The sequence below is a fragment of the Eretmochelys imbricata genome, chromosome 3, assembly GCF_965152235.1.
Source record: "Eretmochelys imbricata isolate rEreImb1 chromosome 3, rEreImb1.hap1, whole genome shotgun sequence".
Classification (NCBI taxonomy): Eukaryota; Metazoa; Chordata; order Testudines; family Cheloniidae; genus Eretmochelys; species Eretmochelys imbricata.
In genome coordinates this window covers 107,888,009-108,009,904 of record NC_135574.1, presented here as the reverse complement: position 1 = coordinate 108,009,904, position 121,896 = coordinate 107,888,009, and the positions used below count along the sequence as shown (strand labels likewise).

Genomic DNA, 121,896 nt, shown 5'->3' with positions numbered 1-121,896 from the left:
GCTGCTTGTTTCAGTGTCTGTGCCAGACTCCAATTAGGTTAATTGCACTCTACTTACCTAACTCCTCCCTGCATCAGCTGGATACAGCAACCTCACTGCTCCTAAACTGTTGCATAACATTCATGTAAACTTTTGAAATAGCTGCCATATTAAGCTAATCCCAGAAAAGGCCTTATTTCAGTGGAATATTCATAAATTGCAAAGTTCATCTGTTTGGATGAGAAGCACTAAATAGGAAATGATTTATTCATAGAGCAAAATGATTATTACAAACATCCATTTTTAAATATCTTTTTCTTTTGGCTGAACACAGTTGGGCCAAATTCTGCCTTCAGTTACATGGATGCAACACTACCTCTAATTAAGTCAACGGGAAGGGCACACAGAATTAGATTAGGTGTAGATGAAAAAAGGTAGGGTGCCAGCAGCTTATCTGTAGTAGCTGGCTTGTCAACAATAGCTAATTAAAAATAAGTCCCTGAAAGGGAAAGACCTTTTTTGTACCATAAAATGCCTTGATCCGTTTAAAAATATTAAAAGATTGGGTTTTGGACTTCAGCATTAGATTACTTTTGAATTTACAGGCAACAGAATATTAGAGGATTTCCTCCGGGGCGGGGGGAGGGGAATCCATACAAGCAGTTTAAGAAAAAAATGCTACCGAGACCCTCGCAAACAGCTTTGGAAACCTTTTAGTTCAACTCATTTTAAATTTCCATCCCTTTCGCAGACACCACCCTGAAATTGTCATCTGGTTGGAAAAGCTAGATGCCGCAACTGCTGCCCCTGTGGAACTGCCCGGGGCTGCTCCACTGATGATGCTCCTTGGAGACTTAACATATTACCTGTAACCTGCAGCCAGTCCTTCTCCTTCTTGAGCGACCTATAAATTCAGTGTATACTTCTACTCAATTATTTTCCTTCTAATCCATTGCACTGGCTCACTAAATTCTTCCAAGAGAAAACTTATTTTTAATTTAAAAAGCCCCGACTAACACTGTACTCATTTGAGAAACATTATTAAAACAAAGCGTAACATTTACTTAACGTATAAGTCAGACAAACAGCAAAACTTAGCTTCTTCCCTAGGGTACTCTGGGGCTTTATTCTTTAATATTTATAATTAGCTGTGTGAACCTAAGTCGAAAAGTGCTAGACCAAATTGTATACTTTTAAAATCATTTCTAGATTGCAACAGGTTTCTCTAGGTTGATAAGTCAACATATCATTTTTTCTTAAAATCCAGCTTTTCTAGTGACAATAAAATCCCTTCATATATATATAAAATGAAGGGATTCCATATATATGGAAGAATTTACCAATAGTTTTGTCTGATGGTGACAAGGGCTCGTTCAGCAAACTGAAGCATCTCTGACCTGCTTAAAGTACTATAATGAACCATGAGCTCATTGCCAAGAGCTACAAAAAGTTATTTGTCAGTAATGCTTCAGAATTGTTTGTTCTAAACTTGCAACAACGTCCCTTACACACACAAACATTGTTTAAGTTGGGATTCTTAGACGTGTAAGAATGAACTTGTTTTATGCGTTAATTTGTACTCAATTAAAATGCTTAAAAATATATTACAAATGATCACACTACCTTTTCAAACATGCTGTTGAACAGAGCTTGCAGTTTTAACTGGATGTGCTTTGCATACCAGATTTTACATACCATTAGGCTGCTTTTATGTACTTTAAATACCAGCTATATTTCCATCCCTGGAAAATAGTGTAGGCATGAACAGGTGTGCACATCTGATTTGGTATTTTGTAAAGAAAGACGTCTATCAGGTTTTACTGGTATTCAAAGATGTATTATACAAATAGACAAACTACATAGTGTACTCATTGAAGGCGATGATACTAATTTAAGAATCTTTTATTCATTTGTTTTTATACAGCATGGATGCAGTTTTAACAATCAATAGCTCCATAATTCCCCAGGACAAAAACTATAAAATGTTCAGAGTTCAAATTCCAAAATATTTTAATCAGTTCTGGAATCTCCAAAATCTCCACAAGAAAGTAAGCAGGGGAGGATACTAGCTCTGTCGCACTAACCATAGTGATGAACCTGAGCTGCAAAGTTTGGATCTAAACAGAGACTATGAAGGTGTCAAAGTCCAGGCATTTGGTTGAGGGGTCATTTGGCTGGTGAAAGAAATGGGGCAGCTGTGAAGCTTAAATCCACCGTGTTAGGATCTGGGCTTTGGGCTCATCTCTGGTTAACACTAGTACCACCTTCTTTTAACTATCCTTAATATAGAAAATTTAAATTGTCCATGCAAAATGAGTAACAGTTACCAGAATCAATACGTAGCCGTCAACACACACTCACACATATGTGAGGGGGAGGAAAAAGAACATCTAAATGTCTTTGCCCAACGCTTCAAGAAATGGACGTTCCAGTACAATAAATTATCAATTAAATCTCAGTATTCTTCTTTTCAAGCCTCCCACACCTTTAACTTGGTCTCAGATAATACCATAACAATTTAGTTGTATTTAAGTTGTATTTTTTAAAAAGGACTTTTCTGGATGTACATTAAGATCATTTCATGATCCATCCGGCCCCACACTCCTGCTATCTAAATTTCAGTAGAAAAGCCCTAATTTTTATTTCCAGTCCCAAAGCCATTTTTCATTTGAAATTTTATTAACAGTGATAAATTCAGACTCAATGAATGCTAGTAGAGCACATTACTTTGTTTTTCCAAAACAATAAAGAGAGATTCCATGTTTTTCCTTAAACACTCTAAATACTGTTGCATTAATTCTAACTCTTAAACAGTGTTCAGAGTGCATTCTCCAGTATCTTGATCACATCACTCCATCCATATGTTTCCAGTTCCACTGTGTGGAAAATGAAAACCGGTTGAGTTTGCTGATTAGTGCTACATCAGGGATCTAACACTGAGAAACAGATTTCATTGTCATGGTCAATGGAATTGAGAGCTTTCATGTAACTGTGTCCCCCTGATAGGCAGAAGGTAAAGTAATGGATTGTTAGTTCTTTAGGCAAAAGACATGAATCTGCTGGACAAAGGCGTCATTCTCTGCCTGTAGTCAGTAACTTGAGGGCCTTCTGTAGATTCTGCACAGCAGTGCTCACATCTTCATACTGCAAAGCACTGCCAGCATATTTGCAATATTTCTGAGCTCTGGCAAAGTCCTCTGGTGTCAAACGGACTTCCCCTGCAAAAAACAAGATAATTAAGAAGTAAAAATATAAGAAAATTCAGGGCTTTATCTCAGATCAAGCATAATGTTTTACTTAAAATGCTTTAAGTAGTCTGTTTATATGTTAACAAAGGGCATGAGAAGAAGTGCTGGTCCTACGCCGTTATTTTTAAGTTCATTTTCATGTATAATTCTCAGTTTCTTTGGTTCGTTCTAATATTATATGGGGACCTTCAAAATCTGGACATTTATGTGATCCAGTGCCTTTTATGAGTAAACCAATACCTTTGAGAAAGATCTGCCCTTTATCTGAGGTAGTTCAGAAGAGCTTTCAAATTATAGTAAGTTAACTGTATTCATGTTACAACCTGCGTGAAACAAGGACAGTGGCTTATGTGTTTATTGTGTAACTGCTTTACTCTCAGCATGGAATAATACACTCACAGCTGAAGCCATTCTCTCCGTGTCTGTATAACCTTCCAGATACAGAAACATCCCCTATTGAGATATTTGTGCAAATACTACATTTCTACTTTTACCTATTGAGGAACAGACTAAAGCATTTGTCCCAATATTATCAACATATCTGCAATATTTTCAGTTTTACATAATCAGAGAAAGCAAGATTGCTCTATTAATTCACCTATTTTTGTAATTTTGACAAACACCAGCCAAAAGCTTTTTTGTAACAAACCCGAACATTGATCTGTACAAACTTCTCAAACACACACACACGCTCCTACTTTTCAAACAGGTGTTGGAGATGTAAATCGTGATTCAGCAGACCAGCATGTGAATAGTCCCACTGATGTGCTTAAAGTTAAGCATGTGCTTAAATGCATTGCACTGAGGGCTTAACCAATTCAATGCAAGTTAAGGCTAACACTCATGTAGCCAATATAATTTAGGGCCCGATTCTGAAACCTGTGCTCATAATGAATAGTATATTTTACTCTGTAAATAATCCTACTTCTATCAATACTACTCAAGGTGAAAAACTGTGGTCCTTAGGGATCTTCTTTGTCATATTCATCAGAAAATTTTTGTTTAAAAACCATGTGTTATATTGGACATTAATATAAATTTATTTAATCCAGGGCTCCCATAACCACCTATTATATCAGGTCATAATATTTTAGTATTTAAAATGAATATTTATTTAGCATTCATTTCTTATACAATGGGGGTTTTAATAACAGAAAACCTGTTTAAACTCAGATATTGTAAACGTAATTCTTTGAATGTTTAAACATGAATATAAACATATGAGTTTTATCCTGTACAGTTCAGTTCAGCTGGATTTCCTTTTCTGAAACTCACCAACTGTGTAGTTGCTGATATTATGCAAATATTTACTTCATAATCTCATTTGTTTACTTATCAAGAATTGTTTCTAAGTACCCATTATATTTCCTCATCCATTTTTCCACTTTTAGGCAGCTGATTTGGGGCAAATAAAAAAAATGGGAAGATAGTAAATATTAAAAACTAAATATCTTTGTTCATTTTCTAATAAGAGCTAGGTATTATTAATTATTATTATTACTCCATTTTTCCAGGAAAATACATTTTATGGTTGCTGTGTTCTGTTTAAAGAAGTTAAATCTACAGTACACATTTTTTGTTTGTCAATTGATAGACATAGTTTAGTGGACAAAAGCTATATACAATTTTTAAAGCTTGTTTTAATATTTTTAATTTCAGTTTAACCTTCTTTGGATCTGATTCATATGTCCTGGATGAATAAGTACCAATGATTTTTCAGATGAATAAGTTAAATAATGTTTTAAGTATCTATATTACTGAAGATGGACAACATATATCAGCCAATCAAAGCAAATTATAAATGAGATTCTTTTGGGTTCAATTTTGTTATATGGCAAGAAGTTAGCATACACATAACAGCCAAATCCAGATGATAATTACTACTGTCATACAGTGCGGAAACATTTAGTATCATTGAGATTCATCAGTAAAACCAGGTCAGTGAAACAACCAGCCCTCCAAAACAAACAGCATATGACCAGGAAAGAAGCTCTTGAGATTTAATTTTATCCGAATTGAAATCACACTCCACACCCGCACCTACTTTCATCTTCAAAATATAAAGCCTGAGAAAGAATAGATGTTGAATATTCTGGCATCTGGCACCTGTCAAACCTGTAAGATTACTGTATGATGGCAGTGTACTTTAGTGAATCAGATGAGCCAGTTTACGCCTTTTTTAAAAATATACTCATACATACCTGGTATGTATACATTTGTCCATATTTATTAGCCTAAGTGACATTTAACTGAGTCAAACCAGTTAGGCTGAATTCCACCACCACACTGGGTTTGTGTGAAAAGTAAAAGAAGTAAAAGTATACGTTTGAAAAGTAAAAGAAGAACAAGTTCCCCTTAGACATTTTTTCCTTCATATTATGATGCCAAAAAAAACTAGAAAATCATTCTTTAAAAAATAGACACGGCATCATTCCAGTATTCAACTAATTTACTGGAACAAAGCCTAAATTAACCCACCTAATCTTATTTTTACAGCACCAGGTCTATTAATGTTTTGTTGGCATGAAGTCTTATATTTTATGACGCCTCCTTCAGATACCACCATATCAACACTTTAGGGAAAGGTTCTAGCAATTTTAATTTATAAACCAAAGTTTACCCAGTAAGGGCCTCATCCTATCAGGTTCCGAGCAGCCTCAGCTCCTGTTAAAGTCAGCATCTCACAATGGAGAGAGAGTATAGAAAAAAAGTCAACTGTAATTTTCCTGAAATACTTTAATAAAGTATTTACTTGGAAATGATGTGGAGAAAAACTACAATATTTGTAGTTATTTCAAAGCTGTCATTTAGATAGCCTGTCCATTTAGTAACTAATTAATTTCAACCTATATAATTTAAAGGCAAGAAAAATATTGACACACAGGAAAAGCTATGCTGTACCAATCCTGAAATAATATTAGTATAGTAGTTATATTCATTACTGAAATTTGATAGTCATTTGCAATCCAAAGCTAACTTCCACCAGCCATGATTCTTTCAGCTCAGCAATTAGGAACATGATGAAGGGCATTTTGAGGAGGGATAAGAAAATCATGTAGTGAGAAAGGAAAGCAGTTTTTGAAAGAAAAACAATTGATATTTTACACAATATCTGATTTATTATTTAATTTAAATTGCTACTCACAACTTGGACAAGTTTAGATAAATTGGTTTAAAACCACAGTTTTAATGAAACCAATGCACTGTGGTGTATAGGCAAGGCCTTAGATATAGTCCACAGAAAATCAAAGCTGTGACGGTGATTAAAATTATTAGTATGTGTTAGCAGTGCTTTAACCATTCTTTAAATATACGAACAATGCACTAATTGGAACCATAATTATTTAAAAATAGTGAAAGTTTCTTTTCCTATTAAAAAGAAACAGTTAAGATACTCAAAATGTAACTGAATTTTTTTTTTTACTGTATCACTTAAATTAATAGATTCAGATTCCAAGGCCAGAAAAGACCACTGTGATCATCTAGTCTGCTCTCCTATTTAACACAGACCATAGAACTTCCCCAAAATAATTCCTCCTAGAACATATCTTTTTTAAAAACGAGAAAAAATGGTTCCCTCCCCTTCGTAACTGTTGTTCTTTGAGATGTGTTGCTCATGTCCACTCCATTCTAGGTGTGCGTGCGCCCACGTGCATGGCTGTCAAGAGATTTTTGCCTTAGCGGCACCCGTAGAGCCAGCTGTGGTGCCCTCTAGAGTGCTGCGCTCATGCTGCAGTATATCAGGTACCACTGACCCACGCCCTCTCAGTTCCTTCTTGGAACAGAGGGGCAGGAGAGCGGGTAATGGAATGGACAGAAGCAACACACCTTGAAGAACAACAGTTATGAAACGTACGTAACCCTTTTCCCTTCGAGTGCTTGCTCATGTCGATTCCATTCTAGGTGACTTGCAAGCAGTATCAATGGAGGTAGGCTTGGAGTTCACTGTCGTGAGGCTTGTGGCACACTCTGCCAATGCCAGTGTTGTCTCGCGCCTGCTGAGTCATGCGTAGTGCGACACAAACGTATGAACGTATGGCCAGGTGGTGACCAGACAAATTTCTTGGATCAACACCTGTGCCAGGAAGGCTGCCAAAGACGCTTGCGCTCAAGTGGAATGAGCCGTCATGATTGCCGGCAGAGGCGCCTTCGCCAGCTTGTAGCAGTAGCGGATGCAGGCAGTGATCAAAAACGAGGTTTTCTGGCTGACACCGGGCAACCCTTCATCCTCCCTGCGACAGCAATGAATAATTGCGTTGATGTACGGAATGGCTATCAATGAGGCGGCCAGGGCCAGTCTGACATCCAGAGTATGCAGCCTGTGCTCCTCATCTGATGCATGAAGGTTTGGACAGAGGACGGGTGAGTAAATGTCTTGGCCGGCGTGGAACTGGGAAATGACCGTGGGCAGAAAAGCCGGGTGCAGACGCAGCTGGACTTTGTCCTGTAGAAGACAGTATAAGCTATGCTGTGAGCGCCCTGATTTTGAACACCGGCTGGGCTGAAGTTATAGCGACCAAGAAGGAGATCTTCCAGGAGAGAAGCAGAAAGGAGCTGGAAGCTAAGGGTTCAAAGGGGGGACCCATGAACTTTAAAAGCATAAGATTCAGGACTCACAGGGGGACCAGGTCCTGGATGTGCAGGTACAGATGCTCTAGACTCTTCAGAAACTGCACTGTCAGGGATGGGTGAAGATCGACCTGCCCTGAAGCGGAGGGCATAATGCCGAAAGGGCCGCCAGGTGTACCTTGACCGAAGACGACGACAAGCCCTGAAGCTTAAGATGCAACAAATAGTCCAGGACGTTCTGCAGTGGGGCTTCCTCCGGACGAATGTGCTTGTTTGAGGCTCAATATGTGAAGCGTTTCCACTTTGCTACATAGGTAGCCCTGGTGGAAGGCTTCTGCTACAGTCCAACAGGTCCTGCTGTGCAGCAAGAGCACTCCCGCTCACCCATACTTAGCCATGCAGCAGCCATGCCATCAGGTGCAGAGATGCCAGGTTTGGGTGCAGCAGATCCAGTCGGAGAGGTAACTGCAGTGGGTCGGTCACCAAAAGACCCAGCAGCATGCCGAATCAGTGCTGGTGAGGCCACACCGGGACTATCAGGATGACAGAGGCTTTGTCTTGCTTTACCTTTAGCAGGACCCTGTGGATAAGCGGCACCGGTGGAAAGGCGTACATCAGCGTTCCCGACCATGGAATCAGGAAGTCACCCGACAGGAATCCCTTGTCTCTGCCGTGCAGAGAACAGAATATGTGGCATTTCTGTTTCATCTGGATGCAAACAGGTCCACCTGGGGAGTTCCCCACCTTCAGAAGATCAGGCTGACCACCTCCGGATGGAGGGACCATTTGTGGCGAGACGAGATGGTCCTGCTGAGGTGATCTGCCAGGACATTCTTGGTTCAGGTAGGTGAGCGGCCACCAGATGGATGGCATGCCGCACGCAAAAGTTCCAGAGGCTTAGTGCCTCCCGACACAGGGCCGAAGACCTGGCACCGCCTTGCCTGTTCATGTAATACATTGCAGCCATATTGTCTGTGAGGATCTGCACCACCTTGCCTCTCAGGTGGAGCAAGAATGCCTGACAGGCCAGGCGCACCGCCTTGAGCTCCCTGACATTGATATGAAAGGCTACATCGTTCTGCATCCAGCAGCTGTGGGTGTTGAACTAGCCCAGGTGGGCCCCCCAGCCCAGGTCCGATGCGTCCAAGACCAAGGTGAGCGATGGTGCTGGGGACAAAAAGGGAACTCCCGGAAACACTGACTTGGGGTCTAACCACCAGTCCATGGATGAGAGGATGTGGTTCGGTACTGTGACCACTCGGTCCAGGGGATGCCTGCTGGGAACGTAAACCATTGCCAGCCACGTCTGCAAGGGTCATAAATGAAGCCGGGCATGACTGACCATGTATGTGCATGATGCCATGTGGCCCATCTGCCGCAGTCATGTGTGGGCCGTGGTGACTGAATGTCTCCTTATATGGGATCCTGAAAGCATTCTTTTGGAAGGACGGCCCTGGCTCGCGTGGAGTCAAGAACTGCTCCGATAAACTCTATGTGCTGGACTGGCATTAATGTGAACTTTTCTATGTTTATTAACAGGCCCAGGTCGCTGCAGGTGGAGTGCACCAGATTGAGGTTTCTTTGCACCTTCTCCGGAGACCTGCCCTTGATGAGCCAGTCATTGAGATACGGAAAGATCTGGACCCTCCAACGTCTGAGGTAAGCTGCTACTGGCACCACATATTTCATGAAACCCTGGGGGCCGAGTACAGGCCCAAGGGTAGCGCCACGAACTGGAAGTGGTCCCTGTCCATTATAAGATGCAGGAAACATCTGTGTCCCAGGAATATGGAGATATGGAAGTAAGCGTCCTTTAAATCGAGAGCGGTGTACCAGTCCCCCGGATCCAGAGAGGGAATAATGGAGGCCAGGGAGACCATGCAGAACTTCAATTTCTTGAGACTTGTTGAGGCCACCCAGGTCCAGGATGGGTCTAAGGCCCCCCTTGGCCTTTGGGATTAGTAAGTATTGGGAATAGAAACCTCTTCCTTCCATTTCTTGAGGAACCACAGCCCCTACTGCAGGAGCTTGTTGGCCTCCTGAACCAGGAGTTGCTCGTGAAAGGGGTCCCTGCAGAGGGATCGGGAAGCAGGGCGGCAGGAAGGAGGGGTATCCAAAAACTGCAGGGTATAGCTTTGAGCTACTGTGTCCAGAAGCCAGCAGTCCAATGTAACCCACGAACAGGTGGAGTGGTAGGGACAAAGGCAGTTGAGGAAAGGATGGGCAGGATCCGTCTAGATGACTGGGGTATCGCTCTCGAGCGATGCCACAAAACGATCACTTTTGGCCGCCCGAGCGTTCAGTGGGTTTAGCGGCTGGGCTGGTGAGCGGGAGGAAGGGCAGCGATGGCAAACCGAGCATCCTTTCTGGCAGATCCCTACCAGGCTTGCCAAGGCCTTGATGGCAGCAGAGGCTTGAATGGCTTTCTGGCAGACTGCGGGATATGCGTGCCCAACAAGCAAAGGGTAGCCTTCATGTTCTTCAACCCGTGTATCCTGGCGTCTGTCTGATCGGAGAAGAGTCCAACTCCATCAAAGGCGCGATCCTGAATCGAGGCCTGCATCTCCTGGAAGAGGCCCACTGTTTGGAGCCAGAAGCTGCATTGCATGACCACAGATGATGAGACCATCCTTGCCGCTGAGTCCCATGCCATTTGCAGGGAGCATCTGGCTGCCACGGCACCGTCTCTACCAAGGTGCCAAACTCTTGAACCTGACCCTGAGCAATGGAATCCTGGAACTTTTTAAGACTGTCCCGAAGATTAAAATTATATTGGCCCAGCAGGACCTGATAGTTCGCCACCTGGAATTGTAGGCTGGCTGTTGAATAAATTTTTCTGCCAAATAAACTGAGTTTTTTGGCTTCTTTATTTTTGGAGTAGAGGCGGTGGGAACCTGCTTGTCCTTTTCATTGGCTGCAGATACAACCAGCGAGCCTGAGGCTGGGTGAGTATAAAGGTACTTGAAATCTTTGGCGGGCAAAAAGTATTTTTTCTCTGCCCGTTTCGAGGGGCGGGATGCAGGATGGGGTCTGCCACAGTGACTTGGCAATCTTGAGGACCCCATCGTGTATCGGCAGGGCAACCCAGGCGGGCATGGAGGCTGAGAGGACATTGAAAAGGGTGTCCTCCTGCACCTCGAGCCCCGAGTACTCGATCACCTGCTGGAAAAGGGCTTGATGCTCCCTAAAGTCATCCAGGGGGCTAGCCCTGGAAGGTCCCACAACTGCCTTGTCCAGGGAAGATAAGGAAGACTTGGTTTCCGGTGGTGGCGCAGAGGGCTTGGCAGCCGCTGGAGAGGCAGGTTTAGGGGTGGATATGGGATCCTCTACCCTGACCTCAGAATGGACTTCCGGTACTGGACCCAGTGCTGGTGGAGCTGCCGCCCGTTGCTCCGACAAGGCCATCGAGGAGTAATGCGAAGGGGGCATCGTCCTCACCGGAACGCCCCTTGCCTCTCCAATACATTGGCCACTGGCCTTGCTGCCACTGCGGTGTCATGGACGATGAAGCAGGCTCCAGTGCCCAATCCTGTCGCTGAGACTGGGGCGATGGGCTGAACTGGGCCTCCATGCCAAAGGAACCACCTTCCAGCGACCAGGGAGGAGCTGTCGACGCCTAAGTCTGTTTACCGGTCATGGCTACCGGGGATCGCTGGCCAGACGTAATTGACTGATGACTCTACCGGGGAGAGCGGTCCCGGTGCAGGGGGGACACCAGCAATAAGATAGGGAGATTTCCCATGGTGCTGGCGATCGGGAATGACGTCTAGAGGTAGATCGGTGAGAGGGTGAAGGATACCGGTCATCGTATGGGGAGTGTAGACACTGTGCCGCAGAGTATTGCTGAGGAGCCCGGGAGGAAAGTCCATATGACCGATGACAAGATTGGGACCTGGCTCAGGATTCTTTAAGCCAGTATTCTTCATGGCAAGGCCCATGAGCCAGTGGCAGCTCCCATGGACCCTAAGTGCAGCTCCCTGTTGATCACGCTCTCCAGTGGGGCTGCGGCTAAGGCTGGCTCCCTGCATTCCCTCGCCCCACGCCATTTTGGGCAGCCCCGGCTCCACGTCGCTCCTGGAAGGGGCCAGTACGCCCCCAGGGAGTAATGGGGGGAGCAGAGGTCTCAGTGTGCTGTTCCTGCCTGCAAGCACTGCCCCCGCAATTTCCATTGGCTGGAAACGGGGAACTGTAGCTAGGAGTTGTGGGGGCAGTGCGCAGAGCCATGTGGCCCCCCAGGGGCCGCAGGGGTGTGTTGGCCCCTTCCAGGATCAACGTGGGGCTGGGGCCGTGCAAAGTAAGTGCCACTTTCTTCAATGGCAGATTCTGAATAGCTCTTCCACCACCCAACCTGCAGCCTCCTAGTGACAGCCCCCCACACCGCCTCCTGCACCCTAAGTCCCAGCCCTGAGTCCCCTCCCAGAGCCCGCACCCCTTACCCCCTCCTGCAACCCGTATTCCCTCCTGCAACCCGTATTCCCTCCTGCAGCCAGGACCCCATACTCCCTCCTGCACCCGAACACTCTGCCCCAGCCCTGAGCCCCCTCCCAGAGCCTGCACTCCATATCCCCTCCTGCAACCCATACCCCCTCCTGCACCCAAACACTCTGCCCCAGCCCTGAGCCCCCTCCGGCACCCAAACTCCCTCCCAGAGCCAGCCTCCCATGCCCCCTCCTGCAGTCCAAACAATATTATCAATAACGGTAATATTACCATATCAACGAACAAAGAACTTGGAGTGTTCAAATGTCTGTGTCAGGTTGATGTGGCTCTCACATTGAAGATTTTTTACCAACGTGGCCCCCACTTCAAAAATAGTGAAGAGCACTGCTCTACGCAGTGGAGATTGACATTTCTTGTCTGGTGACCAGTGGTGCTGCTCCGCCCCCAAAGGGGTCTTAACAGTGGGCTTGCCCTCTTGGGGACCCTTAGCCTGTTCCTGTGGCACCGAAGACATCATAGGAGCAGATGGAGACCTGTGCACACTCTGCACCTTGGTTTGGGATGACGACAGTTCAGGCAGGGTTGTGGGTCCCATTCCGCTCCTAGGAGTCGGTGGCAGACCTTTAAGGGGGCTAAGAGCCCCAGTCATGGAGGCACGTGTTTCTGGAGAAGGCTGGCGGGCAGGCCCGGGTCCTTTGCTGGATGACCTCTGGGCCTTCTTGCTCGGTGCTGGAGGGTTCTTTTTAGCCTTCTTCTTCAGTACCAGCGTCAGTTAATTGTGCCGGGAAGAGCCAGGTGCCAGGGACGCACTGTGCACAGAGGCCGAGGCGCTTGGTACGGCCTGTGTGGAAGGGTCAGAAGCCAGGTGGAGAGCGGACTCCATCAGGAGAGTCCTGAGGTGAATCTCTCTCTCCTTTTGGGTGCGGGGCTGAAAGTTCTTGCAGATCTGGCAACACTCCTTGATGTATGACGCCCCCAAGCACTTAAGGCAGCTGTTACGGGGGTCACTCACAGGCATAGGCCAGCTGCAGTCCAAGCAGGGCTTAAACCCAGGAGAACAAGGCACGCCTGGCCTGGGACAAAGTCCCCGCTGGGACCCTAACTATTAACTAACTAACACTTAACTACTTAACACTATCAACAATGTACAAGAGGCCCGAAGACACAGAGTCCAAGGGAAGAAAACCGTTAGCTCTTGTCAAGCAAGAGAGGCACTCCGACTGACCACCACGGGCAGTAAGAAGGAACTTAGAGGATGTGAGCTGGCAGCGCCTGATATACTGTGGTACGAATACAACAGTCTAGAGGGCACCACAGCCAGCCCTACAAGTTCCGCTAAGGCAAAAATCTTTGACAGCTGCACACGTGGGTGCACAAACACCTAGAATGGCATCAACGTGAACAAGTACTAGAACAAAAAAAAATTCCAGTCTTGATTTTAAAATTGCCAGTGATGGAGAATCCATCACAACCTTTGGTAAATTATTCCAATGGTTTATTACTCTCACTGTTAAAAATGTAGGTCATATTTCCAGTCTGAATTTGCCTAGCTTCAACTTCCAGCCACTGGATCATGTTATACCTTTATCTGCTAGATCAGAGAGAGCCCATTTGTTCCCCGTACGTTCATATAGACTGTTATCAAGTCACTTCTTTACCTCCTCCTTGTTAAGCTAAATTGACAGAGCTTGTTGTCTAATTCTTTAATCAAACTTGTGGCTTCTCTCTGAATCCTCTCCAATTTATCAGCATCCTTCTTGAACGGTGGACATCAGAATTAGACACAGTATTACAGCAGCGGTTACAACAGTGCCAAAGTAACCTCTCTACTCTTTCTTGAGATTCCTGTTTATGCACCCAAGGATTCCATTATCCCTTTTGCCACAGGGCACCACTGGGAGCTCATGATCAGCTGATTATCCACAACTCCCTAATCTTTTTTTTTCCCTCCCCAGAATCGCTGCTTCTCAGGACAGAGTGCCCCATCATGAAAGTATAGGCTACATTCTTTCTTCCTAGATATATTCATTTACATTAGCCATCTTAAATATGTAATTATTATTTCTGTTTTGTGGGTGGAAAACCAAAATGGTTATTAATTTCAAATATGATCACTTGTACAACAAGGTGGTAAAGGTGGCTTTACTACACTCTGCCATTGGCAAAGGAAGCTTATGGGAGCATACAAAGTTTATATAAAACATCATGTAACCTGTGAATAAATTTAATGAAATTTAGTGCTAACAAAAACAATGACTAAACTGAGCTGAACTAATATATGCAGGTGGTGTACAAAGTTGCTACACAGTTCTGGCTTGTTTGTACCATGAAACTGTCAACCAGATGGGCAACTCTTGACTGTAGGAGTCAGAACTTTCACAGACACTAAACCTAAGTCTACACTACCACTTATGTCAGTATAACTTATGACAGGTTTCAGAGTAACAGCCGTGTTAGTCTGTATTCTCAAAAAGAAAAGGAGTACTTGTGGCACCTTAGAGACTAACCAATTTATTTGAGCATGAGCTTTCGTGAGCTACAGCTCACTGCATCCGATGAAGTGAGCTGTAGCTCACGAAAGCTCATGCTCAAATAAATTGGTTAGTCTCTAAGGTGCCACAAGTACTCCTTTTCTTTTTAGTATAACTTATGTCATTCAGCAGTGTGAAAAAGCCACTCCCATGAACGACATAAGTTACACCGACCTAAGCATCAGTGTGGACAGTGCTATGTTGGCGGGTGAGCTTCTCCCAACAATACAGCTACTGCTGGTCTTGGGGGCTGGAGGAATTGACCCGACAGGAAAGCTCTTTCCCATCAGCTTAGAGCAGCTACATTTGAGAGCTTACAGCAGCTCAGCTCCATCGGTTCACCTGTGCTGCTGTAAGATCTCTAGTGTAGCCATAGCTAAGACAGTGACTCTCATTCCTGCGTTTTGGGAAAGTTACAGGGAGGAGCTAGACAGATGCTCTAGCTAGGCGGAGTGGAAGCAACCAAAGCAGGGACCTCTGGACATTCAGAGAATTTTCTGCAGTTTTGAACTGCAACTCTGCTCTGTGCTGATTGGCTGTTTGTGCCAATCCTCTCCCCGTGCCTTACAGTCCCTCAGTTTCACTCCACACCTAACCTCCCCTCACTTCCCTTCCCTTTAGCTTATCCCCACTTAAGTAAATAGACCCACCCCGTCTCTTCCCCCTCCCCAAACAGTGGCACAAACATGATATTTTCATTTTCTACCATCACAGTGTTCATTGGGAGGTCGCTCTGTCAGAGCGTAAATTACAATGGCAGGCTGAGGGAAGCAGGGAGGCAAAGCGAAAGCTAATGCTAAGTCTTGTTCCTTGAGGGCTGGGTTGCAGTTCCCTGTGGACTGTGTGCACCATCTTCTCTGCTAAGGCAATTATGTGGAGTGAGCTGGGGCAGGAGCCCCAGTCTACATGGCCATGGAGCTGGAATATCTGACAGCTGAGATTCTTGAGCTGGCATGCAACACTGGAGGAAACCAGGATCATCCCCCATTACCTGCAGCTCATCATCTGTCATGACAAGGAGCTCAACAAGCTGCTGAGGAAAGTCACAATTGTTCAAGGGATGTCCTGCTCTACATCCAGGCCGTGCTGCTGCCCAAGAAAACTGAGAGCCACAAGGCCAGGAGCAAATAAAAATGACCAAGAAAAATGATGAACATTTCTGTGTGTGTGCTTCTGTACCCCTTGCCCTACCCTGTATCTCTCTCTTTTGTTTAGACTGCAAGCTCTTCAGGGGAAGAAACGTCGACTACTCTGTTTGTTCAGTGCCTAGCATAATGGGGTCCCATTCTTGGTTGGCCTTTAAGCACTACTGTAATAAACTGGATTAATAAATATGACAATTACCACATGCCTCACTTTGGGCAAACTAAAAGCAATACTTATTTCTTCTTTCTTTGTTTCCTTCAGTAAGACAACCACTCCTCTTCTCCCACTGTAACCACCCACCCACCTCTATTTTCTTTTAAAATACGAAGGAGGTGCTGAGAGAGCCGTGCACGAGCGTGCTGAACACCCTGTGGCACAGCATGCGATCCAAAGCCTGCCCATGCAGCAAGGGACAGGTTCCTATCCGTAGAGAGGCAGTGCGTGTGCCACAGACGAATGCTTGGCTCTGCAACTATTCAGAGAGGAAAATTCAGAGGTTACCTCTCTGTCTGCCTGAGGTGGGGATATCATGGGCTGGCCAGCTCCTAGAAGTGCCCCTTTACCAGCAGAGATGTCTGTGATTAGAGCCACCGGGCACCTACCCCTCTCTGCAGGTTGCCATCTGGTTCCTGTCTGTGCATATGGCATCAATGCCTGCAACCAGTTGGCACATGGGAATTTAGAGATGGTGATTAGGAAGGGTGGACATGACTTCCACACACACGCCCGACATCCTCAATTGCATATCCGCAGGGGATGTGGCATCATACCCTGACTCTGCCAACTGGCATGACCTCTGTGCACCCATGCAGAGGGGAGCGCATGCAGATCATCTCCACTACTTGTGTAGCTCTCTGGATCAGGAGCAACTGGCGATCCACAGGGTTATCTCGCTCTGCTCAGCATTATTGGTGCTACTCCTTATCCCACTGGAGGATCAAGACCATACTGAGATAATTTGAAAAGGGGGCATGCGAATACCTAAATGAGGATGGATCAATTTAATCAGGACTTGCAATGCTCACTACTAACCCAGTGCTGAATGTTTCTGTAGTAGAGGTTCCCAATCATTCTGAACTGCATCACATGTAGGGGGAATCCACAGAGATTCAAATTCTTTTTTATATCCTAATTCAGCATTTGAACTCAGGCTCCCAGAGATAAGAGGGCAGCGGGCAGTTCACATGTGTAAAAATAAATAATGCCCTGTGATTTAGGCGAAAGGGCTTATGAAACCTTTGCGCACACAAACGTTTTAATCACAGTTTTTGTGATTAAACCATGTTTTTGTACTCAACAATAGGAGCAACTGTAACCAGAAACACTACATTATCAGAATGCATCCAATGAAGTGAGCTGTAGCTCATGAAAGCTTACGCTCAAATAAATGTGTTAGTCCCTAAGGTGCCACAAGTCCTCCTTTTCTTTTTGCGGATACAGACTAACACGGCTGCTACTCTGAAACTACATTATATGTTATTCAGAATTATTCAGAGGGATGCCTTTTATTCTCTAAAGAAAATGGGGAAGATGAATGTATTAATGAACTCCTACTCATCTGCAATCTTTTGAACACATCTCCTATCACAGAAATTTGCTTTTTACACATCAAGACGGCACTGTTATGTGGCATCCTCATGTGACAACATCCTCAAATACGAAATTCCAGTTAATGACTTTTAATTCATTATACTTAGGCTTGGCAGAATTTGATTTTTTAATGTAATTTTGATGGATGAAATCAATGCTTATTTTAAAGCTTTTTTTTATTTTTATCAATTTAAGTTTTCACCGATGTGGGAAATTAATGGGGGATCAAACAATTTTTAATGACAGTAGACCCTGATATCCAAAAAGTTAAAGCTTTAATATTGTTAAAACAAAAATGGTCAATATCACATCAAAATATACACAGTAAGTATCCTTACATCAAACACTAATAAGTTCTCAAACAGCATTTTTTTTACTTTGCTTATCTATAAATTTAGATTATTGTTGATGGTAATTTTTTTGCCAGTTTGTAGATTGATATTTCCTGACATGTACCAACAAAAAAATCCAATCCTTCCAATCCTAATTATACTCAAAGAGCAGACTGCTAAGGAGTCTTTTCATATCTCAAAGAAAAAAATGTATTTTAATTAATAATGTACCACACCACCTTTAATTAGGTCTCTTAGTTTATTGAAAAAAGAACAGGAGTACTTGTGGCACCTTACAGACTAATAAATTTATTTACGCATAAGCTTTCATGGGCTACAGCCCACTTCATCGGATGCATGCAGCGGAAAATACAGTAGGACAATTTTATATACTGTGACAAGGTCGGGCCAGATGGCTACAGAAGAGAAATTTTTTTTTTTTGAAGCAAAAGATGTTTTTATTTGCATAACACACTTACAAGGTAAAAACAGCAGCATATGCAATGCGTAACACAGCAACCAATCACAATTGTTTTCTCATTAGCTTCAGGGGAGGGAAGTGTTCAAGCTTGCCTGGGCCCAGAGCAGGGGGCTTCCTCGACTCTCGTGGTCTTCCACCCTTCCGAGTTACCTGGTGGCCCAGAGCGAGGGGGCTTCATCGACTCTCGTGGTCTTCCACCCCCTCGAGTTATCTGGCGCCACGCCCGAGTGTCACCAACAATTCCCTCCTCTGAAAGCACCCAACAAGAGGGGCAGGCTGTGGGGTGGACAATCTGGGGGGTGGGGGTGGGGCGCGGGGGTGGGGCGCACGTGCACCCACGTGTGAAAGGACCCCTCTGAGGTGGTGGTGTCCGCAGCAGCAATAGCTGGGGCTGGGGTCCCTTACTCTCTCCCTCAATCAAAGGGTCAGACAAAGGGACCCAGACAGGGACACTGAGCAGAGAACCTCGGACAGCGCCCACCACTCCTCAAAAGCATCAAGGGAATTGGTGGACGCAGCCCAGAGGAACTCCGCCCGGATATGTGAACAGATCGAGGATCGGAAAACAGCCCCACAGTCACAGGAAGCTCCATCGGCCAACCTCCTCTCTCTGGTTTTATAGATGGCTGTTTTAGCCAGGACCAGGAGGAGGTTAACTAGGAGATCCTGCGACTTTGTGAGGCCATGGATGGGGAGTGCATAATTAAAAAGGTGAGGGGAAAAATGCAACCAAAAACATAATAGGAGATTTGTGAGGAGCTGGAACAGGGGCTGCAGACTGGCGCACTCCAAATATGCGTGCGCCAGGGTTTCCCTCACACCACAAAAGGGACAAGTATCTGGGATGCGCCAGGTATGTGCCTGTGCTCACAGCTCTGTGAAGGAGCCGCCAACGGATGTCCCCGACAGGCCTCGGAACCAAAGTGGAATATAGGCTGGCCCACCGGGGCTGCTCACCCTCCAAAGGTGGCAGAAGGTCTCGCCACTTTGTGTTGGGGTGGGACACTAGGGTGAGGGCGTGAAGGGTGTGGAGCACGAACATGTATAGATGTTTCCTTGGCGCAGTTTGGAAGCGTACCAGCTGCAGTTCATGCAGCCGGCTCGCAGTGAAGGGGTGAGGGGGTCGATTGGGTCTGCGGGGCAGGGGTCCAATTAAAAGGTCCGGCGGGCCTGGGGTAGAGGACATGCCCTCAAGCAGGACCCGGTCGAGGTAAGCTTGAGCAGTGGGCGGCAAAGTGGCCTTCGCCTCCTGAAGTATGCGCCGGGGGGTGCAAGGTCTGGAGAGCCCCATGCGCTGGGCAAGCGTCAGGGGATCCAGCCAGTCTCCCCGGTCGTAGTCCAGGAGGTCTCCGACTCTCGTGACTTCTGCCAGGATCAAGCTCTGGCGCACCGAGCGGGACTCCGCCACCTGCACATGGAGCTGGGGGTTGTGTAGTAGGGGCTCCGCGAGGAAAACTACCCCCTCCGTGGCCGCCACGGACCTGGTTGTTAAAAAACAGTTTCCAAGTCTGGAGGAAGTCCTGGTAGAAGACCGGCAGCCCGGAAAGGTCTTGCGGAAGACCTCCCAGACGGAGATAAAAGAGCTGCCTGTCATATCGGAGCCCTTGGATGCGGCGCAGGATGGCGTGTGCCAGTGTGCTCCACGCCGAACTGCCTGCACCATAGAGGAGCCTCTGTAGGGCCTGGAGGCTGAAGACACGGACCTGAGTGTGTAGACACTTCAGGCCCTGTCCTCCTTCCTTCAGGGGTAGATGAAGAACCCCTACAGGGGCCCAGTGCGTTCCTGACCAAAAGAACCCCAGAATCGATGTCCGGAGGTTGGTCAGGAAAGCCGGGGCCGGGACCAGGGTGTTGAGCCGGTACCAGAGCATGGACAGGACTAGTTGATTAAGCACCAGCGCTCTCCCTCGGAGGGAGAGACATGGGAGAAGTCCCATCCATTTCTGGAGCCCCTCTATCACCCTGCCCTCTAAATTTTCCCAGTTTTCCGGTGGAGAGGGATGCGTGGCAGAAAGGTAAACGCCAAGGTAGAGCAGTGGACCCACGCTCCACCGGATGGTCTGAAGCGCGGGTGGGAGGGAGCTCGCCTGCCGCCAGTCTCCTATCGCCAAGCCAGAGCTCTTGACCCAGTTGACCCAGGCAGAGGAGGCTGCTGAACAGATGGACTGGCAAGCCTCCACCTGCGTCAAGTCGCCGGGGTCCTGGATCACGCGGAGCACGTCATCAGCGTACGCCGACAGGACCAGCCGCAGCTCCGGCTCCCGCAGGACCAACCCTGTCAACCTCCTGCGGAGGAGACAGAGGAAGGGCTCGATCGTCAGAGCGTAGAGCTGGCCCGAGAGGGGGCACCCCTGCCGTACTCCTCGCCCGAAGCTGACCGGTTCGGTCAGGGTCCAGTTGAGCTTAACCAGACACACTGCGGAAGTGTACAGCACCCGGAGAAAACCCACAAACTGGGGTCCGAACCCAAACGCCTGCAGAGTGCTCAGGAGGTACCCGTGGTCCACCCTATCCAACGCCTTCTCCTGATCTAGGGTCAGGAGGGCAAACGACAGACCGTCTCTACGCCTGAGTTCCAAAAGGTCCCGAACCAGAAATAGGTTATCAAAGATACTGCGGTCTGGGACGGTGTAGGTCTGGTCTGGGTGGATCACGTCCGCTAGCACAGACCCTAGCAGCAGCGAGATTGCTTTCGCTACGATTTTGTAGTCCGTGCTGAGGAGCGAGACGGGACGCCAATTTCGTAAATCGCGGAGGTCCCCCTTCTTCGGCAACAAGGCGAGCACAGCTCGCCTGCACGAAAGAGGGAGGACCCCACTCTGCAGAGACTCGGCCCAGATAGTGACTAGGTCTGGGCCGAGGACGTCCAAAAACAAGCGGTAGAACTCCACGGTCAGCCTGTCCACGCCTGGAGACTTATTAGTGGGCATACGACGGAGGGCTTCTGAGAACTCGGCCAGAGTGAGAGGCAACTCTAGCCCGTCTCGGTCACTCACGCTCCTCCCAAAGCACTCTGCAAGCGCTAGGGTCGGTTGGATCCGGGGAGAAAAGACTTGCGTAGAAGGCTCGGGCCCTCCTGCACATCTCTGCCGGTTCCGTGAGGGGGGTGCCGTGTTTCTTGGCCCCCCTCGTTTTCTCCAGGGCATAGAAAAAGTAGGAGCCGCGATCCATCACCCGAAGGAGGCGGATGAGGGATCGAACAAAGGCACCCCGGGCCCGATGGTCCTCAAGGGCCCGGAGCTCCTCCCGCTTCTCCTGGCACGATCCGCAGAAGAGTGGGTCTTCGGGCTGGTGGCCAGACATCTCTCCAGCTCTAAGACCTCCCGTTTCAAATGGTCTATCGCTGCATTTCTCCGTCGGCTGGTGCCCCGGGTGTGGTCGTGGCAGAAAAGCCGGGTGCGCACCTTCCCCAGGTCCCACCATCGCCGCGCTGAGGGAAAGGCACGCCGCTGCCCTCGCCAGGCCAGCCTGAATTCCCAGAAGGACGTCACGAAGCCCTCATCCTCCAACAGGCTGTTGTTAAAATGCCAATAGGCCGGCCCCAGCCTCTCCGCACAGAGGGAGGCTGTCACGGTGGCTAGATGATGGTCAGAAAATGGGGCCAGCCGAATGCTGGAGGAGTGGGCTCGTGAGAGATGGAAGCGTGATAAATAAATGCAATCCAACCGTGAGTGGCTTGACCGATGGGCTTCCACCCGGACAAAGGTGAACGTGGAAGTGTCATCCGGGTGGTGGTCACGCCAGATGTCCACTAGGGAGTGATGTTCAACTATCTCCCGGAGCGTGTCCGCGGCATCTGGGCACTGCTCGGTCCCCGAGGGTGGTATTAAAATCCCCTCCGAGGAGCAGGCACTCGTGAGAATCTAAGGTGCCGAGGAAGGCAGACGCCTGCTGATAGAATTGCAGCCGCTCTGAACCCGATGTCGGGGCATAGACGTTAACAAGGTTAACCACGAGCCCACGGACCCGGAGATGCAGCAGGCAACCCTGCATGGCCTCGGCAACCCCTAGCACCTCGGGCCGTAGTTTGGGGGAGAACAGGGTCGCCACTCCAGCCTGCTGAATCATGGAATGGCTAAAGTAGACCCTGTCCCCCCACTCCAGCCGCCAACTATCTTCGGTGGTCGGATCCGTATGGGTCTCCTGCAGGAAAATCACAGAGTACCCTCCCTCCCGAAGGAAGGAGAGCACGTGGGACCTGCAGAGAGCCATCCTACAACCCCGGGTGTTCAACGTTGCGATGGTGAGAGGTCGGGAGGGCCGGGGGGGATCCTCACTGGCAGGGACGCTCGCATCCCCCAGTGGGCCGTGCGACATTCCCTGACCCATCCCGTAGGTGAGTAATTGGTCATGGAAGACGTGGACCCGCCAGTAGGCCGCGGCATCCTGCTTCCCCGTCCCTTTACCTTCCCCCATGAGGGCCCTTATGGTCCGGAGGATTTGAAAAAAATCCTCCCATCGCTGGAGAGCAAGCTGTACCTTGTTGCGGGTGCCACGGACATCCTCTAAAAACTTCCGCAGCTCTCCTCGCAGCTCATGGGGGGGGGGGGGGGAGGCGGGGGTTACCGTTTCCCGGTTGTTCCCCGGCGGGGCCCTTGGTGCAGCCCCGTGGCTCACTAAAACGGGCAAGCAAGGTGCAGACCCCCGACGGGGTGCCTGATGGGCTGGAGCTTCTAGGCCCGCCTCAAGCCCTGGGGCGATAGGGGGCAGTGGAGGGAAAATAACAGCCCCTAATGGGTCGGGGCAGGAGAATGTAAATGCCGCTCCCTGTGGGTCATCGGTTGGAAAAGGGAAGGAGACAGCCCTGGGAGCGGCGATAACATCGCAGGAGGTAGACTGGATAGGGGTAGGGGCAGGGGCAGAGGCGAAGTTCTGGGTTTCGGGAGGCAAGCAGCTGGATGGTGGCACCTCCCGATCAGGTTCGAGGGTTAAGGGGGTAGGGAGGGAGCTCTCAGTGATACCGGGCACGCGCTCCGTGGTGGATTTAGTGGCTACAGCATCAGGAGGTGGATTATCTTCTGTTGGGCCCCTGCCCAGGAAGGAAATCGATTGCTCCGCACCAACGTGGGTGCCCCTGGCAGCTCGTGTCCCGGCCGCGTGGCGCTGGCTGTCACCTGAGCAGGCTAGGTGGTCGTCAGTGGGGTGCCATAAGTGGCTGGGTCGATGGAGGAGTCCAGGGGCTCCTCGGAGGTGGGAGCAGAAACAGCAGTTGGGGGAGGGAGCATGGGGAAAAGAGGGGTGGAGTGAGGTCGCCCAAATCAAGGTTTGCTGGCAAAAGATCGTCCTCCCCCTGAGGGGTCAGATCTAGGGCCTCGATCTCCTCGAACATGGAGGAGAGGACACTTTCCGTCGCCACGGGGTTCTCCCCGCTGGCACCCGCCACGACGGTTGCCTTGGGGTTCACGGGGGCTTCGGGTAGTGTCAGGACAGAAGGGGCTTCCTCGAGGGTCTCGGAGGGAAGGGTCTCCCGTGGAGGGGAGACACTACCTTCCGGTGCTACCACGTCTTTCCCGGCTGACACCGGTGGATGGGACGCACTCATGGGCAAAGCGGAAGATTCGGCATCGGTGCCCCCCTTCCTGGTCTTCTGGGGGGCCTCCACCTCGGGTAGATGGGACGGAGCTCGAGCCTTCCGCTTGCCTCGCTTCCCCTGGACTAGGGCCCAGCCCTCCATCGCATCATCTGGGGGGCTGGTTAGCAGGGGTCGTATCAGGGGGTAAAGGCGATGGCTCAGGGACTTGGGGGGGGACGGTGGGGTGGCATAAGGGAGGGAGGATTCTCCCTGGGGCAGGCTCTCTCCCATGCTTGGTGGTACCCCCGCCACACCCTCCTCCATAGGCCCCGCCAGATTGTCAGCAGCGAAGGCGGGTCTCTCCCGCTCGTCCAGGCGTTGTAGGGGAGGTGCCCCTTGGGCCTGAGCGGGAGAAGTGGTGGTCTGAAGAGGAGGGGGGGCGGGTTCGGGTATCGGGCGGCCAGGGGCGTCGGCAATGATGGGGCCGATGTCCTGCCGGGTCTCGAGGATCCCAGGTGCCCCTCCTTGCCGGGCTAAGGGGCAGTCCCTCCGGACATGCCCTGACGCCCGGCAGAGGTAGCACCGGGCTTCCCCCATGGAGAAATACACCCGGTAACGGGCCCCCTGGTGGGGGACTAGGAAGGACCCCTCGAGCGCCTCTCTGTCACGCGCCGCCGATGGCAGTAGAAGCTGCACTTGCTGGCGGAAGGAAAAGATGTGATGGACGATGGGGTCCTTGCAGCCCAACGGGAGAGGGCTGATGACAGAAACAGGTTTCCCCAGCGTGGAAAGGGCGGGTAACAGGGCAGCACTGGGAAGAAAAGGAGGGACAGAGGTCAGAACCAGGTGGACGCCCAGGTCCTCCAGCGGCTCTAGGGGAACAAACACCCCCCCAACCGCCAGGCCCCTCTCCACCGCCTCCTGGGTGGCAGCCTCCGATGCTAAGACGACGATGACCTTCCCATACATTTTAGAGGCCGCCACAATGGCTGAGGGCCCCACCACCCTCGCCAATGCCCGCATATAGGTCTCCACGTGGGGCGAGGCGGGCTACAGGAGGCATCAGACACCGTGCTTCCTTGTCATGGTGCGGAAGGGGCCCTGGCTGCTGTTGATGGTGGCGGAGGCGGTGGGCGGGAGAGATGATGAAGCAGCAGGCGGGGGGGGCTGCTGCCGCCCAGGCATACGTCCTGGGGGGTGAGGGAGGGACACCCGCAGAGCCGGTGGAGGGGGCAGCGGGGAGGGATGCCGTGGTTGGTGGCGGGGCCGCAGCAGTGGGGGTGGCGCCTGCCACGGAGGGCCTGGTGGTTTTAGCGGCACCCTTCCCCTTTTTCTTGCCCTGGCCTTTCCGGCTGGCTGTGGGGGGGGCTTCCCTAGAGTCTGGGGAGGCGATGGGCATGGCAGCGGCGGAGGTCACCCCAGTGCCCTCCATTGCCGATGCCCCAGCGGGGTGGGGTAGTTGCTTAACAGGAGTTGGGGTCAGGTAAAAAAGGACAGGCTGTGGGATGGGCAGTTGGGGGGGGGGGGGCACATGAACGACCATACGCTTGTCCAGAGAGTCCTGTTTGGTTGGTTGGTGCTTCTGGCCCACACGGTGGAATCAGGGCGAGCAGCTAAGTCCAGAGGCAGATGTTAAACAGCCAGCAATGATGATGGAGGGGGCAGTGATGAGGATAGTAGTGTGGGGGTTGGGAGGACACAGATGGATCGGGGGGCAGCTCCGTGCCACACCCCCATGTCCCTACAAACACAATCATGACACAGTCAAGGCCTCCCCCTGCACGAGAGCACAGTTCGAAAGTTACTCAGTCTTGGGCCTCCTCCACGGCGCTTTGTAGATTCTCCAGGAGGTGTTCCTCCAGTAGACGGCTGTTTCTCTGTCTGTTCCGGGCTTTCTTTTTCGCATTCCAGGGATGCCGGAGCAGATAAGAAATTCTCTCAGCCGGAGACGGGTCCGCAGACAAACAGCAAGTGGCTGGGTCTGGGGGCTGGGTCCTTCCACTCCCCCCTCCAGGGAAGCGGGCCGGCAGGTACCCCCTTTCTCGGGGGGGGGGGGGGGTTCAGCTGAACCTGGAGTAGAGGGTGGGCCCGGGTTCCCCCCAAATCCTCCCAACTCCTGATCAGACACAGGAGGAGTCGACCTGGACTGTGAATTCAGAAAAACGGCCAAGCTGAGGGCTGCCGTGAAGCTCCAACGCGAGCAAATCCGCCAATAAGCGCAAGACCCACCAAGGTAGAGCAGGAACTTTGTCACAATACACAGAGAACATGAAACAATGGGTGTTACCGTGCACACTATAACGAGAGTGATCAGTTAAGGTGAGCTATTACCAGCAGGAGAGAAAAAAAACCTTTTGCCATGATAATCAAGATGGGCCATTTTCAGCAGTTGACAAGAACATGTGAGCAACAGCAGGGGGGAAAATAAACATGGGGAAATAGTTTTATTTTGTGTAATGACACATCCACTGCCAGTCTTTATTCAAGCCTAATTTAATGGTGTTCAGTTGGCAAATTAATTCCAATTCAGCAGTCTCTTGTTGGAGTCTGTTTTTGAAGTTTTTTTTTTTTTGTAATATTGTGACTTTTAGGTCTGTAACTGAGTGACCAGAGAGATTGAAGTGTTTGCCGACTGGTTTTTGAATGTTATAATTCTTGAAGTCTGATTTGTGTCCATTTATTCTTTTAAGTAGAGACTGTCCAGTTTGGCCAATGTACATGGCAGAGGGGCATTGCTGGCACATGGTGGCAGATATCACATTGGTAGATGTGCAGGTGAACGAGCCTCTGATAACGTGGCTGATGTGATTAGGCCCTATGATGGTGTCCCCTGATTAGATATGTGGACACAGCTGGCAACAGGCTTTGTTGCAAGGATAGGTTCCTGGGTTAGTGGTTCTGTTGTGTGGTTGCTGGTGAGTATTTGCTTCAGGTTGGGGGGCTGTCTGGAAGCAAGGACTGGCCTGTTACAGTATCAAAATTATACCAGCCACACAGAAACACTAACTATAACTAAGTTTTACATAGCAACATAACCTGTCTTGGTACTACCTCACTTTTACAGATGGAAAAGTCTGGCAGAAAGGTTAATGGACTCATTCACGGAGTGTCAGTGCTAGGAGGATTCTGGCTTCTAGTCAGACCACACCTTTCTCAGAGTATGGTTTCTTGCTAAGGTTAGCTCATATGTATATACAGAGAGAACAATGAACTTATGAATAGAGAAATAGTATGGCAATGGGTGCTAATATAACACCACAGACAGATGGCAATATATATTTTGGATTCAAAGCAAACTTTGGCTAAGTGACTGATAATTAAAGACAGGCATAATCAGGAGGCATTATATTAAGTTAGCTCATTTCATACAGGGATTATTTACAACTGACATGTGCTGTCTCTGGTGTGAAATATGACAGGTATTCTGCAGCAGACACACTACAGAAATGTCTTTTTTGTGTGATTATTTTAGGAAGGAATTGAATAATAACTTAAATTGACCCTGTGAGGGCCATTTTAGGTAGGTGGAATGTTCCGTGATTACCCAACATGGAATTTAGCCACACCACCAGAATAATCATTTTTACTGAACTGGCTGGCTCTAAAACTTATTTGAAAAATAGGAGCACAGAGTCCCTATCACAATAATAGCTCATTAGTTCAATACCAATTCAGAGGAGGAGTATTACCTACCTAAATCGCCCAACTCTACCTTTTGCAGCACCTGGGCTTTTCAGAAACATTGTTCTAAGTACAGACCATGCTTTCATTAGCTAGGGGATTTAATGAGGTAATAGCCAAGAGTTATATATCAGGGTAATAACAACAGTTTAAAAACTGTTTGCATTTCATTAGCACTCAGAATGTGCTAAGTGATGGCATCAAGCACAGAAAGGCAGTCCTTACCTCCAAACAGCAATACTCTTTATTTATAAATTGTCAACATTACTGAAATTTTATTCGGTTTCTCCTTAAACTATTTTTTGTGCAAAATAAGTCATAAGCAAAAACATAAATGCCATTGTCTTACCTGCAGATTGAGCATTGTAAAGAGAAGGATCTACAGCTGGGATATTCTGTGGAGTGGGTTGAATGGTATTACTTGTTACACCTGCAAATCAGCGAAACAACAGTGGAATTATACTATGTTACTTTTAATTATAGACTTAAAAAGCAAGTTGTTAACAGGAGGTTTAATTGTGTTACTTACAGTGTAAACAATCCCGAACTGGCTTTTATCGGAAATAATTATAACTGAAGGAAACTTTAGGAGAACTTCAGAAACATTTATAAAGTACTTCTGAAAAACAATTTGTTGGCTACGAACGTTTAAATATTTCTAAATAGCACCTTTCATGAAGACGAAATCAAGACGCATTCAAGAACAGCTATTTCAGTACAATATTTCATAGAAGTAACAGGTACGGAAAAGTTGGTGTGAAAAAAGGTCCAGTGGGAACAGGTGGTCACCAGATTCAGAGTTTTAGGGAAAATTAGTACAAGGAACTAGGAGAAAGCAAACGGGTTGGGGAGGAGAGAATAGAAGTAGCATATGTGTATTCTCAAAGAGGGTTAAGAATTTCAGGTCAAAAAGAAGCGTTAAGGATTGAGACATGAGGAGATACAGAAAAGTTGTTCCACATGATGGTTGCATAATGAAAAGGAACATTTTTTATCTGGGATTGTGCTCCTTTGAAAATACAATTCTCACTCCGAAGTCTTGTGCTCTCAGTGAGAGAGACAGCACTTCTCTATCTCAAATCTTTCTCTGATCCCTGAGATAAGGGTAGTTCTGTGTGAGACCAACTCCCCCCCAACACATGCAGACAACCCCTTATCACCCTACAACCATGCCATTTTCCTGGGGCATCTTAAACTACCAGTTGTGTGTCTCGGATGGTGGATGAAGGAACCCCATATAGGATAAGGAGTCATGGATCTAAGGTTGAGAGTCATATGAACTACCAGTTTATCTAAAAAAGTTGTAGTTATGGAAAAACCCAGATACAGGAGAGTCTGTCTCAGTTAAGCCAGCTTGAAGGAGACCTCAGCCTTTTGGAATCACTGAGTTCAAATGGAGGTCTGAGGGTGGTAGACGAAACCTGTTAAGGAGTTCATCACCTGAAACAAGAGATCCTAACCGCTAAAATTAGGTATTGGAATGTGAGAACCATGTGGGTTCACTGGGAAACTGAGTCAAGTAATTAAGAGTCAGACTCAATTCAATAATGGTATTCCCAGAGGGAGAAAATGAGATGGACTGAATGTGGAATACTCAATTCAGTTGAAAGAAAAGGAGTACTTGTGGCACCTTAGAGACTAACCAATTTATTTGAGCATAAGCTTTCGTGAGCTACAGCTCACTATGCTCAAATAAATTGGTTAGTCTCTAAGGTGCCACAAGTACTCATTTTCTTTTTGCGAATATAGACTAACACAGCTGTTACTCTGAAATCAATTCAGTTGGTATCATGGTACTCTATTCATGATACTCCTAAAGAGATAGTTGGAATAGTCCTTGACCAAAAGGCAACACATAAGCTCTACAAGAATAGGAACCAGTCAACTCATGAATTATAAGAGCATGTTTTGTTACAAATCATGCTAAGTAACTACCATCCAGTGTTACACACTTACCAATGATCATAATGAACAAGCAAAGGGTGCATTCTACAACAAGTTGCAAGATGTACTAAACCAGGTCTATGCTTATGATGTAGTTCTGGTTCTGGGTGATATGAATGCTCAAGGTAGTAATGGCAGCCTCGGATCTGATCACTTCATAGACATGGAATTGAGGGGCAGATAGAAAATGGTAAAAGATTCACTGAGATATGCAGCATGTATAACTTGTGCCATTGGTGGGGGTACTTTTCCCTCATCTCAGGAAACACAATCTACCAGGCAAGTCAAATGATGGAATTGCTGAGAAACAATTGGATAACGCTGCCTAAACAGATGGCACAGATGATCACTGCAGGATGCAAGATCTTTTAAAAATTCTGACGCAGGAAGTAACCACTACCTTGCCAGTGGAACAGTTAGAATCAAGCTAAAAGACAAGTTAACAAGAAAAGAGATGATATTTGATGGAAGGAGGGAGTTTAAAATCCAGCAGTCCAATGAATCTGAAGAATTGCAGGTAACAAATGATGACATAGAAGAACAATGGGCTTGCTTTAGAGATGTCTGATGGGAAGCTGCAATAACTTCACTTGGATCAAGATGATCAAGGACAGAAGAGTGGATACAGCCAGGCACATGGAAACTGAGTGAAAAAAGAAAAGTCTTAAAAAAGAGCCAATCACAGGTGACACAACCAGAGGAACAATGCATGCTGCAATGGGAGTATGTAGAGAAAGACAAAGAAGTTATACTGGAAAGATAGGAGAGAATCTTGGGTGCCATCACTGGACCTAGGACTCTTGGTGCTGCTAGGCTTTATGGCAGGGAGCCTTCCAACCCCTTACAGGCTCCCCTCACCACAAAAGGTAGCCTGCCAACCAACAGAACCCGAGCTGGAGCATGGAGCCTAGCAACCCTGAGAATCCTGGCTCCAGCTGGGGCTCCCAGGGCTGGCAGGCTCCTTGCTGTGGAGCAGCTAAGTGAAATTGACACTCTTGTCAGTTTCATAGCTGCTATTCAGTGAACAGGGCAGCAAGCATAGCATTGTTGGAAGAGCAGAAGGGCAAAGACACTCCATTAGATATGGTCCCAAACGTAGGAAAAGGATGTATCTGGGTAGAGGGATTTGAAGATGAGAAAAGTTAATAAACCAGGCATCAATGGAGGTATTCAAATGGGAGTTGCAAAGCTCCAAAGATGCATTAGAATAACTCACCCTCTTGTGCACTTTTACCAATTGGAACAGATTTAATTGCCCACACGGGAACTTTCACGATTAGCTTTGTCAGCGAATGGATAGGCTATGTCCACACTATGAGGATTTTATATCTTTTAGGGTAAACAATTTTGCTTATTCTGTTTTAACTGTGAGTGTACCCATTACCCATATAAACATCTTTTTTACATCTTGTGATAATGTGTTGCCAAAGGCTAATTATGCACAATGTCAACAGTGTTTCCTTTTATCAGTTATAAATGTGTTGCCTTTTAATTCTATTGATGGTCTTCTTAATCTTGTATAATGAGAAATGGCAAGTGGGAGTGTCCAATTCACCTACTGTATCACATTCATTAGTTGGTATATACCTCTATCTTGTCCCCTTTTTCCTCTGCTCTCTTAAGTAAATTTCTTTTCAATCTTTTAAATTTCTCCTCGTATGGGAGCCTTCCTATGCTCCTTCTATTTCTTTTACATCTCTTTGAGATGGGTCACGAGAACTAAGCACTGTATTCCAACTGAGGATGTACAGAGATTTAAATCAATACATTTTAATATTTCAGTCATATATTTTCTAGACCTTTCTTAACACTCTGCATTTTGGTTAGATTTTTTGACTGCCACTTGCCCACAGATTAGATACTTTCATTGACTTGTCCACAAATCTTTGAAAACTAATGGCGATCGGGGGAAGTCCCGGATGACTGGAAAAAGGCTAATGTAGTGCCCATCTTTAAAAAAGGGAAGGAGGAGGATCCTGGGAACTACAGGCCAGTCAGCCTCACCTCAGTCCCTGGAAAAATCATGGAGCAGGTCCTCAAGGAATCAATTCTGAAGCACTTAGAGGAGAGGAAAGTGATCAGGAACAGTCAGCATGGATTCACCAAGGGCAAATCATGCCTGACTAATCTAATTGCCTTCTATGACAAGATAACTGGTTCTGTGGATGAAGGGAAAGCAGTGGACGTGTTGTTCCTTGACTTTAGCAAAGCTTTTGACACTGTCTCCCACAGTGTTCTTGCCAGCAAGTTAAAGAAGTATGGGCTGGATGAATGGACTATAAGGTGGATAGAAAGCTGGCTAGATTGTCGGGCTCAACAGGTAGTGATCAATGGATCCATGTCTAGTTGGCAGCCGGTATCAAGTGGAGTGCCCCAAGGGTTGGTCCTGGGGCCGCTTTTGTTCAATATCTTCATAAATGATCTGGAGGATGGTGTGGATTGCACCCTCAGCAAGTTTGCAGATGACACTAAACTGGGAGGAGAGGTAGATATGCTGGAGGGTAGGGATAGGATACAGAGGGACCTAGACAAGTTGGAGGATTGGGCCAAAAGAAATCTGATGAGGTTCAACAAGGACAAGTGCAGAGTCCTGCACTTAGGATGGAAGAATCCAATGCACTGCTACAGACTAGGGACCGAGTGGCTAGACAGCAGTTCTTCAGAAAAGGACCTAGGGGTTACAGTGGATGAGAAGCTGGATATGAGTCAACAGTGTGCCCTTGTTGCCAAGAAGGCCAATGGCATTTTGGGATGTATAAGTAGGGGCATAGCCAGCAGACTGAGGGACGTGATCGTTCCCCTCTATTTGACACTGGTGAGGCCTCATCTGGAGTTCTGTGTCCAGTTTTGGGCCCCACACTACAAGAAGGATGCGGAAAAATTGGAAAACGTTCAGCGGAGGGCAACAAAAATGATTAGGGGACTGGAACACATGAGTTATGAGGAGAGGCTGAGGGAACTGGGGATGTTTAGTCTACGGAAGAGAAGAATGAGGGGTGATTTGATAGCTGCTTTCAACTACCTGAAAGGGGGGTCCAAAGAGGATGGCTCTAGACTGTTCTCAGTGGTAGCAGATGACAGAACAAGGAGTAATGGTCTCAAGTTGCAGTGGGGGAGATTTAGGTTGGATATGAGGAAAAACTTTTTCACTAGGACGGTGGTGAAACACTGGAATGCGTTACCTAGGGAGGTGGTGGAATCTCCTTCCTTAGAAGTCTTTAAGTCTTTGACAAAGCCCTGGCTGGGATGATTTAATTGGGGATCGGCCCTGCTTTGAGCAGGGGGTTGGACTAGATGATCTCCTGAGGTCCCTTCCAACTCTGATATTCTATGATTCTATGAAATATTTGTTAATAATGGGAAAAGTAAATTCTTGTCACTATCCCCTCTAGTCAAAGACCAACACTATTTTGCCAAACTTTTAATAAAAATCACTTTCAAGCAGAGACCAATTATAGAAAGTTTCAGCCCAACAAGTGAAAGTTTCAGAAAGTCACAAGTGTCCAAAAACATGAGGATTAGCATGGTAATTTATGAAGTATTAACTATAAAAGTTGCCTCTGTTCTAACACATATACAATATTGCAGCCTTATTATACTTTACATATAACTGGAAAGGAGGCTACAATGGAATAGCAAAGCACCTCACAGTAAAAGTAAATCTGTGTTCTTGGATATAATGTGACATACCTGTGCTATGAGGTACTTCAGCTGGAGTGTTGGCTGGAGCATGTGCACCAGGTGGGATATGTATGCCAGTATAATTACTAGTTGGCACGTTTGCGTCATATGTAGATGATGATGGCCGAGATACTTGGGTAGGTAGAGCAGATGAACTAGCTTCTTCACTTTCAGCATCTGTTAAGATACAGAAAAGGGCTCTATTAATTCTTATTTTGAGCAAGCATATAAACTACCATTTATTTCTGCAACAATAATCCGCCTTGACTTCCTTATCGGATAACGTCTTATAAAGTTATAAAATGAATGGTTTAACAACAACAACAAAAAAATCAAATAACGATCTATAGAAGTATAAGTGCATCATGGGATAAGTTCTGGGAGCTCACATACTTAATGTAGGTTTCAGAGTAACAGCCATGTTAGTTTGTATTCGCAAAAAGAAAAGGAGTACTTGTGGCACCTTAGAGACTAACCAATTTATCTGAGCATGAAGTGAGCTGTAGCTCACGAAAGCTTATGCTCAGATAAATTGGTTAGTCTCTAAGGTGCCACCAAGTACTCCTTTTCTTTATACTTAATGTATAGAGCTGTAGACAGATGTTTGAAAGAGAATGCATGTCATCACTGGGCTGAATATGTACAACCTTGTGGTTTTATTTTTCTGAATCCTTAAGATTTAGCATATAAATTATACAGAATTAAAAACAGTTTGACAAAGAGTACGAACAGTGTGTAGTAATGAATATATTTGAATGAATACACTTCACTGTATAAGGCACTCTCTCTTTTATATGGCATGTATATTCGTGAGGAAAATGTTAAGAAGATTAAAATGAGAAATGAAAAGAAAGCAAAGAGAAAAAAACGAGAAAATTTGGGAAGGAAGTAATATTAAAGAGGGCTTATGAGACATTTCGTCAGCTGATCCATGGCCCTGCCTGCAGAACTTCCTACATTAGAATATGAATGGCTGGCCTATTTAGTGCAAAGCTAATAGTTACCTCTTTAAAAATATCCTGGCTTCTAATTGGCATATAAATTTAAAGATCCAATCTAGACAGCTAAGTATGGCCATACCTGCACCAAACATAATTTATCCTACCTGTGCCATTTTATTAAGAAGTTGTTTCTGTTCCTAGATTTCTAGTGGCGCTCAAGCCAACAAAGCTCTGTTTCATTTATTGGAGGTGTGCATCTGCATGATTAGAAAGGTCAGCAGGAACAAGCACAGTTCCGGGAATAGTGTTTGTTAACCGCTGGTGCATCAGACAGCGGAAACAACATAAGAGCATAGAGTTGTATTTAGATCGTGTAAAAACTGGTTATTTTAAAATTCTTTACGAAGTGCATTCTGGTCTCCAGCTATAGAAGATCTGATCAAGTATGTAAATATTAGTGTCTAGTAATGAAAACTGGAGAGTCAACTGATGGAACTGAGATTTTGCCCCACTTAAGGCTTTTGAAATAAACAGAGAAAGGGTAAAATATGAGTTACATGTAGGACAGCTAACTTTACTAAAAAGAGTACACAAATACCACTTTCTATTTCCTTTCACAATATCCTTTACTACTACAGAAGACTAAAGGTAGAATAGCTGAAACTGACAATATCTGTATCAGCGTATTACTAGATTTAGACTAAGATATCATTACTTTAAAAGTATAAAACTCTAAAAATACATTCCATGGAAAAACCTTTTTTTTTTTTTTAAAGTTATCTGCCTTCTCAACTCCCTATCAAAATTTGTATATGTATATTTTTCTGAGGTGAGCATCATATGTATGGGATTTAAATGTGTGCATCAAGAAGAAAAGCTATCCCATGAAGTTCTTTTCTAATCTGATTTTAAATATAATTACAATAAAAATGATTTTTCTGGTAATTTTGTAACTAAGTTAGTCCTAGTAGTCTTTCACTGCCACCTTCAAATACAGTTGAAAACATAAGAAGGAATAAAACACCATATGCCCGATGGCTGTGTTTGTCAATAAGTCTAATACTGTCATTATACTTTGTGACTTGTATAAGTTTATTCATAAATGCATTATTTTACACTTAAGCCATCACTGTTGCGTTCACTATATTGCCAGTGTTTAAACATATAAAAATGCATTTTTATGAGAAAGCTATAAACAAAGTGGCTAGTATTGTTTCCAAAATGTAATAGAAAAGCACAGAACATCGTAAAATTCTTCTACCTTCTAAAAATTATTTTTTCTCATCTGCATCTTGTAATTCATTGCTACAGATGTCAGACCTCTACAACAAACTTAAGGTAGATTTTTTGCAGGCAAACACAATCCTAAAGATGCAGAGATTTTCCTTTATTCTGTATTTCTTGCTAGTTCACCACCACTGCAATGCAATCTGGCTAACATTCACAGGAGCAAAGCTAAGGTGTGTTAAAACAGGTAGAAAAAGACTAGGTATAGCACAAATAAAAAACTTTGATTATCGGTTTAGTCTTGGGAAGGGTAAAACATTCTCACCTGGATGGAGCCATCTAGGTAACTTCTCTCCTCCAATTATGGCCCAGCCATTGTTATCTTAAATCCCGTGAAGGTAGGTACCTATGAGGCTGTCTTATCCTGTCACTACATTACCTTTCCTGCTTGGCCTCTCAACAACCCCTTTAAAGCCTCCTTTGATTTAACTCTACGCATTCAGGCAGGCAGCAATACACAACTGAATAAGGAAACAGATATTCATAAGAAATAAGACATATTCCCAGTTTGTCATACTCCCATAGACTTCAACTGCAACTCTAAGTGTCAACACTTCTACAATTCAGGCATTAGGGACTCAGGTTGAACACCCAGAAAAAGAGGACACAGCATCACACAGGAATTCTGTGGCAGAGACAGGGATAGAATCCAATTCTGCTAAGCATCATTCAACATCCTTAATGATGACAATCTGTTCTCTTCCTTTAATCTCCTACTCATCCCAATCCCATTCTCACTGCCTAACCAGTCCCAGTCTCTCCTCCGCTCCCAGCTCCCCCACTCAACCAGTGCCACATCTGATCTGTCTCTTCCCCACGCCCAGCCTCCAGTCATCCCCCCACAGATCATGTCACCAGTCTCCTCCTATCCCAGCTCCAAGTCTCATTACCAAGTTAATCCTAGTCCCCCCCCGCCCCCTGTATCCCCGCCCCGCCCGGGCTTGCTGTCCTGATCTACTCCAGCCTACTCCAGTTATATAAGGAAGTTTCCTTCTCTGTGGTGCCTTGGACCAGCAGGGGGTCACAGAGCTCAGGAAAGACAGGCTTGCTGATCTCTGTTCCAGTTCCTGGCCCAGCCCAGAGCTGCAATCAGAGGGGAAAATCCTACTTTGCCTCAGGCTGGAGCATGCTCATTGTGCACAGAATCTTCAGGGAATTTAGCTGCAAAGGTCTAGCAAGTCTCCAAGCACGTATGAATTGTGATTTTTTTTTTTTTAACAAGGCTAGTAACTTGGCCAAATTTGGGCAGTTTTGGCAGTCCCAATCCAAAACATGGGGCACTACAGCTTTTCAAAGAAAAGGTCACCAGAATTTTTTTAACACAGACAAAATAATGTATTTTTCCCTAACCTTGTTCTCAGAAATAGCTGAACCATTTTGGCTGAAATTATCCTGAACAATTCAGCATGAGAAGGACAAGTAGCATGGAAAATTTCAACCAAATAGTTAAAGTTTTGCAAAGACCTGGTTTATACTACAGATTTAGGTTGATGCAAGGGAGCTTATGTCGACTTAATTATGTCAGTGTACACACTACAGTCCTTGCTCTGACTAATATAAGTGCCCTACTACACCACCATATCTCCACGTCCATGAGAGGCACAGGGCTTACATCAGTGTAGTTAGGGCAATGCAGCATCCGTGTAGATACTACAGGTTACTTACATTGGTTGTTGACTGTCATTCTTCTCAAGTTCATGACTCCATGCTGGAGCCATGAAATTGACAGGAAGGCTGCTCACAGCTTATGTTGTCACCCCCAGGATGGGTGGGGTGCTCCACTTAGTGTCCCTGGGCTCATTGCTCTCAGCCAGGCTGCTGCCCAAGCTCCCTGCTCTCACCCCCGGCTCCAGCTCCCACCCAAGCTGTCGCCCGGGCTGCCTGCTCTCATCCGGGCTGCCTGATGGGCTCCCAGCTCCCTCCCACCCTGCTGCCCAGGATCCCAAGTTGGATGGAGCAGACAGCCTGGGCTCTCAGTCCCCCACACTGCCCCTTTTAAGTCGGTGGAAGTGCTCCTGGTGAGGATGTGCACCACCAACAGAAGGAGGGCAGTGTGGACATGAACCATTGCAGTAATTACTGTGGTGGCTGTAAGTTGCGCCAACATAGGTCACTTACGTTTGTAGTGTGTACATGCCCAAATTACAAGCAACTGAAACCAGGGTCTTAAAATGGGAAAATTTGGGCAAACATAATAATAGGTAGTCTCCAATAAGATACATATATATACAAAGCATCCCAGAAAGAGGGATATTCATTTATTGGGGCATGTGCAAATATTCAATTTGTATGTGGAAAATTAAGCACAGTTTCATGCATGTTCACTGCTGAAAAATTAGCCTCCATATGCACACAGCCTACATACAGTAAGCAGAGCAATTCCAGCTGTCCCACCCCTCCCCAATACACACTTTCTAAAATTGAAAACTCGTAATGCAATGAGCTAAACTCATCTTGTGCTCTTAAACAAAGCCATCTTTTTATAAAATGAACTTCTTTTATTAGATGCACAAGCTCAATCAAATTAATCACCAGAACATGAAAAGTATTCTTTCCTTTCTGCAATGTCATATGTTTAAATTTTTACCTGTCCAAAATGAAGGAAGCAAAAAATTACAGTCCTTTATAATCTATATAGATGAGACTTTCAGGGACATTGTAGAGTGGTTCCACTCCCATTCTGACAGCCTCTGTGCTGTTGAGGAAGATGAAAGTCTCAGGCTTGGACAACAAGCTGGAGCAGAGGGAAATGAGCCCATCCTTGGGACCCTCCTTACAGATGATGTGACGGTACACTCTTGCACTTAGGATACCCCTCCAAGTTATTAGGAAGAGACAAATAATAGTAATGGGGGATTTGATTATTAGAAATACAGATAGTTGGTTTTGTGATGACCAGGAGAACTGTATGGTGAATTTCCTGCACGTGTGAAGATTATGGACCTCTCGAGACATCTAGATAAATTTATGTGTAGTGCTGGGGAGGAGCCAGCGATTGTGGTACTTGTAGGTACCAATGACACAGGGAGAGATAGGAGAGAGGTCCTGGAGGTCAAATTTAGACTGCTGGGTAATTGATTGCTACCATGGAGATTCTGGACTGTATTCTTTCAAATACTCCCAGTTCCATGAGCAAGGCTAGTTAGACAGGCAGAACTGCAGGGTCTCAATGCATGGATGAGACAATGGAGTTGAGAGGAGCGATTTAAGTTTACTAGGAACTGGGGAACCTTTGAGGAAAGGAGGAGCCTATACAGGAAGGGCTCTACCTAAACCAAAACAGAACTATACTGCTGGCATATAAAATTAAAAAGGTAGTAGAAGAGTTTTTAAACTAAGGGCTGGAGGGGGTGTGGAGGAGCACAATTTTATAAGCGCTTGTATACAAATGCTAGAACTCTAAGTACTATGATGGGTGAACTTGAGTGCCTGGTATTAAATGAAGATATTGATATAACCGGCATGACAGGAACTTGGCAGAACAAAGAAAATTAATGGGACACATTAATATGAGGGTACAAAATATGTAGGAATGAGAGTAAGTCGCTCTAGTGAGTGAGTGGCACTAAATGTGAAAGAAAGCAGAGTCACATATAGCAAAAATGTTAAATGAATCAACAGTACCACATAATCTCTGTGAACAGAAATTCCATGCTTGAATAATAAGGGTATAGCAGAAGGAATATACTACCAACCTCCTGACTAGCTAATGGTGATTGTGAAATGCTCAGGGAGATTAGAGAGGCTCCAAAAACAGAAAACCCAGTATTAATGGGGGATTTCAACTATTCCCATATTGGCTGGGTATATGTCACCTCAGGCTGGAATGGAGACATAACATTTCTAGACACAATTAATGATTGCTTCTTGGAGCAAATAGTCCTAGCACCCAAACGAGGAGAGGCAATTCTTGATTTAGTCCTAAGTGGTGCACAGGATCTGGTCCGAGAGGTGAATATAGCCGAACAGCCCAATCACAGCAACCATAATGGAATTAAAGTTAACATCCTTGTAGGGGGGAAAATACTGTATAAATCCACCACAGTAGCATTTAATTTCAAAAAGGGGAGCTACACAAAAATGAGGAAGCTAGTTAAATGGAAATTAAAAGGAACAGTCACAAGAGTCAAATGCCTGGAAACTTTTTTAAAAAATACCATAATAGAGGCTCAAACTATATGTATACCCCCCCAATAAATAAAAAAACAAACAAAAAACAAAACAAAACACAGTAAGAGGGCCAAAAAAATGCCACCATGGCTAACCAAACTAGCAAAAGGCATCATTTAAAAAATGGAAGTCAAATCCTCTGGCAGGTCAAGTGTAAAAGTATAATTAGGCAGGCAAAAAAAGAATTCAAAGAGCGATTAGCAAAAGACACAAACACACAGAGAAATTTTGTTTAAGTACATCAGAAGAGAGAAGACTGTCAAAACACTCAGTGAGGCAACTATACGATAAAAGTGCTAAAAGAGCACTCAAGGAAGATAAGCTGTTGAAAAGATGCTAAAGGAATTCTTTGCACTGGTCTTCACCACAGAGGATATGAGGGAGATTCCCAAACCTGAGCCATTCTTTTTAGGTGACAAATCTGAGGAACTGTCCCAGATTGAGGTGTTACCAGAGGAGGTTTTGGAACAAATTGATAAATTAAACAGTAATAAATCACCAGGATCAGCTGTTATTCACCCAAGAGTTCTGAAGAAACTCAAATATGAAATTGGAAAACTACTAACTGTGGTATGTAATCTATCATTTAAATCAGCCTCAGTACCAGATGACTGGATGACACCTAATGTTATACCGATTTTTTAAAAAGGCTCCAGAGGCAATCCTGGCATTTACAGGCCAGTAAGCCTAACTGCAGTACCAGGCAAATTGGTTGAAACTTTACTAAACAACAGAATTGTCAGATACAAACATAAACATGGTATGTTTTACAAGAGTCAACATGGCTTTTGTCAAGGAACATCATGCCTCACCAATCTATTAGAATATTCTGTGGATTTGAACAAGCATGTGGACAAAGGGGATCCAGTGGATATAGTGTACTTGGACTTTCAGAAAGTCTCTCATAAGGTCCCTCACCAAAGGCTGTTTAGCAAAGTAAGCAGTCATGGGATAAACAAGAAGGTCCTCTCATAGGTCAGTAACTGGTTAAAAGATCAGAAAAAAAGTCAGAATAAATGGTCAATTTTCACAGTAAAGAGAGGTAAACAGCAGGATCCCCCAAGGATCTGTATTAAAACCAGAGCTGTTCAACACATTCTTAAACGATCTAGAAAAGGGGATTAACAGTGAGGTGGTAAAATTTGTAGATGATACAATATTATTCAAGAAAGTTAAATCCAAAGCTGACTGTAAAGAATTACAAAGGAATATCATAAAACTGGTGGACTAAGCAACAAAATGGCAGATATAATTCAATGCTGATAAGTGCAAAATAGTGCACATTGGAACACACAATCCCAACTATCCAAACAAAATGATGGAGTTAAATTAGCTGTTACCATGCAAGAAAGATCTTAGTCATTGTGAATAGTTCTCTGAAAACATCTGTTCAATGTGCAGCGGTTGTCAAAAAAGACCTAACAGAATGTTAGGAACCATTAGGAAAGGGATATATAATAAGACAGATAATACAATGCCATTTATATAAATCTATGGTATGCCCTCACCTTGAATACTGCGTGCAGTTCTTGGTTGCCCCAGTCAAAAAAAGATACATTAGAATTGGAAAAAGTAGAGAAAGGCAACAAGAACGATTAGGGGTATGAAAGAGCTTCCATCTGAGGACAGATTAAGAAGACTGGGATTGTTCATCTTAGAAAAGAGATAGCTAAGTAGGGAACTGATAGAAGTCTGTAAAATCATGAATGATGTGGAGAAAGTGAATAAGGAAGTGTTATTTATCCCTTCACATAACACAAGAACTAGGGGTCACCCAGTGAAATTAACTGGCAGCAGGTTTAAAACAAACATTAGGAAGTATTTCTTCACACCACGCGTAGTCAACCTGTGGAACCCATTGCCATGATATGTTGTGAAGGCCAAAAGTATAACTGGGTTAAAAAAAAAAAACACTTAGATAAATTTATGGAGGATAGGTTCATCAATGGCCATTACTCAAGATGGTCAGCGATGCAATCTCATACTCTAGGTATCCCTAAACCTCTGACTGCCAGATGCTGCAACTGGATGACTGGCTGAATCACTCAAGAATTGCCCTGTTCTGTTCATTTCTTCTGCAGCATCTGGCCACTGGGCTAGATGGACCATTGGTCTGACTCAATATGGCCTTTTTATGTAATCTTTAGTTGTAATATTACTGCACAGGATTGAAAAGTAGTTGATACAAGAGATAAATAAACAGTTATTTTTAAGATGCTGGATCAGAATTTTTCATTCAAGAACTGTTTTAAGTATGAGATCTGAACACAAATCTGAAATGCAAATCTTTTACAGTAAATCAATGCTAGTAAAATTAGATCATCTGTTCCTCAAAATACACCAATTACAATCTAAGTTTAAAACATTTGTAACATGGCTAAGAATGTTTAAAAACTATGTAGTAAAACAACTGCAGTCTCTTCACACTTCAATTTTATAGTTTTCTTTTTAACAACTGGCAATTCAAAAGGTAAATATTAGGACTTCTGTAGTTTTACAAAAACCTTGTTTAAAGCTATCTAATATTTATATTTCTAATTTTGTTGTCAATATATATAGCCAAACCATATATTTACAGTTCTAGAGCCCACGTGAATGAAATACTATCATTCTATATTTGTCTTCTTTAACAGTCACATTTTTATTGCCACATAGTGTTTAAACTACTTTTACACAGAGTGACAGCAACAATTCCATAGATATTTCATCTTGGCAAATATAAAACAGATAACTTTCTGCTTTGAAGATAGTGATCGGTATTTAAAGCAGATCATAAAAGTAACAAATCTGGAACATTACAGTAATCATTCTGACACACAATACCAACAACTTTTAATTAAAATATCATATGGAATACAGCTTAGAATATCATACTGAATATTGGCATAGAAACCATATTTTTGGAGGTGTTAGGAACTCCAGACTAGAACTTTAAAGACTGTCTCCTCTTTCCAACTGATCCTGGAGTAATTTCAGTTCCAAATCATTTCATTTTCTTATCCTGGTGTACCATTTCACTTCAATTTACTGCAAACTATGATTCTAAAAACATTTAGAACACATACTTTCCTCAAATCAGGTAAGAAGGGTGCTCCAGCACCTCCCCTTCTTGAAAGTTAAAGTTAATTGCTTCTACAAATTTCTCCTTATTCTTATGAGGACTGAAAAGGCTCCTTGGAACTCTCTAATATTAATGTCAGTAGTTCATGTATTTTACCGTCTTTATACTTTGTCCATTTAGGATTTTTTTAATTTATAAATATACATAGCTTATAACTATGTTTTTCTTGACTGCAATAAAAGTTTAGTAGCTGACTCAAGGGTACTCCTGAGTGATCTTCATGTGTACTCTATGAGTCGTATTCTAACCACATTAATAAATCAAGTGTGCTATTTTAAGTTTCCATGGTCTTGTAGGATACTGACAAAAGCCTCCACTAAATCCAAGAGCAGAATTACATAGAGAACGCCTATGTTACTGTATAAACATCTCCAAGACTTACAGTATGGTCTTCAAGAATCACAGGGAGCACAACACTTATGGAAAATATGGTAATTTGTCAAGCTGGAGATGGCTAGTTTCAGTCTATTTAAACATGCACTTTTTCATTCGCAAGAAGAGGCAGAAAGTGAGCAAGCCGAAAGGAATGGGGAAAGTCCAGCAGTATGTTTAAACAATGCTGCTTTTCTTTCTGGGATGAACAAAGCAAGAATTATGACAAGTTCTTTTTCCAGAATATTCTACTGAAAAATCTATTTGCATATGATCTTTGGCTCTACAATCCTCAAAATGTTATGGCATGTATGCCACATCTGGTACAATGTTAATAATCCCTAAAAAAAAGTATTTTGTCATTTTATTGCCCATACATAAAAATAGAATATGGCGTTAATGCCTAAAAGAGTAATGCCTTACCGAACAGAATAAAACTTGTCAAACAAAAAATATAGCCTGTTGATTATGAAAAATACATATTGCAGGCTCACTTTGAATAGCAATGCTTTCATTTTTATATCACCACCAAAAATACTGTCCCCATTAGTTTACTTTTACTTATAACCCTGGCAATGGGACTTGCAATTTTCATTTTTTCCTACAGCCCCTGGTAACGATACAGAGTGAAAAGTAGTGGTTTTAGCATAGTAGTAAGAGTGAAAAACTACTGAATTCTAATCTCCCCTCTGACTGGTTCTGTGGCCTTGGGCAAGTCCCTTATCATCTTTGCTTGTTTCCCAGTCTGTAAAATGAGGAGGCATAATACAACTTACACTCCTCATTCTAAGGATCAGTTAATATTTGTACAACGTTTTGAAGACTAGAAGTGGTATGTAAGTTTTAATAGTAGTATTACTACAAGTTGCCTAGCATTTATTCAATTTTACAAGAATCAAACAAGTTCTGTGGGCGATCACTAGTTATGAATTTGAATAATAAAAACAAATTATTTAATTTACAGACTTCTATATTTGCAGATTTATAATATATTGATAATAAAAACTAACTCATTTCACATTAGCTCTTTTAACAACATTTTTCAGTTAACTAAGTGCATGTCAAACTGGGGTAGGTTGCCACATCTGCACTCGGAGTTTGCATTGGTACAACTACATGAGCATAGCTGTACCAGTGGCTAAAAAGCTCAGTTTGAGACAACGCCTAATTCTACAGAACTACGTAAGAATATAGTTTCAATTTAATATAGCATTATTCTTGACTGTTTAAAGTTGTACATTGTAGCAACTGGCTGCTGTGCTCCAGCTCAGAGGCAACTGTATTTCAGTGGTTGAGTGTACTGATTTCAGTATTTGTAAAGTGCTTTGGGTTTCTTTGGTAGGAAAAAATATACTACTATGAAACATTTATAATAATTAGGATAAACTAATAATCTGAAATATGATTTAATATCAATTCACAAATATCTATGAATTTCATTTACATGTGTTCTAAGGAGTATAGTTCTATGGTATAAAACTTATAATTTGCAACTACAGTCCTTTAGGTGGCCCTATTCATGTCTACTTTTAGAAGTATAAAGGCTAAGTACGCTGCATAGTAAAGTAAAACTAGGTCACAATCATTTTAGAGAGTAGTTTGAAAATAACTAATACAAACAGAGATCTCTTGTATGGCTATCAGACAAAAGGGGGACAGTAAATATAGGTAGTTAAACAGAGAAAGAATGTATGAACAGTAATACTGTTTTTTTTTTTAAACTAGAAAGCCTACAAACACCATAAATAGTGCCAAATAAGATGTAAACTCCAAAAGATTAAAAAAAAATGGATACCCAGAGGTATCAGCCTAAAAAATGCAATAGGATATCTGCTGATTACTACATGTATCACTCATCCCATTTTCCTTGTACAACTCTGGAACACATGTATTTTTGGAAGAGATATTAGCTCTCATGTTCCAGGGCATAAGCCAATCTGTTATTCAAGAGAGCTTGGAAAAAATGTTCCCTGAGAGCAGATTATTCTATGACCACTACTACAGCATTTCTTGCACCTTTCTCTGAAGCATCTAGTACTGTTGGCAATAGCAAATCTGCCTAAACAAACCACTGATCTCATCCGATATGGCAGTTCTTATGTTCCTATTTTCTGTTTTTCTCCATGGCATCAGCTAGTTGCCACTACCTCAAGCAGCATAACGTATTTGAAGGACCAATAGTCTGATCTCTTCTCAAACTGGAAGTCATGCCCATCCTTCCTTTTCTTTGATTAGATGGGTAGGGGCTCTCCAAAAGCATGAGATCATGTTTCAGAAAAGTTGAAAACCAGATCCATAATAGTATATGTCTATCTCCTAATGTTTAACACATTTTAAATTAAATTGAAGAACAGAAGTCTAGAGATAATATTTTTAGAATCACTTTTCATAAAAGAACTATATTGTCTATGTCAGAGCCAGGAATAGAGCCCATAACCTTAGTACACATCCTGTACCAACAGATTCAGAACTTTACATTGCTACTTGACTACCTTCCAGCTGCAGATCTGTCTTAGAGTCAAAGAGGGCATGTGATAAAGGGAATTAATTTACCAGGCCTTTTGCTTCTGAAAACTATTAAATTCCATCTTGAGACATTTATGAAATTAGTTTCATTATCCTTATTTAGTTTTTAGCTGAGACTTATCCAAAATCACAACATTCCATATGCAAGCAAGATTTTTTTAGTGTTGCCAGTCAAGAGAAAAGTCCAATGAAAATCAGAAAGATGTCTGGCACAGAAAAGAACAACAGAAAATTATTGTGAAACATTCACCTAAGCAGAAAAGTGATGATAATAAGTTCCCTTTGGAGAAACATATATAACAATATTCACCTTAATTCACTAGCTGATCCAACCTGTTAATGTTATTTTATTTGAAATAGCAATGTACATACCATAATCTTCCTCGTCCATTCCAATAGGTCCAGGTTGAGGAGTCTCTCCATTCTTTAGACAGTTATGAATATATGCTGCCTTCCATCTGGCATATTTTCTGTGTTGAACATTCTGGGGGAGGTAAAAAAAAAGTGTCAAAAACGTACTCCAATTTTTGGGACTTCACAGATTAAGAAAATACATTGGTCTTCAACCTTCTATTTTAAGCAGGATTTAGATTTTCCACTCCTCCTCAGGACGAAAAAAAATGTTACAGTAATCTTCTCTGCAATTACCTGATACCACTATAAACAACTATTCAGGTAAGTAAATCAGGGAACTAATAAAGACAAGCTCTTAAATGGGATCTCAGCTAGAGGTGAAAATGTGGGAGGTCTTCAATTAATGCAACACGTCAAGATAAGCGGTAGAACGGACACCCTAGTCATCTAGTATATTGAACTGTTCTCTGAGTACTAAAAATTGATAGGTGTTTTGTAACTGTCCACACAGCGCAGAAATAAATTTTACACTTTGATAATTTCAGAAGACCATCTGATTAAGATTTCGTCTCTCTACTAAATTCAAATAATTCATCTCTAACCAATAATATTGGAATTTTTATAAGATATAAAATTCCAAATAGAGCTTTAAAATCATGTCTGTATAAAAGAGGTTATAATTTCATCTACACGTTCTGGTGACATTAGAAAGACACTGTAAAGTTTACCGTAGCATCTTATAATGGAGCTAAAATCAACAGATGGAACAGCAGCTTTGTTATATCTAGTTGATTATCTTTGCTAATCTCTGTACATAAGAACACATGACAAAATTAGTGAATTGTATGTTAGGTCAATGGCAAAATACCTTCAATAACCAGAGAAATAAGAGTACCAGGTGTTTAACAAATACTAATATCTTCAAAGAGAGTTTAAAATAACTCTTCTCAAGAGAGCCTGTAGCTAGTTTTGGCAAACTGGTATTTTTTTGAAGCTGGATGACTGCTGAGCAGTGAAAGTGACAAGAAGTTCGTACTCAGCTGCTGGAAGGCTTTCCAATTCCATCTTCATAAAAACAGTGTGGAATTGAGAAAATAAAGTAAGGAAAATTTAGAATGTCAATATTTTAAAATCCTTCCCTCATTTTTGGCCACCTTCTGTTTCTGGGAAACAGGAACCATCAGAAAAACCTCTCATCAAGGGCCTTTACAGATTCCTGTTTTTCCCCAAAACGAACATTGGAGTGATTAAGGTAATTTAAGGGTTTTACTGACTTCAACCATTGCAAAAATGGGATCATAATGACCTACAGAAAGAAGATACTGAGCACTCTCACTTGTCACTTTTACAGATCAGTAACTGAATTGTACATATGGCCAAAACAAACTAGAGGAGCCAAAAAACCTGGCAAATTCAAACCTGGTGCAAAAGGGTACAATTTCATAGAATTAAGTGAAGGTTAGAACTGGTGTAAGGTTTATTTATATTTCAGGCAAATTTTAGAACTGAGTATAATATAATAAAATGAAAAATATCTGGGCTATTTTATTTCCCCTTGGATGGATGTAATAGATTTTTTTTAATTACAAAAAAAGGATGTCCAATTTACTAGAGAAGTCTTGGTGGGTTAGGAAAGAAGATCGTTATAGACAGTCGCTTAAGGTGGGTGGAACTGCCCAATCACAGGTTTGGTCAGATGTAAGATTACCTATTTTAGCGGATGGGACTCTGTGTGTGTGTGTGTGCGTGCGTGTGTGCACGCATGCAGGAGGAGTGCGGAGATTACTGGAGTAACTCTGCAAATCCAATCAATCAAAATTAGGTTTAGCAACATCCTTTTCATTTTGCTCTAGGATTCATCCTAGCTTTGGAGCATGCGTTCCACTGAAGACCACATCATATTGACAAGATGTTGCTGATCAGTATATTTGGAGACAATCATGAGGCTATAAATGTCTGGGGAAGACAAGTAATCTGGCACAAAGCAGACTGCACGCATCTTTTAATCTATGTCTTATGGTCCTTCCTGAGGTTTTCATTCATGATTCTGGGAATGTGATAAATAGAGATCCAAAGCTATATTTTATTAAATTCAAAGCACTATCAGTTGTGAATCAGTCAGACATCAGTGACATAAAATTAGATAATGCTTTTCATATTTTAGCTGGTCTTTGTCTAGCTGCATGCTTGGATGGGTCAGGTGAAAGCGGTGGCCCTAGTTTTTGCAGCTAGTCTGACCTGCAGGAAATGCCCTATTCTGAAGATGGACTTATTTAAAAACGTATGCAGTGTTGTTGTATGCATGTTGGTCCCAGATATTAGAGAGACAAGGTGGGTGAGGTAATATCTTTTACTGGACCAACTTCTGTTGGTGAGACACAAGCTTTTGAGTTTACACAGGGCTCTTCTTCAGGTCTGGGAAAGGTAGGCTTGGTCTCCTTACTTAGTATAACTATGTCACTCAAGGGTGTGAAAAATCCACACCCCTGATTGATCCATAACTCCTTGTGCCAGCTCAACTGGGGGAAGCGAAGGGGACAGTGGGGGAAGGATGTACCCTGCCAGTTCCTGCGACACTCTTGATGGTAGAGCCCAAAGACCCAGACTATGCTCCTGGTGACTCGCCGACGGCAGAGACTGCCAGGGAAGCCAAGTCATTGCCCGCTGAGGAGGCTGCTGCCTGCTCTATGTCCCAGCCCAGAGGGAAGTAAGACCTACAGACTGTTTGTTTGTTTTGCCCCACTCAGGAGCCATAGACTGTGTGCTTTGCCCCAGCTAGGAGGCTGCAGGGCAACAGTCTGCTTGTTTGTTTTCCCGCCCAGGGACCCACAGACTATTTAGCTAAGTGACCCCGGCCGGGGGCCGGGACCCACTTGACTGAAATCACCTGTTTAACGGGAAATTCCAATGACTGTGTGACTGCGTGCACCAAGCCTGCACTGGGCCACCAGGGGCGCCCCAAATTGACACACAGGGCCCCTGCCACAGGGTACATCAACTCATCTAAATATTTGCCTAGTTTTACAACAGCTATGTAAAAAGCACTAGTAAACGCAGTACAAACTAAAATTTCACACAGACTATGAAATGTTTATACTACTCTATATACTATACACTGAAAAGTAAGTACAATATTTATATTCCAATTAACTTATTTTATAATTATGTGGTACAAATGAGAAAGTAAGCAATTTTTCAATAATAGTGTGCTATGACGCTTTTGTGGGTTTATGTCTGATTTTATAAGCAAGTAGTTTTTAAGTGAGGTGAAACTTGGGGTACACAAAACAAATCAGACTCCTGAAAGAACATAAGAATGGCCCTACTGGGTCAGACCAAAGGTCATCTAGCTCAGTATCCTGTCTTCCAACAGTGGCCAGTGCCAGTTGCCCCAGAGAGAATGAACAGAACAGGTAATCATCAAGTGATCCATCCCCTGTCCTATTCCCAGCTTGTAGCAAACAGAGGCTAGGGACACCATTCTTGCCCATCCTGGCTAATAGCAATTGATGGACCTATCCTCCATGAATTTATCTAGTTCTTTTTTGAACTCTTATGGTCTTGGCTTTCACAACATCCTCTCGCAAGGAGTTCCACAGATTGGCTGTGCATTGTGTGAAGAAATACTTCATTTTATTTGTTTTAAACCTGCTGCCTATTAATTTTGTTTGGTGACCCCTAACTCTTGTGTTATGAGAAGTAGTAAACAACACTTCCTTATCTACTTTCTCTATACCAGTCATGATTTTATAGACCTCAATCATATCTCCCCTTAGCGGTCTCTTTTCCAAGCTGAAAAGTCCCAGTCTTATTAATCTCTCCTCATACGGAAGCCGTTCCATACCCCTAATAATTTTTGTCCTACCTTCTGGAATTTCTCTAGTTTTCCAAAATTTATTAAACATTGACATCAATGGCCACAGATCTCTCAGCCAATCCTTTTAGGACTGTTGCATGCAAGTTATCCAGGCCTGTTGACTTAAAAATATTTATCCCTAGTAGAGGTCTAATATCCTCAGTTACAAATGGACAGGAAAGGATTTCATTATCCTCATATGATATGAGTTCATCATCCCACTTCTTTCCAAATACAGAACAGTATTTATTGAACACTTCTGGTTTTTCTATATCACTAACAACAATTTTATTTATTTCCATCTAATAATGGGCCTATGCCATTGCTAGGATTTCTTTTGTTCTTAATATATTGAACTTCTTCTATTGTCCTTAACGCTTCCAGACATGGATTTTTTCCCCTGACTTTAGCTTCCCTCATCAGTTTTCTGCACTACATAACTTCTCATTTATGTCAATTGCTATCTATTTCCCCCATTTTCCATTTGTTATACACTGCCTTTTTATTTCACCACTGAACCAGGATGGGGTTCTTTTGGAGTTTTCCATATGAACTGTATCTTCGGATCTGAGAGTAGCAGCCATATAAACCAAACGGACTGCTAGATAGAAAGAATGCAAAATTCTCATAATCCAGTTGGGCCCTAATATTTTGTTTAGGGGGAAAAAAACCCCTACTAGTCTACTATTTGCTTTATGTGAGCATGAAAGGGCAAAATTATGTCTTATACTAGGAGGACCTGGATACTGGCTCCACTATTGTTTCTTCTTCTGTGCCACCCAACTATGAAAAGTGCAGTTGTTCCTCTTTTCAATACTTAGAATGCTCTGCTCGCTACAGCTGCAGCTCTGGGATGCCCTATTGCCATTTAAGTTGCCCCATTTTCCCGTTAATCCTCTTCCCATACTGCTTTATACTCATCCATCTAGTACACATTATCTCAGTTTCCCATGGGGATGTGAAAGGATGCAGGGACTGTTTAGGTTTGGACTGAACAGAGCTTTGAGTGCCCAGCAGGAACCTAACTGGAGGCACTGAAGGAACAGATGTTGGTGTTCCTCATTGCCTAGAAGGGTAGTCCTCTTTATTGGAGCATATATGTCTGTTGTGGGGAGGAGCTGTCAGTCTCAAAAGACAGAATATACATTTGGTACTTTCCCCTGATCATCTTTTCTACTTCATGGTTGGTTAGGATTACCTGGGGGAACAGGGCAGCAACGATCCTGCAAGCTATGGCTGATTTCTGGCTACTGTGTATCCTGATGGATCTGCTGCTGAAGAAATGTGGCGTTGCTTGTTGGTCACTCTGATGCTTGCCTGCTAGCTTTTTTCCCCTTTAGTGGTCTGTTTCTGTGGGGGTGGAAATGTTGAGCCACAGGAGAATCACTGGAGCAATTACTCCATTTCTTTGCCTGAGCTGTTGTGTTGGTAATGGGACTTTATAGCAGAAGAACCATTATCACTAAGCTCCCCCTGCAGCCCTTCTGCTGGAGGTGAGAAAGATGAGATGCTCAAAACTGAGAGTTAGGGATAATTCTGGCATGAGACTTCTCTGGAAGGAGGGGGTCTTGGCAGCATAGGCTCTTTTTCCTCTTCCTACCAAATCTGGAATATGAGAGGAGAGAAGTCTGCTTGGCTGCTTTCCCCTATAGTCAGGCTGACAAGTGAAGTCACTGGAAGAGCTGGATTGACACTTGTGCTCTCGCTCCAGCCCCTGAGCAGATGAAACTATGTAACCTGAGTCCTCTGGGAGACTTGGGTATAGGGGATGGGTTGGAGGGCAATTGGAAATGTGAATTTATGGGCCAAGAGGGGCATGTTTGCAGCCCACCAGAGCAGTTACCTAGCATCTGGATGCTTCTGCTTTCCAGCTTCCTCTGAGTGCTGGGATTCTTCAGATTCTGATACCTCTATTCCTCCTCGTCTTTCCTGTGCTGGGGGCGCACATATAAAACCCAGGCTTGAAGCCCTCAAAGTGCCTGGCTGCATAGGAGACTGATCACGTGAGCAACTAGGGTCCAGAATCCTTGTTGGAGTCAGTCATGTTGGCTGCCAGCTAAGGATGTACAGTTTACATTGGCTCAAGAGCCCAAAGATAGTCCCTCACAAGATTCTTTAGACAGTGTGTCTTTGGCTTTTTTTATGCCTCAGAGACCTTTTCTATCGATTCTTCTATATGCAGTTTTGTAGTTGTGTTGGTCCCAGGATAATAGAGAGACAAGGTGTCTGAGGTAATATCTTTTATTGGACCGACTTCTGTTGGTGAGACACAAGCTTTTGAGTTTACACAAAGCCCTTCTTCAGGCCACAAGCTTGTAAGGACAACTGAATCTTCCGCTTGATGGAAACATTCAGAGTCTGAAAGACAGGTTAGACCTTACATCTTGGGATGTGACATAAAAAGATGTAATTACTGATTTACCTCTGCTACTGAGGGGAACAATGTTCCAAGCACCTGGATTATAGAAGGTTAAAAACTGCACTTGGAAGAGTGTTGGTTACTTCTGATTAGATGCAGGTCAGTAAACTTAGAATCCAGGTTCTTGTGTGAAAGCACCTTTGTCTACCAAGTTCTTTAAGGGACCCATTCAGTTTTCATTGCTGTCAATGGACATTCTTCCATGGGTTTAAGCCCTAAGTGAAGCTAAATCCCTTCTCCTAACTAGCTTAACTGAGCTAAAATCTGGGGGCAGAAGAGAACAACTGACCAGTATGAGCTATCTTTGAGAATGATCACAGCAAGCATCATTTTACTCTGAACCCCCTAGTCGTATGTTTGCCAATTTCCACTTGGATAGGTTCTATCCCATCCCCATTCAGAACTTCTGGCACTAGTTTTTCCACAAATGCTACTAAGACCACATATCCTTCTGCTGCTGGGACACCAAGTGCTTTAATATTTCAGCATCTTGTTTTGATCTTCCAGGTATTTTAAACTGCCTTTGACTAGATGCGATCTAGTCCGCAATGGCTTTCTTTTTATCTTACTGTCCAAAGATTTCAACCTTTTTGTCACATTTTTCCATCAAGACTCTAATTCAGCTAATTCTGCAGAAATCCCTTGAGTTATTTTCTAGAAAGGAAATAGAAGAACATGAAACATCTTGATTAGACTTTATCTGTTCCAGTCTAAACCTCCTGCTGCAAGAGTAAGCAGGAGCAGGTGACTAAAGTGAGGGTGTCTGCCAGTAGTACAAAGTAGTCTTGGTGATTGCTCCCATTTTTACCAGGCATACTTTCATCCCATTCAGCCAGGTCTGAAGTCTTTGTCTGAATAAGAAATCTGCTGAAAAAAGTGGCTATAACCAAGTATACTTTTAGTTACTCGCAATTTTTAGTTTAGAATTGTTTTTCTAGAAACTAGTTCTGGTGGTGTTCAACATGCTTATAAAGTGACTATTCGTGACATTAGCCGCACATTTGTGAACTGACCTTCGGTACTTGCTGATATCAAACATTTTTTAAAAGGTATCTATTATTTGTTGCACCAAAAAATGTATATTGTACTTTAAACTTTATATAGTGCAACCTCAATTATTGGGGTGAGAAGCGCTTTTCTTTAAATGGGAGAGGAGGAAGAGGATTAGACTTTCCCATTTTCCCTCCCCAGTTCCCCTGGTGACCCTCCCTCTAGCTGGTGCAATATTTCATCCCCACGTAAATGTACCGTATGTTCATTACTAACTGAAACACTTGTGACAGGTATAAAATTTCTATGTGTAAAGGATAATACATACAGCTTGTATATTACACTTTATGGAGGAAATACTGGATGTGATTCCCTCTAGATCCTGTGATCACAAGAGTGAAGCTGTAGATGGCAATAAAACCCATCTACATTGACATTCACAATTAACAGCTAATATACTGAGAGCCAAACGGTAGAACAAAGCTTTAACAGACTAAAACCATGTCTTTGTGTCATTGCTGGAAAGAAGCAATCAATGATATACTGTATACCTGTGTAACTTACCTCTTCAGTGAGCTCCCCAAATACAGACAAAACATCTATCAGGAGACTTGCAGTATAAAAGGACTTTATCATGTTTCTACAAGAAACAAACATCGTGCGAACTTTAGTTTCATATGCTGAATATCATTAGTATCAGGTTTTAAAAGGTAAGCATTTTTAGGCCTAAAAATCTCTAAAAGTAGATTTGTCAATTCATAACTTAGTTGTTACAATTTTTCACTGAAGTCAGGTGCACATTCATTTTTTTTCAACTAGTTTAATCTAATCAACAATAGTCCTACATAAGTATTATTTTAATAATAAAGTCTTAAAACAATAACACAGACAAACTGAATAAGGACCTATTTGACATGTAGTCCTATAGCAATATTAAGAATTTTGCTTATTACTGGTGATCTCAAAAAATGAGTTAAGGAAATACTATAAATTTAAAAATTATATGATGTAACCCCTCCGCTCAAAATTTCTTATCTTTGCTACTAACACCACATTATTAAAAGGAAAAGAATTTTAAAATCTCATTTACTTATCACTATTTGAGCTTTGATGTTTCTTTCAGATTGGACTATGAAAAATAATTAAATCAGTTTCACTTTTGTTTATAGTCAGAGTCACTAATCTTAACTTTGTCATAACACTGTATTATCAAACACCACAGGGAAATATTTATTTGTTTAAAAAACAATTGTCACTGACATTTAAAATAAATGAAGGTAGTTTAAAAAACTTTTTCCACAATACTGGGATCTAGGAGTAAATTTAAATTGATAATGCCCCTTTAACTAGAAGGCAAAATACAGATTTTTCAAAACTGATCTGGAGTTTTGCTCTGTAGATGCCAATTCATAAGACATTCTAATGTATTTTCATAAAAATAATTAGCCATTTTTATTATTCTCTAGTAATACCATAAATCAAACCACAATACTGTGACCGTAGCGATGTGTCATCATAGATATATTAGTAGTACAGCAGTAGAAATACTTTTGCCATGTTTGATGATGATGATTCAATATTGGCCTCAGGAGTCTCTCTTCTTAGGTCAACATAAGGCTGTTTTCAAAATGAGGTGCATAATTTGCCAATAAAATAAGGCATTATATACTGAAAGCCATTCAGAGATGCTAGCCATTTTATAATGGTAGCTTTAAGGGGTAGTGATGAATGGGTTTAAAAAAAAAATTGCGAAGAGCAGATGACAACCCAATGTTTTTCCATAAATCAGGAAAGAAGGACAGAGTTTGGATATTTGAGTTTCTGGACTCTAGATTTATTACTTAGGTTAGGTAATGAAGACAAAAGATACTTTCAGCCATTTGCTTTCATTCTTCACTTACTTGTGAAATCGCCCAGCTCTATCTTCATTGTCTGCATATAGAAACATTTTCAAAGCATAATTCTCCACATGGGCACAGCCAACTATTTCCTGAGTAATAGCTTCATTATCACCCAGCTGCTTTTTCATCTGAAGCAAGTTAAAAATACATATCTGGTTACTGACTAGCTCTCAGCAATTGAATTTCAAGGACATAGGATCAATTTGCTAATTCAAAACAATCCAGCTGCAATTAAACACAAAGACACGATTAATAACTTTATTTCAGTTTCTTATAATATGACAGAGCGCAGCCTTTTGGGGAGAAAATATTATGAACTAATAACTCTAAATGGTGTGTATTATGATAGAAGCATTCTTCACAGTGGTCTTTAGAAATATTGAAAGAAATATGCACATATGTTGCTGTGAAGGAATATCTAGACTACATCATTTTTTCCACTATCTGAAAGACTGTACATTCTGAACTCTGAGTAAGGATTGAACACTACCGAATTCATAATGTGTGTTTCACAGAGTCACACAGTAGATCAGTATGACTACATATTTTTTCTGTCTTATAAAACATTTTTGTGCTGCACACTATAGTATTTAATAAAAACTCAGATCTAATGAAAAGGAAATCCCAGCTGTAACCTCACTGCTCTAATGACCTAAATATTTACTGGAATGCTCAGTCTAAGCAGTGAACTGCAATTGAAAGACCTCTTTTCAAAGATGTTACAGAGTACAAGAAACCTCAGGTTTCCTAATAAAATCCGTAAAGTAAATAACACTGGTACAGTTACAACAGGTGGATGTAGGGCTCCTGAATAGACTTACTGTTTGCATTTAAAGACATCTCAGTTTATCCTTACAGAACAAAAAACAGAAATACTACACATAATACAAACATGCAAGTTCTATACTGCCAAAAATTGTAAAGGCAACTTTGAATGGTAGTCTATTTTTTTTTTTCAAAGGGCGCACATGAATAAAGTCTACAGGCTAGACATCTATAATATTAGGAACACCTACAGCAATGTAAAAAGCACGCAAGTACCCAAAAACAGCCACTCAAGAGTTTTAGACCTGAAATGTGAACATTATTGCAAATAGTTATTTTTCTTTACAAAAGTAAATTAAACATGATTTTCATCATAGCTATGTTACAAAACAACTGGTATTTGAGAGAGCTTAATTTTCTTCCCAGTGAATTATCATTATTTGTAAGTAATTTTGTCAGACTTATATTTGACCTAAAATATGCGAACTTGTACTCACTGCTTTTATTTATTGAAGATGAACTGTCATTTCATACAGATTTCCTTAGCCAAGATTTTACATATAATGGGGCAGTTTTAATAAAGGTACTCCAAAATAAAGGAATAGATATTCAAAGGCTCAAATAGCACACAGGTTCCTAACTCTCACTGAAAGTCAATGGGAATTAGGTGCCTAAAGCTGTGCCTTTGAAATTCTTCCCCAAAGAGCATTGTAGTGCTGAGGTTGAACTTTATGTACTAAATTATGGTTTATAATTCAAACCTAAAAGCATGCACAATGGCTTTACTTTGCCAGAACCATTAAGATAATACAATTATTTAATGCAAAGGCATATCTACACAAAATATGTAAAATATTTTATAATACAATAATATACAGTATTAAACAATAATTAATCATGATTATTTACAAAATAATGGTGTGTCATAACAAATTTTGTTTCTGGTAATTTCTAGACAGCTGAGTTATTTTATTCTTTACAGCTATACAGCATCTACATTTGACTGAGCATGATAATTGTTTGCACCTCACCACCTGTGACAAAATCTGACCTCACATCCACAAAAGCTCAAAAAGCCCTGAGAAATATTTAAACCAAGACCAGAAAGACATTTTTGTTCTTCTGGCTAGTGAAAAACAACTATGCTTGCTGTTAACAAATCATCGCCTTCTTCAGAGAAGCTAAAACGCCGAATTACCTAAAAATGCTAGTCTGTGCAAACATAAAAAATAAATCTGATGCTTCAGAACCTTCTGACTATAGTTCTGTCTCCAGCCTCCCAGTCTTGGGTAAAAGAGAGAAAAGGGCAACACTTAACTAACAAAAAATGACATCTGCAATATACTTGATTCTCCCGTACTGAGCTTCAGACAGGGGCACACCATGGAGACAACCACTACAGCAATTAACACATGACACTTCTTATGACAATGGGTAGAGGCCACATATCATTGCTCAAATTATTTTACCTTTTTTCAGATATGAACCAAAAGGTGCTATTGGACTACCTAGATAACACAGCTGAAGTAGATGGTGTAGTACTACTGCTCCAATCATTCATTTCCAAGAGGATTCAGAGAGTGCTGATAGGAAATTGCTCCTCTCCAAGACACCAAAGTTATTTCAGCTCCCCTTTTTTTCAGCATCTACATAAGACCATTTGAAGATGTGGCAAGATACAACAGGCTCCAATGTCAACATGTCAAGGACACTTTCCTGTGTATAGCATTTTCAAAAGATAAAAGCAGTGCAAGAATGTCATAAGGCCAACAAGATAGGAGCTACTGAATTAATAGTTAGCCTCAGACTGAACCTAGACAAGACTGAGGCAGTGCTGGTAAGAAGAAAAATGCTTTGAAGAAATAGCTGGTACATTGTCCTTGGCTTCACATTCAATGTAATGCTCTGTGAATCTATTTAACACATCACTAAGCTAAGGCATCAGATAGTATCAGAGACGTTACAAAAAAAAAAAAAAAAAATCCTTCTTCCACTGCAGTTTGCTAGTAAACTTTACTATTTACTCCCAGATGAGGCTCTGGCCACAGTGATCCATTCATTAGTCACCTCCAGATTGGATTATCACAATTCACTCTATTCTAGGATAGAACATGAACACAATGCAGATACTCCATCTTGGGCTGCCTCTCTGCTGACGGGGACACACTTCCATCAACACTTCACTTCTGTGTTCCCTCCATTGCCTACTAGTCCATTTTCATTTCATGTTCAAAGCTTTGGTATCAGAAATCAGATTAGCCCAGAGGACAACCACTTTGAGGACACACTGCAAGATCCTTCATAACTGGCATGATGGTGATAAATTATTTTCCAAGCATAGCATTCCTTCACCGTGGGGAGAGAAAGGCAGACAACTCCATGAAGGGCAACAGGAATTTTACATGAGAAGTCATTAGGTGGCATTCAGCTTCTATAACTTTATTGATGTATTCAACCATGCATTTTCTTTTTAAATTTACTCCTCTTCAGTTTAAGATACTTTTTTCTTTTGCTCAGTATTGGTCCTTGCTTCTCAAGGCTCAGATGATTATTTACATAGTGAGTAAGATTAAGGTTGCCACATTATGAATTCTTGACTGATCGAGTTCAGAAATTATGACAGATCTTAACATTTTTAGATTGTTACGTTACTTGATCTTACTAGCATGGCAAGAGATTTATTTCTTCCAGCAAGACATTTAGGGTAAGATTTTCAAAAGCAGTCAGCATTGGGCTAACCACATCCACTCATGTCAATGGTAAAACTCTCATTGACTTCAATGGGAGAAAAGATAGGCCATGCATGAGCACTTTTGAAAGTCGTATCCTTAGGTCATCTAATTTCTCAATAGAGTTTAAATAAAGTATCATTATAAAATATCATTGTAATTGCATCCGATGAAGTGAGCTGTAGCTCACGAAAGCTTATGCTCAAATAAATTGGTTAGTCTCTAAGATGCCACAAGTACTCCTTTTCTTTTTGCGGATACAGACTAACACGGCTGCTACTCTGCAAACTGTCATTGTAATATGTGTACTTCACATAGAATTTTATGGTAAAATTTTGTTTTGTATTAGCTTTCAGTTAAGTTTGTGTAAATATATGTAGACCCTTTGCCCCTCCTGTCACCTAATTTAAAAACAATACATTACAATAATTAAACAGTATGCTTGCACATATAGGTTTGTTTCATTAATTAATGAAAAGGGAAAGGCAATTCCAATTGTTTAAAGATGATTTTTTAAAAAGTGAGATAGTAGTAGATTCTCTAATAGTATAGCAAAAAACCCCAAACCCAAATACTCACAGTTTCCAACTGATCCATTAGTTTGGATAAAAATTTGCGGCACTCTGGGGTTTTACTGTCAAGCTTCATCCCAGTCTGCATAGCATACAAACGGCCTTTAAAGGAGAGAAAATATTAAAAGGTCACCAATGAACTTTCTGTGTGTGTTTGTGTGTATGTCTGTCTATATACAGATGTCCCAAAACCAGATATTTTGAGGAACAATTTCATTTTTACATTGTTAAATCATAACTCTAACCCTATCGAGTGTTCAACTACATTTGTTATTGCACACTTAGGGCAAACTGGATTCTGCAAAGATTTATGCATGTGCTTCACTTTTTGCACTTAGTAATCAATTGATTTCAATCAGTAAGTTTTTGCAGATTGAGACCTAAAATATAACTATAATGAAGCATTTGTAAATAAACACCATCCTTAGTTCATCTCCCCTAGGTATAAGAGTTTATCCGAATTAGAGTGATGATTAGGAGTTATAGACCCATTTCCCTTATTAAGAGGCTCCCTTTTTGAAAGAATAGTGTATGTCAGGAGCTGACCACAACAAACTAATAGGTTTAGAGTTTAAATTTCTGTTCTAATAATTTTTTTTAACATATCCTGATTTAATAGGATTAAATTTAAGGTTTGACAGGTGTAACAAACCTGTCCAATTTTAATATTTTTGGAATTTAAACTTAAGAATTTTCATTTTGTATTCTCAAAACGCAGTTTCTCTATCCAGAGAAGTATTTTGAAGGTACTGACTACAGGCAAGTGAAGCACAGGGAGGGCTTAAGACATGGAAAAGAACTAAGAGTCATAACAAGAAACTTCAAATCCCAAATCTGCCATTCTTTCTCAGACCTCCCATCTGTCCAAAAACCTTCTCTCTTCTGATGTTTTATACTCACCTAGTCTCCTGCATGTCAAACTTTTTCTCCAGAGCTAACTATCTATTCTCCTTCCTATGCTGATATTGCTGCTGGATGGACCCTGGTTGAGCCAAATAAAAGTTCAGAATGTTTTAACTGCAGCAGATAGACAAGAATCTTTGAGTACGTTTATACTGCAATTAAAAAATGTGGCAGATTTAGGCTCCCGGGTTGAAAGGAGCTGTTTAATTGCATTGTAGACTTTCAGACTTGGGCTGTAGCCTGGGCTCTAGGGCCCGCAAGGTGAGAGGATCCAAGAGCTTGGGCTGTAGCCTGAGCCTGAACCTCTACTCCGCAATTAAACAGCTCCTTAGCCCAAGCCCAGCGTGTCTGAGTCAGCTGACAAGGGCCAGCCGCAAGTGTCTAATTGCAGTGTAGACATACACTTTAACACCAGGGCCTGCACTAGGCGATGGTGAGTTGGCCATATTAAGAATCTTTTCCATTTGGAGGAACTTTCTGCTCTGTGCCAGAATTTCCTGAATGCATAAGGAGCAGTCCCTGTCCCTGGTGCTCAGCCAACGTCCAACCAGTCAGATGCAGTGACTTCAGGTCTGGATGGTATACTTGACTCTGGTTTGCAACAGCAGGTCTGGGCAATCTGGGAGCCTGATCGGTGGTTATGCGTACATTTGTAACAGGTCCGTCAGCCAAAATTGCCTCTTATACTAGGGAGCTTTGAGAATGAGAGTGATATGGTCTTGTCTGGCTTTGGCAAGTCACCCTGGAGGATTAGTAGAAGGGCATATAGGAGGCCTTGACTCCACTGCAGAAGGAAGGCAATGATCCTGGACACATCCTCTCTATCAGGTCTATCAGCAGAGGCCCATACTGATGGAATATCAACTTGGTGATGGATTTCTGCAGCCACCACTTGTAAATGGGGACAGTTTCCTGCTTAGGAAGTTCGCCAAGATGCTGCTGGCTCCTGGGAGGTGCAGAGCTACCAGGGTTATGCCATACAGTTGGCACCAACTCCACAGCTTGACTGTCTCTGCAGATGTAGGAAAGAGCAGGAGCCTCCTTGCTTGATTATGAAGTGCATCGCTGACATACTGTCTGACAGCAACAACACTTCCAAGTATCACAGGACAGAAAGAAGTGTTGCATACCAGTCTGATGGCTCTGAGCTCTATGATGTTTATGTGCAGGTCCATGTCTTCCAGTGACAGTGACCCTTGTATCTGTAGATGGTCCAGATGGGCTCCCCAAACTGCTCTGACATGTCCATGATAGATGGCCTTGAAGATGATGGGCCACAAAAGCTACACCTTTTTGGACACTGCCTGTTTTGCAGGGGTTAGATCAGTGGTCCCCAAACTTTTCAGGGTTACATGCCCACACCCCGGTCTGCGCCCTCCCCATCCCCGCTAGGAGCCAGAAGTAGCACCACGGCTCCCGGGGGGGGGGGGGGGGGGCAGGGGCCAAGCCTGGAAGCTGGAGCAGAGCTGGGGGCGGAATGGGTCTGGGTGGCACTCCCCCTCTGCCCCCAAGAGGGGCTGGCCTGGGCCCAGCAGTCCCCTCTCCCCCAAATATTCCTTCACACCCAACACTAGTGGGGCACATCCCACAATTTGGGGACCATTGTTTTAAACTGACCTCTACCAGAATTGCAGCCATCTCAGGAAGGCTATCAAGTTGCATCAATTACATACTCAATAGACATATAAACTAATAATGTGAGGCAACCTGGTGCCACTGTAGTGGCGTGTGACTTCACCCTATTCAGTAATGACCGAAGTGAGAGGAATCTATCCTCTGGTAGGTAAGCCCTTGCTGTTGGGGGATCTATCTTGGCTCCTTGGAACTCTATCTGGGAAGGCATAAGAGACTATTTCTCACCATCCACTAGGAGGCCCGGAGAGCACATTTGAGACTTAGAGTTTCCTGATGTTAGCTACCTCTGATGAGCCAGTCATTTAAGTACAGATAGACATGAATGCCCTTTTTCTACAGGTGTGCTGCCACCTTTTGTAAAAGCTCTTGGTGCTGTGGACAGTATCTCGTACTGATAGTGATTTGGTCCCATCATAAATCTCAGATACATCCTGTGGGCTGGGTGGATGGCAATGTGGAAATATGCATCCTGTAAGTCTAAAGCGACAAATCAATCCTGAGCCTGAAGTGATGACATGATGGAGGCAAGCATTACCATTCTTTACTTTGAGGTGCTGTATTTGTTCAGTCTCCTCAGATCTAGGATAGGACAAAGCCCCCCCACAACTCTTCAGTGGAAGAGATTTCTATTCCTGATATGTCCTTATTCTGTACTACCTCTTCTATAGCTCCTAGACAAAGTAATGAGGCCACTACTGTTTGTAACAGGCTCTCATGAGAAGGGTCACAGAAGACGGATGGGGAAAGTCCATGGGGTAGAGGGCAAAGAAAAAGAAATGGATGGGGTAGCCATGGGACATCCAGCACTCATTTGCTACCTATACAGCACTCCTCTGTCAGCTGTTGTTATCTCTGACCAGACCCAATAGATGGTGGTGAAGTGATTTCCGAAGGTCAGGTCTGGGATGGTCTTGATGTGGCTCTCAACACACTCATCAAATCTGCTGACTCTGGGAAGAATCATGGAGTGTAAGAGAGGAGGATGGGCATGCCTCCTGAGGTTGCTTTCTGAGCAGGTATTCCAGCTGGCAACTGTGGGAATAAGCCTGTATTCTTTGTCTATGATGGGCTGATATAGGAAGGGCCTGAAAGCATTGTGATGTAGATCTCTAAAGAGCTCAGCACTGCCCTGGAATACTTGAGAGAACAGAGTACCTCTTCTGATTGCTTGCTGAAGAGCTCTATGCCCTCAAAAAGTAGGTCCTCTACTGTCACTTGGACTTCTTTTGGAATCCCAGACACCTGTAACCAGGAGGCCAAGCACATTGTGACTGCTGTAGCCATGTGGTCAAATCAGACTCATCTACTGTCAGTTGTAGCGCTGTTTTCATTACCATCTGTCCAGCTCCTCTCCAGAGTCCTGCAGGAGCCTAGACAGAAAGAGGATTACTCTTTCCCCCATCAGAAAACTATTTAGTGAACTGAGTCTGGTAGTTCATGATGCAGAATTGGAGGGAGGCTGATAAGTAAACCTTTTGGCCAAAAAGGTCCAGTTCCTTGAAGACCGTATCTTTTAGAGTTTCCTTGTGAAATTAGTCATTTCCTGGACTGCAATATCACAAGAGACCCTGGTGTCAAATGCACATAAAATGTTTGAAGACTAAGTGGAAATTGATAATGCCTTTCTACTCTGCAGAAGGTGAAGCAAGATGGGGTATGCTACAGTCCATCTGCTAGGTCCAATATGCTCTCATTGATTGGTAGGGCAATTCCTGTTGACAGTGATGAGCTAAGGATATCAAATAGCTTGTCGTGTTCTCTTGGTTCACCACTAGCTTGATGTGCAAGGCTGAAGCTATCTTCAACAGCACATTTTGGAAGATCCTAAAATCACTGATGGCCAGTGTCAGGGCCAAGTTTACTGCTTCATCCAGAGAAGAGGATGCATTAGGTGGGCAAGGCAATAGGAGATTTTCCTGAACAACCTCTGCATCCTCACAATGGGATTCCTCTGGTTCCAAATTGGGGGTCCTGGCAATTGATAGGGACAGTGACCGAGACCTCCTTATCTTTCCTGACATGTGATGGGCTCCATTCTAGACCTGTGGGAAACTAGACCTAGTAAGGCCAGTAAAGTCATTGTGATAAATTGTATGGGTATTGGCCAGACAGTGGTTGGCCTGTCCACTGCCAGTCATGCACCAGAGCTTGGTAAAGTGTGTTTCTGAAATTCCTCCACGGTAATGTTCCAATCTAATGGGAGAAGGTTTCCTGCTCAAAGTCAGGACAAAGGAGTGGCTTGGCGATGGCACGGGGGAGTACATCTCTGGGAAGGGTGGTGTTGATGGGTGCAGGTCTAGAGCTGGTGCCAGTTCTAGTGCTGAGACAAGGGGCAAAGGACAGTTCTTCAAAGGTGTACCTTGGTACCTGAAAGGGCTCACTGATTGGTGTCAGTACCAGGCCAAGTCTCAGTGTTAACATCAGTGCCTGAAACATGGTCTCACAATCCTGCTTCTATCCCTTGATGTCAAGGAGTATTTGGGGAAGACTTGTCTTTGGAGGAATTTTGACTCCTCCTTATGGGACAAGCTCTCTGTGGGTATGCTGCTCAGTGTCTGAAGTAGTCAAAATGGGCGCTGGGTCTCTTTCCTTGGAAGCTGACATAGATGCGCTTGGTGCCAAGACCACTCATGCATAAGGTGCTGGGGATCTTGACACTGGTCCCAGTGGTCCTGGCATCCTTTTAGAATTCTTCTCCCCACTAGAACTGGAGGTATGGGTATCTGGTTACTTTGGCACTTGCTGCAGATAGCTTCCTCAACTCCAGCTTGGAAGATGTCTCTTTCATGGATTTCTCCAAGAGATGTAATTTGAGCCTTGTGTTTCCTGATTTTTGGGTGCAGGAAGGGAAAGAGTGTCAGCTTAAGCGCTTGTCAGGGATATGTCCTTCCCTGAGGCAGAAAAGACATATGCTGTGCATGATGAGCAGGGTTTAAACCCAGTGGGTTAAGCGACCATTATGCTGGTAGTTGGCACCCAGCGCCTCATTCCAGCAGGGGATTTCCCCTTGTCTTTTGGACCAGCAAAAAAAAAAAAAAAAAAGTAATAAATTTAAATAATAAGAGTGAACAGGAATTTCTTCAGAGTAAAGTTGGGTTTGAAGCTTGAGAAACAGAGTGGACTGGACACCATTCAGGTTCCATCTTGAAGCCATGAACTGTAAAAGGGAACTGAGGGAGGGTGACAGGTCCTCGACATTTTCTGCCCTCATACTGGAGCACAAAGAGGCAAAGGGCACATAGACTGCCCTGATGGACGCTGTCATTTGAAAGATTCCAAACCTGCATGAATGAGGCACATGTGCATGTACACTGGGATCCACTATGACATATTCAAAGAGAAATTTAAAGGCTATCAGAAAAGAACCTAGACCCTGCAGCTGGTCAGTGCAAATATAAAATTAATTTAGTAAGCTAGCAATAAAATATTCTAAGTGTTCAGCCTCACGAATAGAGGTATTAAGTGTCAGTTCTACATTAGGGCTCGTGGATGCTTATAAACATGATCACTTTAGGAACACTGGATCCCTTGCCTTATTGTAAAAAATCAAAGTAAAATGGGGTTCTCTTAGCCTTCATATTTTCTGACAAAGTTCCAATCATGTGTTTTATGGAAGAGATTCTAAGACATTACCCCTGAAATTACTGTACCTTCTGCAAAATAAGGTCTGAAGTTATGTTCTATACCAGGCGTGGCCAAACTTACAGATCCTCCGAGCCTCATACAATAATCTTAAGAAGTTCGCTAGCTGGGCGTGCCTGCTGGGGTACAAGGCTTCTACCCTGCAGTAGGCACCTGACAAGGCTGAAGCCCCAAGCCGCAGCAGACATGCCCCACGGGGCTGAAGCCCCACCGCCCTGCCGCAGGGCAGAAGCCCTGAGCTCCCCGCCCCCAGTCTGGTAGGTGGAGAATGGGGGGAGGGACAGGGAGTGCTCCACGAGCTGCATTTTAACTGTCAAAGAGCCACACGTGGCTCACGAGCCGCAGTTTGGCCACCCCTGCCCTATACAATGTAAAAATTTAAAAAGCACAATCCACAATAGTTGATTCAAAATACAGATTTTCTCCATTTCATTTCATTTTTCCACTTGGTTTATCTTATTTATCTATTTCACAGTAACAGGATAACAACTCACAGGTTCTTTTCTCCATATTTTTTAAACATGGAATGCAAACCAATAATTCTATGTTATGTTGTGGGAGGAGGAAGGAGGAAATTTGGAGACTTTTTTTTACAAAGATATGCCCAACAATGGTTGAAGGTATGTGGAGTCATCTAACCATGTTATTTCATTGCCAGAATAGAACATACTCAATTGTAATAAAATAACTAATCACCATAAAGTACATTTAATTTTTAGTATTAACTGTACAGTAAACTGGAAACTGCCTCGACAACTCCAGTGAATTAATGCGGAAGTTATCAGTCTGTCCCCCCTTCACATCATTATACATTAAATCCAGTAAGATTGCCGGGGGGGGGGGTGGGGGGGTGGGAGGCGGGGGCGGAGTGTAACAAGCTGATTTTGAAACTGGCAGAGGGACTTGACAGTGATTGCAGTAGGGAACACGCAACCCCCATTCTGAAGGCAGACAAATCAGAGGACATATTGAACTTGCTGTGTAAGTAAAAAAGGGCTCCAAACTTCCTCCAATGATTCTGAAGTAGAGCAGAATCACCTTGGCTATCAGTTATTAGGTTTGAACAGTGAGTCTTACAATCTGGTAAGTCTTTCCAAAGTTTAGGAAATGTACCTCACATGAGCCAAATACCACATTATTTCAAAACCAAATTTCTTCAAAGCAGACAAAGCATGCACTCCTTATTCAGGATCATGCACTGGCCAAGTTTTAAAACGTTAAAATAAATTTGAGTTATTTAACCACAAAAAAGACAAACATTTTTTAGCAGATGAAAAACAACATACTTTTGCCTTCGGACTCCTCCCTGTACACATTTGGATAATTTAAAAAATAGCCTAACAGCTGTATCATCAACAATGCAAAAACAAAAACAAAGTTCTAATTTTGAGACTAAATAGGAACTTCAGTCCAAAAGATATGTTTTGGGTAAAAGCTCTGAGCAACTGAAAATAAGAGTTTGGCAACTGAAAGAAACTCAATAAGTTTAAAAGCAGATGGAATTTATCATATGTACTCCCTTATCCCTTCCCCCTCCCCCCGCAAAAAAAACACTTACATTAAGATATAGTTAAGTTTAAGAGTATGTACCAGTATTTTATTTTTTTTACCCTCCAAGGTGCTGCAATTATTCTAAAACCAAGCATTACAAATCCACAAAATTTAGAATTAAGGATACACTTAAAAGAAACCCAAACATATTAAAATAAGCACATATGAAGCACCCAAACAACTTTAACTCTGCCCTGCAGTAGGGCTAACCATATGAATACGATTAAGGCATTTTAGTGTTTGCAGTCCCACATACAATTAAACACATTTTTAAAACACACTAGATTTTTTCCCCTACTTTTTGCCCCCCAGGGCTGTGTTACAGGAACACAGAAATTGCCATACTTGATCAGATCCACAAACCATCTAGTCCAGTGATTTCTGATGATGGCCAGCACCAGAGGCTTCAGATGAGCTTGCAAGAAACACTGTATTAGGCAGATGCTGAATAACCTACCTCCCACATTAGGTGTCATCCTAATTTTTAATAGTTAGTGTTTGGCATAAAACCTGGTAGCATGAGGTTTAATATTGCCTCTAAAATTTGCTAGTATTAACTATAAAAACTCTGGATATTCTTGTTATGCATATAAATATCTAAGCTCTTTTTGAATTCTATTAATTTTTTGGACTCAACAACATCAGTGATCTAATTCAGATTTATGCAAAAAATATTTCTTGGTTTTCACTTTTGAATTTGTTGCTTTTCAATTTAATTGACTGTCCCCTTTCTCGTAAGACAGGGAGAAAACAGAAATGTCCCATCTACCTCCTCTATTCCATTAATTGTTTTATATACTTTTTTGATGTCTCTTTTCTAAGGTAAACAAATCTAATCTTTTCAGTCTCTCTTCATATGAAAGTGTTTCCATGCCCCTAGTCATTTTTGTGACCTTTTTCTAGCCCTCTCCCCCCACCTTTAGAAAAACTCTGAAATATCCTTTTAAAGATGGGATGTCCAAAGTATTCCAGTTGGGAGTAAGCCATAAGCATTATATTTTTCTCCATCCTGTTGCTTATGCAAACTAAAGTCCCGATCCTACAAAGACATACTTAATTTTACTACAGTGAGCAGTCCAAAAGTGAGGTTGAGCATGCATGTAGGTGTTTGAAAGATAAGGACTTCACATATTTGTTATTCCGACTGCAACTGAACAACAAGCAAATATCTTCATTGAGCTGTAGGCAGTGATGCCCAAATCTTCTTCTCAAGTTCAGGTTGTTCCTTTTCTGAATTTTTTTAACTGACACCTAATAGCCAGAAGACAAAACTTGCTAGGCCCTAAGCACTGCTCAGTAAGATGGGATTCTCAATATTCAGGGGCAACTCCCAAATGAGAAACCAAATTCCCACCTCTTCCCGCCAGTCTGCTGAGGGAAACCAGACATTAATAAATCATAAATGATATTTCCTCATTTCTTTTCTGAAAGAAAACAGACTGAATATTTACATTCCCTTAAACCCAGAAATTTTAGTTTCCATGATATTGCAAAAGCAATAGAACATATAGCTATGATACTTGCTAAGGTCACACAAATTCTGTTTTGTCTGACAATGTTTGATTCCTAATAGCCTCATAGGGAGGTTAAGTTGCTTAGTACCACATACAGCACAGAATGAGATCCTCTTTATGCTCTGAATTAAAACTGTATTATTTCAGCCAAAGGAGTCTGCTTTTAAAACAATGAGAATACTTTACACAAGTGTTTAATGGCTCAAGGTGTCATTTTATATCAAGATGATTATGAAGCTCATTTTCCAATTACTTCTCTTCTGTTGAACTTGAAACAATGTATTTATTGCTTGTCCCTAAAGGAACCAATAATACTCTGTAAACTGAAGAGCTAGGCTTAAAATGAAGGCAGCCACTTGATGTTAACCTTTTGATCAAAAATATACTCAGTGGAAAGAAAGCCAAGCAGTTGTAACTTCTGAAATAAAAGCCATAGTTAGTCATACATTCCAGCTGCAAGAACACACAAATTTCCAAAGTCTTAACCGGACCTGTTAGAAGAACTTAGGTATTCTTTGTCAGAAAAAAAGTGACCTACAAATCTTCAATACTACTTGTGATACAGATGTGGGCTTGCTGATTACTAATTTTTAATCTCACCTCTGTTTCAATCACTTTGCTTAATATATAATTACAGAATTATATTACCTTTGCTCCCATGTTCTTAAAATTAACAAAATATTTTAGCAGCTCAAATTAAGTCTACTCAAACAAAACTAAATCAACATGCAGAGACTGGGGTGGTGGAGAGGTAAAAAAGGGTTTGTGGAGTAAACTACTGCCACCATCATTTAATACTGCAAAGAGTACTTGCTAGTAATATATTACTGAAATCGCTTTAAATCTTTTTATACACAAAGATAGAAATATGTTTTACTAATCATTAACAGTTTGTTTCTATTTCTTTTCTTAATTTTTTTTTTTTAAGACAGGACATTTATCTTCAAAGTCAAAGACTTGGCAAGTAACAATTCGCAGAAAAATGTTTTTCAAAGAAGTGAATATTTATGTTTCAATTTGTTGCCCTTAATCTTTGTTCAGTAAATACTAAATGTGGGTGTGCTGGAAGGAATTATACAATGAGCTTTGACACAAACTGTTCTGCTTTTATTCATGTCACTCAATACTAGTTTATTCCTCCTTTTCTAATGCACAGCACAATTTCACCGTGAGTAGTGTGTCTTTAATTTGTGCATAGCACTCATTTCTATAACATAGTATATTATTCCAGATTTCAGCCAGGATAACAGAAACTATTTTTTAAATGAATTTAGTGCTAAATAAAAATAAAATAGCAGCAAATGAAGTTTTATCCACAGAATCGATATTACTGTTAGCTGCTATCTTCTAATTCTGTCCTACCACATGCTTCTACTCTGGCCTAGAGGGATGACGAACTGTAATGACAAATAGGTAGTTCTCTCTCCAGGAGGGTAGATTTTTTTTAAGTTGGATTTTTTAAAATTTAAATCTGACTTTTTATTTTATGTAAATTATAATGAGCTTTTCTTTTTGAAAATAAACCTGTTTAAAATGAAATCTGAATTTAATCTATGACTGTCACCATCAAACATTTTGAGTTAAAGGATGCTTTTCTAAATAAAGAAAAAATCAGAGGAAAAACATTTAATTTTTGAGATCAAGCTTTAAGAATATGGCACAATAGGTCATGAACTGTAGTAAGGGCTTGATCCTGGGGGGGACCCAGGGACAGCGCTACTGGGTGCAAAAGACTGGCAAAGTGATCACAGGCATTGGGACCTGGCCTCTTACTCCAGGAGACCCCATCATGTATCACATCAGGATCATCCACCTCAGTCTCTTACTCCTATTTTATAGCTTACTCCCTGACTGGCTCAGTTCTCAAAATTATGAAAATTTATGAGTCAACTCATCACAGAAGCTGTCAAGGTTCCTCCCCCACTCTGAACTCTAGGGTACAGATGTGGGGACCTGCATGAAAAACCTCCTAAGCTTATCTTTACCAGCTTAGGTCAAAACTTCCCCAAGGTACAAAATATTCCACCCGTCGTCCTTGGATTGGCCGCTACCACCACCAAACTAATACTGGTTACTGGGGAAGAGCTGTTTGGACGCGTCTTTCCCCCCAAAATACTTCCCAAAACCTTGCACCCCACTTCCTGGACAAGGTTTGGTAAAAAGCCTCACCAATTTGCCTAGGTGACTACAGACCCAGACCCTTGGATCTTAAGAACAATGAACAATCCTCCCAACACTTGCACCCCCCCTTTCCTGGGAAATGTTGGATAAAAAGCCTCACCAATTTGCATAGGTGACCACAGACCCAAACCCTTGGATCTGAGAACAATGAAAAAGCATTCAGTTTCTTACAAGAAGACTTTTAATAAAAATAGAAGTAAATAGAAATAAAGAAATCCCCCCTGTAAAATCAGGATGGTAGATATCTTACAGGGCAATTAGATTCAAAAACATAGAGAACCCCTCTAGGCAAAACCTTAAGTTACAAAAAAGATACACAGACAGAAATAGTTATTCTATTCAGCACAGTTCTTTTCTCAGCCACTTAAAGAAATCATAATCTAACACGTACCTAGCTAGATTACTTACTAAAAGTTCTAAGACTCCATTCCTGGTCTATCCCCGACAAAGACCACATATAGACAGACCCACAGACCCTTTGTTTCTCTCCCTCCTCCCAGCTTTTGAAAGTATCTTGTCTCCTCATTGGTCATTTTGGTCAGGTGCCAGCAAGGTTACCTTTAGCTTCTTAACCCTTTACAGGTGAGAGGAGCTTTCCCCTGGCCAGGAGGGATTTCAAAGGGGTTTACCCTTCCCTTTATATTTATGACAGAAGCTTACTCTCCAGTTCATGGAAGAGCACTAACCTGCCCAGTAACTACAAGCCCTGCTTTGGATGGTTCTAGGCACTTCAAGTAAACGGCCTTGCTTGGTCTCCTTGCATGTGTACACAGAAGGAGATACCATCAGATCCATTAATTTCTCATCTGCTTCCCTCTCTGTCTCTAAATAAATAAAATACTGCAGTGCAAAAAGGCATTTGGGTTACACGAGCAGAAGTCTTCCATAGTTTTTAGTTTGTTGTTTTCCCCCAGGGTGAAGAATTGGGGAGCAGTGGATCCAGTTTATGTAACAAGGGAGAAGAAACAAAGTGTGCAAAAAGAAAGGAGCAATACCGGTGTTCAAGCAGGACCCTGTGGGAAGAAGGAACAGTATTCTTCAGAATGCAGCCTCTAGTCTTGATTTCAACACCTGGGAACTGGAGGAAAAAACTGCCTTGGCTGCAGGTCATAAGAAAGACCCTACTCAGGAATATTTTCAAGAAACTCCTCTACCATTGGGTAAAACAGGAACATGTGCCACATAGATGCAAGTCCTAACTGACAGAATGAAACACCATCATGAAAAATACTCCTCAGAAGTAAATGACCTGAAGATGATTATGTGGGCATGCCTGAACAATCTGAATAAACTGGTTAGTAAACTTATTTTTGCATCATTCTTATGGACTGCCTTCCATGTCCTAGTATGCTAATAAATGATAATCTATGACAAGTTATTGTAATAAAATTGTATTTTGGGTAGATTACTTATGAATTTCAAAATGTTTGAATGCAAATATAATTGGCATATTAATTTGTTGTAGGAATATTTATCAACTATATTATTACTGTTTCTGCTGGACTTCTGAAATTATTTTTTATTGCTCAATATAATCAAACATCCTAGGTGAAGATTTCCTGTTTACAAATAAAGTTCTATTAGACACTTATGAATTTTAACTTTTAAAACCATTTTTTCAACCTGTTTGGTATGCTGCTAGAGATAAGGATTTAAATAGATTTAGATAATCCATATATTTATTAATTATCTTCCCTATAAAACCTGGTTTAGAATAAATTTTATCATTTAAAAGGTGGTACAAAGAGTTGCACTAGGAGGAATCTTGTATTCACAATCACTTTTTTAAAGCAGTGTACTGAGTAATATTCAGTGAGCGACTTCCTTTACCATTTTGTTTCAGAGTCCTTCTTAGACATAAGGGATTATGAACATCCACCATCTGCAATGTGTACCACCAGCAGCACAGCAACTAAACACACATCAGACAGTAAGTTACCTGTATCCAAAAAAATAAAAATAAAAAAGTACTGTCTTCATCATCCAGTAAAACCATGGATGCATTGTAATCAGGACCAGCAAATTTCAGCAAGACTCCATAGATGAAAAGATTGCTCGGTTCATTTATGCAACAAATTCCCCCCTTTCATCTTGTTCAGAACAAAACATTTCATTGACATGGTTCAATCATTACAACCAGGCTACACTCCACCCAGTAAAGCAGACACTGCTGGAAGTTTGCTGGATAGAGTGTATGACACAGAAATTGAACAGCGCGCAAAAAACATTGATGGGAAATGCGTTAATCTGAGTCTTGATGGATGAAGCAATGTACACAATGATCCTGTTGTACTTGTCTGACAACAGAAGATGTTCTATCTTACAGAAGTTCTATCTTACAGAAACAACTGATACATCAGGGAATGACTATACAGCAGAATACTAAAAAGAAGGAGCAGTAAAAACTATAAAACTGTGAACAAATACTAAAGTATCAAGCGTGTAGCTTTATCCCAGAATGCTGCAAATGTAGCAAAGATGAGAAGAAATCTAGAAGATAATGGAGGGAACCTGAAACTCACAACATATGGGTGCAGACCTCATCTGATGTATATTTTAGCCAAAGACTTATGTAAAACTCCAGTAATAAAGGAAAATATTGTTGAAATTGAAAACTACTTCTGTAACAACCACTTTATTTCAGCTTCATGGGAGAGCAATAGGATCCAAACTATTTCTCCCCCAAGATGTACAATGGAACTCAGTGGCTGAATGTTTTGAGCTATTTATTAAGAACTGGCCTATTCTGATGACAACTTATCAAGAAAATTTTGACAAAATAGATGGAACTATCACAGACAAAGCAGTCAACATTGCACTAAAGAGAAATATAGAAGACATGCTGAATACACTGAAACCTATTTCCATAGCCTTGAACAAACTGCAGAAAGATTGCTGCTGATACTGCTGAAATTTGGAAAGGACACTGAAGAAAGAAATACTCAAGAACAACGTTAAATTGTAGGCAGGAAAGAAGCAGATAGGTCAAGCACTTACTCCACCTCATTTTCTTGCCAATATTCTCAATCCAAAGTACTAGAGTAGATTCCTAACTGCTGAAGAAGATGCAGCTGCTATGACATGGGCATCTAATAGTCACCCTTCAAGTCACACCAACCATAATAAATTTCAGGGCTTGAGGTGAACCATTCAAGAAATATATGTTTGCTGATGTTTTAAAGAAAGTCTCACCACTCAAACAGGTGGAAGTCAGTAGCTAAGCACCTGGAACCATATCATGCTGAAGTGCTAAACTGGCTTCTGACAGCTGTAGCCTCTTTTTCAGGCATAGAAAGACTATTTTCTTCATGTGGACTAATTCACTCGAAGTTGAGAAATCAATTGGGAATTCAACATGCAGGAAAACTTGTCTCTCTCTTTCAGCCTATGCATAAAAACAAAGAGGGAGGGATTGAGATTTACTAGTTTTAGAAGTGTGAAACACAGCCCAAGTAACTTAGGAGACTGTTGTCTCATTTTCAGCAGACTTAGGCAAGTAGGAACTTAAGCTCCAGTCACTTTCACTTAGGCATATTTGAAATTCTTCCCAGGCTCACCTAAAATAATCAATTTTATTCACTGACTACAGTTAATACCTCTGTTTCTTTATTAAACCATTTAGTTGTAAATGTGAACTATGTCCTGATAAGAGAAGTTTGTGCCCACAACATTTAAAGTTGTTTTAATAAAAATAAATTTTATATGCTGTTTTGTGCATTTAAATTCCAGTTACCATCCTAATCCAGTTTGACACAAATCATGAGAAAAAAATTAGTTTTTTGTTGTTAGAAATAAGCAATATGTTATTCACTAATTTTCTAACATATTAAAATGTACAATTAATAAGAATCTGAAAATATTAAGCTATACAGTTGCTTAAATAAATGTATATAGTTACAGTATACTCTCTTAGGTAGCAAAAAGATGTACAAAATCTAGCACAAAGGCTTTATTTAGTTGGAAGTGAACATGTTTTAATGGTTATACCAACCAATGAGAATGCAACTTTGTTCAGAAAGTAACTAAAGTGCAAATGGAAAACCTGATTAACATCGACTATTTAAATCAAGGATTTCAACTTGGTGATTTAAATCAGGATTTAAATTGCCTTGATTTAAAATCAATCCACCCTGCTTTCCAGAGTCATTCAATCTAATGTAGACAACTGTTCTGTAGCAACAGAAACAACAACTCCTTTCACGCTCCTCCGGTGTGGCTGTACCGCTTCCAGCTCTGCCCCAGGCCTTCCATGCAGCTGTGCCTCCTGAGTCCTCCTGCCTGGGATCTGTACAGCAGACATCTACTGCACAGCAGGAGGAGGACAGTCAGACCCCCTCCCCCAGATAACTGTGGGATGGATGTGGATCACGGGGAGGGGCCAGGCTGGGGAGGAATCACATGGGGAGGTCACATGCCTCCCCCTTATGTTCCTCCTATGAGTGCAGTGTACCAGCAAGAAATGATTTCTACTTGCTCCACTGTTTATTCCACTATGGAATTAGTAGTTTTAGTATTCATCACGCTACTTTTTTACAGGATGGCCAAGTCTAATTCACTTGAATTAACTGACTAAGTACATTACCTATTTTGCAGTATATATGTATATATATATAAAAACACTTGGAAGGGGGAGCATATGACCCTCCAACTACATAACGTGGGAGATGTAGATGGGCAAAGTCAAACAGTAAGAGTTTGACTGAAAAAGTCAAAAATTTGAGTCAAACAATAAGTCCTCCCCAAAGATAACAAAACTTGAAATTCCTGATATTTCTAAGGAAAAATACAAGCTGAAGAAAACTGTTTTCCTTTTGGAGGAAAAAATAGCCAGACTACCTTTAAAAAGTAAAGAAAAAAAGAAAAAAAAAATATTTTTAGTTCATGTTTAATAGTACTCCAAATCCTGGAATTGAGGGTGGATCATTTACAGTACCACATTTTAAAACTTACCACAATGTTGTATATGTGCTGGGTGGTCTCATTTTTCAAAACACTACGTAGGAGATACATATTTGTACTATTAATACTACAAACCTGATATTGTTTCAAAAAATTGTATTGAAAATTATAAACAACTATTTTAGAACATACTATTCTCTAAAGAATACCAGCTTGTTAAATAAAATGAATTAATTGGAAAATACAGTTATATTTGCAATTACAAACACATGTTGTAACTCTGAAGTCCAGATGGTAATGCAAATAGGCTGTACAAATCTCCATTAAGAATCCTAGAAAAAGAATGACCAATTCTCTCTTCCAAGCTCTGGTCTTTCAGTGCTGTTATTTAAAAACCAACTTCTGGTCCTCCAACATAAAGCTGGAATAAAACTAGAAAAATCTGATCTAGCTACACTAAATACTGTGCAACAACATAGCTGTCAATGTATTTAGACTGATTAAAAAACAGGATTTTTTAAAAAAAAATACATGAATTTAAAATTGCTGACTTTAATAAGAGGATACTCATGGTCATTGTGATGAATAACCCTTTCATTTACTCTCAAGGGAGACAGAAATAGGCCAGATCTAGGCTCTCAGTCAAAGGAAAGGTACCAGGGGGCTGCCCCATAAAGTACGAGGAAGATGCTGGCTACGGTCAGAGCAAACACAAGAAAAGTTTAAAATATTATGAGGAAGATGACAATGGGCAATAACTTGATCTGTAGACTTGCAAACTTTACCTAAAAAGTATCAGGTTTTAATCTTTTAAATGGTCAGTATTAATACCTGCGTCTTTAATATTCAGATTATTGCACTTCCACAAAACAATTAAAATAACACACTACCTCCAAGTACACTGTCAGAGTCAATCCAATGCACTTTCTAAAACCTTACTTCAGCTTTAACAATCAGATACTCCAAACATCCCAAACACTTTACACATAGCTAACAATAGCAAAATCAATGGCTTTCCAAGTTAAAAGCTTTACATAATCTAATAGATTCTGAATTTAAGCCTCATAATAAAATTAATTCAATATAACTTTCTTTTTATGAGTGTCAGGAGAAAGCATTTTTTAAAAAGTCTTCCTTGTCTCATCACTATCTGTTTGCTTAGTATGTAACATGAGATATATATACACTATAAAGGAAGAAGCCACAAAAAATCTTAAGAAAATTGTTGACAAGGTTTGAAGACAGGTTTTACATTTGCTCAGTTTCTCTTATGGACATAACCAAGGGAAATGAAAATCCACCTGTTTTTAAAAATACTAGCTGAAAGAATAAAAGGAGATTCCCCTGTCCCGTTTTTTTTTCTTTTTTTTTTTTGGTTTGGGGGGGAGATTTAAAAACATATGTTTTATCTCTGGCCCTCATTACTATAGTATCTAAGTGCTTCACAAACTTAAAATATATTTATCCTCACATCTCTCCTTTGACATAGGAGAATACTATATTCCCCATTTTCTAATGCTGAACTGAGGCACAGAAAGGCTAAGTGACTTGTCTAAGGTCACAGAAAAAGTCTATGGCAGACTTGATCCCAAGTCTTTGACTATTGCCCTAACACTGGAGCATCATTCCTCTCTTTAATGGCCAGCGTGAAAATGTTTCACAAATGGCACCTTTGCTTGCCTTTGTTAGAAACTTAGAGGATCAGCAGGTTGAAGAATGAAATACACTCATCCCTAAAGCTGGTACTTCAAGGCAAAGACTGACCTACATTTTCAGGACCATTTGGGGAACTTTGCAGTGTAACTGTCTATGCTGTACCCACTCAACAGATGAAAACATCAGTCTTCAAGACTTATCAGTCACACCTATTGTGAGCACTTAATTCATATGAAAGACACAAGCAATGGTATTCTGTATGCAGTGGAAAGGTTACAGTTCTAATTCTTGGTTAAGGCAAGATTGGATTTAATAGGGAATATGGTAAATTGCCTTAACCAAGAATTAGAACAAGGTCGGGGAAGTAACACATGCTTTCTAAATTAAACCTTGCATATTAATAACCAAAATGAATTTTATATAATCAATGTCAATTTAGAAAAGAAAAAAAATTACATGAATTCCACAACAGGTCTTCAGATTTATAGCACACCTGTTTTAGAAGAGTATACTGCAGAATCATACCACCAATCTACATTCCTATGAAACATCCATCAAAGACTGATCATGTACAATTATATGGGGCTGTCAGTAAGTTGGGAAGGGGCAGAGAAGGAAAGTGTGAAATCACTGCATTTTCAATGGTCGTTTCTTTTGTGATTTGAGTATTTAGCAGTGAGATGTATGTTTTGCAATATGAAATATGTTTGGCGAAGATATCTTAACATTTTATGATTAAATGGAAACAGTCAACTTGAAAATCATTTTCTGAAAAAGACTGCTTTTATTGTGATTTTTAGCTTTTACCGTATTTTTTTCCCTTTTTGTCCAATTCAAACAGGGATATATGAGATTAGGTAAAATGAGGGGTAACCCCAGCAGAAGAGATTCAAATCCCTGGTTCTCAGGGTCAAGGAATTTACTAAAGGCCTGATGTTCTTTAATCACCTTATTAGGACACTAAGTGCTTGTCTATACAAGGAACTTAGTGCAGAGTAATTTAGGGTGTAAGTGCAAAGGCGCTTCTAGTGTGAAGTAAGAGAATCCACACAGGGAGTTAGTGAGAAATCATTAGTGCGCTTTAAATTCACATCCATGCTTACCCTACATATCCCTGTGTAGACAAGCTGCTAGACGCAAGAGAGTGGAGATGCTAATCTCAACTTGGGCTCCTCTGCAGAGAATTTTGCCCAAAGTGACAAGTTCCAGGGAGATGCCAATGGCAATTATAGTTAGCTGGATGACAGAACAGGTTGGAGCTAGAGCTGGGCAAATCACTGATTTGGCAATTAAAAAAAACAATTGCACCCAAATCAAATTTGAAAAATTCCAGACAAATTTGGCAAATTGAAGTCCATTTCAGATTAAACATTTTATTCGACTGAAAACGTTTTGTTCTGGCCATTTTTAAAGGGCTAGATTCACAAAATAGCCAGAGGAGAATGAGTTGGCGTAAGGAACATTCTGAGAGATGTTAAAATGGAGATTTCATGATCCTCAGGTCTGTACTGAGGTCCTAGACCGAGGGTTATTCTCTGACCAGTGGGTAAGTAATAGGTTTAATGGTTTACTTAAATCAAAGAATACACACCTGAGAAAACAAGTTTTAATTTCTGAATCATATCTGTTCTATATTTCCATTTCTGTCCATCCCCTAGTATTTTTAAACAATATCACCAGCTTGATTTCATTGTTCTAATAATTTCCATCAAATACATTTGGCAATTATTAACTTTTATTAACCTTTCTCGTAAGTGTTTGCTAAACACACAACTACTTGTTCTTCTGCTGCAACAATAAGGGCAAAAGCATAGAGTACAGTTTCTCCCTTGCAATCCTCTTAAAGGAATAAGTGCCCACAAACAAAGACAGAGGAAGGAAAATACTTGATATAGGATGAAGGAAACCCATCTTCAAGAAACTGAAATTGAGGACAACTTATAATTTACCCCATATATTCAAAACATGGGTCACAGCACACCACAAGCTAGGTGTCTTATTCCTTAAATATTCCAGAAAAACAAAAGATTAAAATCTATTCCTTAATGTGTAACCTCAAATCATACACTTAAAAAAACCCCATAAAATCTGTTTCCCCATTGCTATTAGCGATACGGAAAACAGATTGTTCAACCATGGACAACATGTGAATCAGTTTGAACTCTGAAGTCTTAGTAGGTACCATCCTACAAAGAAACTTTGTTGCAGACATGTAATAAATGTATGTTTCCTTCCAGTATGTAGGAACTCCACAGAACTCACCTTTTAATAAACAAGAAATCTTCTGGGCACAATATTTTATGCTTTTGAATTCTAATAAGCCCTAGTTAAATGTATAAAGTACATAATTGACAAAGATTTTTTTCAATGGAAAGATCTAATACCATTTAGTTATATAGTGCTTCAAAAAAAGATTAAATGGTTACTCAAAATTTTCCTAATAAGCAAAAATATATCAAGTTACAGTAGAACATTGTTTCTGCAACTATAACCAAGCACAATGGGAAAAATATTTCTTGCTGTCTATAGTCAGTCCTGTGCCTTAATAATAGCCAAGTTTTTAAATTTACCACTTATGCTAACACTTTACTGGAACTTGAAATTTCAGTTGAGGCTAATTTTGAAAAACACAAAGTAGGTTTTCATTAAGAAACATATTACAGTATGTCAAATACAGGTGAGGGCGAGAGGGTCTACACTGTAGCTGCTGTATAAAACAAGCAGACAGAAATAGCTTGGTAATGCTAAACAGAATGATCCTATAGAACTGCAATACACTACACAGATCTCAGCCTTAGAAGACAAGAAGGCCAAGCAGAGCTTCCTTATTCTTTATCACTTGTCACAAGAAAAAATGACATTGGATCTACTGCAGGTAGAAAAGGTCAAGTCTGCCAACATTTTATTATTCCCCAAAGTGGAAAAACCACATATAACTGCTGAAAAATGTTGGCCAGAGGCTTTTTCCTCTGTTCCACTCAGCTTTTCAACCAAACTATGGCCAGCTAGAGTTCTGGGAGAAGTAAGCAACTTGAAATCTTGTATGTGTTTTCTTCCCTTGCATTTCAGGAAAATCACTAATACACATGCTGAGTAAGGGCTTTTTTAACTGTCATCTGTCCAAAAGATTAATTTGAAGATGATGGGAGAAGGAGAAGGGAGAGCTGAAAAAAAAAATGTAAGGATCAAATTCTTTTTGCACCTATTTTACACCAGTTAGTCCAATGATTTAAACAGAGATACTTCAGATTTATAACACTGTTATCAGAATCAGGCCCTATATCTCTGCTTCTTAGAAGCTGCTGGAACACACTGACTATTATCACTTATACTATTTTATACTGCATTTACTGGATATGGAAATATGATTTATGTACGTACTATAGTGTTGAAGAGATTCAGGGACAATAGTGTTGCTTTCAGTACACCTGCACAGCTATCAATAACCTTTAAATTAGAGCTACAGTAAGTAAAATGAACACAATTTAGTTAATAAATATACTCTTGAAAATTTACAGGTTAATCTGAAAAGAGCCAAGAGTGAAAGGTTGAAAAAAATCAGTATCGAAGAAGTTTCCTTCATCAAACCTCTACAACAGAAGTGAAAACTTAGTTACAAAAACAAGTAATTATCTCTCAAACACAGTTATTTTGCAAGTTTATTTTCCAGTCAGACTGTCTTTGATATTACTTGGGGACATCTTTTTCTTTAGATATTGAACAGGCCAGAGATTTATTATCAGAGTTTTCCTCCTTGTGTTTAGAAAATGACATCCCTTGAAGAAATCATACAATTCTATTAAACAATCTACCCTCCACACATATTACTTAATGAAGGAAGAATTCCACCTTGTTCACCATTAATCACCTATGCCCTTTTCTCCAGTGGAGCTATATAACTTTTCTTTTAGACATTACTAGATAGTAAATCTGATCATTAGTGGGGTGTGGAAACAGCTCGGCACTGAACAAGCACCACTGAGAAGACCTTGCCATATGATTAACACAAACTATTTAATACAGCCTAGAAAAGGAAATGCTCAAAAAAAGTCTTTTACAATACACATTTTAAAATAAACATAGTTTAAGCCCAAGGTGTATTCTTTAAAAACTATTATAGTCTAACAATAAATAAATACTTCTAAATGTATATCTTTCTATTTAAAATTTTCTGTTCGCTATTTTTGTGAGACAAACAATATGTTACACTTTGCTTCTTGATTTTTAGTTATTACTTAGAGGTAGAAAATCCAACTTCGAACTCAAGTACCAAGGTCTGTTCATAACACAGACTTAACACCCACTATCCATTGAAATGGGGAGGGGGGGGGAAGGACACGAAGGGAGGGAACAGCAGGAAGTTACATATAGAAGTAATATCAAGGAGTGGTCACTACTGACAATTTTACTGCTAAACAATGTGCAGAAATGCCCTTCACCCCTGGCACTGCCAACACTCATGAACGTGTTTAACTTTAAAACCTTGAGTAGTCACAAGAAGTCAATGGGAGTACTCATCATAGTAAAGTTAAAAACACACATTTATAGGATTGAAGCCTATCTCCTTGATCCTGAAACTCCTTGTCCCTGCATCAAATCCCACCAACATGGAGTTCAAAAGGGCTCTCCAGCACATCAACACACCAGAAGTTGCAGGATTGGAGCCATACAATATAGCAGGAACAGTTTCATTGCTAGAGATGGGTCGGATGTCTATTTGTATGAAACACTACTTAAAGTTTTGAAATAATTTCAGTGATGACTGATTCTTTTGCTCTGTGACATTTAAAAGGATTCAGAATCTATACAGTGTTTGGTTTTGAAAACAAGATGTCATCACTTTTTACTTTAAGTTGTAATGAGAAACATTATGTCACTGGAACATATTCTTCTGCTATGTTCAATAACACAGTAAGCACACTTAAGTGACCAAATGGAAAAGTCAAGGCCACCTACACTAATTTAAAGCTCAAGCAGGTATGTACCATAAATGATATAAAGCTAATTGGCACTTTATCTCCTCTCCCTTAAGTACTTATTCACTGAAGTACAAATATCACAAAATACATTCAAATATCACAATATATTAAGGTGTGATAAAAAGTTAGTTTTTTCCTACATACTCCTGAGAACTTATATTAGATTTCAGAACAAATATATAAATCAAAAAAACAAGAGAAATTAGTACTGGTTAATCATCAAACATTTCTGCATTTAGTTTCATCAGAACAAAACCCTGCACTTACTTGCTTACATGAAACTCTATTATTTGTATGACGTAGTTAGACATTGTGTTACATCTGATAACGAAAAAGCACTTCAGGAGCTAGCTAGGGCTTCCTGTCACATACAAGATGACTTTGTGTTGTGTTTTACTAGAACCATCCAGCAATTATTATTATAAACCTCTAGTTTTCCTGTTATTTTACAGATGCCTTATTCAACTTGTTGATATTCTAGTACTGTATTAGCATATTATTTGTGTGCACGAAATAAAGAATAGCATCATTCTTGTGCCTCTGAGTTGCCTATGTTTTTCAAAACACTGCAAGCCTGCATTTTCAGTTTACCTCTGTATACAAAGAAGTACTTTATTAAATCATTGGTTAAAAAGTTCCTTTCCCCATTTACTTTCTGAAAATATACTACTACAACTCCAAGAAGTTACCTCCTGATAAAGTTATCTCAAAGGGGAAGAATAAGTCATTCAAGAGACAGAAACAGTACACCTAAAACTTAGGTTGAACCTAGCTATGTTGCTCAGCGATGTGAATAATTCACACCCCGGAGAGATGTAGTTAGGCCAGGCTAAGCCCCAATATAGACACCACTAAATGAATGGAAGAATTCTTCTGTCAACTACTACTACCTCTCGAAGAGGTAGATTAACTACAGCAATGAAAAAAACCCTTCTGACATTGTAGCAAGGGTCTACACTAGTGCAGCTGTGCTACTGTAGTGTAGACAAGCCTTAAGAAAATATAATTTCCTCCCTGCTGAAAATGAGTGAGGGCCATTCTACAGTACAGTGCTACATAAACGCAGCTACACTGATGCAACTGCGCCACTGTAACATGTCTGGTGATGCGCTATGCTATCGGGAGAGCACTCTCCCGTTGGCATATGCTTCAGCAAGAAACATAAGCTATGTTGGCAGGACAGCATCTTCTGCCGACGTAGCACTGGCGTGAACAGTGCAAAACTTGCATCCACGTAACCTGAGCAACGTAAATTAGACTGACTTGGGCTGTAGTGTAGACCTGCCCTTAAAAAGAGGAAATGTCAAACAATAACAAATGAAGATTTTAAATAGCTAGTCAGATACACAAACACCTGCCTCAAAAGATGAGGAAAGTGAACTGCTGAAGGCAAGACAATTCAGCAGCAGAGGTGGGAACAGAACCAAGCTCCCCTCAATCCTAGTCTGTTTCTCCATTTTAAGAGTCTACTTTTATATATTTCAAAGAGGCATTTGAAAACCTCCATCACTGATTTTTTTAAAATCCCTTATTAAAACTATTCCAACTTCTAAGCAAAGACAAGGAGGAGTACTTGTGGCACCTTAGAGACTAAAAAATTCATCTGGGCATAAGCTTTATAGTGAGGTGAAGGTGGTGCCACTGGGTGGTATTTTGCTAGACGTTGTGTCTTGGGCATTAATCACTGAGGGTTGGGCGGCGACCCAAAATAGGTGCTCCCTTAATTAAAGGCAACGCTAAATTTGGAAAAACATTAATTTTTCGCACCGGATTAAAAGTGGACAAATTTAGTCGTGGTACAAAACGATTTATTAGGTTAGTATTCCTAACTCCACCCCCGAAAAAGTGGTCTGTCCCGGGAGGGGGGCGGGGGGGACGCGGCCTGCCCGGATTGTAGCTCGGGTCGGGCCTGCAGATCAGGACCCACCGAGACGCGGGCCCAGGGGGCTGCGGTTAGAAGGGGTGTTGGGGGCGGGGCAGGGGACACAGTCACGGGATGGGGGCGTGGCTGCCGGGGACCGGTCGGTGAGTGGGGGGCGGGGCGGGGCTCTCGTGGCCGTTGCAGCCTCACTCACAGTAATACGCCACCACCGGCTCCCGCTTGTCCAGCTCCTGCCCGGTTCGCAAGTGATGCTGGAGGCTCCTGAACTGCTCAGGCAAAGGAGGAAGGGCCGCGGCCGCCATGACGCCCCAGTCGGACCCGCGGCGCCAGCACTAGCAACAACAACTAGTCCCACGCCCGACCCCCGCGGCCCACTTCCGCTTCCGGTGCCGCGGCAGCCGCTGGCCGAGGCGTGCGGGGGGCGGGGGGAGCGTGGCGCCTCGCTCCTGCAGCAGCGACACCTGGTGAGCGACGGGGAAAAGTGAGGCGGGGAGGGCTGCCACCTGCGGCGCGAAGTGGCGTAGTAGGGAGCGCGCCGGCCTGGGAGCGGGACGACTCGCGTTCGAAGCCCATCGCGGACACGAGCCTCCCTTTATCCGCGAGCTTTAGCAATGGGGCTAGCCTGTGGTCGCTAGTGTAGCCGCTGCGGGCCTGTTCCTAGCCACAAAGGGAAGACAAAAGTTGTGGCCTCCTCTACTGTGTGGGTTCCCCTGTCAAATAGAGCAGGGCTGCTTAGGCGGCAGCTGTAATCATAAGGGAAGCCGTGGGTCGGTGCAAAGGGTGGCGTATAGGCACGTGCCTGAATGTTGCTCTCAATTGCGTTAAGGGGTGGAAGTGACTTGTTAGTGCTCTGTACCCTTCCTGTCTCATCTTAGCTTTTGCTTCCTCTAGCAAACAAATAGCACAGCTCTCACCCTTGAAGGTTTAGGTTGCACTATGAGTTTTTCAAAGGCACAAAAAGGTAACTGGATGTAAAATTCCCAGAGACAGTCAGTCCTATTTGGGACTAAGCACCTCCCCCTCTAGAGTCGATCTCTAGACGATGTATAGGTTAGTTTTATTTGAGAACAAACCATAAGACAAAAGTTTTATTCAGAACAGTTGTGATTTAGCAAACCATACTATGGCAAGCTAGCAGATTCACCAGCCTGGAACAGTGCATTCCTAGTGGACCTACAAGCTATGCTTCTTAGGAAATTTTTCCTTCCAGTCTTCATGCCTCCCCTGTGGCTCTTATTTGGATATGGCGGGAGAGGACGGGGGCAAAGGGAAACTTGGATGCAAAGCTGCTTAAGAAATGGAGCTGCTTAAGTGATTCACTGTAAAGTGGGCACTTTTCCTGGAGAACCTCTGCACTCTACAACCCCCTTCAGTCATCTCCCCTGTTGCACATCTGAATGGATTTTTTTTCCATTTATTTTTAAATGGTTAAAAATGTAACAAATACATGCTTGAATGTGTCATGAGTTGGGGACATGGGAGGATGGAGGGGATTGAATATGATGGAGTGGACAGGGGACTTGATGGGATAGAAAGTTGTGAGGGGACTGGGGCATTGTGGTATTATGCTGGAGGTTGGGTGGACCCCAGCAAGCATGTATTTGATATATGGGCAATTACATGATGTCACAACCTCATTGTAACTGCTGAGCCTACTAGCTGCCTTATATTCAGGGTACATGAAGGAACTGTTAAATGCCCATTTAGTGATAATTGAAACAATGAAAGTCATTGCCCAAAGACTAGACTGAATGCAAATGCTGGGGCTAGGGATTGTTTTGATTGCTCTATGTGTGTGTGTCAGAAACAGCCAGAGAAGTAGAAAGCCAAGAGAGCAAGAGGAGAACTTGTAGCATGACCATGAGAGAAAGCCAAGAGAGAGCTTTTGGGGCAGAGTTTTGTCTGGAAAAAGGCTTGGAATTGTGAACAAGGAAATTCCCCCTTGTTGTATGATTCCTATTGTGTTCCAGAAAACAGAACTTTGTGTACCTTTTTTGGAAATAAACAAGCTTGCATCAAAGAAATACCTGACTCCTTCAGTTTCTCCTCCTAATAGAAACAACCTGCAAGACCCTGAATATTGGCTAATTGCTCTGGCTGGAAAGGGGTAACAGTGGGGACAAAGACCTAGTGCAGAAAATGGAAGCATGGAATAAAGGTGCAGACAAGGGTGTGAAGAAAGCTTCAGGTAAGGGCATAAATAAAAAGGAAGTATAAAAGGTGTCAGGGAAGAGAGGTCTGATGGTTTGGAGGACCAGGAGGGTGGGACTTGAGGGATGCTCAAATCTGGGAGTTCAGAGAGGGGCTGTAAAGGTTACAGACAGATATGGCAGAGGTAGCCATGGAGAACAGGGAAAGGGTGTGTTTTTTTAGGTTACACTTTAAATGCTTGAAGTTGTTTAACACTTTCAATATGGATAGAAGTATTTCCCTCCATTATCTAACCCCTCAGGTCCCATATAGCTATAATTCCATACACACACACTAGATGCAGATGTGTAGGGCCCTACCAAATTCACAGTCCATTTTGGTCAATTTCACAGTCATAGGATTTTAAAAATTATAAATGCCATGATTTCAGATATTTAAATCTGAAATGTCACAGTGTTGTAACTGTAGGAATCCTGACCCAAAAAAGCATTGCGGGGGCAGGGAGGGATGTCGCAAGGATATTGTAAGGGGGTCGCAGTATTGTCATCCTTACCTGTGTTGCTGCCTTCAGAGCTGGGCCCTCAGCTAGCAGTTGCCGCTCTCCGGCAAGCTTGCTCTGAAGGCAATGCAGAAGTAAAGATGGCAATACCACGACCCCCCTACAATAACCCTGCGACCCCCCCACCTCCCCCAAGTCCCCTTTTGGGTCAGGACCCCGTTTGAGAAATGCTTGTCTTCCCCATGAAATATGGTCTTTTGTGTGCTTTTACCCTATACTATGCAGATTTCACAGGAGGAGACCAGATTTCACGGTCCGTGACATGTTTGTCATGGCCACGAATTTGGTAGGGCCCTACAGATGTGCAAAGAACCGCAAAAGGGAAACTGTACTTGGTGTGCCTCATAACATCTGTTAGAGAAGGCTGCCCTCTTTCAAACCCTGCATGCTAATTCCATTTAAACCCTTTTTCCTCATTTTAGAAAACAAGGAAATTGCCTCATCTGCCCTCTTCCCACTCCCCCCATCACCAAATACCCCAAACTTTGTTAATTTGAAATTAAGTTCACTCAATAAAGATTTATGCAATCTGAAGAGAAACTAGAGCAGGTTATTCAAGAGCACATATCCAGTTTCTCAAACTTGTCCTCAAGCTCAGAACCTTTACTCTAACCTCAGCAAGATCCTATACTGTTCTGTTTCTATCTAAAATATTCTGAGGCCAGAACAAAGGTTGTACAAGTGAATATAATTTTGGGTAACTGGATGTGTACATTTTGGGTGATTTTACATTAGAATAGAGAGTTTGTTGTGGAGATTGTCAATTGGTGCAGCTGGACATTATAATTGGGTTTCAAGGCACCTGAGCTTTGGTTGGTGTGGATGTTAATGTTGTCTTAACTAATTATTTCCTTAATGTTTGGCAACTATATTGATAGAAAATCCAGTTCAGCAGCCTTAACTGCAAGTTAAAGTTTTTTTTGTACGGATGATTTATAAGATTTCCCTTGGCTCTGGATTTCAGGCGTATCTCACTGCAATGCCAAAAAATGTTCACCTGTGTTCCTGGTACTTAGTGTTGCCTTGTTACCTCCAGAAGAAGGCAAGCAGCGAAGGCCTTATAAATACATAATAATTGAGAGCTCCTAGCAATGTAAGGTTCATTCATCAGGGATTGCCGACAACTTCCACCACACGAGAAAACTCAAGCCTGGCCAAGACTGTCCAAAGTCAGATCTCCTATAAAGCCCCAGCCTTCTATGAAGCTGGTCTCCCTGCAATACAACTCCTGCAGATAGAAAGCCGTGGGTACCCTGTCTGCTGTCCCTTCAGGGTGAATGCTCCCATGGCTACAACAGCTTTTGCAGTTTACACCTCTCTACACCAGTGCGAGTGAATCTGGTTTATAGTGTGACCTTTATAGCGACCAGATTATTGATACAACTTCACATTTTTCATTCTGTGCAGTATTTATCTCAGATCTTGTGCAGTAATACATTTCATACATGGAGATGTATTTACATTTTAATGCATGGGAAAGGAGCACTCCAGATATCCAATTGAGAGTACATCTACAACATTTGCTGCTTCCATTTACATTAAGAAAATACTTGTTGCCTCTGATATAATATTCTTCATAATTATACTTAATGCTGAGGCCACATAAATCACCTTCACAGAGGAGCGAGCCTATGTAAAACAGAGTTTGAAAATGGCTTGAGAGATGCATTTTGGGCCCAATTCTTCACTCCTTACTGAGGCAAAACTACTATTTAGTTCAATGGGAGTTTTTCTTTATTAAGAAATGCAGGATTGCATCCTATAGAAGGAGGATTATTAAGCAACTTAACCTTTAGGGCATTACATACAACAGCTTATTGCATTGAACAAATTACGTGTAGTGTTTAGAATGAGAGCTGGTGGAAAATCTTATTTTCTAGATCAAAGTGTCTCCTGTTTGTGTTGTAATGATACAGTTTGTACAGATTCATTGAATAAATTTATTTTCTTGTTAAAAGTAGCTGCTTCCTGTAATAATTTCAAAAAATAAAATAGAATATTTTGACTACTATATTCTGACATTTTATACACTACTTCTCATGTCATGAAATAATGTAAATAATATAAAATGAAAACAATTTGTTTTGAAACAAACATTCAAAAAATTTTCAAAAATGGATTGGTTTTGGAATGAAAACAAATTTCAAGATGTCAAAATTTCTCTCAAAATTCCAAGTTTTGAGTATCCTAGGCCAGGAGATGCTGTGGCCTAAAGGCTGGGTAATGGCCTGTGGTTTATAAGACTTGGGTTCAATTTCTGGCTCTGTGAAGGGACTGCTTGGTGAACTTGAGCACTTTTCTTTGCCTCAGTTTCCCCATTGCTATATGGGGATACTCATACTGTCCAGCTCTCCTTTGCAAAGCACTTTGAGATCTATTGATGAAAAGTCCTATATAGAATCTAGGAATTATTATTATTTGTAATTAACATGAGGTCAGCTGGTCTATTTGGAAAGCATTTGAATTTCATCACTTAAACAGAACTATGAAACACTAGGAAAAAACCCTGACAACATTGTAATTACTGATCTATATTTCGTGTACAGAGATGAACTGGATTGTCAATAGAGTCACACATTTTTGTATTTTTATACATAAAGAGGTTTATTGTACCTGAGATTACAAATTTACCTGGGAAAGAACAGATCCTGTATATATGTAAAAACAGCTGGATGGATATTTGATATATACAACAAAAATAAGTATATACTGACCAAAGTACATGTTATATTCGGCAAGCAAAAAACAAGGGCAGTCCCCCGGCCCTTGTTGTATTTCAAAATATCAAATAAATAATTAGTTAAGTGTGTTTGGCCAAACATATTGCATTCATTTATAATATTAAAACAAGAAAAATATCACTTGTTTCCATGGGAAGAGTCAAAAGATTAATCTATAGTACAAAAACATATTAGAATTTAGGATCTCATCATTAGCCAGCTCATAAAACTAATAGAACTAGGTAACCTGTATACAGTTTACATTGATATGAGTACAACAGCAACCAAATCCTGTATGCTTTACTCACTTGAAGTCACTGGGACTACCTGTGTGGATCACGATTACAAGATTTGCACAATTGAGCCTGTTGGGACAACTCACATGAATAAAGTGAACAGGATTTGGCCTCAGCTTACTATAAAAGTTGTATTTGGATTCCCCACAGAGATTTCAAAGGTAAATTAATTTTGAAAGACCCTTAAGCCTGTACGTTTTACAGCAACTTTTTGTCTGCTCTTGTTTGTTAACTTTTAGTTTAACTGTCTTTTTTTTTAATAAGTTAAATTTCGCAAATAAGTTAAGCTTTTCCCCCCTCAGTTTATCCTCAGCGCTATGAGCCTCATCCAATGCCCACAGAAGACGATGGAAGGACTCCCATTGACTTCAGTGGACACTGGACCAAGCCCTAAGGTCAGTTTAATTCAAGAGAATGTGTCAGAAAGTCTCTTGTTTTGAGACTTCATCAAAAGTAGGCACACTGGAATATGAAACTGAGGGGTTTTTTTATTTAGTTCCTATGGACAATGATGAAGCAGACAAGACAGCTTAACTTTTAGAAATCAGAACTGAGTGGCAAAAAATCTCCAACAAACAAAAAAACCTAGGTGATTATTAGCACTCTAACTGTAAACACTTAAAAAGGAAAACTACCCCTTTCTTTCTGTCCAGTCTTCAAGAAACAAGATTAATTTTCATGTTAAAATTTCCATTAATTATGAGATGGAAACTGGAGTGCAAGAGAAGATGAGATATATTTTCTATAAAAGTCTAAGATGTGTAAATTATAAAAATACATTTAATTCAGAAAATATTTTTAATGCACAGAATATTTATGATTATTTTTATTTAACAGTATATAGTGCCATGGGTGAGTAAAAGTGGCGTGGCAAAAAAAAAAAAAATCTACAAGGCCCAGTCTTTCAGGCCATACTCTGGCAAAACTCTCACTGAAATCAATGCATGACTGGGCCCACAAGCAGCAGTGTCATCCTGACAGCTCTTTTGAAATTTCCTGTTAAAAAATTAACTCACAGGGCCAGTTCCTCACCTCACCATATAATGAATATGTATGAATTATTAAATGCTACATATCTGAGGCAAGTTTAGGATCTGTACACTTTTACTTCATAAGTAAATATGAGCCATAAATATAAGCTCTGATTCATTACAAAGAAAAGGAAGAGGGGCTAAGTTTTATCTTAAATATAAAGATGAGCAGGGTAGGGGATTAAAGGAAGCTCAAGCTAGCTTTCTTTTTTAAAAGGGAATTTACATCTAGCATTGGACACAGATAAAATAGGTTTGGCTGTTGGAAGCTAGGTTTAGACCTTGGTTCATACTAAAATCACAGCACAACCAGGAGTCTTAGTGAAGGCCAGGGATATGGTGGTTCAGGAATCACGTTGCAATGGTAGAGCTGCTTGAGAACATTTTAGAGCATTTTCTTGTACCATGTCAGGCATTACTGAAACATGAAAGCTCACTTCATGAGCATTAAAATTCACTGAACGAAAGGTTAATCGTGAGAGCATTTACATAGTTTGGAAAGGCTTTCCCCTGCAGATTAATAATCACTCAATTTAAAAATAAACTTGTTCAAATGCATTTGTGCAGTTAAGTTACAAGTTACAAGGGGTAAAGGGGGATGTCATAAATATAAAGGGAAGGGTAAACCCCTTTAAAATCCCTCCTGGCCAGAGGAAAACTCCTCTCACCTGTAAAGGGTTAAGAAGCTAAAGGTAACCTCGCTGGCACATGACCAAAATGACCAATGACGAGACAAGATACTTTCAAAAGCTGGGAGGAGGGAGACAAACAAAGGGTCTGTGTCTGTCTATATGCTGCTTTTGCTGGGGATAAAACAGGAATGGAGTCTTAGAACTTTTAAAAAAAGAAAAGGAGTACTTGTGGCACCTTGTGGCACCTTTTAGTAAGTAATCTAGCTAGGTATGTGTTAGATTATGATTTCTTTAAATGGCTGAGAAAAGAACTATGCTGAATAGAATGACTATTTCTGTCTGTGTGTCTTTTTTGTAACTTAAGGTTTTGCCTAGAGGGATTCTCTATGTTTTGAATCTAATTACCCTGTAAGGTATCTACCACCCTGATTTTACAGAGGTGATTCCTTTACTTCTATTTACTTCTATTTCTATTAAAAGTCGTCTTCTTGTAAGAAAACTGAATGCTTTTTCATTGTTCTCAGATCCAAGGGTTTGGGTCACCGATGCAAATTGGTGAGGATTTTTACCAAACCTTTCCCAGGAAGTGGGGTGCAAGGGCTGGGACGATTTTGGGGGGGAAAGACGTGTCCAAATTATGTTTCCCAGTAAACCCAGTTAGAGTTTGGTGGTGGCAGTGGATATTCCAAGGACAAAGGATAAAATTAATTTGTACCTTGGGGAAGTTTTAACCTAAGCTGGTAAAAGTAAGCTTAGGAGGTTTTCATGCAGGTTCCCACATCTGTACCCTAGAGTTCAGAGTGGGGGAGGAACCTTGACATGGTGGCAGAGTAGTGGGATTAACCTGAAATCATTTTGAGATCAATTTGAGATTTTTTGAACTAGAAATACAGATTTTTAAAAGGAATTTTTTTTCCTTTGGAGCTGCTGGAAAGCAGCTTGTTTTTTCTCTGCTTTGGGGCCAGAGGAGAGACAAAAGGGGATTATCTTTGTGAATTGCAGGTTTTCTTTGCCTGGAGGCAGGGTACTTAACCTCCTGCAGAGAAATTCACAGTCTTGGTAAACCAGAAGCTTTTTTTTCCCCTAAAAGTAAATGGGGGGGGTGTTCTACCCATTTGCTTGGAGACAAAAGTGGCAGGGTTTTTTTTTTTTTAGGATTTTGATTTTTTTTACAAGGAACACCGGTTTGAAAAGGAATTTTCTTTCCTTTAGGCTGCTGGTAAGCAGTTTTCCAAGTAGTTGGAGGTTTTTTGCTTTGATTTGAGGCCAGAGCAGAGACAAAGGGAATTGTCTTTTTCTGTAGGCTGACAATCACTATCAGAAAATAGGTATCCTATTCCAGCACAGCAAAATTTTACAGCCAAGTTTGTTTGTTTATTTCTAAATCTCGGGTGTAAAGTTAGTTAAAAACAGAGAGGTTAGGATGACAAAATCCACGGCTCAACAAAAGCTGGAATTAGCCAGATTTCAGGCTGAGGAAAAACAAAAGGAACATGAAAGGAAGATAGAATTCATGTGGCTGGAGAAGGAGGAGAAGGAAAAAGAGAGGAAGCATGTGGAGGAGGAGAGGGAAAAAGAGAGGAAGCATGCACTGGAGATGGAGAAGGTAAAGGCTCAGCAGAATATACCAACAAACCCTAGCAATCCTTCTTCAGGTTTGTAGGTGGGGAAATTCCCATTCCAGAAAGTTCCCCACCTACAAGGCAGGCGATGATACTGAGGCCTTGTTAGAAAACTTCGAAAGGGCCTGCCTTGGGTACAGCATCTCTACAGACCAATACATGGTGGAGCTGAGGCCGCAGCTCAGTGGACCCTTAGCTGAGGTGGCAGCTGAACTGCCTAAAGAACACATGAACAAGTATGAACTGTTTAAATCCAAGGCGAGAGTCAGAATGGGGATAACACCCGAGCAGTCTCATTGGAGGTTCAGAGCCCTAAGGTAGAAACCAGACGTGTCATTTACCCGACATGCCTACCACATTGTGAAACATTGGGATGCCTGGATATCAGGAGCAAGTGTTGAATCTCCAGTAAATTTGCCCTTCCTAATGCAAATGGAACAATTCTTAGAGGGTGTTCCTGAGGAAATAGAAAGATACATCCTAGATGGGAAGCCCAAAACTGTAATCGAGGCAGGAGAGATTGGAGCCAGATGGGTGGAGGTGGCAGAGAAGAAGAAAACTGGTCGCAGTTGGAGCGGAGACCAGAAGGACAACCCCAGACCACACCCTATTACTGGGGGCCGCCCAAAGCCCCACCTACCTCCCAAAGAACCCTCCAGACCCCTTATCGTCCCACCACCCCGTTCTCCAGCAACCCACCTCGCCCCAGTGACCCGTCAGCTGGACGATGTTTTAAATGTAACAAACTGGGGCATGTAAAGACCAACTGCCCCAAGAACCCCAACAGATTACAGTTCATTGCACTGGGATCACACCAGAGGTCCACAGGCCCAGATACCTCCCAGATACCCTTGGAGCAGAGGGAAACTGTGAGTGTGGGTGGGAAGAAGGTCACCGCGTGGAGGGACACCGGAGCACAAGTGTCAGCTATCCATGCTTCCTTAGTGGACCCCAATTTAATCAACCCAGAGATCCAAGTGACGATTCAACCCTTCAAGTCCAACTCTTTCAATTTGCCTACAGCCAAGTTGCCTGTCCAGTACCAGGGCTGGTCAGGAACGTGGACTTTTGCAGTCTATGATGATTATCCCATCCCCATGCTGTTGGGGGAAGACTTGGCCAATCATGTGAAGCAGGCCAAGAGGGTGGGAATGGTCACCCGCAGCCAGGCTAAACAAGCCGTGAGGCCTAGTTCTGTTCCGGAAACTTCTATCAGGACCCGGTCAGAGGTGATGGACCCGGACCCCAGGCCAATGTCTGCAACAGCAGTAGTGGATCCAGTCCCAGAGACCCAGACGGAACCAGTCCCAGAACTGGAACCAGCGGAACAACCAGCACCAGACCATTTGCCAGCACTGAATCCAGTACTTGCAACCTCAACACCAGAGGGTCCCACCGAACCTGAACCAGCAGCAGCCGATAACCCTACACAAGAGGCTCAGCCGGAGCCTGAATCCCAACATAGTGCACCAGCGGAAAGCGATTCACAGTCAACAGAAACAGCCCCATCCCCTACATCGCTTCCAGAGGGACCAAGCATAGGTCCACAATCCAATGAGGAACTGATGTCTCCAGCATCAAGGGAACAGTTCCAGACTGAACAGGAAGCAGATGAAAGCCGCCAGAGAACTTGGACGGCAGCACAGAGCAACCACCACCTCTCAGCTCTTCTAATCGATCCAGGTTTGTTGTAGAAAGAGGACTTTTATACAAGGAAACTCTTTCTGGTGGACACCAGGAAGACTGGCATCCTCAGAGACAGTTGGTAGTTCCAACTAAATACCGGGCCAAGCTCTTGAGCTTAGCCCATGATCACCCTAGTGGCCATGCTGGGGTGAACAGGACCAAAGACCGTTTGGGGGGGGTCATTCCACTGGGAGGGAATGGGCAAGGATGTTTCTACCTATGTCCGGTCTTGTGAAGTATGCCAAAGAGTGGGAAAACCCCAAGACCAGGTCAAAGCCCCTCTCCAGCCACTCCCCATCGTTGAAGTTCCATTTCAGCGAGTAGCTGTGGATATTCTGGGTCCTTTTCCGAAAAAGACACCCAGAGGAAAGCAGTACATACTGACTTTCCTGGATTTTGCCACCCGATGGCCGGAAGCAGCAGCTCTAAGCAACACCAGGGCTAAAAGTGTGTGCCAGGCACTAGCAGACATTTTTGCCAGGGTAGGTTGGCCCTCCGACATCCTCACAGATGCAGGGACTAATTTCCTGGCAGGAACTATGGAAAACCTTTGGGAAGCTCATGGGGTAAATCACTTGGTTGCCACTCCTTACCACCATCAAACAAATGGTATGGTGGAGAAGTTTAATGGAACTTTGGGGGCCATGATACGTAAATTCGTAAATGAGCACTCCAATGATTGGAACCTAGTGTTGCAGCAGTTGCTCTTTGCCTACAGAGTTGTACCACACCCCAGTTTAGGGTTTTCCCCATTTGAACTTGTATATGGCCGTGAGGTTAAGGGGCCATTGCAGTTGGTGAAGCAGCAATGGGAGAGATTTACACCTTCTCCAGGAACTAACATTCTGGACTTTGTAACCAACCTACAAAACACTCTTTAGCCCTTGCTAAAGAAAACTTACAGGATGCTCAAAAAGAGCAAAAAACCTGGTATGATAAACATGCCAGAGAGCGTTCCTTCAAAGTAGGGGACCAGGTCATGGTCTTAAAGGCGCTCCAGGCCCATAAAATGGAAGCATCGTGGGAAGGGCCATTCACGGTCCAGGAGCGCCTGGGAGCTGTTAATTATCTCATAGCATTCCCCACCTCCAACTGAAAGCCTAAGGTGTACCATATTAATTCTCTAAAGCCCTTTTATTCCAGAGAATTAAAGGTTTGTCAGTTTACAGCCCAGGGAGGAGACGACGCTGAGTGGCCTGAAGATGTCTACTACGAAGGGAAATGTGCTGGTGGTGTGGAAGAGGTGAACCTCTCCATGACCCTTCGGAGTATGCAGCGACAGCAGATCCAGGAGCTGTGCACTAGCTACGCGCCAACGTTCTCAGCCACCCCAGGACTGACTGAACGGGCATACCACTCCATTGACACAGGTAATGCTCACCCAGTTAGGGTCCAACCTTACCGGGTGTCTCCTCAAGCTAAAACTGCTATAGAACGGGAGATCCAGGATATGTTACAGATGGGTGTAATCCGCCCCTCTGGAAGTGCCTGGGCATCTCCAGTGGTTCTAGTTCCCAAACCAGATGGGGAAATACGTTTTTGCATGGAGTACCGTAAGCTAAATGCTGTAACTCGCCCAGACAACTATCCAATGCCATGCACAGATGAACTATTAGAGAAACTGGGACGGGCCCAGTTCATCTCTACCTTGGACTTAACCAAGGGGTACTGGCAGGTACCGCTAGATGAATCTGCCAAGGAAAGGTCAGCCTTCACCACACATCTTGGGCTGTATGAATTTAATGTACTCCCTTTCGGGCTGCGAAATGCACCCGCCACCTTCCAAAGACTTTTAGATGGTCTCCTAGCGGGATTAGGAGAATATGCAGTCGCCTACCTTGACGATGTGGCCGTATTTTCGGATTCCTGGGCAGACCACCTGGAACATCTACAAAAAGTCCTTGAGCGCATAAGGAAGGCAGGACTAACTGTTAAGGCTAACAAGTGTCAAACAGGCCTAAACGGAGTGACTTACCTCGGACACCAGGTGGGTCAAGGAACTATCAGCCCCCTACAGGCCAAAGTGGATGCTATCCAAAAGTGGCCTGTCCCAAAGTCAAAGAAACAGGTTCAATCCTTCTTAGGCTTGGCCGGTTATTACAGACGATTTGTATCGCAATACAGCCAAATCGCCGCCCCACTGACAGACCTAACCAAAAAGATACAGCCAAATGCCGTTCAGTGGAACGAAAAGTGTCAGAAGGCCTTTAACAAGCTTAAAGCGACACTTATGTCTGACCCTGTACTAAGGGCCCCAGACTTTGACAAACCATTCCTAGTAACCACAGATGCGTCCGAGCGTGGTGTGGGAGCAGTTTTAATGCAGAAAGGACCTGATTCCACCCTGTAGTGTTTCTCAACAAAAAACTGTCTGAGAGGGAAAGCAACTGGTCAGTCACTGAAAAAGAATGTTACGCCATTGTCTACGCTCTGGAAAAGCTACGCCCATATGTTTGGGGACGGCGTTTCCACCTGCAAACCGACCATGCTGCACTGAAGTGGCTTCACACCCTCAAAGAAACTAACAAAAAACTTCTTCGGTGGAGTTTAGCTCTCCAAGATTTTGATTTCGACATCCAACACATCTCAGGAGCTTCTAACAAAGTGGCTGATGCACTCTCCCGTGAAAGTTTCCCAGAATCAACTGGTTAAAATCATCCTTGAGATGTGGAAAATATTGTTAGTCTTTATGTACTTGGTAGTATATTTAGAGATGCATGTGTCTTATTAACTCTGTTTTTCCTAGAGCTCCAGGAAGAAATCCCAGCCAGTGTTTCACCCTAGCTGAGATTTGGGGGGCGTGTCATAAATATAAAGGGAAGGGTAAACCCCTTTAAAATCCCTCCTGGCCAGAGGAAAACTCCTCTCACCTGTAAAGGGTTAAGAAGCTAAAGGTAACCTCGCTGGCACATGACCAAAATGACCAATGACGAGACAAGATACTTTCAAAAGCTGAGAGGAGGGAGACAAACAAAGGGTCTGTGTCTGTCTATATGCTGCTTTTGCCGGGGATAGAACAGGAATGGAGTCTTAGAACTTTAGTAAGTAATCTAGCTAGGTATGTGTTAGATTATGATTTCTTTAAATGGCTGAGAAAAGAACTATGCTGAATAGAATGATTATTTCTGTCTGTGTGTCTTTTTTGTAACTTAAGGTTTTGCCTAGAGGGATTCTCTATGTTTTGAATCTAATTACCCTGTAAGGTATCTACCATCCTGATTTTACAGAGGTGATTCCTTCACTTCTATTTACTTCTATTTCTATTAAAAGTCTTCTTCTTGTAAGAAAACTGAATGCTTTTTCATTGTTCTCAGATCCAAGGGTTTGGGTCTGTGGTCACCGATGCAAATTGGTGAGGATTTTTACCAAACCTTTCCCAGGAAGTGGGGTGCAAGGGCTGGGAGGATTTTGGGGGGAAAGACGTGTCCAAACTACGTTTCCCAGTAAACCCAGTTAGAGTTTGGTGGTGGCAGTGGATATTCCAAGGACAAAGGATAAAATTAATTTGTACCTTGGGAAGTTTTAACCTAAGCTGGTAAAAGTAAGCTTAGGAGGTTTTCATGCAGGTCCCCACATCTGTACCCTAGAGTTCAGAGTGGGGGAGGAACCTGGACAGGGGAAAAAACAACAAAAAACAAATAAACAAACAAAACCCCAACTCATTCCCCCTACCCCCCACCAAATTGCTTTAAATGGCATTGAAGTGGCACTCATTCACATGTGTAGCTTCATTGGCTTCAATCTATACATGTGAGTAAGGATTATTCATACAAGTAAATATCTTTTGGATCTGGCCATTAGTTATATATTTTACAACAGTAATGTAGAAAAAGCTCATGTAAGGGAAGTTCCTATACAAAATTGCAGAGGTGTACAAAAAGTGGTCTTTGTTTCACACTAAGATCTCCATTGTTCATAAAAAGCCCATCATACACAACAGTGAGAATGATGGCACATAAGTGGGAATAGTTCACTATGACTACAGGGTCATTGATTATTTAAAAAACCCAGCCTCCTACATAATATCTCAAAAATCTCAGCAACACACAACACCACTGTAATCACAGTAAAAGTGTACATAGCAATGAGGAAAATTGTCTTTTCAAAGTGTTCTGGCACCATGCATCTGGTAATATTAAACTTTTTGTCAAGGGCTCCTGCATCACACCTGTAGAGTGGGTTCACTTGGAAGCCAAAGAGATGACTCTGAAGCCAAAAAGCCACAACTTCAAGGACAATCCTTAACAGAACAGAGAGGATATAAAAAACAGTATAGGTGGGCTTTTGGAGGATATCTTCCTGATCGATGTTTCTACATGCAGCATAAAGATGAAACATTGCTCCAGGTACCAGAACCGTCACTAGCTGTAATGCCCAGAATACCTAAAGGGTAGCAGAAACTTCGCAGTCAGATCATGTACAATTGCCTTGTGCCAGTTAAAACAGGCACACATCCAAATTTCTTGTGAGAAGTTTTTTTCTATTTATGATATACATTAAAAACAATTACAGGATCATTTAAGATAAGAACAATCACCATTACATATTATTCCAGTTTTACAGTTCATTTACATGTAAACATTCATTTAATTGAAGACTGGTATGAATAAAGTAGGTTACAGTCAATAAATCCTGGGCCTGTATACCCTTATTCACAGGAGTAGTCCTTATTTGTCTGGATAATTCTAGCTATAGACGCTTATATGGCCCTTATCACCAAAGTATGAGGCCCAGATCTTCAAAGATGTTTAGGCTCCTAACTTCCACTGAGTTCAGTTGGACTCAGAAGGGAAGTGGAAGTTAAGAGCGTTTGCAGATCTCAGCCTGAGTGCTTCACAATCACTGATGGATTTTATTCTCATAACACACTGTGAGTAAGTTAAATGTTATCTCTATTTTCTTTTACAGATAGATGCACTAAGGCAGATGAGGGGACCTGCTGAAAGTCATACAGAAAATCTGTAGCTGAACCAGGAATCAAACATAGGTCTTCTGAGTGTCAAGCTAGGGCCCTATCTACTAGGCCAACCTTCCTGTTTGTTATGTAGTCACTGGACTGATCTAGGTGAACAAGGATGACTGCATAAGGGGTTTCAGAATCCAGCCTTATTGTCTACAAATATTTCCAAGTAGGAGAATGCTATTTATAGTACATTTATGTGCTGATCCTGCAATCTTTATTCATATGAGTTGAAATCAGTCTGACTACTTGCAAGGGTAATGACGGCTCATGTAAATAAAGATTAAAAGATTAGCCCCTTACTTTGTCACAAATGAAAGTTTATTACAGAAGATTATGTTCCACTGATGTCCAAACCAGTATTTCTCAACCTTTTTGATACCAGGGACCAGCTTGCTGCCTTCCTAAACTGTGTCAGGGAGAGCTCAGGAACTGGGGCCAGTTGTTGAAAAACACTACCACCACTTTCTGTTTAATTACTACTCTTTATGTAAAATGGGGAAATGGAATTTACTTTCATTTTATGAACCTTTTATCTATTTCCTAAATAATTGGTTGTTTCAATTAAAAGAAAATTTACCTGAGGAGTTATAGGCCTGAACTGGTTGTAACAGAAGAGATTAACCTCCCTCTTGTCTGGTTCACAGCTGAAATGCAAGGCCTCATTTCCATAAACTGCAAAGCCCAGAACTCCAAGGAAAAACATTCGAACTGAGCCAAAGAAAAGGGTATGGAACTGACCAATCACTGTTGGAGGCCTGAGCTGTAACAGTCGCAGGATTATGCAGCAGGAAAGATAAAGGCAAACATGAACAAAAGTTATTCTTCCAGTTTCAGGTTACCTAGAACATTTATTTCAGGTTTAAAAAACACCCTTCTCACTCTTTTTTTTCTCCCTTTTAAAAATAACTATTATACAAAGGGTGTTGTGTACATTAAACCAAATAGTGGCTTGAAATATAATCAAAGTCCATGTTATTGTTAGGGACTGATTTTACTTACTGTTTCTAGTATACTCTCATTTATATTGTGTCTGTCAGTTGTTCTGCTTAACAACTATGCTTTTGTGATTTCAGTAGTGGCTTTACATATCAGCTACGTTCATAAAACTCAGTATTCTACAACTAGAGACATGTCAGGCAGATTGAAAAAGAATCCTTCAATAAAGAGTCAATCAATTTTTATTATTCTATTGATTAAACTAAAATAATTTAATATTTAGTATCAGAAATTAAACATGTAAAGTTCTCAAAAGTGGCTTTGCTAGAACTAGGCTAGGAAACTTTACCTGTTTGCACTATTACTTTGAGTAGTAGTGCTACATCTTTATTTTCTTTTAGGAAAGCATGGATTATGTAGTTTTTAAAGTCTGCCTTTTCAGAGAATGCTATTCTGTTCCTCCATATTTGATTATCAGAACTTTCATCTCCACCCATGTATATTTGTCATGATAAAGAAAGCACTTTATTTATTTCCCCAACACCTCTCCTTTCATTATTTACTTAATACTCACACATCCTTCATAGAAGTTCTTGATGTAATTTAAAGACATGTCTTGGAAGATGTTATCCTAGCGCAATTGTGGCATAATTCATGCCCCTCATTGCCAATTTGCTGTCATCAGACTCAGTCTGATGCTATTGCTCTCTCATGACCCTTGCTGTACAAAACACTTGTCACTGCACATTTCACTTTTTATCTCTGGGGCCCCAATCAACCTTACTCTTTCAGGACCAAAAAAAAAAAAAGAGCCCAAACAAAAGCAGGGTACATGTGGTTTGCCTAATAATCCATGAACGCAGTCAGCAGAAACGTGCAACGCCGTAACACAGTCACACAATAGACAGGGGAACATGCAAGTGGCAATGAGTTCCCAACATCACTGTGCTACTTGAGAATGAGAGTAACACAAAAAAATGCCCCTTGGGGGTTTCAATCCCGGTGGGCTCCCATGATGAGATACCCGAGTACAGAGAATGCGTCTCTCTCGCAAAGGAAATCAATAAAAACTTAGGAAACATTGAAGCATCTCGCGCACAGGGATCTGCCTAGCAAACAGCCCCTGGAAGGGACTCCCTTCTAAAGTGAAATCCTGGGGTGGGCAAGGCATTCTTGTAAGCTTACTTCTTACATCTGTGTTCTCCCAACGCCTTTCTGCTCACTCACACACAGGAGTTACACTGGCCCTTCTGATAGTCACTGATAAAATCTTCCCCATTTGCTAACACGATCCTCCTCCTTACAGTCCCCCCCCCCCACTATATTTCACCTTTCCTCTCTCTTTAGTCCCCCTCTAGCCTGACCCACGCAGAGAGTTCAAGTGGGGGCTAGGAAAAGCAGCGCACGGTGTATTTTCCGAGCTGCACAGCAGCCCGAGGACGCAGAGCCATGCGGGGCTTTCCCTTTCCCCTCCTTCTCAGATGGGAACCAACTTTTCCGCAGAGCTGGACCTAGTGGAAAGCAGGGACCAACCGCAACGAGACGGCGCAGTACGCACCAGCCGCAGCCCCGGCGTGGTGTTGTTGGGGCGCCCCATTCACTTGGCGCTCAAGTCAGGAGCTGCTGCTGTTGGGTCCCGCTTCTCCGCGGCAGCCACTGGCTCCCTCCAGGGAGAGGAGCCGGGAGCATCCTGGAAGGAAGCTGCTGTCCCGCCAGCGGTGCCTCGCCCGCCCAGCGCGCTCACCCCAGGCAGGGAGAGGGAGAGAGAGAGAGAGACACACACACACACATCTGTGGGCAGCGCTCCGGTAATCATCCGCCGCCTCATGCGTCGCTCCTCCCTGCCTCGCCACCGCCTCACTCAGCAGGGGCTACTGCGCGCTCAAGCTCAAATTGCGCTGAGGGGGGGAGGAGAAAGCTGGATCTGCCCGCCGATTTGTGTCTCCGAGCGTCCCCCCTTCCACTGCCTAAATAGAGACCACTTTGTCTTTCGGCCACTCAGACTGACCTGGAACTCGGCGAGTCCTTGTACAACCTATTGCAACCTCTCCCTATTTAGGAAACATCTCTGATCAAATAGTTGTTACTAGCGCTTTGTGATAATTATTCAGATTATAGGTAACAGTGTCGCTGTTTCACTGGTCTGCTTGCCACGCTCAGATATCTGTAACATGTGCATCTCCTTTTTCTGATTCAAGATCAGGTCATCATTTTCTTAACAGACAGAAAATATAATTAATGAAGCCCGTTGCTGATCAGAAATTATGTTTGGGTAGTATTCAGGACAATCCTGGGAGGCGGCAGAGAAGAGTTTTAATATAAAAAGAAAAGTTACACAGCTTTGCCCTTTCCATATTATAAATATATTTCCGAATTACTTAACTTCACATTGGTTTATTAATATGATTTAAACGACAACAGTTGTTGCTTAATAACTTAACTTTTTTAAATAGGTGAGTGAAATATAGCAGGAACTGGTAAATAAAAACAATAGTTGAAATGATACATGCCAAAAAGCTTCGGATCTAAGCCCTTAAATTCAATTACACAAAAACTATAAGTCTTTGAATAATTACTAAGTATAAGTAGTAGTATTTATTATTTGCATAGCACCTAAAGTGTGCTACATAGTTTAAAGAGCATCAGAAGGAGCAGCCCCTGAACAGTTCACAGTTTTAAGTATAAGATGTAACCCATGATCAAACATTTTTACATATCCTAACAAATTAATTTTGAAGAGGAGATCAGAAGCCAGAGGAAGGAAGGGCAGAATTAGCACAATGAGAGTTGGAAGGTAATCACAGACTTCAAAACAAGGTGTTTTTAAATAGGAGTATCGCCTTGTGTCACTTAAATGAGTATGGGATGTTTATCCTACTCCAGTTTTGACATCTCGAACAATGAACACTTACTTGTATGCTGAGCTGATGTAAAGCTGATGTAAAACTGTTCTCACGCCTGCTTTACACTCACTCTACATAAAAAGAAAAGGAGGACTTGTGGCACCATAGAGACTAACAAATTTATTTGAGCATAAGCTTTCTTGAGCTAAAGCTCACTTCATGGGATGCATGTAGACATGTGGACATGCATCCGATGAAGTGAGCTGTAGCTCACGAAAGCTTATGCTCAAATAAATGTGTTAGCCTCTAAGGTGCCACAAGTCCTCCTTTTCTTTTTGCGGATACAGACTAACACGGCTGCTACTCTGAAACCTGTCACTCTACATAGGTGCAAATAATGACACAAGCTGCTGGGCATATCCCCCTGTCCCTTCACTTTCCCCTCCCTCTCTGCCAAATCCCTTAGTTTAGTCTTCTTCAGCCCCTTTCCCTTAAATCCATCTCTCTCCATAAAGTATATTCATCCACCCACTAAGCATTAGTGATAGGAGCAGGTACTATTTGATTGATCTTGATTTGCACTTAATTTTCACAAATGGGGAAATAACACCGGGGAGGATTTTTTTATTGTTGTCTCAATTTCCAAGCAACTACAGTGGTACCAGGCCTTACAGTTTCCTTTACAAAACACCATATTCATGTTCAAGTTTGGCCTAAGGCATTTCTTTTTCAGAAAACATCATGTCTAATGTCCATCAAAGAAATTGAAATTGGAGAAAAACCTGACTAAGGCTCCTCAAGGCCATCAGAACAATATCTGGAAACCTGGATCTTCTTGGTTCATTTTTAGGAGACTAGTTACCTCACAAATAATATATTTTTCCAGTACATTTTATTAATGTCATTGCAATACAGTCTGTAATGGCTACATCTACACTAGGAGCTAGGGAGGTGATTCCCAGCTGGCATAGATATACTGGTGCTAGCTCTCATCCAGCTAGCTTTATAGTAGTGTAGCAGCGGTAGCAAAGATTAATGATGTCCAATACATCCCAAGGGGTCCTGGCTGGTTTGTACTCCCTGTGGCTAGCCCTCGCCCCAGCTCTCAGTGCTACTGGCTACACTATTATTTTTAGTATGGTAGCTCTGAGAGCTAGCTGGAGTATGTCTACAGGAACTGGGAATCACACCCTTGGCTCCAGATGTAGAAGTAGCAAGTGATATTATTCTGGGTGTAATGTAACTTCCTAGCTGTTACAATGATGTGAACAGAAACACACCACAGTCATTAAAATTATTTTGTGTGGATTACTTTGGCTACTGCAACAAAAAATGACTCAAACTGATGACTCTCTAGTCTCCATAAGAAGAAGATTCCCTAAAACTGTTGCAATTCCATACATCTAGTCCAGGAGAGCGGGGTCTGTTTTTAAAGTTTTTTTGTTGAAGAATTGCCACTTTTAGGTCTGTAATCGAGTGACCAAAGAGATTGAAGTGGACACAGTTGGTAACAGGTTTTGTTGTAAGCATAGGTTCCTGAGTTAGTGTTTTTGTTGCGTACAGACTCTAATGAGAGACTGCTGAATTGGAATTAATTTGCAAACTGGATAGAATTAACTTAGGCTTGAATAAAGACTGGGAGTGGATGTGTCATTACACAAAGTAAAACTATTTCGCCTTGTTTATTTCCCCTCCTACTGTCCTTGTAAACTGCTGGAAATGGCCCAGCTTGATTATCACTACAAAAGTTTCCACACACACACACACAGACACACATCCCCGCCCCCCCCCGCTCTCCTGCTGGTAATAGCTCACCTTTCCTGATCACTCTTGTTACAGTCTGTATGGTAACACCCATTGCTTCATGTTCTCTGTGTATATAAAATCTCCCCACTATATTTTCCACTGTATGCATCCGATGAAGTGAGCTGTAGCTCACGAAAGCTTATGCTGTAATAAATTTGTTAAGTTTCTAAGGTGCCACAAGTACTCCTTTTCTTTTTATGGATACAGACTAACACGGCTGCTACTCTGAAACCTGTCATAGTTTAAGATGTAATTTTGTCCAAAGATGTATCAGTTAAAGCAAGAATACTTATCACAACCAGCAGTCATTATCTTCTGGGGAAAACCTCTGAAAAAATATAGGAACACATCCCCACAAAGTCTATATGGTGGATCAGTAACAAATTTCTGACCCTCAGAACAGTTATATACGTCTCCCACTGCAAAAGGAATAGCTCTCTTATAGTAAAAAAGCCATACTGTACATCCAGAGATTCCACAGAGATTTCTGCAGGCCTGTCGCTGAGGGTCACTGGTAAGAGATGCCCTCCCCACCACTCACCAGCTGCTCTCACCCCCTGATGTTAGTCTTGTTTCAGTTCTCCCATATTTTTGCTATAGCCATGTAGTTGCTCACTGCTGTCTATGTTGACATTACTTTCTTGGATTCGTAACTTCTGTCACCAGACCACTTAACTTTTCTTCTGGGCCCTGAATACTGTGTCTTCTCCACTACTCCTCATTCTTTACCAAGCAGCCTTTTCCTTTTTCCTCTAGATTCTGTCTGTCATTTGAAAGTAGAATTCAGACTGTTCTTCCAGTACCTTAGTACAGGTTCCCCTGAGGTCTCCTTTTTAAGTACAGGTTCCCATTGGAATCTTTTACTCTCTTAATTCTTTCTTCTGGAGCCATATGACCCAACCTAGGCATCACCCATATGCCTGCCATAGGCCACTCCATTCCAACCTGACCCCATATTCCACATGCCCCATTGAAACAAATCTATCTCTATCCCTTTATCAATATTGCACTGTTCAATATTTCTACTCTGTCCATAATAAACATCCCATAATTCACAACTATGCCACCTTTTGCCCCTTCCACATTTCTTCCTTCATTGAAACTTGCCTGTCCCCCACCCCTTGAAAAATGTGTGGTCTATTTGCAATGCATCTCCTCTCACACCCTTCTCAATCAAGGGGCTCATGGGTGGCTTCTATGTGTCTGCCAGGACTAGTTCCCCTGGTGCCTCTGGTCTATGCTCCCTGAAAGTGGATCCTATTCCCCCATTTATGTAGCATCAGTCCCAGAATTTGCTGGCTCACTAGGAGTGGCTGGATGTGTTCTTTACTGAGGCAGTGAAATATGAAGCCTTGGGAGCAAAAATAGGCAGAATCTTGCATGATACATACCTTGGATATGGATTTTGGCAGCTCTGTGGCAACACAACATGCTTGGATCCAGGTTTATTTGGTGTAGTAGATGCAACTGGATGTATGCTCTATTTACACAGTGGAATGTGGGGGGGGGATGGGGGGGAGGTGAGGTGCCAAAATTGGCAAAATGAATCTTCCAACTCTGGGTTTTGTGGCACTGGAATATACCAAGGTCTGCAATATTTGGTGTGGTAGGAGTTGCTGGACATGGTCTGTACTCAGGCAGTAGAATTTTGGGGCCTGGGTGCAAAAATTGGTAGGGTCTGACACATTCCATGTCCTGAATTTGGGTGTTTCATAATGAGTGAGTATCCATAATTTCTCATATAGTATTAATGTATACATTTCACAGTGGTATTAAACAACAGTGTGTCATTAATTTAATAAAAGACCTTGCTTGATACACTTGTATAATCTAGTAATATTGTACACAATCAGTTGATTCAGTTATTTATCATCTGAGGTTCAGACCCAGCAACAGACTATCTCCCCCACATGTGAGGTTGACGGCTTTGTTTACCTTTTATGTAAATTTACCTTCATTGCCTCTGCCTGACGACCAGGCAGGTCAGACAAACCAATACATATTCCTTTGTCCAGGGCAGATTGGGCTTATGCTTGCCCAACTCATTTTAAGAATATAATTCTAACACATATCCATAACTCTTTGTACAATCCCTTAAAAACACCATGGAAGAATATTAATGATCAGAGTTAAGTTTTCCAAAGATATCTTATATGACACCTTTTAAATACAGATTATGACAACAACGTGTTAGGTGTAGTGGGTAGGCCAGGCCTGACAAGAGGTGCTGACATAGGGTAGTGAGCCGCTGATGGGCCACTGTGTCACATATACCCAACATGGAAATATAACATTTTCCAGAAGTATAGGCCTACAAATTCACACTAGCACTACAACTGCATGCACAAGTCATGCAGAAGGATAAATAGGCCTATAATTAGCCATTTGAAAATGACACTCTAGTAAGAGAGCACACAACCATGGATATGCTTTTCACATGTGTTTCAGCTCAAAGCTAGATCCTAATGCACAGCTCGGGTACCCAGGCTAGCATCAGTCACATTAAAAAGCTATTGAGCTGTATTACACAGAGGTTACTCCAGTCCAGGGACCAGAGTAGCCTTTGCAGTACCTTTTGCAGCCCTTAGCAGGGAGAGACCTGGAGGATCCACTCAACAGTAACCCCCCAGTTTTGTATGTGTTCTATCCCTCGCCACCCTCACCCCACTCCACACAAACACTTTTTGCTCTATCTGCTGTAGCAGGACCACACTGCAATATATTTCATAGTTAGAGGTGGGGTGCGGGGAGGGGCTGGGTTTGACCCTTTACGCTTGTGTAATTGCACTTCTCTTTTTGAAAAGCCAGCCATGAATGCTAGGTGAACCACTGAACACAGGGGAGTCACAGAGTTTGGCAGTTCTGAAAATTAAAAACAAAAGACCAAAGTTATATTCCAGTGAAAGTATTAGTGGCATTTTTCTAAAGGCTGATGACGTCTCTGCTAATTAATCTTCAGTTTTCTTGCCTCTCTAAGTTCCTGTTACATTTTTATGATGCCACTTGTAACATCTTTGACCTCTCAGCAGCTGAGAGAAACATGATAAATATTCATTTCAACAAAATTACACATTCTACAGACTCCTTTATTTCTATCACATATTTCCAGTTGTCAAGTCTACCACAGAGTCAGGTTATGCTCACACAAACCTCAAACTATGACAAGATACCAGGCTGCCAGTCATTAGAGATGAGTTGGATATTTTTATCAGACATTTGTTTATCAACATCTGCCTGTTCCAAGATCTCAAACACAAACACACACACAAAAGAAAAGGGAGTTTTATGAACATTTGCTCCTCACCAGTGAAAATGTGAAATTTATTTTTCATGTTGAATGGCTGTGAGAATTTATGACACATTTTCTTGTTACTTTGTTGAATTTCAAACTGGTTTGATTGGTCATAAGCCACATGGGCTCCTGCCTAACGGAACCTGCCTTGTAGATTGAAAGGTTGGCAGAGAGTCATATTGACTTATTTTCTGAAAGGGAGCAGCAGTGTGTTTTTGACATGGTTGTCAGGGGGGAGGTCGGGGGAAGGAGGGGGAAGGTTGGCAGCAGGAAGGGATTCTGTACTCTTTGAGAGATAGTGTCACTTGTTAACCCCTGCAGGTTCATCCAAGATCGTAGGGAAGCAGGCCTCCCTTCACCATACATCTCCAAAACACTGAAGGGGAAAGTGATTTATCCAACAAAGATGCAAGAGTTGGTAGCAGATCAGTAAGCCTGATTGACTTTTAAAAGGTCTGTATTAAAGATCAGTAAATCAGTTATTTACATAAATAACAATACCACAATAACAAAACAGAGTTAGATAACATCAATACTTTATATTAATGTGGATTATATTTGTTAAATTTGACTATTATTTTTGATGACCTTGAAGCATTCCAGGCCTGATTCTCATTTATACTGTCTAGCTTCATTACTTTGATAAATTACTCTTACATCCAACTTAAGGCTCCTTTACACTTAAGGGGAGAGAGAGAGGCATAAAGGAGAATCAGGCCGTCCAAATTTAATTTCCTACATCCAGTTTTTGTTATTACCTGACATATAAATATCTTTAGTTTACTTTTTGTAACTTTATATCATTTCTCTTTCAATACTAGCAATCTTTTGCCCCCATACTAGGACATCATGTCCTCAAACTATTTTCCTCTGAGAACTGTAATCAGTTATAGCTCTCAGATATTATAAAAAAAAAAGCATCCACTTTTTAACATCAATCATAGCTACTGTCAAGTCAATGGGAATTGTGGATACTGTTCATTCTAGGAATCAGGCCTTAATTCAATAAATAATGAATAAATAATAATAATATTTTTTCCAGGATTAATGACCACGAGAAAAATACCCTAGAACTCAGAAACTTCAAACCTTTTTATATCTCCTAGGAAAACTAAATGAAACCAGACTGTAAAGCAAGCCACTAAAGGTCCAGTCCTGCAAACACATTGCATATGTGAATTGTTCTTACTCATTTGGGTATTCCCAATGAAGTGAAGAATTATTCATATGTGTAAGAGTTGCAGGATTGTGAACTGAAAAGGTAGGAATAGATATTTTTGTGCTTCCCTCTTATTTCCATATACAACTTTTTTTACCACAGCTATTGCTTAACCGTAGTACTACTGAGGAATATGTGGAATTATGGTCTAATGCACTAACAAAGCATTTAAGTAGGTGCCCTAAAATTAAGTAGGTGCCCTAAAATTAAGTGGCTTAAATCCATCCCTATTCAACAAAGCACTTGAACACATGGTTAACATCATGCATGTACTTAAGTCTCATTGACTTCAATTTGATTTTTTAGTGGGACTTAAACACAGACTAGAAATTAAGTGAGTGTTTTACTGAACGGGAACCCTGAGTTCAAATCCTGGCGTTGGGCTTAAGTGTATGAATGTGGTGGCATCATCCTAAATCCCACTTTTGCAGTGCAGAAAACCATTGCACAGTTTGAGCCTGTTCATCATAAATAATTATCTCTTATCAAGAAAGACCCAAAGAATTGGAGGTGAAGCTGGAGTTGTCTTAGTAGACGCGATCTAGAACATTGCTCTGTACAATCTTACTCCATGCCTGGCTCAAGCCAGGGCCATTATTCCCTTACTTTTGTTATTATTTATTTTTAATTAGTGAGAACATTAATCTAGAAAAGAGAAAAATTAAAATTATGCGTAATGCAGAAGACTACTAATGGACTACCAAAGGCATTAGCCTCTAAACCACTGATATGCAGGTATCTCTAAGAAACTGGAAGTTCTTATTAAGCACCTAATCTGACACCCATTGTAATCAATGGGGTTCTTCCATTGACTTTGGCGGGTGTTGGATCCAGGCTATTTGACAACCTGTGCAAAATTAGTTCTTGACTTTGATCCAGTTCTCGTTCACAAGTGTCCTCATAACAAAAGCTGTGCACGACTGGCAATCTTGTTTTTCCTCTCTGTATTTGTATCTCAGGCTGCATATAAAAGTTTCCCAAAGAAAAGATTTTCACATTTTAAGCAAGAACATAATCTCAGTGAGTTTGTACAATGAGAGTTATTTTATTTGTTTGTAGTTTGTCTGACTCATTGCAATAATAGATAGCTATTGCAACCCCTAACCCCCCACCACTTTTTGCCTATTGCATCTTTTATCCAAAATAGGTTTGCATCTTGGGATCAATATTTACATGATATTGAGAGGATTAAAGTATGTAGCTGCTCTATATGTGAGCATATTTTTAAAAAAATTAAAAATCATTGGTAAAATGCCTCGGCTTTCCCCTGCTCAAAAATGCAGTTGGAGTTTGATTTACATGCACATAAACAGATTTTAATGCTTATACCTCCAGATTATTCAGTTATCACAGCATGCTACCCTTCAATTTAGTGTCATTAATACTTTTTTCACTTACTCCCTTTAGGATACATGTCGCCAGTGAAAATACACTGTTTAATGTAGTCAATAAAATATGTTTTTGTTTGTATTGGTTAGGGCCCTCTTTAAATAAAAGAAAAAATAAAAGAAAAAGCCACAGTAGGAGAACTCAAATCTACTTCATTTTTAACCTGAAAACTATGGAAAAACCAGCGGCAAAGGTGGTCAGTGAGGTTATATTTTATTTCTGCAGAACCAGAGGTAGGAGTATGGCTCTGGGTTTGGGCTTGAACCAAGTTTTATGTATTTTAGAAAAAAGAGCCCTAGATAGTAGATCTCATAGATTCCAAGGCTAGTAGGGACCACTGTGATCATCTAGTCTGACCTGACAGACTAAACCTTGCCTTTGCTGTTGCCATTGGCTGACAGAAGGCTTACAATACGATATTTCTTTGCCTTATTAAAGAGGGAGAAGGGAGTTCCACCCCCCTAAGTCTTTTGGACCTAGGCTTACGGTATTATGAAGATATGTACAATCTACTCACTGTGACAACTCATTTTAGTCTGAGGATGGGTGGACTTGGGAGATACCACAACTGATAATTTGTTTGCCTAACCAAGAACCCAGCAAAGCGGTTGAGCCCCACAGAGGGGTAACCAAGCCCAAGTAGCATAGTCGAGCCCAGAGCATGCATAATCATATTTGAAACATCTGCACAGTCTACTGAGAGTGTGACTCAAATGTGTGGAGCCTGGGAAAGTCCCATTGCTATTTCCCTCTAATTTGGCCTCTGCTTTGAATGATTTAAAACTGTTTTCTCATTTCTTCATGTATTTGTCGGTATTCCTCTGAGACACAGGGATGTTGGCATGAGCTGGTACATGGTATGTCAGTATCACAGTAATCTCTTCCAGTGCTTAACTATCTTTAGAATTAGAACTTTTTCTAATATCTAACCGAAATATCCATTGCTGCAATCTAAGCTGATTACTTCTTGTCCTAACCTCAGTAGACATGGAGAACAATTGATTACCATGCTCTTTATAACATGCTTTTACATAGTTGAAGACTGTTTTCAGGTTCTCACCTCAGTTTTCTCTTTCCTAGATAAAGCATGCTCAATTCTTTCAACCTTATCCCACAGGTCATGGTTTTCAAACCTCTGATCATTCTTGTTGCTCTCCTCTGGACTCTTTCCAACTGGTTATGTACATGGGCTGTCCCACTGAATTCCTCAGTTACTCAATCTGTCAAAATATTATTTACCTTAAAGAAAGGAAGAAAGACATGGGGCTGCTTAGGCTATTTTATTCAGATCTGAGGAATGCCCCCCACTTCTTCTTCCATAAAATGTCCTTGACAAATCAACACAGAAGGCATGCTTTGTGCCTAATTTTTCAATAGAGTAGTAGAAAAGTAGGGCAGATACCTTAGATGCCAATACTGAAGTCAGTGGGAGTTTTTCCATTGACTTCAAGGGGTCAGGATTTTATTTTCTGTATTTATTTTTTCCAAGTGTTACTAGTACTTCTGATTATCTGGAGTTTGTCATTCTCTTTATCAGGTTTCCAAGAACTCCACAATACTTGCTCTGACAATCTGCTTTTTTCTCTTTTGGCTATAAACCAATTTTTGATCTTTAAATACTGATAGTTGTCACCAGAATAATACTTTCTGCCTTGGATAAAGCAGAAGCAGTTTATCTGAATCTACTCTGCTTTGGGTGACACCCCTGGGGCTTCATGTCTCATCAAAAGTCCATTCTGCTTTACTGTTAGAGAGGCCTGGTATCTAGTTTCTCTATGGGAAATTCCATTTTAAGATTTAAGAATTCTTTCTATTTTGCATTACTTGGAACTGGGTTAAAGGATAGTTAAACTGAGATTCCATGTAAGATTAGAAGAACATAAAACAAGCAATATTACTTGTTTCAGCACCTTTTTAAACATTTCCATTCATTCTCTGATACAGTGTAAAGTATTGTTAAATTGACATTGTTTTGATAATTTCTACATCAAGGATTTTTTAGCCCATGTCCCTTTCAGAGTATACAGCACTGTGTAACCTATTTAGAGTTAATATTCACACTTGGAGTCTCTTCTGATATTAGATGATTATTACTTTCCTTATCTGGAGTGAGAAGTCTTTCTGAAATATATTTCACCCAGTATGGTGGATATTTGAGAGATAACACAAGTAGTATGAGAGAAAAAGGCACCTTTCAAGTTATTCCTCTAGAAGAATGGGAAGTTATGCAATTTGTGATTAAATAATATTGTTGTTGTTTGTTTTTTACATGAAGATATAAGCATCATGCTTTCAACCATAAAAATCTGCTGTGGGCTAAAGGCGTGAGATTATCACATGGACCTAATAGGTCTTAATGTTCAGATTGCAAGCTATGATTTAATCGCCTATGCGAACCTATGCCTTGAGTGGAGTTTGCCGTCAGACTTGCTGGACAGAAACGACGATTTGGAGCTATGTTAAGTTGGTCACAGCAGCTACAGATCTACATCCGCTGATATGCACAAGTACCTGCTCCAGAAATACTAAGCAAAACAAAGAGATGGGAACTGAATTTATTCCCTGTTTTGAACTGTGCTCAGTAGATGGCGCTTGAGACACGTGTGGGGCAAGTCTATTAGCTTCATTCCCATGCCGACTTGTTATTCAGTTCTGTAAAAAGGCATTTTGTCTTAATGAATGGGCCGATTTGCCTTTTCCCTTTTGGGGAGCCGTACAGCATAGTAAGTGTTTTCAAAGATTAATCTGCCCGCCATACCGTGATTTTAAAATTTCAATGTATACTGCTATGAATGAAAAGTGAGTTTCAGCCCACAGTTACTTTCTTTCCCACCGGAGTTACTTAACTTGTTGCAATCTCTCTCTCTCTCCTCTCCCTCGCTCCATTGCTCTGAAACTAAGGTATCAATTTTTTCTTGTGTGCCCGTAGGCTGTAATCTGAAATAAACAACAGTATCAGAAGATATGGATTAAAGCCTTTATTTCAACAGTAAATGCTAGATAGTTTGAACATCAAGATCTGAGTCCCTTGATTGCTCCCTCTCCTCGCCAAGGACAGTAGATTCTTGCTCTTTGTGGTCTATGTGCTTATCCTTTGAAAGGCACTGGAGGCAAGATCTATTATTCTGTTTCCAACGTGTAATTTACAGATGTCAGACCATAATTAATTTCTGTGCTGAGTTTTGAAAACGTGATGTAGGTAAAACTTAAAGGAATTAAAGCAGGACTTTTAGAGGGGGATTTCCAAAGGCACCGATTCAGGGTGGGATTTTTAAAAGCACCAATGTGATTTAGGAGCATTGACCTGTGCTCTTAAATCACCTAGACGCTGTTGAAAATTCACCCTTCAATTTGAAGAACATGTTACACTTTGCCAGGATAAGAATTCTTTCATATATCAGTGTCAGAATGGCAATTTTCCGTGGACTCGCTCGAGTTGAGTCAAGAGGCTAGCGGCTGCTTGGCTAGTTTCAGGAGTTAGCACACAAACCACGAATGCAGGATAAAATACCAAGTAAAAGCCCTTTCACATGTTTTGCTTTTGATGCTCAGTTGGCGTTTCAGATTTGACTGGTTCAAGACGACTCAGGTTTTCGAATTTCCCCTGGTACGATGAGTTTCTAACCAAGACCAACTTCTCTCTTATTGTCACATGTGATCACCCACATAAATCTGGATTGAAATACATAAACAATAACAAACCATCACTCCAAATCAAGCATATTTATTGTTCACAAGTAAAATGCATTCTCAAAAAAGTCACTAGGCAAGCCATTTATACATTTGGGGGTTAGACAGATTTAACTTTTACTAATTCAGTCTATCGTTCTCAATCAGTAGACACCTTACAACAGGAGGAAGAGTGAATAATGGTTAGAAAACGTTCAAGGTAATTTAATATCTGTATTGTGAACAATGACCTTTACAGAGTTAAAATAAACTCAATTAAGTCTATTCTATCAATAATAAATTTAGAGAACTACTCAAGGCAAGAATATGTGTTCCAGGTTATCTCAAAGGAACCACAATTTGATTTGCTGAAGTGTGAATATAAATCCAATAGCTAAACAAATGTATGTGTTACATGACAGCTGTGAGCTTCTATAGCAAACACTTAGTGGCAAACTTGTAGTCTGGATGTCAGATGTTTCTGAATACTAGCCCAGGTTGTTTCCGGTACGATCTACTGTGTTCTGTAAAATAGTACTCTGCAGTACATGAATCAGTAATCTACAGTACTGTAATAAATTATATATTCCAGGAGATTAGAAATGCTATATTTTTTAAAAACAACAGTAACAAAATAACAACAACATAGCTGTTATAGCAGTTTTTACCAGTAAATCTCAAAGCATTTTACAAGGGGGGTTGATATCATTTCCCCTTTTTTACAGATGGAGAAACTGAGGCACATAGAGGTGAAATGACATGCCCAAGGTCACCCAGCAGGTCAATCAATGGCGGAGCCAGGAATACAACCCAGGAATTAATGTATTGATGGTAGGCTTGCGAAGCAATAGTGTGTTAAACGTATGTATGGTTATCTTTATGTATATAAAGATGTATTAAAGATAAACCAGTTTCCCTTATAATTCCAGTTTCTTTACTGGATAATGCACTGTTGACAGGATATGTATTATCTCATACTGGTGACAGACTTTGTTACGATATTAGTTTCCTATTGCCACTTCACCATTTTCTGCATGTGTTCATTCGTTAATCTTGTTTTTTCTAGATGCCATAATATTTTAATCCTGTATGCCAAATATACCACGGGTATTGTTTTAATAATATGAACAGTGCACGTTTGTTCCATGCCTTTTGGTAGCATTCAGAAAAAATAAAGATAGAAAACAATTTCCAGACAGTACTCATGGCAACTAGCGCTGTTTCACTGCATTGCTATAATCCGGCTCTTCACATTGAAAACTTCCACTCACCTAGATGTTTCTCCATTGTACGATATTTGTACAGGTGCATCGCATTAAACTAATGGATCCCGCTGAAAATGTAGGGTACAATTAGGAAACCAAATGTGAGTCTTTTATGACAAAAACATCCAGACGCACACCCGTCCCCAAACTGTAGTCTAAGAATTTTCGGGCGACCCACCGTGTTTCAACAAAGATGTCAAGCATGTTGGTTAATGGAAGAGCAAGGCACTCTGGTGAGAGACCCTATGCTACACAGACCGAACCGTCACTTACAATATATATTGATTTGCCACTGGCATATCACAGCACGGATACATCTCAGCTTTTTCCATTTCCTTAATCCAGACGAATTTTAGGTGAACTATTACAAACCAAAAACTCAAAGCAAAACATTCTTAGCCTGTTGGCCAAACGCTCTTTGAACTCGACAAAACAAACACAGTTGGATAAGATGTTTGAATATAGGTCCATCCGCCCCCCACCCCCCTTTAAAGCTAGTCAGTTTCAAGAGTCACTGGAAAGTGTCCGGGACTAAAAAGGTTTTGTTTCCTAAGGACAGTCTACGTGTTTTCAGCACTAAAAGCTGGACAGCTCCACCCCACCCCACCCCGCCCGCTCGATGCATGGGCATTAGAGCCAGTAACACGGACTGGGTAGCTCTCTGGGCCAAAGGCAGAGCTATCTAGTTAGCAGCATTCCTAGGTGGTTGGTTTATCACTCCGACTTGGGCTCCAGCTGGAAATGATAGTAATTCGGCGCAGGACAGGTGTGGAGCGTGCTCACTATCGCCTTTTTTACTGGTGTCCGAGCCAAACGTTCCTTCATCTGGAGATGAAGAGCTCCTTCCTTCCACAACCACAACGGACCAAACTTCAGGCATTCAACCCAATGGGTTTGGTGGCTCCTCCCAGCAAGGCGGAGCTGGGCGAATGTAAAAATGGAAGGACTGAGGCAGTAGAAGACCCAGCCTGCCTCCAGTCCATCAGCTGGGCTCTGTCAGAAAGGGACCGAAACACAGCACAGGAAGAGGCTGGGGATCATCAAAGCCTGTGGAAGGAGCTGTACAGGTCCACAGACCCTGGAGGGCTGCAATCTTTTCTCTTGCCAGAGCAGTGAAGACCCGGCTAGAAGTTATGCGAGTCCCATCACTATTCCCATCTGACCAGCTGTGAGAAAGGACTTCGGGATGCGCCCTTCAGAACAGAAGCATCCTGAAGATGATGATTAAGAACAGAAAGCTGCGTTCTGGATCTCGTTTAGTTCCCCTCATCTTCCCAATGTGCAAGAGACTGTTCTGACCCCGAAGAAGTGGCTTTGGGTAGAGAAATGACACAACTGAAGGTCTCTCTCTTTTAACTCTTCAGTGTTTGTCCGCAGACAATCCCTCCTTTGCGATTTTGGTGGGAGAAAACTTGGAAGAAAGAAAGAACAAGATTTTCTTTGCTGACTCAGAGACAAATTATTTTGCTCTTTCCCATTGCAGTTGGTATCTCCGGAGCTGGGAGGATGGCTGGGGAGCTCTCCCTCAACCTCACCGTGCAGCCCCCAGGAGGAAATGTAAGCAATGCTTTGGTGCCAGGGGTGCTCCTGGAAACAGACCTCCTGCCCCCTTCCCGGGGCACGGCGGTGTTTATCGTCCGCTGTGTGATCCCCTCGCTTTACCTGCTCATCATCACTGTGGGCTTGCTAGGCAACATCACCCTGGTGAAGATCTTCATCTCCAACAGCGCTATGAGAAGCGTGCCCAATATCTTCATCTCCAGCCTGGCCGCCGGAGACCTCTTGCTGCTGGTGACCTGCATGCCGGTGGATGCCTCCCGCTACCTCTTCGAGGAATGGATGTTCGGAAAGGTGGGCTGCAAACTCATCCCTGCCATCCAGCTCACCTCGGTGGGCGTGTCCGTCTTCACTCTCACCGCCCTGAGTGCAGACAGGTAAGATGGCAATACGCCTAGAGATCATCATTATCTGCAGGATGTGTGTGTGTGTGTGTGTGTGTGTGTGTGTGTGTGTGTGAGAGAGAGAGAGAGAGAGAGAGAGAGAGAGAGAGAAATTTCTGCTCTACAGGAGCAACTAGCTACCAGATATTAGTACCAGAACTATTCTGGTATCATAGGAATGCTGATGCACCAAAATGTTCTGTTTTGACATGCCCTTGAATTATATACCTTGATTTTGTTGCCCAAAACAGTGATACCCATTTCATCTCCATTCCAAAAATACATAAAAAAAACAAACAAATTCCCTCCCCTTTCCCCCCAATAACCAACACATAAAGAGGAAAGGGCTTATTCCTGCATCTCTTTCTGCTAAATGATTTAAAGAGAACCATTCAAGGAATTCAAGGCTACCGGATCAGCTCCGTTAACATTTTCAAACTTTTCTAGAGGAATAGCAGATAAAGAAAAATACACTTTCTCTTTCCACCATCCCTCATGTCCTAGTCTGACAACTCTTACTCACAGTGGTAGTGATTATTCATGTGAGCAGCCCTATTACTCCACTGGGACTGTTCCCAGGTGTAGTATTTGCTTGAATAAGGAAGGGATTGCAGGCTCAGGTCCTAAATGACAAAAGTATTGCAAAATGACTGACTGCATCCTTTAAATTATTATCATCTTTTTTTCTTTCCTGTTTTGAACACTTTTCTTCAGCTACAGATGAAAGTTCTTGAACTCTTTCAGGCAAAGTTCTCACTGACTTCTGTGGAAGTCTTATCTGACCATGTGCACGTATGACTGGCTTTCAGTGTATAACAGTGATAAAGGTTTGTGTTGGAAAATGTATCTTTAGCTTTACACAAGTTTTTTGTTGTTTTTTTGCTTTGTTTTTGTTTTAACTTTTTCCTTCAGGGTATAACAAAATTATTTCCCCAGTTTTTCAGCCAGTTTGCAAAAGAGTCTAATTTAATCTAAAATCTTGATCCAAAAGCCCCTCAAAGTCAGATTAATTCAGTGGGTTTTGAATCAGGCCCTATATTATTACTTTTGTATAAAGCATTTAATCTATATTAATGTTTGGTATTTTTGACTACAACTTATGAAAGATCCCTAAAGGAGAATGTAACACTCTAATTTCATCAGTTCAGGAATTTACCTCAAACTGCCTTGTATATGAAAGTGGACATGCAAAATATACTTTCATTTTAAAAAGTGCTATTGTGATATTCTATATGATATGGAAGGAATGTATTTTCAAATCAGAGATTTGTCAAATCACCAGTGAAATATGGAGGATGTGGTATAGAGGTTCAAGTTTCATTTATTTTACTTTTGAGATATAACTTCTGAGTCATCATAAATTCAGTATTATTATACATATAGTTTTGCATCCTCATTATATTAATAAAGATGCATGAAAGTAAAAATACTACTGAAGTCATGATGACTGCATATATTTTAGTGCTGACATCCTAGAAAACAGCAATACACACACTGTCTTGACTGTGTAAAATATTTTTATTACAGGTGGTTCCTTTAACATTTTAGAGGGTTGTATTGTATTATGTGTAGTAGAAATGTGAGTGATTTCCCTGATAAAGCCAAGCATATTATTTGACAGCTGTATTTCTTCTTTTCTTCTGTAGATTATCTTTTCATTTACTGGGGACTTATTCACTTGGTAAATAATTACCAATCTCAATCCATCAGTTTTTACTCAGCAAAAACTTCCACTGACTTCAGTTGACTGAGTCATTATTACTTTTGGACACCGTCCAGCTTTCATTAAAGTCAATGAGAGTCTTGACTTAATGGGAGTTGAAGAGGACTCTTTCAACCCTATCCTGCACTTTTGTGGACCTTAAGCTCCCATTGAACTAAATGGAAGGCATTCATGCTGAAGGAATGCTGGACTAATTGCCAAAGAAGTTACAGGGGTCCCACTGTAGTTTACTACATGGTTAGTTTGGTGCACAGTAAACGTACTCTTTTCAAAGATACCCTTTAAAGTACTTGTACTTTTTTACTGCATTGGAACTAAAAGTTTTTCTGGTCTATCATTGACATGAGAATCAACTGAAAATATTTAGACTGACCTAAGGAGAGATTTGTGAATTTATCTTTTTTTAGCTTTAGGAGGAAAAAGGGTTTGAATTTTTCCCTTTAAACTTCAATGGGGTTAAACATACAAAATAACATATATAAAATATTCAGAGTTTTTTTTAAAAGTATGCCTATATTTACTATTTGGATTGTATAAAAGGAGTTGGGATAAACTGGAATGAGGAGCAAATAGGAAAGGTTTAAATATTCCCATAGTGTAATTAATAGTAATCATAAGTTTGGAAATTCCCTACATCAAGTGACACATGTTACAGTAATGGTGATTTCTGAAAATAAAATATTACAAGGGTTGACTTCATAAGTCACCATGGACTGAACAGTATATTTGAGTGTTGAGACTTGTTGTGGATGGGGGTCAATTATATATTAATTTCCTTGTTTGGATATTACAGTGGTACTCATTCCATATACAGCTATTCTAACTATGCTTTGTATTTCATTTGACCTTTCAGTTACAGATAAATATTTTCTCAGAAAACTGGTGACCTCTTCCTTTTAGTGAAACAAATGTGTACCTTGTATTGTGTCCCTTGTAGAATACTGGGCTCCCATGATCTTTCTCCATGTAAACTTCCTGTAGAAATTGTACTGTGTGAGGATTAGAAACAATTATATCTGTAAAATGCCTAGAAAACAAGTTTCAATGTGTCTGGAAGTGAAACAAGTGGGTTTCTGCTGAGTTAAGGATAATGGACCAGATTTTCAGGAAGTGTAAATGGAGCTATGCTGATTTACACCAGCTAAAGATTCAGCCTAACATTTTCAGCTTCCTTTAGCAATACCATGGGCTACTGTTTATAGCTCATACTTTTTTGCATGGTCACATTTTTCTAATATTGTGATCAAATATAATTCTGCTGTTTTCTCTAGATTTATTTTTCCTTTTAACAAATGCTTAAAGTGCAGGGGGTCAAATGCAGCCCTTGTGTAACTCCATTGAAATCAATGGAATTAGACCAAGCATAAATCGGGTCCTATCACCATACATACAGAGTGACTTTTTCTTCTTTTTTAAAAGCATGACCGAAAGAAAGCACTAATTAGATGGCTTTTAGGATAATTGAGTAATGGTCATGGTTGAAATTCAGGCTCCCTTGAAGTTAATAAGAGATTTGTCATTGACTACACTAGAGCCAGCCTTTTAACTCCTACATTTTAATAGCAAAGCCCTATCATCATTTTGGCCCCAATCCAAAAACATTTAAGTACATGCTTATAGTTAAGAACCTGCTTTTGTGCTTTGCTGGATCAGCACCTTACATCATTATTAAGATTTGAATAGCTCAGCTATTCAATACAATATTACTTTAATCTTCTATGGCTTCAAGTAGCATTTCTTGGAACTATGCAAAAGTAGATGTAGAAATGGAGAGAAAAACAACTACAGTTCTATACAACCTTAAAAATATGTGAGTTCAGTGCTGATTTCTGACTTTATAATAGAAAATAAAATGCTTGTTGAGTCACTTCATACCTCTATTATTTCTTACATTGTCAGATACCCAATTAAAATAATAGGATGAGGTCTTTCAGCAATGGTGCAAAATATCCCATAGCAGCTACTGGGTTTGTATCCTTAAATATTTGCATACACACTGGACCATGAGGTCATTTTATGAGACATAGGCCACAGAAAGTGGTATTTTCATGAGTAATGTCATGTCACAGTGTCAGCATTTGCAGAGCTGCAACATCATTACAAGTAGTATTGTTTTATGGACTTTATCCCATAAGTGGGGAACTAATAGTAAAAGATTTATCTTGACTAGAAGTC

At 41.7% G+C, this 121,896-nt stretch overlaps 3 protein-coding genes and 1 long non-coding RNA gene across 4 annotated transcripts in view; 2 read left to right on the top strand and 2 right to left on the bottom strand.

Moving 5' to 3' along the window:
• Positions 1-1,865: 1,865 nt before the first annotated feature.
• Positions 1,866-84,354, bottom strand: VTA1 (vesicle trafficking 1). The gene is made up of 8 exons (XM_077813141.1): positions 84,173-84,354; positions 59,145-59,239; positions 55,072-55,199; positions 53,735-53,810; positions 45,924-46,035; positions 33,144-33,311; positions 27,859-27,939; positions 1,866-3,197 (listed from the first exon to the last, which is right to left on the bottom strand). Exons 1-8 carry the CDS (start codon positions 84,279-84,281, stop codon positions 3,052-3,054), a joined length of 915 nt encoding a protein of 304 aa, XP_077669267.1. The 5' UTR covers positions 84,282-84,354; the 3' UTR covers positions 1,866-3,051.
• LOC144262837 (uncharacterized) lies at positions 84,314-88,538 on the top strand. Its single transcript, XR_013345651.1, has 3 exons — positions 84,314-84,443; positions 86,036-86,167; positions 87,654-88,538. It is a non-coding gene; the product is annotated as an uncharacterized LOC144262837 (long non-coding RNA).
• A 10,125-nt stretch (positions 88,539-98,663) lies between these two features.
• Positions 98,664-102,172, bottom strand: GJE1 (gap junction protein epsilon 1). Its single transcript, XM_077813143.1, has 3 exons — positions 102,134-102,172; positions 100,217-100,399; positions 98,664-99,059 (listed from the first exon to the last, which is right to left on the bottom strand). Exons 1-3 carry the CDS (start codon positions 102,170-102,172, stop codon positions 98,664-98,666), a joined length of 618 nt encoding a protein of 205 aa, XP_077669269.1.
• Positions 102,173-117,564: 15,392 nt separating this feature from the next.
• Positions 117,565-121,896, top strand: part of NMBR (neuromedin B receptor) — an 18,336-nt gene continuing 14,004 nt past the window's right edge. Inside the window, exon 1 of the mRNA XM_077811778.1 lies at positions 117,565-117,992. Within this exon, the coding sequence (XP_077667904.1) occupies positions 117,565-117,992 (428 nt within the window). The remainder of the gene's footprint in view (positions 117,993-121,896) is intronic.

Coding starts and splice junctions, on each gene's coding strand:
- VTA1 (XM_077813141.1), bottom strand. CDS start 84,281: ATGGCGGCCGCGGCCCTTCCTCCTTTGCCTGAGCAGTTCAGGAGCCTC. Junction 53,811..55,071: donor AGAGCTGGGCGATTTCACAA/GTAAGTGAAGAA, acceptor TGTTTCTTGTAG/AAACATGATAAAGTCCTTTT. Junction 46,036..53,734: donor TTGGGGAGCTCACTGAAGAG/GTAAGTTACACA, acceptor TACCTCCCCCAG/AATGTTCAACACAGAAAATA.
- GJE1 (XM_077813143.1), bottom strand. CDS start 102,172: ATGGGGCGCCCCAACAACACCACGCCGGGGCTGCGGCTG. Junction 100,400..102,133: donor CCACGCCGGGGCTGCGGCTG/GTGCGTACTGCG, acceptor CGACTGTTACAG/CTCAGGCCTCCAACAGTGAT. Junction 99,060..100,216: donor TCAGGCCTATAACTCCTCAG/GTAAATTTTCTT, acceptor GCTACCCTTTAG/GTATTCTGGGCATTACAGCT.